Source organism: Toxotes jaculatrix, chromosome 10 (genome assembly GCF_017976425.1).
Source record: "Toxotes jaculatrix isolate fToxJac2 chromosome 10, fToxJac2.pri, whole genome shotgun sequence".
NCBI classification, from domain to species: Eukaryota; Metazoa; Chordata; class Actinopteri; family Toxotidae; genus Toxotes; species Toxotes jaculatrix.
The window spans coordinates 21,896,276-22,028,931 of NC_054403.1; the positions used below are offsets into that span (position 1 = coordinate 21,896,276).

The 132,656-nt window shown below is 40.4% G+C and overlaps 4 protein-coding genes and 1 long non-coding RNA gene across 6 annotated transcripts; 2 read left to right on the plus strand and 3 right to left on the minus strand.

The window, feature by feature from the left end:
- The first annotated feature begins 26,018 nt into the window (after window positions 1-26,018).
- fgfrl1a (fibroblast growth factor receptor like 1a) lies at window positions 26,019-89,778 on the plus strand. Of its 2 annotated transcripts, XM_041048088.1 has the most exons (9): window positions 26,019-26,308; window positions 26,436-26,547; window positions 28,091-28,194; window positions 50,104-50,376; window positions 78,330-78,407; window positions 81,655-81,960; window positions 85,066-85,238; window positions 85,342-85,522; window positions 85,901-89,778. In XM_041048088.1, the coding sequence occupies exons 3-9, from the start codon at window positions 28,134-28,136 to the stop codon at window positions 86,326-86,328; spliced, it is 1,500 nt and encodes a 499-aa protein (XP_040904022.1). In that variant the 5' UTR covers window positions 26,019-26,308; window positions 26,436-26,547; window positions 28,091-28,133; the 3' UTR covers window positions 86,329-89,778. The 2 variants fall into 2 exon arrangements, with proteins under 2 accessions (XP_040904022.1, XP_040904021.1); XM_041048087.1 differs by having other exon boundaries at window positions 26,019-26,547.
- A 7,813-nt stretch (window positions 89,779-97,591) lies between these two features.
- LOC121188535 (probable E3 SUMO-protein ligase RNF212) lies at window positions 97,592-104,165 on the minus strand. The gene is made up of 12 exons (XM_041048339.1): window positions 104,057-104,165; window positions 103,288-103,349; window positions 103,067-103,141; window positions 102,797-102,853; window positions 102,588-102,646; window positions 102,419-102,478; window positions 100,475-100,539; window positions 99,657-99,717; window positions 98,932-98,974; window positions 98,684-98,738; window positions 97,988-98,057; window positions 97,592-97,721 (listed from the first exon to the last, which is right to left on the minus strand). The coding sequence occupies exons 1-12, from the start codon at window positions 104,163-104,165 to the stop codon at window positions 97,592-97,594; spliced, it is 846 nt and encodes a 281-aa protein (XP_040904273.1).
- On the plus strand, window positions 104,104-107,007 carry LOC121188537. The gene is made up of 4 exons (XR_005894713.1): window positions 104,104-104,156; window positions 105,726-105,817; window positions 106,206-106,409; window positions 106,882-107,007. It is a non-coding gene; the product is annotated as an uncharacterized LOC121188537 (long non-coding RNA).
- On the minus strand, window positions 105,115-107,058 carry si:ch211-255i20.3 (transmembrane emp24 domain-containing protein 11). The gene is made up of 5 exons (XM_041048341.1): window positions 106,929-107,058; window positions 106,312-106,403; window positions 105,733-105,858; window positions 105,431-105,577; window positions 105,115-105,299 (listed from the first exon to the last, which is right to left on the minus strand). Exons 1-5 carry the CDS (start codon window positions 107,056-107,058, stop codon window positions 105,150-105,152), a joined length of 645 nt encoding a protein of 214 aa, XP_040904275.1. The 3' UTR covers window positions 105,115-105,149.
- Window positions 107,059-109,244: 2,186 nt separating this feature from the next.
- Window positions 109,245-116,823, minus strand: spon2b (spondin 2b, extracellular matrix protein). Its single transcript, XM_041048210.1, has 6 exons — window positions 116,643-116,823; window positions 115,243-115,512; window positions 114,713-114,936; window positions 112,970-113,161; window positions 112,373-112,559; window positions 109,245-110,266 (listed from the first exon to the last, which is right to left on the minus strand). The coding sequence occupies exons 2-6, from the start codon at window positions 115,475-115,477 to the stop codon at window positions 110,088-110,090; spliced, it is 1,017 nt and encodes a 338-aa protein (XP_040904144.1). The 5' UTR covers window positions 115,478-115,512; window positions 116,643-116,823; the 3' UTR covers window positions 109,245-110,087.
- Window positions 116,824-132,656: the final 15,833 nt, after the last annotated feature.

A 132,656-nucleotide genomic window follows, 5' to 3' on the forward strand; every position in this document is an offset into this window, starting at 1 on the left:
GCGGCTGTAGGCTAGTGTTAGAGCACTAGCTTACAGCGCTAAGATAGCGCTAGCTTACAGCGCGTATGCCAATCGCTAAAGGTAATGCTAATGACAAAGACTGACAATGATACCTGGATACTAGGAAGAGTTGTGAAGCAATGGTGTTAGCCTAGCGCAACACAAGTAGTAACAATCCTATTCATTGTATGTCCATTGGCTTTGTGTAAGAGCTGTGTGCACCCTGCTTCCTAGATGACATGGGGTAGCCCCATGATACACTGTCAACATTTCACTAATAAATAAAGTGTTTGAGACGTGCTAAATATCAGTATATTGACAAGTAAATGTTAACACTAAACCATGATTTTGTGGTTATGTTTAAGTAACTCAAAACACTTGGTAAAATTTAGGGAAATATTGTAATCTTGCTCAAAAACATTATTTCATTTTCATTCAGTGCTAGTCATGCCCTGTTTAGGATCTGTTTTGTTGACACAGGATCTCTCCCTAACTTTAACAAGGTCATGTTGACTAAACCTAACAACATGTGGGAAGAACAACACAATTCTGGTCTCTGGTGTCAGAGTCCTTAGCTTTGTAAACTCTCCATCCACTCACCGTCCTCCCTACAACTTGGGTGTATTAAAAGCATAATTACATTTCATGAATTGGAAAAAAGGGTTGCCACTAAAAACAAATCAGGCAGCAATTACATTTCCTTCAGAAAGTACATTGTAAATGTACTTTGCAGAAGACAAGGTGGGCCCTCTGTAGTACAGCATTGCAGGCACGTATTATTTACCACTGAGCAGCTTCACCGAAGCAGTCAGGGGTATGTGCACATCAACACATTGACGACAACTCTTGAAGAGGTGGAGAGCACTTCTAATCCTGTATTGAGCCTTTGATGGCCGGAGACCGGAGGGAACAGATTAATTCATGCTGAAACTGATTGGAAAAGAGAGGAGCAATTTGCTCCAATCAGACCTGATGTTGTTACAACAGCCTCCTGGGTTCTGCTCTGCCATTCACAATTCTTTACTTTTCCTCTCCCTCTATCTGTCTGTCTTCACCTCTCTTTTCCCCATCTTCTTTTTTTGTCATTTCCCACTCCTATCTGTCTCCTTTCCCCTCAGTCCATACATCAATTCTTAGTCCCTCTTTTATCTCCATGCCTCTGTATCTTGCTGTATGTCACACAAAAATGCTCCATCTTGACTTTCTCTCTCCCATCCTCACTCTTCCCCCTATTTTCATCTCTCCATCTCATTTCATCTGTTTCTTTCTTCATGACTGTGTTTGTTCGTCTGGGTGTCAGTTTGTCTTTCTTTTCTCCTTGACCCCCATCAGTTGATGATTCCTAGAAAATCAAGCATCGTTTAAACACAGAAGAGGACTGGCTGTCTCACTTGATGGTGCTGTATAGCTTAGGGCTATGAATGAAACCGCAGACCACATAATGACACAGAGGAATGTAATCTTCAAATAAAGTCTTTACTATAAATTGACTTAAAGAGTACCTGACATGTATTTAGTGTTTGTGGACCCTATCTCTTTCTGGATGTCTGTGTCAGTACCTTTCTCTGCCCTTCTCTCTTTCACTCTCTCTCACTGTCTCTTGCCAAAAAAAACTATTGCTGGAAACACTGTTTTGTAAAAAGCTATTTGTTTGTCTTTCTCTGCGCCATCCCTCTCTTTAGATGATTTATTTGACTGCATTGCGGCTCTCAGCTCCAGTTTCAGGCGGTTTGGCCAACGTAAACCTTGTCACAACTCTGAATTCCTGACTAGGCTACAGCTTCCAGGCAGAGCTACAGTGGATCAGTGCTGGATAAATAGACGAGATAAGCTGCGCCAGAGCCATGCATTGCACATGAGCTGGGCAAAGATCTCCTGACCACAGATGATAATGCACAGGGGGTTGCTTCATCTGACAGAGGACTGGGATTGGTAACTTGAAGTGGAGCCATGGTCAGTTTTTGCTTATCTTCATGCCATCCAGTGTCTCTTAACTGACAAGTATGGTGACATTCAGTATTTTTCTTATTGTCAACAAATCTCATGAAAAGCCCCAAACCAGCAATACATTGATCCCACAAATAAGTATTGCCTGTGTATTCAAAGCCTAATGCAGCTTATTCCTGTGTGACTTAGACCTCCAATGTTGTTCAAGAACTATTCATCAGACACCAGTGAGCCACACTGTCGCACACTGATCCTTCAATACAGTGAACAAGGGCAGTGTACTTTATTTTAAATCGATCCTGTGTGCAGTGTGTGGCTGCCATAAATAATCTGGCACATCAAATCTGTAACCAAAAATTGACCCCAGCACCTGCACTATTTACTCCTGTTTGTAACATCTGCAAAAAAAAATGTTTTAGAAAATTACTGATCCTGACAGTTTTTTTTTTAAATATTTACATCTTCATTAGGAACCCAAAGAAAGACTGTAACTTCTGACTAAGTTTGCTAAAATTAGCTACAATCAGCCACCATAAGCTAGTGGTCATGGGTCAACAGAATAGAGCCAGGTTGTGTTTTCTTGTCTATGAAATCAAAGTTTATTTACAAGTAGATTATTATGTCATTTCTTCTTTCAAAAGTTCTATAGTCTTACTTTAAAGCAAAACAAAAGCACAGAAAACCCATATTTTAAGAATTGGATTGCCAAACTAGCCAGCCAGCCAGCCAGGGAAACCTGATCATTTTCAAAAGTTGAAATAGTTGTGGCTGCAAGGAAGAACACTGCTGTCTAATTTGATGGATCGCACTATTTTAAATCATATTTCATTTTTCACACATCAGCCATTCTCTTGTATAAACCAAAGTGGTGGATTTTTTTTTTTTTTTTACTGAGGATTAAAATCACTTGTACATTATAGCATAACTACTCTCAATGAGAGTGTAAGAGTTCATGCTACGATGAATCAGTCACAGTTTGTTGCTCAGATTGTTGGCAGACTCTAAAGATCAGGGATCACTGTGTCACTCAGCATCAAAGTTTGAATGTGCACATTCTGACCAACAAGCATCAGGATGAAGTGATGGGAGAGAAAGAATCCAGCTGGACTGAGAAGGAAAGTGACTAACAAGTAAATCCCATCAATTTTCTAAACTATACTAACCTGACAGATTTTATACAGTATATAAATACCATGTTATCGTGGCCAATTATCTCGCCTACAGACCACACATGAAACTGCTTTTATTTTGTAATGTTTTGAGTGAGGCTTTTGTGTAACAACAAGGTCCAATCTGCCTATTTCTCTTAATATTTATATTTATTGTGCAAGCAACGTATTAATTTTCTGTCAGATTCCATCATCAGCTGATCATGATTTTGTTCTTTTGTTGACCATCTTTGTGTTGCTGCTGTCCTTGTACCATGTGAGTCAGAATAAGCTTGTGTTTATGTGAAAGCTTATGAAAGTTGTTCAAATATTTATCACAATTTATGTGGATTGTATTGTTTTTATTCAGAAGAACGCCACTGATTTTACTGGAGAGTACCACTGCATATGAAGTTGAATAAAACCAAGTGATGGTTGGGGCCTAAAAAACTTTGTGGAGTTAGCCAACAATGTTGTATTAGCGCAATGCTGAATCAGTGGAATACAGTGGAATAGGGCATTTATTCTTTGTTGTGTCTGAGTAGGTTGGATATGAAAGCTTGGTGAAAATAAATACAAATGTTCAAATGCTAACTATATTAATTAACTATATCAATAAGGCACAAAAAGCTCACAAGTGTGATTTGCCTGTCCATACCTTTTTCAATTTACTGATTAGCTTTATGCCAGAAAACTTTGGTTAGGATTTTTCAGCTTTTTGTTCATCTTGTGAGACAAATGTGCCTAACCCTACTGTGAACTACAGCTCTGAGCTGGTCTGAATCTCCCCAAACAGCTTCCAGCCCCTTGATCAGGGGTCAGACAAACCTGTGAAGCCATTTTTACATCGGTGAAACATGGATTAGAGGGGAAATAGCACTGGTGTATGTGTGTGCATGTGTGTTGTGAACTGAAAGCATGCATAGCTGATGCATACCTGGTATGAGTGTGTGTGTGTGTGCGTGCGTGCTTGCGTGTGTGTGTGTGTGTGTGTGTGTATGTGTGTGTGTGCCCACAAACTGCACTGGGTCTGAGCCTGGCTGTAAGACCTGAAAGCACCCACTCTGTGTTTTCCTACCAGTGTTTGATCAAGCTGACAGGAGACCATTGTTTAGGGCTGGCTGGTTAAATCTTTGTGACCGGGTGCTGCTTGGCAGAAAAATTGCATTTCTGAGAGTTAGATACACAAATGATGGCTTAGATCAGGTCTTTCAACATTTTTCATTCCACGACCTGAGCAAGACAAGTCACTGACCCTGTTAGCCAGAATAACAATAATAACACTGCTTTTGTTATTCAGGGACCTACACCAAAGCAGTTCCTGTGATGCCTATGACATATTTTAGGTCTTAAGGAATAATGAAAAAAAAACCCAAGAGAGCACAGAGAGTAACAATATGAATTATTCATATTTATTGGCTGATATTTTTTTTAGTTGATGTGCTCCCAATGATTAGGGGACATACAAGGCAAACAACCCACTAATTGTGGCTAAAGTAAGTACAGACTGTGGCAACATGTAATAAAACGTTGGTAAATCAGCATTGTGAAAATATTTATTTACCTTTTATACATTAAAGACCAGGCTCGTCTCCTTTCTCTGGCTTGTTGATAGAGACTTTTTAAGATGATTGTTGTTGCATATTTCCAGGGTTGGCCTTGATCTTTTTGTGTACAGTTTGTCCTTAGTGTCATCAGTATTAAAAAACTGAAAAACTTCTTCATAAATATGCGAACAAACCAGTTCAATAGGTGTTTTGCTAAAGAGTACAGTATTAAGAAATGTTAATTAGAGGGAAGAGGACAAGGATCTTTTGGTTAAATCATGGGTTGCACTTTTTTATGGCTATGCCATTTCCTGACCATTTCATTGTCATATTTTTGGATTTTATCATACTATTCATCTATATAGTGTTACTACTTTTTGTTTCCAAAAGGAAGTATAACCACTGGATTTCATGAGATTAAACTGCTCCCAAAGGGTTGTGATGAAGCCTACATGGTGTTCCTCACAACTGTCTTCTGAAAGTTATGGTGCCACCCAGTGTGGTCAAACACTGACTGTCACGTGCTGAAAAGCCACATAATTTATGTAGAGCTCCAGAAATTCTCATGGGAGCTGCCTTGGAGTGGCTCATTTCTTCCAAGGGCCAGCTCCCATGCTGCTTGGGTTTAGCAGGAGTGCGGTTCAGAGCCTGAGTTCTCTCAGGGAAGTCCAGACTTTTGGGATTTGGCCAAAGAATATGGCTGTGTGAAGCACTACAAAGGCCAGAGTCAAGAGCAAGTTGAAAGGGTTTGAAAATGCTGTTGGCCTAGAGTGAGTTTTCAGTATGAATAGTGTTGTTTCTGATAAACTAAAACAGAGACAAATTGTGTCACTGAGAAACACAGAACAGATTAGCATGGATGTGTCTGCATGCACACACACACGTTGCACAATAGGAGGATCTCCCCAGTCTGACAGTGTAATTATCTGTCTGTCTCTGGAGGTTGTAGCCAACATTCATGGCCCGTACTGCAAGAAACCACTTCCCCTCCACCACAATGGACAGAAGCACAGAGGAGATAAAAACAGACTGGAAATATCTCAGGGGTGTTTCCTTTTTTCCCCTTTTTCTATCTGTTTAATATCCATCAGCCGTGCATTGGAAAACGAAAAGCAGCGTAAATATAGATGCAAAAACAGATTTTTGTGATCATCGACTTCCAAAGATGTAGTGATTTTTGACATTGCGGCCTGCGTAGAAAATGAAAACCATCTGGAGAGCTCAGAGGCAGAGGAAGAGGAGGAAGAGAAGAAGGATGTAGCCGCCAAAAATGCTGAACTATCATCCATCTGCCCTCCCTTCATGCCACCAGACACCAGACGAGCTGACAAGGATGACCAACCCCAGCAGAGATGAGTCAGTGCTGTGGTGGAAACACTGAGATGTTGACTTTCTTTTTAACCTTTATTTATTCAGGGTAAGCTTGCTGAACATGCAGCCTGTTTTCAAGCTCCACAGTTCTCTTCTTCAAGTGACTATTCAGCTCCACTGGAGCTGCTGGGGGTTACCTGCCTCGCTCATCTCGATACCAGCATTGAAATAAGTGAGAACATTACTCATCCTTTGCTGAACCAGATTTTCATTGCAAATGTGGCGTTGGCTTTCTTCCAGGTACAAACCACATGGGTAGGCTTTATTGTGTAAGAACAATGGTGTTAAGCTGGCACTCAAAAAGCATATTAAATGTGCTACTTGTAACATTTTTGTTTCTCTAAATTAAGACCACCTTTCACATAAACCCTGTTGTTTCCTGTGGCATGTGAATGAGTTAAGTAAGAAGAAGGACAAGAGCCCTCAACAACAGCAGCAACTGGCTCCAAGAGGATTTAACTGTCAATTTGAATAATGGCAGCAGTGTGATTTGTACACAGTCAAACAGGTCCTATTTTATACTTTACAACAATTCCCCTTTTGGTATGAAGAAATCCAGCAGTTTCACAGCATCTTGTAAATCATACAGAGTGCTGTAAGAGCTGATACAGGCTGACGATCTCCAAGATAGGATTGTTTAATACAATTAATACAGTAGAAATCTTGAAAAACTATTGAAGAGGAGCCTTAATATCTTGTTTTTGCTGACAGCCAGTGATTTAACTTCTCACTGTGCTGCCGTGATATAGAGGTATACTCCAGGACCCTGTGACATTGGAGCTGGGTGTAGCTATGGGTGCAACAGAGTATCTCTGACCTCACACAGCAACACTCACATCAATGATGCTGAGTATCACCAGAGGTAAAAACAAGTTTGAAACTTTCAACCAGAAAAGGCAGCAAAATACTGCTTTAAGTTAAGTTACTTCTTAGTGTCAAATAGCTAAGACATTTGGAGGGACGTTTTGCACTGACATGCAAAAACACTGGAAACTCTAGAGCAAGAAGGCCTGACATTTCACCACTGAACAAAGAGAGTGGCAGGAGAAACAAGGTCTAAATACTGCTTGGTTGCTTGGTTGATGAGCTGATGAGAGGCAGGTGAGCAAGTTAGTGCAGTTTGGAGGTGAGGGAGTTGATTGGAGCAGAAGAGTTACAGGGAGAGAGAGCGACACACGTGAAACACTGGGGAGGAGGAAAACAGGAGAACACAAGGAAAGAGGAAATATCATGGAGTGTACACCCCTGTAAAACCCACAGTACCTGCTGAGCCACTGCTCCCTGTCACCATCTCACTGTTTGTGTTTCTTGCCCCACTGAACTTGGGTACAGTGATGAAGCTGTGTTCCCAGACCTCAGCAATTCCTTTGTGAGTAGAATGATATCACAACTGTTGGAAATGGTGACTAAAACCACAGAGATGAGACCAAACTTGTTATAAACAAAAATTTCCTTTAAATGCTAATTGTTTTACCTTGGAAAACTAGAAAACATCACTTTCTGACAGAAAAATACTTACTACAGAAATCCTACTGTTGGTTTTCTTTGCTGCAATAAGGCCATCAGAGGAATGTCCTCCGTAACTGCAGCTATGTCTGTGTGTGTGTGTGTGTGTGTGTGGGTGTGTTCATGTCCATGTGTGTACATAAATTCTCACGTTTCTCAGCATTACCCGAGATGATGCCCGTAGCCTGATTAAAGGACAGCCGATACCCTGACATCAGTGGTTGCCATGGTAGTTAATTGGCACAAATTACCCAGAGTGTGGCGGTCATTTCCTTGTTAAGTGCTTAGGGAGGTCGCAGAGGCTAACGTTACTCCAATCGCATGAAGTGTCCTCAATCAAGTCCTCAGATTACTGGGACGGCTGCTGCTGCCTGGGAAGGATCAAAAGGAGGTTTTCATTTTTCTCTCTTTTGATTCGTTTCTTTTGTTCCATCTTTGTGGGTTTCTCTCTCAATTTTGTTTGTCTTTTCACTTGTGTATCTGTTTCATCTGTTTCTCTGAGTAAGATATCTTTCCCACATTTAATCTCATTGTTCTCTAAATATCAGTAATGTGAGTGATTTTGCATGTGAAAACAGTGAATCTCTTCCCTTTATCCCAGGAGAAATCATCTTCTCCAAGAGTACCCATTTATCCCGCTGTCTTTAATTTCAGCTTCATCTTCATGTCTCCCACTTATCTACTCCTTCGTCACTATTTCAGCTCCTCGTTTATCTCTCACTAAGTTTCTTTCTCTGACTTTCTCCCTGAATCTTTCCCCTTTCTCCTTCCATCCACCTCTCTGTTTTTGTCTCGCTGATTTGAGCTGCCTGAGGCCTGCAGTAAAGAACAAATGATTGCAGTGTTATGATTTTACGAGACGAGAAGGGGGAGGGAAGAAAGAAGTTTAAAATTAACCAGTGGAGAAGAAAAAGAGGGAGTACAGAAGAAGAGTCAGGTAAGGAAGCGAGTGAGTGGGAAGTCAGTAGCGATGAAGCCAGAGCTGAAAAAGAAATCAAGAAGATAGAGAAAGGGATAAGATGGAGAAAATGAAGGGCAGAGGTGAGAGAATAGAAGGAAAGAAGTGAAGCAGCAATCTGTGGATGGAAGAAGTGAGGGAGAAAGTTATCAGGAGGGTAAAGGTGAAGAATGAGAGAGGAAAGCGAAGAGTCGGGTGAGCAAGAGGGAGTGAGAAAGAAGGGAAGGACGAGGAAAGGTGAAAAGAGCGGATAGAGCGAAACTCTGCAGTGGGAAAGGTCAAAACTGTTGTAAGTGTTGGCAGTTTGTCAAAAACTCAGACCAGCAGATTATCTTCCCCAAGACGGAATATTTAAGACTTTTTGTGGTATTAAAAATATGTGAAAAATGACATGGTTGTCATAACATTTGTACAGGAAAATGTTTTTAAGAATGATGGCTCCTCTGCCCACCTCTCCCAGAGTAAGATTTAATGTGTGCTGATGTCTGGATGACTAATGACGTTTCCATCGTAGCTGAAATTATTTAAAAAAAAAAAAAAAACAGCAGCTTTTTCTTTTTTCTCCATTTTCTGGCTCAATTTTAAAGCTTTATCAGCAACCTGTATCTCTCTGAGTGTGGAGAAGGGAGGCTTTCGCTAACACAAACACACAGATGAGGCTAAGACCTCCACAATGCAGGCAAACAAATGAAAACACATGCACATGCAGAAAACATATTTTAGCCTGCCCACACGTCATCATACACACATGCTCTCAGCGTGTACACGTTGGTTTGTGTCTAATTCTTTGTGTGTTGAGTGATACAGACCACATAGGAAGGGAATGTTTCTGTTTTACATCCATTTTAAATAATGAAAAGTCAAACTGAAAGCCCACACAGACACCACCTGCTAACGCACATACACACTCTTCTCTGTATACACTCAGTCACATGCAAAGTAAACACACAAACACACATCTCTCCCTGCACTCTGATCTGATGTGTCCTCTGATTTTCTTTTGTTGTCTTTTTTGTGATATTGATGCTGAGCACAGTTTTATGGTTTATATCAGAAGAATCTATTTTCGGGGTCTTATTATTGTTCCAGGTGTAGGTACTGTAGCTACGCTCCTAGCATTGTCAACAGTACGCTGTGCTGTCTGTGACAATGTCTTTTTTTTTTTTTTAATTTCCGCCATTAACAGTCCTCAGAGTCACAACCTTTCGAATCCTATGCACACAAGCTTTAAATGAAAAAAGCGCCTGCTCACACCTTAATGAAGTACAACCATATTTGGAGAAACATAAAGGTAGTTGTGAGATCCTGCTCTTCCTTCACTTCTCTTCACCTCCTGAAAATTTTCCTCCTAGGTGACATACAGAGTGAAAGTTCACAACAAGAAGTACTGAAGAGGTGGACCTTGGGCTGACTTTGAGAAACCTTGTCCTTACAAGACAAAATGCTAATTTTTTAAAATGTCCTCACTGGTTCTGCAGGACATGAGACCCATTGGAGGACTTTACGGAAGCTTATGTGTGAAGGACTGTTGAACCAGTCTTTTTATCTTGTATTTGCATCCCTTTTCTATTGTTCAGGAAAACAGGTTTAAACCATTCATAACATAAAAGTAGCAATCCAAAAAAGTGCTTGTGGGATCTTAATTGTTTTGCATGCTGTAAAGATTATAGTGTAGGCGAGTTGAAAGGCAATCCAAACACTGGAGGACAAAGTAAAAAAAAAAAAAAGTAAATCTATTGCAGCCAAAAAACTGAGAGCAATGCAATACGAAATGGGCCCCAAGGAGCTGAGGAATAAATGAGGCATGTGAAGCACATTTGAGAGGTAACTGTTGAAGTCAGTGCTGAACAGCACGTCATAATTTAAACTATTTACTGACTGAAAATCCTACATGCAATAACTGCTAACTCGTGTTTGCGACATTAACAATGTCATGTAAATACACATTTACATTATCTGCAAATTAACTGACAATAATTTTGCCAGTGACAGGTCTGTATGTAGTATATCACCTTATTCAAAAGTATAGTCCATATGCAGTGGAACTACTTACCTGATTTGGAAAACTGTTAGTGTGGTGGAAAGCCATGCAGACAGTCGGTGAAAGGGTAAAGGACCACTTCACTGCTACCAGAGCTTACATCCTCCAGCTGTGGCCAGATTTTATAAGAATGGACAAACAACTTTGGCACTTCCCAAATTCAGTGGCTTGTTTCTTCACAAGCCTTCCCTTAGACACACTCCCTTCAAGACAAAAGATAATGTGATAAAAATGAACCTGTGCACTATGAGACTTTGACAAATTCATCCAGAGAAGCAGGTTTTCTTCTGCAGTTTCATTTCAGCCATCTTTAAAGGAACTAAAGTAGCCAGGAACATATTATTTTGAGTTCAAAACAAGGCTTGATCCAAGAGTTGAGAAACCAAATGACTCTACTGAGACTTTATCAGTCCATTATTTACCTTAATATTAAGAAATCTGAAAAGTGAGGTGCGAGCCAACAAAAGAAATACATCGGCTATAACTGCAAAGCTTTTGGGGCTCATACATCCAGACAGATTAAAGTTGAGAACTTAGAAAGACAGACATGTAAAGGAAAGGGATACAAAAGAGAGCTGATTTAAAACTGTAACTTCAACAGGGAGGTGATAACATGAAATAACCAGACACGAAAAAGGGATTTCTGCTCCATTTATCAAATATCTGATATCTCCTACGGGGAGTTTCCTGACCACCCAGCCAATAGTTACTCTATCACTCTTAGAAATAAGAGAGGTTAGTTTACATCAGCACCTCAGCAACTATCTGGAAAATCAAAGAACTGATCGTGTTCTTGACACAACAACCAACATGCTTGGAGTAGTTACAGCTGCCCGCCGTCTCGCTCTCTGGATCAGGTGGTGGAGAACATGCAGACTTTCAGACTTCGAGTAACTTCACTTATCACCTGGAATCAGATTGTAATTGCTCAATTTGTTTGTGGTAGGTCAAGTTGAGAGGTTAACTGAGGCCATATACAGTCTGAGATGGAGACTTTTCACTATTCTATACTGATTCTCTGTCTCTTCCACAAATGGTGACAGGTTACCAATTGGTACTTGGAAAGACACCCATCCTGTCAGCCTAAAAAGCTAAAAAGAAAGAGATTTGCCTCTCTTGTCCCTGAGTTTCAAATTAATCACATATTATCCAGATCAGTAAAATGAGCATAGCGTTACAACTAACAACCAAAATGAAGCACTGCTTGCCACAAAGTCACATAAATTGATAAAGAAAGTGGTAGGCTGGTTATGCAGTGTTTGACATTTCTATAGTGACGAGCAAGGAGTGGTGAGATCGATATTGCGTTCTTGACTTGTTCTCTCTTCAGCACAACAAATTCTGCAAGGAAATGTAGGGGGAACAAATAGAAAAGCAAAATTAACATTTGATACGAAAATACCTGAGAGTTAATATGCCGTAAGTGAAAAGTGCACATTAAGTAAGTAAGTAAGTGAGTGTGTAAGCAAATGTCTGTACAAGAAAAGAGTTAAACATAAAGCATGTGAAACATGCTTTATGTTTAACATGTATGAGCAGCTGCAGGTGCATAAACAAAAGGACCAGCCCCACATGTGTATTCAAATTACATCCACAATCATGACATACGTTTTTTTTTTTCTTTTTCCCTGTTCCTGTTTAATTTCTTCTTTGTGTTTTCATCAGGTGTGACTGATCACCGCCATCAAAGAAAGAACAAGACTTGTTCCAGATATTGTTATTTAACAAATGTAGCGCAACAGGAATTCATGTGATACACAAGCTCATTTCCTTTGTTTTGCCTTTTATCTTTCTGTCTGGGTGCTGTTTTAGACCATGTCATATTTCTGTTTGACAAAAACACAAAACAGAAATAAAGAATAAAAGTCAAAAAGGATAATTAAGCCTAAGAGCCAAGCTCAAAAGGTAAAATCTCTGGTTTCATTGCTGATTAATACCATCAAAGAAAAAATAACAGATTACACCCAGATGTAAGTACACAGAGTTAAAGACGTGGGATGGATACAACAGATTTTGACAAGATTTACTCCCAATTAGAGAAACACAAATAACATATATCCAAGAGTATGTCATTATTTTTCCTTGGAGGCTTCGCTAATCCATAGATGTATCGCCAGGGGTAACATTTAGTCTAATTAGTTGCAGACCAAGTTCAGACTTTGTCAGAGTTGAGGTAATATAAACAAATGGCTCATGAAGTGCTCTCCATTAAAATTCACATTATGAACTGGTTTAATTGCACGGCTGCCAGCCCTGCCACAACAACAGTTACTCTGAAGTCTAACGAAGCAGCAGGAATAAACAGGCTGGTAAAAGAGAATAAATTAATTTAGTAAAGAACATAAAAACCCTGAAAACATGATCAAAGCAGCTAAACTAGTGGCTTGACTGGGTGAAATATGAAGAACATGAAAATGAAAAATAAATGATGTAATGCAAGTAAAAGTGTACACACGGTGTCGTACATACACAAAAGATGTGCAAAATGCACTATGTAGTCCATAGAGGTGATTGAAGGAGTAGGAACAATCATAATAAATAATAAAATAAAATAAAAGCGACTGTGGAAAAAATGAAATGAACAATTTAACAACACAGAAAAGTCTGAAAGTGACTGTAAGAATGCAAAGATAATCACCATTTTTTTAACGTGTTATTTCATGCCACGTCATTTCCCTGCTGACTAATCCTAACCGTGACTAAAACAGCGTTAAATGACGAACTTAACATGTGAAGGCATGACATTCGAAATGACCTGAAAAGTGGCTCGCTATCTACACGCCATCCTATGACATCACACTGAAGATAAATACACTAAAACAAAGTCCAAGAAAGGAAGGAAGAGGAGAAGAAAAATCTGAAGAAAGATGAAAGAAGGAAAGAAATATGATTATAAAAGTAATAAAATCAGTCAGTTGATCAATAAAATCATGAAACATGGTCCAGTAAAACAGAGAAAACCTGAGTGAATTAAAACTGAGCCTTTAAAAGCTGCATGCTGGTGCGGAAAATTAGTACATGTGTCATGAAATGAACTGTGGAGTGTTTATCTCTCTAGTTATTAAGCCTGCAGGCCTGTGACTTTTGTTGTTGTGACCGTTTGTCACAGAGTGTGCAGATGTGGAGATTCTTAGAGTCAAACTAAAGGCAAATTTTTTCCACTCACTACAGATTACTTTCCAACCATGAGGCCAAAAACACGAGTTGTGCTGGTTCAAATTTTTTGGTGGTTTCAAATTATTTTCTTTCTGTGAAATCTCAGGCTAAACACCCAGTAGACGTGTTTATGACAGAGAACATCTAACACTATTTGTGAGTGTTTTCCATGAACTGGAGTTATAATTTGCCTCTTTTAAATCTCACTAGAAGTGTGTCAACAAAACCATCAACCATTTTTGATTAACGTTCAGGACGTCCTACACAAGCCCTGAAATATGACACTTCTGTTGCAGTGAGGCAGGACAAGACAATATTTATAGTGAACAGGGTGAGCCAACTCCCTCACAGTGGGAGGTCAAAAAAGCTCCATCGTGGCTTTGCCAAAACGTGGATTCTGAAAACTGTTCTGTCCAATTGTCTTATGGGCTCTTGATCTTACCTACAGCACACAAACAGGTTAATTCATGTTCCCCCACTGTATGTGTTACATCCTGTAGTCTCAAATAATAAGAAATGTAACACTCACTGTTTACTGCGGAAGTTTTACTTGGCAGGACGGGAAAGTCTTTGAAACAGCATCTAGTCCAATCTAATCCTAGAACTATTTTTGTGGTAATAATATAAGGTTTTGGTTTTAACATTGTTATTTTTCCTCTGCAGCAGTTTGACATGTTTCCATGTTGAACAGGACAAAGGTAATGCACTCCACACAGAGAGGGACTTAACTTAGAGTTGAGAGTTTTGAACTGGGAGGGAGCAGGGTGAGGCTGAGGTGTGTCAGGGATCAGGCTGATGATGCCGTTGCTGGTGTTCGTGAACATGTTTCTGAAGCAGTATTCTCAGTTCTCGTGAAAATAAATCAGCATCATGCGGCTGACTGTAACTGCTGTTACCACTGTAACGCTAATCTAACAATCTTCTAAAGATGTTGCATTCAGGATCAAAGAGCAGTCACTTGTCTATCCAGCATGTTTTCTAAGATAAGCGTGTTTACTGTGGCAGGTTATCAATGTATAAATTTAATTTTTTGGAGACAGGGTTGACCAGTGGGTGGCACAGCTCTTACCTTTCCCTCAATGTGATTTTGACTGCCTCCATGAGCTTTTGTCAGTCGCTGCTTTTTCGTCTATGCATCCACGATATGTGTTTGTGTTTGTGCAGATGCATGCTACTGTATCCAAGGGGTCACTGCACTTTGCCATCAGAGGAAAAGGATGTTTTTAACACGGTTGCATGGCAACTATCAGAGTAGAGATGGCCAATCGCAGGCACAGACAGGAGTTCTATTGTGAATGGTGTAGCGTTAAGGAGGCTGATCTCTGAGAAAATAAGGACGGTATCAGACAAAAGATGTTCATCTTACAGAGCAGGGTCTTTGTTTGGGTGTTTACCTGTGAGACAGATGGGAGAAAGTGAGAAACTCTTTGTTGACTGTCTGTTTCAGTGTGAGTATGAAAGGCAGAAGTATTGTGTGTGTGTGTGTGTTTGTTTTTTGTATGATTGTGTGCAAAGATGAGTGGCAAAGGTGGAAAAAGAGATTAGGGCTGTGCAGCATCATATCATTCTTGGGTTTCCTGTTGTTTTCTGAGTTACCATTACAGAGGAGGCTTTCATATTGATAAGAAGTAAACAAACAAACAGAGAGAATCTACACTTCCCTCCACCATGCTGAGAATAGCATGAAGTGGCAGTAACTACCCCCACACCAATTACACCCATGTGTGATTGTTGAATATTTAATTCCAGAGCCATATGCTGTTGTATTACTATGCATTAATAAGCTGCTGTAACAGCTTCCTCTTTCCTGTGAGAGCGTTCCACAATATTTTGGAATCTGGCTGCAGAGATTTGCCCTCACTCAGGCACAAGAGCATTACTAAGGCGGAGCACTGATGCTGGGTGATAAGGCCTGGCTAGGAGTCGGCATTCCAAGTCAGCCAGATAGAGCTGAATGGGGTTGAGATCAGTGCTTTGCACAGGGCAGACATGTTCTTTCACAACAAACCTGAAAAAACCTGACATCTACGAACCATGAATAACAGTTCCAGTCCAAAAGTACACAAAAGTATGTGGACTGGAAGATCCCCAGTAACCCATGACAGTGTGACAGTAAGCCAGCACGCACAATAGCAGGACCCTGAAACATGAACTCATTGATTCTGTGATTCACAGCTGTACTTTCCCTACTCTGACATGTTAAAATCTCTTCTGTTAAAAACCAACCTTGATGCTCCTACACTCCAGGCCAAAATCACAGTCACAAAATATTGAAACTGCAAAGTTCAGTGGAAAAAAAAAGTATTGGTTTATCTGAGAAATAATTATTTAATACATAATTTCCATCATGATCACATTTTCACCTTTAACTATATCACAGACATTTCATTATTTTTGGGTGTGAGCTCCTTCAAAACACCCTCACAGTTGATTATGAAAGGTTTTTAATAAAATGAAGGAAGCAAGTTGTTGAACTTAATAAAAAGCTTTTCATGAGGGTGAGAAAATGAGGATGTAGCCAACACATCATGCTGCAGGGTCGTACCTTTTAATAAAGCAATGAAAGGCAATGAGGTTGTATGTCCGTTGTAACCTTTCTTTATTGAACTGGTTTCATTTAGAAACAACTCGTGTTTGCTCATTTCTGACAGAAAAAAAAACATGTTTTTTAGTACAGAGGGCACCAGACATTACCCGCAGCCTTTAGCACCAGGAGCCCACACACGTACACCGAACATTCACATCATCAAGTTTTCCTCTGAAATTTACAAAATTCAACCAATTTTAACATAACATAAAATGAGTCTTTTTGCCAAAAGATCTTAGTTTGTTTGTTCTTTAATCACAATCAGTAACTCACTGAGGTGCGTTCGTCACTTGTAGAGCTTATTGTGTTGTACTTTGACTGTATCATTCAGAAGTTACATAAACTAACATGAACTAATATTAATCCAAATAAAGGCTGTCAAGCGGTTCTTCTGTCATCAGAATGGAATGAAAAAGCTTTATTAAAACAGCCTTTACTGGTTTGGACCTAAGGTACAACGCATGTTGAGGCATTAACGGGGGGCAGCTCAATGGTTCTAAATTGGCCCATAAAACGAAAGTAAAATGTAACAGAAACCTGAGCGTAATATAAAATGAGAATTCTGAAATACAGGCTGAGGGACCCTGTAAATCAACTGATTAGGCCTTTGCAGGAATGGTAAACAGTATAAAAGTTAATGGCTCGCTCCATGGCCCATGTGTGTGACTTCACCTACATTCATATACTTTCATGTGTGAACTCGCAAGTGTGCGTGTGTGTAGAGTAATAGGCAGTAAGTCATTCTTGTTGTAATTCTGTGGAATTCCTGATGTGAAACCTGTAGCAGCGCTCACAGACAATAAATACACCCTGTTAAGCCAAGCTGATAACTTTAGGACAGGACTCTGATTTACAGGTGGACAAACACAAGGTAACTCTGGGTCTTGGTGTGGGTGTGTGACTTTTGGTGTGGGTTTGTTATCATGAAAAAAAGACAGAATGAGATAGAGAGAAATTTACTACCAATCCAGTCTGGTAGTGGGTTCTGTCTAGTTCACTAACCGTTAACGTTATCATCCAGAAAAGTTAGCTATACTTGCATTTGCTTTCCAAAGGTGAAACCCTCAGGGCACAAGTTTGGTGAAAATTATGATGTTCTGATATTAAATCAAGAACAGAAATTAAAAATGAGGTGCTTTTGGCTTTTGTGCCCACTGACTGACAGACAGACATGTGAACACCTGCCAAAAACTCAAAACTACCTCGGTGGTAGTTCTTGCCACAGTAGGTGTCTCCAGGAGCACATTTTGCCATAATCACACACACACACACACGGTGAAAACAATACCAGCCCCGCTGTCGTGGCTGGTAACGATATTTGGATTTACAGTATATCATCGCCTGGAATACAACTCAAGGTTGCAGCAAAGTTCAACACCTTTAGCAGTGCAGAGGGAGTGAGAGAAAGTGAGATATATATGAACTGAGTGTGAAAGGTGGGGGGGGGTCTCAGAACATGAGCTCATGACTGCAGCATTAGTGAAACATTAGTGTTAAGTGCTCGTAAAAACCCTCTTTGCTCTGCATTACCTCAGTGTGAGGGAGGGAGAAATTAAGTTAATAATATAGCTGTTATGAAAACTTTCGTTTTTAACGTTGTAATGAAAAATGTCAGAAGAGAGTGGAAGGAAATGTACGAAAAGAAGTCTCAGACAGCCACCAGCTCCCACACACGCTCACATGTACCGACACACAGACTATTTACAGCGGCACTAAAAACACTAACTCAGAGTACTGACAAACTGTGCTCAAGTAAAAGTACTGTTACTTAAAAGAAAGTTCTTTAAGTAAAAGTAAAATTACTTAGAGTAATTGAGTAAATATTTACTCAGATAAAATTTTTATGTGGTGATAATAATGATATATGATAAAACTATTAAACATCTTTAGGCTACCAGGTGTACGTGCATATACAACTTTCCCAGGTGAGAACCGCATAAAGACACTATCCTTAATTTTATTGCATGGTTAGACCTGGCCCAGGTGCGAACATATCCCGCTCACACCCGCTGACCCTCGGTCAGTGAATGTAACAGTGTTTTCCGAGCTTTCCATTCATTCACACATGGTTAATCACAACTTCATCATGTGACTTTCAGTTTTACTCTGTAACAATTTTGACTTTAAACGTAGTGAAATATTTGAGTACATGAGTTGAACTGTTGTTTCTTTCTTTGGGTTCAATCCCTGGCCCAAGCGGTTGAGTCCTTTTATCAGCTTTATTCATTTATTTATTCAGGCAGTTTCATTGAGATGAAAATCTTCTTTTTAAGTGAAACCTGAGAACAAGATACATTTGTGTTCACAGAAACAACCTGCAAACAACAACAGAAAAATAGCACCAAACAACACCAAATTAATAAAAACTACCAAATGACTCCTAAGAAAAAAAAGAAAAGAAAAGAAAAATTAAGAAACATGAAACATGTTCATTTTGCAACCAAGGAGACCCACAACTAGATGACCCAACATCTAATTGTGTCATCCCATACGCTCTCATGCACTCCTATTACAACCTGCTTTCACCCTTTAACTGATGTCGTCACAAGTTGAGGCCGTTGCTGACCCTGAATCAGTCCAGTCTCAGATTTGGTTACACTAAGTCACACTACGTTTAGGCAATGTCCTGTTGTATTCAGTTCTGTACCATTCTGTGCTTTTACAGCTGTCTCCATTACATTACACTTTTTATTTTCCCAGTCTGGGGGCTAAATAACTCCAGTTAGCTTAACAGGCCCCCATGGTCACTTGGACCGATGTGTGTATTATATGTGTGTGTGTGTGTTTGGCAATGTGCATGTGTTTAGGTGCGATGGGGGGTCAGGCTACCTGGCATCCAGATGTGGAACAAGAAGTCCTGCTTGAAACACAGCTATTGTTTCCTACAAACTGTGAACCTTTTGTGAAGCAGACATTTCTTCTAATATTGCTTATATCGCTTATGATAGTAGTCAATATGGATGACATAGTACCAGTATTAGTGTACTGTAGTAGAGGACTGCTGATTTGTAGTCACAGGAGGTACATTTCCAGGTAGTGGTAGCAGCATGAGTAGTGATTGGACTACAAACAGCAGCAGTAGCGCACCAGTAATAACTTGTGATGCAGTAGTAGTGGAAGCAGTAGAAAAAAAAAGTATAAGCAGCACCTTTAACAACATATAAATAAACAGCACAAAACCAAACTTCACATTTCAAGTTTTTTTTTTATTTTCTGTGTATGTATTCTACACTGAACTTGTGGTATACTTTTTTACATTCTAAAAACAATCTTCTCATCTTCATCTAAGTAATTTTCATGATTAATGATTGCATTCATGTGCCTTTGGAAATATAAGACTTACATAGCAATAATGCTGTTCTCCAAAGCAGTGCAGTATTCAAATGCGCTTCTTTGTATTTTGATTTAAGTCATTTTCAACCTAATAATATTTAAATCACAATACTTTCACTTTGTAAGAATCATTAATTTTATGAATATTTTGTGTTATTAAGTATGTCATAAAAACCTCATGACAAGCAGATAAAAGAAAACACAGTTACAAAAGCTTTGAAATGGAGCTGCCAAGATGAAAAGAAATTCACACTTGAATTCTGTTTTCAGGGACAGTTCCCAGTTTAACAACAACTTGTAAATAATATGTTCTGAGTCATTCCTGGTTCTGCTTTTGGGGTTAAGACTCTGATGCCATGTACACAGGACTCAGTGGGATTGATGGGTTTCGTTCATGAATTTATGTGTAGCTCATGCCTTTTTTTTCCTGTTGACATCCAGAGTTTGTTGTCTAACTAGCATGGAAATGATCATGCAAAAAACCCCCGAAGAGCAAATGGCAAAAGCATATTTTGAGAAATGGGAAGTGAATCCAAAGGATGCCAAAAGTCTCTGTCTCTCTCACTCACTCTCTCTAGCTCTCTCTCTCTTTCGCTCTGCAGCCGTTTTCCATTATCAGTGCCCAAACCAGCTTGTTAAAAAGAGTGAAACTCAAACCACAGTTTTGAAAATTACAGAATTCCTTCATAAATGCCCAACCCTCCCCGTGGCTACACTGGGTTCAGGCTTGAGGTGAGACCGCCATACTACAACATACACACACACATACATACATACACACACACACACACACACACACACACACACACACAACATTCCTACCTTACAAACAGTGGACTGTCAGACTATGCCAACCAGTAGTGGACCACTATTTATACTCATTTTGGAGAATAAAACAAAAAAAAAAAAAGGAGAGAGGAAATGGAACATTTTTAATGCCTTTAATGTCTTACAATTTCAAAACTGCTTTTGTAAATTTCTTTTAAAAATTAGCTGACTATCTATCGAACATGGGACCTCCATAGCCTACAGGTGAACTGTCTGTGGGGAACACAGATTAGAGCTTCAATACACACAATGGCTTTCTTGATGTCTTTCAAAAATGTATAATTGAACTGAAGCAGGATTGGTTTTGACACTCCATGTATCAAAAACTGGCACTTACAGTCACAAACTAACCCACCACACTACTGTTTACGTTCTCTCTGAGTGCTTTTCAGTCTCCACCATTAATAAGTATTGAATGCACATCCTCCAACCAGTGCTCTGTCATTGATTTATTTGGTCAAAGATACTTAAGGTCCATTTCATTTCAAAAAACAAAAAAAGTGAGAGTGGGTCATTAAAATCAGAGCTGAGAATGAACTCTACCTCTCAAACCTACAGGTCCATTCTTGGCTAAAATGAAATTAAAATTATCAAAGGGTTTTCAACATAATTATGCTATGATTTAAATCATGACTAGCAGTGGACCTCCAAAATGTCCTCTGTTGGCTCTCTGGTTCATAATGAAAGGTAGGTCTACTGTTGGATAGGAATGCAAGCACGCACACACACAAACTGCTAAAGGTAAATATACACACAAAAATGCTGTACAGTGTATACTCACAAATCTTTACATGCTTTAGCACATGCATACATTTACCCCAAGCAAAAGGCTCACTCAGTAGATGCATACACAAATACATGGTCAATACACCAATACATGCTCACACAGAAATACACACACAAGTGCACACCAAGAGCCTTGTGGCTACATCGCCCTCTTCTCTTCCCTTCTTTCAAACTTTAACCAGAGCCATTTCCTACAACAGCTGAGGTTGCTTCATAGCAACTGGTCCAACCGCCTTAGCAACAACAACAGAAATCACTCATTTGACCTCGTTATGGCAGCGAAGTAAAAACGAAACATTTCTTCTTTTACACGTTCAGAGTTGGGTTTAAGAGTTTGCAAACATTATATTTTTGTTCTGAAGCAGTGTTATCACATTATGTTCTGATGGTTTGTTTAACATCGAGAACGTTACCTGAGGTGCTGCCTCGGAGTGATGATCCAGAGTAATGTTAAGACGGGTTTCATGTTACTTATTTTCTAATCTTTGTGCAAAATTTTAATAAAATCTACAAAGTGTTTTTTTCAACAGCACACCTGGGCACTCCGTAGATTGTGTTTCCAAATCTTTTGATTTGGCAGGCAAATTGGAGCAGGTATGGCAATGCTGAACAAATTACACTTTTCTGTTTCTCTGCAGCTGCCTTTTAATTTCCCTCGTGTGTGCGTGCATGTGTGCCCTCCTATCACCAAACCCTCTCCAACCTGGCTAATAAATTGTAATTATTCTCAGCTGCTCCTACATGTAAAAGTGTTAAATTGCTTAAATCTAACAGCACTCACTCTCAGTCAACTTAGATAAGACATTAAACAAAAAAAAGTTTTGTAGTTGATACAGAGACAAAGCATTTGATACTGGACTAAGAAGTAAGAATGGAATAACACCAAACCACAAGTGTTTCACACATACGCGCCGCTGAGCTTCACTCTCCATGAGTAATTCTATGTTTTGCTTCAGAGGGAAATTGGTGCACTTTGGCCATAATTGTTTCAAAACTGCTAGCTAATTATGACCTTTTGAAAACAAAGTGTACAGATTGAATGTGACATTTTGCTGTGCCTGCAGAATATAAACGCCCTCTTGCACTGGCTGAAGCCCAGTAAAACCTAATAATAAAAACAACCATGTCCTAACTACTGCTTTAACTGAACTGGAAGGCTATTTTCACAGGTTTCTTCTCACTGACCTACAGAACAAAATACCAAGAAGCTCACATTCAGACTGTGTTACTGCAGCTTTCCTTTCAATTGTTTTTTTCCAATCTCTGATTTAAAATATAAATCTTATAATTAATCCCTCTTTGCTTTACCAAGCGAAGGTGGAGTCCATCCATTTTACAAACAGTATAACATTTACACACAGTTACTGAAAACAAGGTGTGGAAAATTAAAGGGCACTCAATCCTGAAATAACTGTAGAGTTCAAACATAAATCCTTCACACATTCAGAGAGGAAGGAAGGAAGGAAGGATCCATAATAAGCAAATGACAAAGGCCAAAATGACAGATTCATCTTCAGTATGACAGTCCGTTTGAGGCAGAGAACAGCCGAAAGTACAGCAGAGGTAAATCATATAATAAAAATAACTGAGAGCAGGAGCTTACCATTCATCAGACAATGTATGTTCGCCAACAGTGGTGAGGAGGGGAAAGAACTCCACTCTACAGTAATGAATGCATGTGTGTGTTGAAGTTGCTTGTAGAAGTTGGACAGAGCTAAGGAACAGATTATTGGCAGCATTATGTTTCCTTTAAAACATATTTGCTGTTGCAAAAACGTAATTTCAAAAAGACAGGGTTGTTATTACGCTCCTGATGTCTCTTAGAAAAGACGTGAATACAGAGATTGGAGGGCACACATGAATGGACACATTTCCTCTCTTACACTCTCTCTCTTTCATTCCCTCTCTCTCCCTCAGACAGACAGACAGACAGACAGACAGACAGACACACACACACACACACACACACACACACACACACACACACACACACACACACACAGACACACACACACACACACACACACACACAGGATAGTCAAAAGGTCTTTACCAGAAATAGTTCCACCCTACTGCCTGTCACACTGCATGGATTTCAATGGAGCATATTCAACCATATTCCCACCATCTGTCATGATGATTTGAGAAGAAAAGCAAGTTCTTACAACTAAAGCTGCGCTTAAAACATAAAAGAGTGTGTGAACATGCGTATTTGTGCGTTTGTTCCCTTGATATAATCCTCTGCTACCATCTAGTGGAGAAAACATGAAGCTAAACTTCAAGAAAGCTGACTAGAAAATATGACACTATTGACTGCAGGCGATGGTATCATATTCAGCCTACCAACACCCTTTAAGCTCATAAATTAACATGCACATTTCTTCGTGTTTAATTGGCATGAAAACCAAACCAGACTCTTTTTTCCCCTTATTTTTTATACAAAATAAACAAACAGGATATAACGTGATCTTTAAAGGAGCTGGTTGGTTGATTTTTTGGACAGAGTCAGGTTAGCTGTTTCCAGCCTCTTTCCAGCCTTTAAGCCAAACTAAGCTAATAGTCTGCTGGTTGCAGACATACAGACAGACATAAAAGCATGCAATCACACCACATCTTTCAGTGACCTTTTCAAAGCTGTAATTTCTCACTGTTTTTGCTCTTATAAAACCCCACTGCATTTTTTGCCCTTAAAAAATTCAATTGTTCTTCACTGACCTTGTTAATAGCTTCAGCACGTTCATGTTTGTTTCTTTTATCTGTCTTTTGAATTGGTTTCATATTTATTTCCAGTTTGCTTTAAAAGGTCTTCAAGAGTCTCAGATTTGCACTTTAGAAATCTTCAGATAGCCTTTTCTCCAGCTGCTCAGAAAGCTCTGTGGAACTCTGGGGAGTTTGGCCTGTCTTCTCCTTACACTGAAATAAAACACAGTGGTTAAAACCATAGAACTGGAACACAGCCATAGACAATACTCTGCTGGATTTCACAGTTAAACCAAATCATCACTGTGCGATGGCTGTATTAAATGACTGTGATATAAAATTCAGGATATCCAAAGAGGTCCCTCTGTCCAATTCAAACCTGAGTTGTGGAGCCGGTAACATTCGTTGTTGTCAATATGCCATTAATTTTATATTCCGGTTGAACTGGGTAAAGTCTCACTCTCTCTCATGTTTAAGGAAGGAAGGAAGAAATTGCTGTTTGTAGAGTTCATATGTCTCCTTGTCTTCCCATAAAATACCATACGGGCATACAGTACTTTATTAATATTACTGTGTACAGCAGAGGTGTCCAAACTGTTCCACAGAGGGCCGTGTAGCTGTTCCAACCAAGCAGCAGCACACCAGACTTGACTCATTTAATCAACTGACAGTTGATTGGTCGATTGGTCAAACTGTGTGTTCTTCATTGGTTGGAACAAAAACCTGCAGCCACGCGGCCCTTTGTGGAACAGTTTGGACACCACTGGTGTATAGGAACAAGAGAACTGAGTTTCTGTAATCATTTTGCATCATAATAATATGCATAGTTGAGTATCATACAACACACTAAGGCACAGCCTTCAGATTTATGAAATCAGAAAATATAAAAAAAAGAGATTAGTGGAGCTTTAAGGCACTCATGTTACCAGAATGACATTTGCAGGATGGTGACACTGGTGTGCTGTTCCTCTCAGTACCAGGAGATGGCACTGCAGCCTTTCCATGTGGAACAGAATAGAACAGAACAGAATGTTAAAGTTAACCTAATTACAGTTGGAGAGGCGTAAAGCTGAGGTGTAAAGAATTAAATGAATGACGACCGATTTCAATTTAGCTGCTTTCAGTTTCAGTTTCAGAGTCCTGGTTTTGTGCATGCTGACTCACTGTCACACTGTCATGTCTTACCAGGGACACTTGAAAAGAACAGAGACATGCTATTAGAAACACCTGACGTTTGTACCTCTGTTTTGTTTTTGTTGAATATCTGCTGTGTATTGTCAGTCAGTGGTATTCCCTATATTTCTACATCACAGTTTTTGTGTGTTTTTACTTGAGAGAAGAGAAATATGCAGACTAGAACTCTTGTGTGAATTATTTGAATAACTATTTTTGTCTGTGTTTATCTAGATACTTATCAATGCAGCAGGACATCTTCAAGAAACAAATTTAATGTAAAGGTAAACACTATGTGAGCGACATCTTAAAGGTATGTTGCCTTAATAACCCCTAGGTGCCATGAGGTGGCAGTGTTTGTCCATGACATTACTTGGAGCAAACTTTGAAGGACCACAAAGCAAAGCAATGGATTCTGTACAGTATGTATGAGGCTTCATGACTGCAATAGAGTAAAGTAGAAAATAGAATACTATACTAATACTATACTATACTAACAATAATAATAGGCCTGCTACTACTACTACTACTACTACTACTAATAATAATAATAATAATAATAATAATAATAATAATAGTAATGGTTGTTATTGTAACGGTTATTATTATCATTATTATTATTTTAATGGAAATACTTCACTTCTTTTTTTTTTTTTTTTTTTTTTTTTAACCTTTGTAGCTCATCTAAAAGTTCCTTCGAGGACAGTGCATCCCATTTTGTGCATCATTTGTGTTACTGACAAATGATTTCAGTTCATTTGAGTTAGTGTCCCCCTCCTAACCACACTAAACCGCTCCAAATTTGTCCAGCACGTTCCTGCTCTCTGATTGGTCCGCTCTCTGATTGGCCTGCCCTCTGATTGGTCGAAAGTTCGGTGCTGGGACAGTCCGTCGACGCAGTTTGTTTTCTCGCCTGCGGCTGAAGTTTGGACGGTGAACCGCGGCTGGAGGCGATGTGGATAAAGTCCTCAGGTTTTCTTTTTAATTGCCCGAAGCGTTACGCACACTGAGGAGAAATGTAGATACAGTTTTATCTTATTTCTCTCTTTCTTTCTTTCTTTCTTTCTGTTCCCGGCTCAGTTTCTGCTCACCCTCGAGTGCTTTACATGCGGACTGTCATTCAGAAATACTACAGCCTGCATTTTGAGTGTTCACGTGTTTGACCTTAACTTAGCCTATAAATTTTTTGTTTTTTTCCCCCACACTTACTCTCATACATCTCGCTCGGTAAGTTCTAGCCAGCTTTGTAAACTCTGTCAGAGTCATTTACTACAAGTTGGCGTGTCGGTGACAGAGCCGTCTCTTTATATTATTCTTTGTTTGAATTACGGGTTAAATGATCGAAATCCTGAAGTAATTGGAAAGAAGAAAAACTTTTTTTCTTACCGGATAACGGCATGGTGTACGAGCGGGTCACCAGCGGGTAACAGACTGAGGATATCTCATCACTCCGTGTGAAATTTACAGTAAGTCACTGTAATGTTCATATAATATACCCACAAGATCTCAATATTTGTCTGTCGCACTTTATAGGAAGTCTGCAGTAAACTTGTATTTATCTACCGAGTTCAGTTCACTATGATAAAGTATTAAAGTTTAATTTTGACTCACCCTTGTGACATATTCCTATAATCTTCACCGGTATTAATCTACAGTTAAGAAATCTAATGCTATATCAAGTTATGACATTTTACAGTACTGACAAGGTTTACTTTGACTCGGTTTATGAAGTGGTCACAGCTAAAGGCAGCACATTAACTCTGGAGCAATATGTTTTATTAAAGGAATCAACGTGCTTTACTGAATCAATGAAAACGGGACAGGCTTTATGACAACTGCACCCAAGTTATTTTTATTTAAATTAACTGGCTTGTAAATTATTGATTTTGAATTTTAAAGTGATATGTTAAAACACATTAGACCTCCAGTCTGGGATCACCCTAATGCAAACAGTCACAGGCTGCACGATTCCACCGCTCTAAAAAGTCTTCTTACTTTTTAATGTTCAGCCACTTTCAGCTGTTTTGTATGAAGTGTATTTGGAATTTATGGACTAAGGATTTATCTGTTATCCTAGTAAGATCAGTAAACTACATAATGCGATTAAAATGTGGCTAAACCTGTCTCGTGTTGGTTGAAAATCTCCTTTTGATTGTCACTGATCAATAATCCTGCATTTAAAAGTGTGTAGCAGTTTCTGGTGAACTGAGACGCTGAGGTTGACAGATCCTGATCAAAGATCCAGCATGTGAAGAACTGAAATAAGATCTCATAAGGTTCAAGAATTTATTTGGCGGAAAGATTAAAACCCCTGTAAGGAGAGACATATGGACAGGTGGATAGAATAAATCTGTAAGGAAAACAAATGTCTGCTGCTGTTTGAGAGAGTTGGGACAGGTTCATTCTGGTGTCCAATAGACAGAGATTAAGATTAAACAATTTGGAAGTGAGTGCGTGTATCCTTTCCCTGTCTACATGTCCTCTACCTTTTGAAAGTTCAAGCTGGTTGGGGTTTGAAAAGGTTATTCAGTCCTGTTCAGAGAAGCTAGAAAAGCAGTTAAACACTTAAATGACAACTCATCACGAGAGGCACGTGTGTTATTATATTTCATACTTTTTTCTCCTCATGAATTCAAGGCAGGTTTTCACATACTCACCAGCTGTCAGCCAGTTGGGAGTATATTATGTTTTAATTTCGTTGCGCTAGCAGCTATTTTGGCAGCAATTAATCAAAAAACCCATTAGATGGTGAAATAATGAATGTGGCTGGTGGGTTTTTGGAATGAATTACACTGTGACAGTGGACAATACAGCTGTTTTGATAAAGTCATGATTTCTATACAGAGATGTAATCAAAAACATTAAAATACACAGTCAAGAAGGAAAATAATGACTCAGTCCCTCCTAAATACACATATCTAACCTGTTATCCTTTAACAAGCAACGCCATAATTTTTTAAAATTAAATTAAATCTAATTTTTTTTGTTTCTCGTTTAATTTTCTTTCAGGTCAAAGAGGCTTAGCATCCTTCCTCCTGAAAATTAATCCAAAATGGAGCTTCTCTGGGTCTGTCTGTTTCTGGAGATGATCCTGATGTCCTCTGCTGCCAGGGGTGAGTAACAGAAGCCCTGATTTCAACAGAGACTTGGAGCGTTACGATCATTAAAACTGCCAAGATGATGGCGGTAAGATGCGGTAAATCACTGCAGCTGACGTCACTGTCCAGCAGTACTTGCAAAAAAAAAGTCTTCCAAAGATTTGTTTGTTTGACATGCAGTAATTTATTGTAGTGAAATTTTCTGTTGTTGGATCCTTGCTATGCTGCTGTCACACTTCTGTTCCAACCCGAGGAGGGTTTTTTATTTTTTGGAAAATAATGTGATTACGAAACACGGTGGTTTGATTGCTGTGACTGTGATTCAAGAGACAGCAGTGCCATCAAAGCAAAAAGCATGATGGGAGGACAATAGTAGCTGCTGGACATTCTCCCCTCCTCCATCTTTTTGTCTTTTCTATCGCTTTTTTTCTGGAGCTTTTAATCTTTAATTGTGTGCTTTGAAAAACTTTATGCCTCGGAAACATCTTTGTTATCCTGTATTGGCTCTGCTCATGCTGAACTGGCACAGTTTCTCAGACTGTGGAATATCTGCAGACACTTGTCCTCAGGTGAACTTCACTTAGTGAATGATTTTGCTCTTTAGACTTGTTGTTCATCTCGCCTGTGAATTTCATGCTCTACACTTGTGTAGAGTATCCTGTAGTGTGGTTTTTCTACCTCCTGGTTATTTTGCAAATATGCTTCCTGGTTGGCTGCAGAGTAAAATCTAGTACCCCAACTCGAAATGTAAATTGCACCCCTACAAGGAGATCGGTGACTAGGGTCAGCTGCAGAGCAGTACCCTCGGTACTCGACACGCTACCTAGTAAACATAATAAAAGCAAACAACAACAGCTACAGAATCTGTGCGTAGATGAGAATGATCCCCAGCCTGCAGGCATTATGGGCAGACGGTCACAGAGTTGGCGCCCACTCCTGAGATCACACCGATGATGAGTTTTCAGCGGGAACAAAGCTGCATTCAGCGAGGCGAGGCCGGGCCAGCGTGCAGACACGGGGCTGAAAGTAAACACTGGGTCACAGACCGCAAAGAGATGAGATTAGATTAGCCTATTAGGGATGTTTGCTGTGCAATGCCACAGCATTTCCTCCCCCTCACCGCCTGCAGTCTGTCAATGGAACCAGGGCAGGCAGCAGCAAGAGACAGAAGGTGGGGGGTAAGGGAGGAAGTGAGAATAGAGGAGAGAGAAGGAAAGAAAAGAAAGAGGGTGAAGGAGAGAAATAGGGGCCATAAGATATTGGAGTAATAATGGATGATAAACGAGAAAGAAGTGAAGTGCAGAAAGGAAAAAAAGAATTAAGGGGAAGGAGTGAGGAAGAAAAGGGAAAAATGGACAAGGAAAGGAAACATATAATAAGAGGGGGTGTGAGAGAAAGGGCAGGGGAGCATGAAGAGGACAGAGGGAACAAAATGCCATTATGTACCTATTAGAAACGGCAGTTCTCCTTTATTTTGTTATAAGATAGAAGTGGTTGGTGTCTCTTGGTTAAAGTACAGTATCAGTGCTGGAGAAAGCCACCTAATGTTTTTGTGAAATGAGGCTGTAGACATACAAAAAACTCTCTGTTTGTTTCTACACTTGCCTGCGGCAAGTAATATAGAGCAGAAAGAGTAAAGCTTTTACAGAGGACAGAAATAGGCAGTAGATCACAACTAAATATTTGTAATTTCTTGATATTTATTTTGTTATTGCATATATAAATCTGTCTGAAGAATGCGAAGAGGCAGCTGAAACATCTCTCTATAGTACCAGGGTGTGTTTGTGTGTTTATGTGTCTCTTTAGAGAGGGATGCTTGGTTTAGGTGGTCTTGTGGTCTGAGGTTCATACCATGTAATTCTGAATTTGTGGTTTTGAGTCCTGTGGCATGTCATGTGTCCTCTGTCTGTATGTAAAGAGCAGCACTTTAAGAAATGATGCAGAGAAACATTTTGATTAGTGTCTTGCTGATTACTCAGATGTTCCAGATAAATATGTCTCTTTTATGCACAATATTCAGTTACAGTAAATGTAAGGTAGCTATTGAATAAATCAGTAAAACAGTACCTTTATAACTGCTCTAAAATGATGATGGAAAGCACATAATGACTTGTTTCAGTGAAATGGCAGCAGTACAGCACTTTGATAGATTAATAGACATCAAGAAAAGCCAAATAGTTTTAATGTTTGTTACTGGAAGTTACTTTTCCCTGGGTGTCCTTGGAGTTGAGCATCAGATGGTTCTGAGGTCTGTTTTCCGCTTCTAGTGCCGATTGGCTAATGGAAGCAGGAACACTGGATTGGCTGAGGGCTTTGCTGGGCTGCTGCACTGCACAGAGACCTCTCACTGTCACGGTCCAACCAAAGACATAAGGAGATGGAACAGGACAGAAAAAGTGAAAGAGGAAGAGAAACAGATACGGATGAAGAGGAAAAGAGAGGAAAAGGGGAAGCCAGAGAACAGGCTGCAGACAAAGAAAGGAAGACAGACAGAGATAATCCCAGACAGACAGACAGACAGACAGAAAGAGATAAAGATGCAACATTTATGCTTTTATTACAGCAGATGTCATGTAAACTGCACTCCAGAGGTTTACACAACAGTTTGAGTGTGTGTGTGTGTGGGTGTGTGGGTGTGTGTGGTTAACCATGAGACTGACCAGCTGGGAGATTAGCATTCTCCCCCAAGCACTGAGCTTGAATATGTATTCTGGGCTACCTGCTGCTCTGTACAGAGTTAGGTTCAAGTGTGTAGAATTTCAATCTGGACCATTCTAACATATTTTGTTTTTACACTGTTAAATTAATAGTTTTAGGTTCAGTGAGCATTCAGTGTGCCTTTTTGCTTTGTTGTTGAGAGGCAGATGTGAACATTGATAGAGCTCTTGTGTCTGTACTCTAAATGTGAAGCTACAATTAGGACACGTATAGCTGAGCTTTAAAACTGGAGACAGTGGAAAAGAAGTAGCCTGGGGTGTTACAGGTGGTTATGTTTGGCACTGTTTCTTGGCTAGGCACCGTGACTTTTTTCATTCCAGCCTCCTGTATGTAACCCCTTGTAAAACCACTAATTGTTGTTTTTACCCTTGAAACAAACAAGATTTAATCCTTGAAAAACATATATATGAAGTAATATTACACTGAAATATTTCCACTGCAGTTACAAGTACATTTTCACACTATCGTGATAATGAATATCAAAATTTGGTCACATCCTATCAGAGAAACAGCTTCCCTTTCGATTATTTTCCATTGGCATTAAACATTCTCCCAGGTAAACCCATTTTAGAAGAGCAGATGTTGCATTTTGAAAGTGGAAAAACTTCTTCTCAGAGGATATCAAGATTCAGGCGCAGGTGTGGAACTGTATACCATAAAAAGTTAGACACTTGGAATGCACTGAACAGATCAACCACTTGTTTATTGGTTCATATGTGCACGCCTGTGTTTGTGCATGCCTTCGCGCACACACTTGCATTAATTATGCATGTGATGTGAAATGCCACGTGTATGTCAGATGGTTATCAGCATGTCAGATGATATTTACATAAGCCAGCTGTTAAACGTTTCACGGTTAAACAACTGGAGCAGGGCTGAGAGGATAATAATAATGTGATCACTGCCGACTACTCCGGCAGAGATTTACATTTTTTTCTTTGCTTATACCTGTGATGTTGTGTGTTGAAATGATCTACAGCATTTTCACATCTTTCTTGTCTGCCTCTGCTACCCACTATCCTTGGACTTAGATTGAGAGAAGAAAGACTAGAAATTAGATGATGAGCGTGGGTTGTATACGTGGTTTCCTGATGCTCTGTTCTGTCTAAACATTTTAATGTTTTCCGGGTGATTGCGCTGTATAGACCACCCATTGTCCGGAGGAAGGCAGAGGAAGAGACACAAAGATGAGAGAGCTCATTTGTTGTCATTCTAAGTGTAAAGAGCCACAAACATTAAAAAAGCATCTTCATTGCATTGAAGCTGCCAAAACAGAGATGCACATGGGTCTGCAGAGACGCAGACAAAAACAGAGAGACAGTGCAGAGTGTAAACAGCCTCATACACAGATGCTGGAAATGTATACAACTAGAGGACACTACCCATAAATATGACCTAACATATGTAAGCACACACACACAGCCCACAATAACTTAACAACCTCCTGTCCCACACACTCATTACTGAGGAATGTAATTAGCATGCTAACACTAACAATGGTATGTAGGAGAGAATTGTGGTTAGGTAAAGAGGATAATAGATATGTAGCAGAGCTTGTAACTTTTTAGAAAAGGAAAGATGGTTAAATAGCGAATAGACACACAAGAGCAGTGCTACACCTGACCATTATTTTGTTTATCGATTGTTCTCCTGTTAAAGCGATTGATTCGTTTGGTTATAAATTATCAGCAAACTGTGAAAAATTGCATCATCTCAATTTTATGTTTAAACTACACCCATATCATTGTTGTTTATTTTCCCATACACAGTGTTCTAAAGGAAAGCTAACCAAACTAAGTATTGATTAACCATGTCTGATAATAATAATCCTGATAACAGAATGATCTGCCTCTCTCCATGTAAAGAATGGAGGAGGAGAGCATCTTGATTCCCCTTAGAACAAACAAATGCATACCACAGACAGATGCTTCAAACACGCAACCTAACCTCATTGTTGACACACTCATAGATTCACATCAGTGAATCTTCTCCAGCCCTGCTCCTGTTGTTTAAGCATGCAGTGCGTCCTAAGTCACAGCTAACTGTCGTAAATACCATTTGACATGCTGATAACCACTATATGGCCTGATGGTGGGGGGGGGGGGGGGGGGCATCTGGCTGCCAGCCTCAGTGTTTGCAACAAAAGCTGGATCCACAGAAAAGTAACTTTACTAAAGAATGGGACCAAAATGTAATATTCACTATATTTTTCAGTCAAGAATGAACATTTTTATGCCTGTACCCTGGTATGACAAAAGGTAAAATTTAGAAAGCCTTTTAGGTGACCCCCCTAAAGCTTGTCAATCTTTAATTGCTGATGGTGATAGTTTTGCCTTTTAACTGACAGAAAAGCAGAAGATTTCAATGTGTGTGTGTTTTTGCTGATTACATGGTGATTAGCAGACAAAGGGAGCTTCAAAGAGCACAAATGACTCCCATAGGTCCTCTTGTTAAATCCTAATGTCAGGACCAAATGTTGTCTTGTTGGCTGTTTGGACAAGAAGAGCTGTGGTTGCCAAAAAAAAGTGCCGATGCCACAGAATACAATTCATCACTATAAAAACATATTTTTTCTTATTCTGGAAGTTTTACTGGAAGTTTGGAAGAAATATTTCTAGACTTGAGACATGAGCGTATATGAATCTCTTCCAGACAGTCTGGAGATGTGAGATGTAAAAAAGCATTTTAATTTCCAGGATCTTCAGCCTATATTTAAGTTACATTAAAATCTAATTTAAAACATTACATAATCATTGTCTGTATTTTGTGCTCTGTAAAATTTAGCCAGCACTGACATGAACCCATTTGCAGGGAACGGACTGGTGACCTTAAGGGCCAGACCCTACACCCCACTTTTGCAGCCTCCGTTGTTTTACAGGGACTGTTAATGTTAAAGACTGTTAGCCCACATTTAGATAAAGTCAATGTTTGCTTTGACATTGCTAATGGTGGGGTAGTAATGGGGTTGTCTGGACGCTCTCTGTGGGGGTTGATGATGTGTCACAGTGATGTGAAGACGTGATGTGTGTTTGTGGAGGGGGTGCAGCAGAAAGAAACAGGAGGAGATAAGATAGCTAAAGAAGGCTTTTTGGAGAGAAACTGTGACAGAGACAAAGAAAGAAAGGCTAAAGAACAATGACTTTAAACCCCTTACATTCAGTTTTTTCCTTCTCCCCCTAAAAGTAGACTGGAAAAATCACCTTATGTAGAAACATATGAGTTTACCCTTTTAAAGCCATGTGAATATTCCTCCATTTCATCAATTTCTCATTTCTGTTCTTCTGCTTTCTTTTCATTTTGTGGCACACAAAGTTAAGTTTTTCTTTCAGTTGCATACATTTAGCTAAGATGGGACATCTGGCATTGCAGTTGTATTTGTAGACATCTGTTGCCACAGGTAGTTGAGTGACCATAAACATATTTCTGTTTTTTTTTTTTCTCTTTTTATGTTCCTTCTTTTTCTCTTTCTTCCCCAGCTTCTGTGTCTCTTTTACATAGAGCAGTATTGTTTGGGTCGTGGCGCCACAGTGCTGTATTGTGGTCTCAGTGGGGTTGGGGTATGTTTGGTCAGCGCTACAGCACAGCAGGTCAGAGGGCAGGCAGTGGATCAGGGAGGGTTCAGGGACAGTGTGTGCGTGGGTTTATGCGTGTGTGTGTCTGTGTGTGTGTCTGTGTGTGTGTCTGTGTGTCTGTGTGTCTGTGTGTGTGTCTGTGTGTGTATGGTAGGGTCAGAGAAAGCACATGCCAGCACCAGAGGAGACTGCAATAACACACCAGGAACCCCACAGGACAACACTCACTTTGCTTTCACTCCTTTATGTCCTCTCTGTCTCTCACTGTGTCTCACTTCAATAACTTCATCGGGATGTATATCAGAAACATTATTACCACACACTAATTAATACATTTATATATCATGACTCTCTAATAGTGTTTCCATATCAGTTGATGCTTTTAGTGAGAAAAAAAATATTATAACCTATTATAACTGATTTTCGGGGTTTAAAAAAAATTGTAGATGTAAATTTTAAAGATTTCAGTGAGGCCTTAAGCAGACCTCACAAAAACAGAAAGCAATGTGAATTTCCAATAAAGGGCCAGTTCACTCAAACTACAAATAAAACTTTTACCCCGTTACCTGGGGGATATCTACAGCAGACAAATAGACTGGTTCCCTTTACCAAGAATTGGAAATGTATGAAAAACCAGGAGTGTGTGTTCCCAGAATCATTGTTCCAGGTTACTTTGGATAATCAACAGAAAACTTTTTTCTCTTAAAGGTGAAACAGAACGGTACAAACCGTCTACAGGGGGGTCTGTATGAGTGTCAGTTCCCTAATTGTCTGTACTCTCTGCCTCAACATCTCACCCTCTCTCTGATCTGTCTGTTCTCTTTGTCACTCTCTATCTCGCTGTCTGACAATTTAATTCCTCTGCCACTTTCTTTGTCTCTGCTGGTTTCTCTCTCACTCGTCTGCCCTTCAACCAGACCCTTTCCAACCCCTTTTTAACCCCCACCTACCACACACACACACACACACACACACACACGCACGCACAGTCTCCAGCTGTTATTCCTGATGGCGTTACAAATGAGATGTTGAAAGGTGATCGCTGGGACAGGAGACACATACCCTTGTTTTCTTTGGGCTTCAGTCTGTCAGATTGGGTCTAGTGAAGGGGGCTGGGGGGCACTCAGGGCAACTGTGCGTTTGTGTGTATGTGTATGTATGTGTGTGTGTTATTGTCTGTGATAGACAGAACAGAAACACAGGACTACCCAAACCCACCATTGTGACCTCAGCCTCAAATGTGATTGACATGTTATGGACAGTGAGTCACACTCTTCTTCTTACTGGTTGTTTGTTAGACACTCAGATGACCTTCAACCCCAGGAAGTGGAGGCTGATCAGGGGCAGGATGTTAAGGCAGACAGCTTTAGGAAATACTTCTTGTAAGCTGCTGCTGTAGCTTTTAGCTATGGCATGTTGTGCTTGTTTCGCTGAATTCTTATTTATCTCAATTTGAGCTTACACCATTTTGCTTGTTGAAAACAAATTCTCGATGGCATATCCTATGAACATACAGAAGTTTTGCTCATATCAGATTACATTATTAGATTTGGAATTACAGGATTCACAAGGTATGTTCCAAAAATTTCACAATAGTCTTTCCTGTTTTTCTGTACTTTTAATGCATTTCTACTAGAGCAGGGACTTTTTTTAAATGATCACAATCTGTTTTTTTTTTTCTTTGTTTGTTTTTTGTGGCATGTGTTGCATGAAGACAAAAAAAACCCCTAAACTAAATCATGGCACAAAGTTGAAAACCACCACACATGAGGAGACACAGACGGGCTCGTCTTTTTCCCCAGTGCCAGCTGTCAATGTGGAATCCATACTGCAGGGGGAATGTGAGAGGAGTGTGAGAGACGTGGGGGTGGGTTCAGCAAGACGGGAACTCTGGTGGGGACATATACACTGGTGACTGTGTGGCCAGAGAAACACTGTACATTTTTATCATCTGGTATTTACTTAATGATTCATGATCACAGTTAATAAGGTATCCACCTAAGCTACGCCGTGAAAAGCTAAGCCAGGATCACATGCATTTCCACAGGTAGCAGAACTGTCCACGGCCGGTCCGTAATGGTGTCCTCCCCATAGCTATGTCCTTAGCAGCTAAACTAATGTGTGTCTGTGCTGGAGACTAGAGAGAAAGCTCTGTTTTCAAAAGACTCTCTTTTGCTAAGTACTTTTGTGGCAGTTCTCTGGAGCTATTCAACTGTCTGACAAGCACTTCTGATTGAGTATACTGGCGCCTCTTAATCTGTCTTTATAATTTGTGGATCTAGCTTTAAATGAAGTGAATTTCATTTGAAGTACTGTGAATCTGGCTTTAAATGTGGGGCTGTCAACTTGTTTAATTTTTTAGTAAAAGTAATCAGTAATTTTTGATTAAAAGTTGTTATGCACTTGGCTTTAAATTTTCCTGTGCAAATAGTGAATTTGGCCATAAATCTAGTGAACCTAGTTTCAAAATTAGTGAACCTGGCATTAAAATTGTGAATTTGGCTTTTTTGTGGTTTTGTACTAAACATCTATTTCATGTCTGGTCATCCTCGAAGAAGGATGCCTCCTCTGTTGCTCTTTCTGAGGTTTCTTCCTTTAAAGGGTTTGTTTTGGGAGTACTTATTCATCCGAATCAAGGGTCTGAGGACAGAGAATGCTGTATGCTGCACAGACTGTAAAGCCCATTCAGGCAAGTTTGTGAGTCTTGGTTATATAAAAATAAAATTGACCTGATTTTGAAAATAATTTAATGTAAATAAAAGGTCTACAGTAAGCTAGAACCATAGCTCAAAGACAACTGCCAAAAGCCAACAGCTCATATCCCAGAGATTGATGCAGTGTGTACTGACACAATGTGGTACAAGTATTTCAGGGCTTCGCATGCAGCCAAAGTAGACAGAGCATCCTGTGTTGATTGTTGTTAATAGTTTGAAAAGCAGCAGAGAATGGCACGACTGGCATTTCTTGCATTTTTCTCCAAAGTAACAGGCAAAACATTGGCCAGATCTGTAAAAAATTACAACAACAGAGTATCTCCAGATATTGGTTACAGCTGCAGTGAAATAACCCAGGACATTAATCCCCTGCCAGTAACCCCACAGTGCTGATGTCTAGCTGAAAGGCCGGCAGACCAGTTAGCTGTGTTAATTATTTCCCACTACATGGCCCTTCATCACACTGGTCAGCTCAGCATACGTATTATCTGGAGGTAATCCCTCTGTTGTGCTGGCACCATTATCACACCAGGACACAACAGGCCTATTCTTCCACATGTAATTAACAAAGGTACTTATGGGCTGCTTTCTGGGATTTAACTGTTGTGTTGGTGGAGCTTTAGGGAAGGCGGTGGGATATGGTGGAAAATGGGGAAGGTGGGGGAAAGGAAAGCTCTCAGATCAGCGGTGTAGTGGAGGTTTAGGACTTTAGGTGTGCAGCTTTAACCACGCCGGATTACATGTGGTTACTTTTTTAGTTGAGATAAAAAAGGCTGGTTCACTCTGACACATGTATATAGCTCTCAGTCAAAATGTCAGCTTTCCTTAGCAAAGAATAACAGGCCTGTTAACAGCTGGAGCATTGCATTTTTCAGATAATCCAGTGGGTTTATTAAAAAAAAAACGGTCAAAATTCTGTGTTTTCAGCTTCACAGGTGATTATTCTCTGGTTAACTTGGCTCTCCTTGGGTTTTGGACTATCAGACAAAACAGGGCATTGGAAGGTGTCACCTGATGTATTTCACAATTTTCTGACATTTTATTGACCAAACAACTAAAAGATTAATCAAGGAAATAATGCGCAAAATAATCAATAATGAAAATAATCATTAGCTGCAGCCCTAATACCAGCAAAACACTCTTAAAGTGCTTGTTCTGCATGAGTACTTTCACTTGTGATACTTAAACCCCCTACACGCCCATGGCTCACCTGCACAGGTGTTTTCACTTAATATCAGATCAGAGCTCTTCTCAGTACTCTGTACACACTGTACATGTTTGGCATCAGCCACGGTCTCCTGTTAGTTTTGTTTTCTCCTGCCGGGGTGGGGAAATTTCTACCTTTTATTGTTATATTGGGTTTAGTGACATCCCATGAATCCCATCATAGCTCTGCCCGTCATCACCTGTGCAGAGGTATAATTAACCAAAATAACTGTAAGCACCTGTGTGAGTGTGCAAGAAAAGGAAAATGTGAATGAAAGACATTTACTTGTAAACGAGTGCTATTACAATGCTGTATTTCCACTGCTTGTACTTCTATTGGTTTTTCTACTTTTTTTCTACTTTTACTCAATTAATCTAAATACATTTCCACCATTTTGTAGATATGGGCTCATGGATGGTGATCCACTGGTTTGGACAGATAGAAAAGAGGAGTGCAGTGTAGTTATGTGTTGTTGTTTTTTTTGTTTTTTTTTTCTAGTTCACCCCTGTAATTATGACATGCACACTCAGAAATAGGCAGAATGATGAGAAGAAAACAAGGACTAGAGATGAAGGAAACATGAAGGAAGCAGACAGAGACAGAGATTAGTCCATATTGACAGCTACAAGTGACATGATGACTGATTCATTTCAGGTGGTGTTCTGGAATTGCCTGTGTGTGTGTGTGTGTGTGTGTGTGTGTGTGTGTGTGTGTGTGTGTGTGTGTGTGTGTGTGTGTGTGTGTGTGTGTGTGTGTGTGTGTGTGTGTGTGTGTGTTTAGTGTTTCAGTCAACACTTCTCAGGCTCTGTTCCTGGCTTGCCCGGTGCGTCATGGCAAATATTGTATGTACCAGGACACACACACATTTAGTTTGTAAGAGGAATGATTCAACCAGTGAATACCGATCCTTGATGAGTCTTACTGTTCTTACTGCTTCTCCAGGCTGGATGCGTACAACGTTTGTAACTTTACAAAACCAACAAGCTGACAGGCATGCCCACTTCACGCTGCGACAGGCAAGATGTGCTAAAATGAGAAAGTATGCCATTTTTGGGACTTGTCTCCAGCTGTCTTTTTTTTATTACTCAGACATCTACTTGTATCAGTTTTCACATGTACCTCTGAGGAGAGATTGTCCGAAAATGTAAATCGATATCCACATTCAAACGTTAATCACATGTCGCCCCTCTTTATGAGGGCCTGGTTTTGACCCCGCCAAGGTGTGATTTTTCTTTTTTTTTGCAGTTTTGTTTGTTTTCTCAGTTGAATTTTATGATTTTCTCACAGAAGTTTATGATTTTCTCTTTGCTTTCACACAGAAGTCAAATGTGTAAGTGCAAATATCTTCGGATGATCCAAGGATGCTCTGAAATAGCCTTTGTTGTCATAATCAACATCCTAATCCTAATGCAAAATATTAAAGCCATCATTCATACATTTCATGTATTTCAGTTATCAAGCAGGCCCACAAAACGATTCGACAGATGAATCTTTAAATTCAAGTGATAAAATGTTCATCTGCAAATTTTAGTACAACCTATCACATGTTGTTGCGCATGGTTTACAGGTGCAACACCTGGGCTATCATTTCAAACATCATCATTTCATCAAACATCATCAAAGTAGGGCAGGTTTTCCTGTAAACACAACTCTCAGTTGTGCCTCCATAATGTCTGAGGCACACCCTCACCTACCCTTTCTTGCCATCAGGTGCCAACAAAAGACTCCACCTTTTTTTTACCGGTGTGCATATGATGTAAGTGTGCAGGTTCAGTCCCAGTTTTTTTGAAGGCTACTGATCAGAGGTTTGTGTAAGACATCAGGAGAATTGTTGCATCTTCATTTTGCTGTTTTCTTCCTTTTTAAGACTTTGAGAGACATTTGGACGTCAGTCAACAAAATAGGTTAAGCACATGCAGTCACACACACGCAAATGCACGCACCCCCCCCACACACACACACACCTAATCCCCTCTCTCTCACACACACACAGTAGGCTAAGATGAGACAGTGACCTGAGCTGAACAAATGGACTTAGTCACGGCTGAGGATTGGTGTGGAATGTGGGAGGGGGCATGAGTTTGTGTGTGTGTGTGTGTGCGTGTGTGTTATGTGTTATGTGCATACTTGGAATGTCTAACTCCCCATCCAGTGAACCAGAAAACACACAGGTGGAGGAGGAGGAGGAAATTTGATGGAGAGAAGCAGGAAACACAGGAGGAAGAAGGAGGGAAAAGAAATAAGGAAGGCTGGATTATGACACACAGCCAGAGTGTGTAACATGTCTTTAGGTTCTGTCTTTCTTCTAATGATAATGAAACACTGTAATCCTGATTTTGAAAAGTGGTTTATAAATAAAGTTTTATTTGCTTTCCTTACAGAATGTATAAACATAAATATACCTGATACTGTTAGTGAGGATGTGATTCATGAAAAACAGAAAAACTGGGTCAAAATTTGGGTGAAAAGTAACGTGTTTTCAGAAATCTAGGTGACATAAAATCACCTTTGAGCAACATGTGAATAGCTTCATTTCAGTGGAATGTGGACCTTGACTAGTCATTGAAAAGCTATTGGAACAGTAATTTCCCCCCAACAATGCTGAGCAGTGGCAGAGAGAAAATAACAGACTGTAGAAATGTTGAAATAATGAAATCAAATTTAATTAAACAAACACCACAAAAGCCTGTGTGCTGGTTGTGGCCTTCCTAATTGACTACAGCCCACTTGGCTCTTATCTATAATTATTTAATTGCTAGAAAGCCAACTCATCTATTCAGGTGATTATGAAATCAGTCTCTCTCTCGCCATCTTACTGTTTCTCCTTCTTTATATGGGTTACGTCGATATGAAAGGCTCCCTCATAGGCAAATATTCACCTTTTTATCACTAAAGGGCACAGCAGCAGGTGGTGTGTGTGTGTGTGTGTGTGTGTGTGTTTTCACTGCTGTTAATGAGTAACAGTGTCTGCCTCCAGAATGCTGATAAAAGTCAGGTCGAGGACACCGGTGTGCCTCTCACACACACAGACATGCGCACAGACGTTCACACACACTCACTGGTGTTAACTATTTCTTATCTTGCACCAACTATGTCTTGTCTTATCTGTAAGGCACGAGGCGCTCTGCAGACACACAAAAGATACACACATGCATTATGCACACAATGCATTTACCATACAAATGGATGCATTTACGATGCCCATTTTGTGGAGGTCAGTGTAGTGAACTGTAAATGTTTACCACAGAGGGTATGCTTAAATTGTACTCTCTCTCTGCCACTGCCTTGCTCAGATGGTCATTGCTAAATAGTGTCCACTGCTTGTGATTGTAACCTGACAGTGACTGAATGAGTGTTTGAAGTCACCATGTACAGTAAAGTATTACGCCAAAGAAGATATTTAATATACTGCACAAGCATTATATTTTAATGCTTATACACGGCTAGAAATAAACTATTTCTTTGCATTTTCGAACAGTTTAAATCAAAATTCTTCACTAAAGCAACTTAAATTTGGCTCAATCCTTCAGACTCCTTTTTTTGAACTGGCAGTTTTTCTTAAATGGCTGTAGGATTTATTAATTTTACTTCTTTCAGTTTTAACATTGCTGATTTAAGATGGAGGTATGCTTAGTGCTGTATACTGTCATGCTCCTTGGTAACTGGCTCTGGATTGGGATGTCTGCTCCCTGTCTGTCTCAGGCCTTATTTTGCCTTAAAATGTAACCCAGTCCCGAGCCTCCATACACTGACCAGCCGGGAATGATGCACACACACACCGAAATACACGCACTGAACTGGAATAGTACTTATGGCCTTTGGCCTACTTTCAGCCCCAGCTGGCCTCCTTGCCCCATTTATTTTGTCTTTTTCCTACTCACCTCTTCATTTCCATTCACTTATTCCCCTCCTTCTTTGCCCTGTTGCTAAAGGAGCAATAAGGTGATTGTCTAAATTTCCCTGGATGCTTTAATGCAAAAACTATTCACTCTTTCTATATACACCATTTACTGAATGTCCCAGGGAGTCACATTGATGCTTTGGAGACGATATGTCCTCACAGGAGACAGGTGTGGCATTTTAATATGCTCCCTGTCAAACACTGTAAAATCTAATTTCCCCTTCATCTCTTTCTATGAAAGACAGAAGTAATAGAGAAAACATTGTGTGTCTTCGTTCATCAGCAAATAACATATCAGTCTTTTTTTCTTTCTGTCTTACAGGACGTAAAAACAAGGTTATCAAAAGCTAAGTGCATTCTGTTTCAGTTTTTATCCAAGGTAGTCATTAAGATGTCAGTTCCTTGTCCAGCCTACAGTTTACCTGTAAATACTTAAATGCCAGCGTGTAGCTGTTTGTTCCTCCTCTTTATCTCTTATTGACTTTACTCCTAAACTGTCTCCCTTGGTGTGTGTGTTTTTTCTAATGTCCTTCACATATCAGATTTATTTTTATTCCCTTACTGTACTTTCATCACTTTCCTTAATCTGCATTTATATAATGGGCCCACGTTTTTACTACACTCACACAAGTGCATACTCTGCATGATGTGGTTTTTGTAAAGCCCTTTATAAGCTTTAAAAGAATGTTCTAGGTTCAAACCGCCCTCAGGTTCTTGGTGGTTTGTAGAACTTTATGTTCTCTGTCTCAGTTTCCTCAGCAGCCTTGTTCCCACTTTCCAGCGTTGGAGTATCCTGAGTCTGTCCTTTAAGAAATCAAACTACTGCCGTGTTTATTTTTGGAGCACAGGCTCAAGGTTTCACAGGTTGCCTTGACATTTTTACGAATCTGACTTTTGAAACTGAAAATGGATTTTTATATGAATGAATCTTAGTCCATCAGCCACAAGATTGTATTAGGTTGTATGTTGCTGCACCGATGAGTTGATATTGAGTGATGTTAAGTCTTGCTAGATTTTTTAACAGCAAATCTACACGTTTTCCCACAGTGCAGGGACGTAAAACAAGATTTCAGAGTGGCAAATTGTTCCCATTAAAACAGTTTCCTTGTGGCTCAGTTAAATAAATGAATCGCTTTCATAAATCTTCTCTCCTGTATTCATTTGGGTGGTGCGTGTCATTAAAAGTGATTCATTGCTTTTTTTAAGCCAGGACCTAAACGGAGCAAATTTATTGCTCTTGTCAAATATAAACCCAACAGGAAAAGTTCTGTGGTACATTTTGCACCTTACCCTGCTGGATTGGAAGGAACAGCGTGACTACGTGGTAATTTTATATCATTTTTACAGTCCTTTTTTTGGGGGAGGGGGGGGGGGGGGGTCATTTAGGGTACCGTCTGTTTATATAGTTATAGTTTTCTCCTCCTAGTTTTTCTATTGTTCTGTAGGTTTCCCCTAAATAACAGCCTTGATTCTCCTCCGGTGAAAACCAGACAGGTGCAGCAGCAAGAAGAAAAGAGAGACAGAACAATATAACCAGCTATTAGAAAGGCCGCAGTGAAAGGAGCAGAAGGGAGAGGGATAGAGAGGTGAAGATGGAGAGAGTGAAAGGAGAAAGGAAGGAAGAGCAAAAGAACAAATCACGTTTCTACAGAGGTCTGATTATGGGGCCATAAATATGTGATTAAAGCAAATGAAAAAGGGGTGTATAAAAGGTTTTGCTCCTTTTTGAATGCATGCTCTCAGAAAGCCGGTGGTGTGAGTCGCTTAGGGGATCAGGTTGCCGTACCAACCACTCAGCAGATTCCTCAAAGTTTTTCTGGCCGCTGTGTGTTTTTCTTTTGTGTGTGTATGAGACAAGTGTAGGCCTTAGGTTTTGTGTGTATGCGCGTGCGTATCACTTCAGTGATGTCGGTGTATGCTCCCCAGCCTCAGGCCCTGTATTAACTGTCAGGGCAGAGTAACAAGCTGCAGTTGACCTATTGATGGGGTGGAAGTGACTGGGTCAAAATGAGACAGTGTCAGTTTAGCTGTGTGTTTTTGTGTGTGCGTGTGCACCTGAGGAAGGCAACTTAATGTCTAGCTATCACTCTGCCTGCTGCCTCGGGCCAAAGAAAGGAAAGTCGGAGTGTGTTTGAATGTGTGTATGCCAGTGAAAGAGAAGGACGTGGAGGACAGACAAATGTTTTGGTTGTTAATTCTGTCTTTGTAAGCAGCCTGATTTAAAAAATACTCTACAACTTGGTTCAGCTAATGGGGCGTTACGCAACAAGCAATCCCACTGGTCATGGTGAATTTAGAGAGTATGGATGTGATAGCTTCAGGCTGATGAAGAGAATACAGATACATAGCAACAGGGGATTACAGGGTTTCAGCTAAAGACTTGCGTAAATATCGGACTTGCGTGTATTGGGGTAATTTGAGCAGCACACAGACACAATTTTCATTGAAGCACTGAGCTTAGTTAAAAGTACAAGATAGAAATAAAGAGGTAAATGTTACTTTTATTACTGATCGGATAATAATGATGACCTGTTGAGGACCCAGTTGTCTTACGGTGCTCCAGTCCTTTGAGAAATACACAGTGTGACACATAGCTCAGCATGCATGCACACACACACACATGCACACCTCTACCTTGCGCAGTACATCAACGCTGTGTCCCGCTGTTAAGTGCTCTCCATCAAAAGCATTCCTCGGCTCTCTCCTCTAGCTCCAGTCTCACTTGCCTGCCAACAACAACGTTGTGTTGGACGCTGTAGACCTATCTGACTCAAAGGCCAGTGGAACGTTAAGGGGATTAAAAGACCAAACTCTAGATGCAAAACCAAAACATCAAGCACAGTCCCGGCTGTCATGCTCTGTCCAAATATGCAACACAAAAATTGACCAAATTGGTAGACATTTTCTCAGCAGTTCAGAAAAATTCAAGTATTTGGATGCTGAAGCTACTTTTCCACTGTCCTTATGATGGAGAATAGGTGTTTATTGTTCTCCCTCTGATGCAAAGTGTTCTACAGATCCTTCACTGTCGACCAATTGTGGCTTTAATTGTTTTCACCTAAGAAAATTTCTCTCTTGGAGATGTCTGGGAAAGGCATTAGTGAGTCTGATTTTAAAAAACAGACTCAGACATTCGCTGGCAGTGGTCTTTGAATTTCAAAGAAGAATGCAGAATAGAGAACCAAAGAAAACACAGTAAAACTGTGAGTTGATACAAAACTCTACAGGGTTGTAATGTTAGCGCGTGAAAATGCAAAGGTGTGCGAGTAGTATTTGCCAGAGCAATAAAAACAATCTGTCTGCACTTGACAGTGACAACTGAAACAATCTGCATAAGTTTGTTAAAGAGTCTATAATATTGGAACTGGCTTTAGGTTAATCTAGATGAGGCCAAGCCAGAAGAATCTACTAGACCTACTCTAGATTCTACACACTGGTGTAGTGTTACAAGTGTTACAAGTGTAATGTTAGAGCAGAGTAAACTATACTGGACAGTACAAGACTATACTAAACCTCTCCGATCGTTGATTAGTCCAGATAGTCCAGAGCCAAGCCAGACGTTAATATGCTAGTCCAGTCTAGACTAAAGTAAACTGGATGGCACAGACATAGACTGTACCAGATTATGCTTGACTGGACTGTTGGCTCAAAGGTTAAGCACTTTAATATTTTTTTTTTTAATTAACTGGTTAAACTGGAAGTCCCCATAAAAACCAGTAAGTAGACCTTGAGTTAAAGTTGCTTTGTCGAACTATTTCCAGGTTTAAGAACTTAATGCTTTACTCTGCACACTGGGCTGTTCTATATCCAATCTCCCCAGAAATGTTGTTACTGGACACTTCAACACTATAACATCAAATGAATCATACATAATGAAAATAAAATGAATCCTGATAAATTAACTGGTATTTATTGTACTCAGATGTCTTTCTTTAATCCAAGTGCGGCCTAATTCAACATAGATTACCATAAACTGGAACGTGAGCGTTCATTTTGAGTGTAACTGCTAAAGAGCACAGTTTGTGAACTGATATATTTCTCTTTCAGACTTTCTTCCTCAGTCCACACAGGAGGATGTGCAGTTCAGAGCTGGAAGGTTCTGCCTCTGTGGGAGTAGTTTGTGTCTGACGTGGGTTGTATTTTCCTGTCATTAAGCTGCATAATACCAGGCATGCACATATAACCTACCTACACACTCCCTGCTGTATAAAGGGAGAGGGGGGGGGGGGGGTGCACAGTATGTGTGCATGTGTGTGTGTGCATCTGGAGGCAGACAAACAATCTTCAAGGTGCTTTAGATTGTTGTTGGAAGTCAGTGTTAGGCAAGGGAGTGCCATAAGCCCCAAATGGACTAAACAGACTGAAGTTTTAAAGCCCTGCAATTTTCTTTGCTCCCATACACGCACAAACACACAAATACAGAGATGCAGACCAGCCAACAGATAAACAGACGGAGATGCTCAAGCACACAGAGGCACATGATTAGTATAATTTGACTATATACAGTATATGTAGCATTTTCCTACGTAAACTAACATTCAGCTGCACATGTGCAAAAGCGCGCACACACACACACACACACACATTGACCTTGTGTGTCATGAAAGAGAAGAATAGATTTTTTACTCGCTTCAATTTCACCTCTAGAGACAGATTTAAAAAGACTTCACTTCGGTCATGGACCGTGGAATAGGGGCAGGGAGGGGAAGGGAGAGAGGAAAGGAGGCTGCTACTCTGTTCCCTTCATCAGGCAGAGAGGGAGGGGAGGAAGAAAAGTGGGTGAGGAGGGAGAGTGTAGGGGAGGTTAACTGTCGAAAGTTGAGAGGTTCAGTTAGAGGTCCTGCTCCTGCGATCCTCTGGGGAAGAGACTGGGGAAGCTGAAGTTGTGCGTGCAGATCTGAAAAAGGCAGGAGACCAGTAAATCACTTCGGAGAGAAAGAAGAGATATGGCACTGAACGAAGGCGCTGGTGTGAATGAGTGTGATGAAAGAGAAAAGAGAGAGCAGGGAGTACGAGAGCAAAATAGAGAGAGGCTGATAGGTCGATGAGAGTGATGACAGGGAGAAAGAGAGGACAGGAGGAGGTAGTAAGAGGAAGCAAGGGGTTAAGGGCAAGAAGGAGAGAGGTAGCAAGGGAGTAGTGAGAGTTCAGGGGAATGAGATTTCAATCTGTCGGAGGAAGAAAAAAGAAGAAATATAGAGAAGAAAATGAACATTAAAGGGGCAACAGGGATACAGAAACAGATATGTGAATATGTGTGGAAATGTATGTGGACATAGAGACAAAACAGGTAAAACAGGAAACAGGAGTTAAAGCAAGAAAAGAAGAAAGGGAATTTATATATGTTCAGGGATATATATAAAGGAAGGAAACAGGAAAAAAGAACACATGAACAAGGGAAAAATAACCAGATTCAACCAGAGGAAAGAAAGAAACAGAGGTAGAAAGCTGGGGAAAAGGAGAGAGAGTGAGCTGTCGGGCCCCTGATGAGAAAGCCATACAGCTGAACGAACACATTATCCTGTCCAGGAACGAGGAGGATGGAGGGAGGACAGAGGAGGAGAGGAGGCTCCCGTGAATACCTCTGTGTGACTAATGTCTTTTTCACACTTTTCACCCCCATCCATCCATCATTGTGTCCACCTTCTGCTCTCCCATTAAAACAACAGCCTGTCGTGATAGCAAATACTTAGAGATTACTGTAACTGCCGTTTTTATAATCGCCTTAATTTATACTACTTTGAATCACCCTATTCATGTCCTGTATCTACAGCTGCGCACTGAAGGGAATAAATCAAGATCCTTGTTTGTTTTGTTTTGGTGACAGCTGGACAGTGTTGGCAGGTGATGTGAAGTCTTTGACCCTGTAGGTCATGTAACCCCATGGTGGATAATCTTGGTTATGCTAAATACCTACTTCTTCTTAAAGAAATGCAAAAAAAAAAAAAAAAGTAAAAATACATACAGATAAATGCTAACAATTTCCTGACGGCAAGATATTTTTTTCTGGGAGTAGCCTGTCTTTCCCTGGTACCTAAAACAGAAAAGAATAGCTGCATTACAACTGCATCATTATTCATATCTGTCATCAAAACATTTTACACAACAGGTTGCAAACATCCATGAATGTGACAGTTCTTCTGTTCGGTGAAGAAACATCTCTGACATTTTGGGCGCACTCACTTTCGATTTTACCTCCAAATTTACTACTTAATTGATTAGTGTTCGAGATAATCTGGGCAAACTGGGAGCTGTAGTAGCAGACTAACACTCATTTCAGATACCGTTGGTACACGTGACGTGAACACTAAATGAGGCGTGCAATATCAAAGCACTAATGATGTCGTTATGAGCGCCATTAGAACACTGTTGATATCATAACTCTAGTGATTCTATTTGGAACTGCAGTAGAACATTAGTGATGTCATTGTCAGCTGCAGTAGAATTCTAATGATGTTTTCCTGTGTCCTCGTCTCGACTTCTCTTCCGCTTCCTTCTGCACAAAACCCCCAAAAGTTCACTGAAAACAACAAAGTAGTACAAGTCTGCAGCTCTTTATGAAACCAGTTGCTCACAAGGGCGAGTTAAAGGTCTCCATACTCAATATCTGGCATCAGGCTGTGTTAATTTTCCGTGATAAGAAAGTATCAGGCCTCAAATGTTTATATTTAAGGCCATGTTTACATGTGCTGCCAGTCTTTATCAGACCATATGTATCCAGCCAGATAAGCCTCTATCAGGGACATTGTTAACATGAAACACCCTTGGTCCTTCCTTTAAAATGTTTTACCTACAGGACGTGACCTGAAATGGGTTGTTTTCTGATGGATTTCCATACAGTTGCCTTTTGTGGTTTGTCAGGACACTTTGTTCACTACATGGTGGCCTATTATGTGTTTTTAGTACTATATTTGGAGGGTATTGTTTTAACCCAATAGGAGTAATGAGAGGCCAAACAGAGTGTCCGTTATGCACTGAACTTTACAAACTCCTACATCCCTCCAGCTGCCATTTCTCTATCTTCCTGTTTGTTTTTCTTTGTCTTACTCTCCTATTTGGCCATATTTTATTCTCTTTCTCTCCTCAGACATACTCCCTTAAATTCCATCCTCCCTCATCCCCTTAATTTCCTCCCTTCTTCTCTCCATACCTTCCTTTCTTTCTCCTTCTCCTCCCCCTCATCCCTATTCGTTTCCCCATCAGCCCTACTTCTCTCCATCTCTCTCTAGTTTCCTTCCATCTTTCCCAGTCAGTCAGGCTGTTCCTCCACCCCCTTTGTTTTCCTAGTGTGTAGTTTCACAGTAGACCAGCTACTGAGTGGTCAAGGTCACGCCTGATTTTATGTCTCAACACGACATCTCGGTTGATATTAAACTCACTGCTCGGCTTTGTGTTTGCTCCCAGGGGATTTTATTAGTGTCTTTGTTATGTCAGTGTTTTAGCTGAGCCATTATGAACTTACTAAAGGTTAAAGGAAAATTCCTGTGTGTTTCATGCCATATTTGAATGGTAATTTGGTGCAGGAATAGTGTTGAGAATGACACTATTCCTCTTAAATGTAAACTTAGAGGTGAAAATATTAGTCGTTTAATTGATTAATCAATCAATAGAAAAATAATCATCAACTATTGTGATGTTTTATTAATTAAATTATAATTATTTCAGTAATTTTTCCTGCAAAAATTGTGAAAAAAAGCCAAACATTGTCATGTTTCACCTTCTCAAAATGAAAGATTTGCTTTTCTGTTATAAATCATCATTAATGGAGTGTTTCATAATCTCAATAACTCTCTTTCTTTGTCTGTCATCAAGGTCCTCCCAGGGTGTCAGAGCGGGTGGCCCACCGGCAGAGCATCCGCCTTGGTCGCACCATGAAGCTGCCCTGCCCTGTGGAGGGCGACCCCCCGCCGCTCATCATGTGGACCAAAGACGGCCGCAACATCCACAGTGGCTGGACACGGTTCAGGGTGTTACAGCATGCTCTGCGAATTAAAGAGGTGGAGACTGACGATGCGGGAACTTACATCTGTAAGGCCACCAACGGCTTTGGCAGCGTGAACATCAACTACACTCTCATCGTTATAGGTAAGTGGAGTGTAATAAAAACGTTACCTTGGCGTGAGACACCAATACAAACCTTTAAATTTACGAAATATGAATAAATTACACCAGTCCTAAAAAAAAAACACTTTTACAGACTTATTTTATTTGAGTTCTATTCAACTTTTTGTTGAATAGATAATTAGTTTTTTCTTAAATTTATGTACTGCCTGACATTTTTCAAACTAAACTTGGCCAAAATCTATCAAACACATAAAATGTATTTTTAAGCAACACAACGAGTCCTTTGTTGAAGCAAAACCAAGTTGTGTATTTTTTGTAAGAGTGTTTATGTGTGTTTTTATGATGACAGACTGTTAGAAAACAGCTAAATCACAATATTTTGCTCTTTTACTTCTCTCGTCCTCTCTTGCTTTCTTCCCATTAATTTAAGTCTGCATTTGGTCGTTTTCTTGTCACATAATTTTTCTGTCTTTATTTTTCTTTTCTGTCTTTGTGATTTTCCGTGCTTACTTGCTCCCATTGACGCTGCGCTGAGTTTTTCTAGGATATAATTAGCCAGGTTAGATTGGTGGGGCCATTGTACTGCACCAAAGGCTGACAGACAATGAAGCCAATGATTTTTTTTCTGCTTGTGTGTGTTTGTGACCACAATTATTGTGCTGGTGTGTTTCTGTATAATTATGAATGAGGCATTTGTTAAAGGAGAGGCTTGTGTTTTTGCTCAGGCTGTGTTTGTGTGTAGGACATTGCGTCAGTGTAGTGTGGAATGTCACGTTCTTGTGTGCGTCTCAATTTAGATGTCACTATGAAAGAGACATTGTTGTGTTTTGTTCTTTTTTTTTTTTTCGACATTATCGTTTTCCAGCCCTGCACCCAGATGGCTGAGTCGGTTGTCTGGGTGTGTGCATCTTCATGTGTTTGTCTCAGTTCCGCACACACTGAGTCGTTATGTGGTGGCTGTAGTCTGTGACCCTGTGGACTCTGACAACCTTACTACTCAAATACAGGTGTGTGTTTCTGACTGTACTGGGACTCAAATAGCCGCTTCGCTCAGCTCTCGTCCATGTAAACAAAATACCTGGAGGGAGGACAGTGTGTCTGTGCACATCTACACATGCATGCAAGTCAGTATGTGTTTGTGTGTTGTGCGCTTGAGTGTCTCCACACCCCTCTCTGTGTGTGCTCATTCCATGTGTTTGGGCTCATGCCACTGTGTGTGTGTGTGTGTGCGTGTGTGTGTGTCAGGTTTCAGTCAGTGGAATGGATGCCAACAGGGAGATTAAGGCTGCACTGCCTTCCAGAGAATCTGACTAAAGCATCTCTTTCTGCCCAGCGTCGGCTCTTCAAAGACGGGCACGAATAAAACGCTCCGATACAGATATCACCAGCCGATATTTTCTGTACCTTCATGATTGTTGATGATACACATTTACTGTGTTTTGAGATGTCCTGGAAATCAAATTCAACATTGTGCCCACGCTAACAGTATAACAAGATTTTTGAAAGTGCTGCGGACAGAAAACTGAATGACATTATGGATTACCGATAAAGTTGTGCATTTTTCTTGCACTCTTTGTTTTTAAAGCTGCTGAGGTTTCGGTTTGATAGTTAATGATGTGCGACATGAAACCAATTAAAAACCAAACATCCAAGAGCTACAGAAATAGAGTTTATGTTGGTTTTCCTTTTATAAGTGCAGTAATATCAACAATATCCACAGATATTATTGTCACTTAAACTGAATTAATGAAGCAGCTGATTTTTATCTTGTTTATCCCTAAACCTACATTGCATTCAAGTTGCTGTTGCAGTAATATTCTTTTATTCTGCAGTAATCATTATTGGTATGTGATCCAAAGCTGTATCGGTCCTGACCTGAACTTCAAAGGCGGGCTGGCATACAGAGGGCAGCGGGGCAGGGGGGCAACAGCTGCCGCTGAGGTCATCCATGGAGACAGCTGCTGCCTCTCTCTCTCTCTCTCTCTCTCTCTCTCTCTCTCTCTCTCTCTCTCTCTCTCTCTCTCTCTCTCTCTCTTGCTCGCTCCCTCTCCCTCTCCCTCTCTTACTGTCCCTTTCATTCATTCTCACACACACACACACGCTTCAGAGACAACAAACTGGGCAAATCCACATGAGCTTGTCAGTTAATTTAGTCTCATCTCATTGGGCAGTGAAAATCAAAATCAGTCCTTTGAATGACTGAAAACACCAGGAATCCCAAAACAGTAATTCACAGCAATGTGAAACCATGTACCATTTATTTCTCAGAGATTTTCTTCTTCACAGAAGACCACCTGATTTCACCCAGACCTACAGAGAGATTTTAATGGAGGTTTTATAAAATGTTTATAAGATGTAATTGTAGAATTTTTAGGCTTTTATGCACCCCCAGCAATATAAGTGTAGTTCAAACAAACAAAACAATCTCATCTCAAAGCTTTCAGTCATATCACACAGTTTTCCTTGGATGGGTATTTGATATGTCAGATGTTTAAATTCACCATTTTTTCTCTGAGGCCAACATGGATGAGAAGTCCTTTAAAATGCTTAGAAAAATATAAATCTACAGTTCTATGAGAAGTGAATGAACTCTATCTGCTGAGGGAATTTGTGTGATATGAAACTCAGTATAAGAGTTCTTAGGGAATAATGTAATTATGAGGAAGTCTAATGTGCTTAATGGTTTACTCAGCATCTTGCAAAACTCATGGGCGCAAGCTGACACAGATTCTGGTCAAAATTCCCCTCAGACTCCCCCTAAACTCAAAAAATAAATTGAATTGAAACAAAATTATAAAGAAAACACATTTTCAGACGAGGTAACAAAATGTTTATCTTATCACCACGTCTCGTCATTCGTCAAACTGGCTCCAAGAAAACTGCCAGCAGCTAACGAAAATGCAAAAGCAAAAGTTCACATGCTGCACATGCTGTACAAGCATAAGAGACTGCATCACTACGTTCCTAGATTAGACAAATGGTACCCAGAGATACTTTGTGCTCTACCAGGTTAACCTTCGAAGATGACCCCTCTCTGTAATTCAAGCTAGGAATCATGCCACAGCATCTCCTTGGAGAGGCGGTTAGCGTGGAAAGCAGTGTTTTCATAGCTGGAGCAATCTGCATAGGCAACGATGTCCAACGTGTGAGAGTAATGGCTGCATGTATGGGTGCAGATGTCTTTATCTAGAAAGTGATGGCCTGTCCTCATCTGCATATAACTGAATGTAAATGTATAGTTTTTGTTTTGTTTTTTTTAGGCTGTAGTCTTTTCTTCCGCTTGATTCGGTGTTTCTCTCTCTGCTGTTTGGCTTTGCCTCCTCACTTCCTCCCCTCTCACCTCTTTCTCTCTGCTTTCATCTCCGCTCCTCTCTTGTGTGGTCCTGCGGTAATTATTCTGTGACCGCTCCGTTTCACGGTAATGAGCCCACACCTGCGCCTTATTGTCCTTCCCTCTCAATTTCTAACCCAAAGTATCCTTAACACCTTTTTTCTATTAGCACTCAATCTCGGCCCTCATTCCTCCTTCCTCAGTCGGCTGGCTCATTTTTCCCTGACCACGTTTTAATTTGTATCAATATTTTCACAGTTTCCTATTTTTCAAGGGCGTAATAGCATTTGATTGCCATAAAGCATCCACTCACTGTACTGCTGCCCAGTGGCTGGAAGTGATGGAGAGGCGTTTTGTGGAGGCTTTTGTTAGCAGGGGAAATTAGAAGATTCCTTGGAGTATTTGTTCTTTTATTGTGTGTGGGTTGGCAAATGTTTGTGTGAGTAAATAGTCTGTGTGTGTGTGTGTGTGTTTGTGTGTGTGTGTGTGTGTGTGTGTGCACGCGCTTGTTTATCTGAGGGCTTGTGTTCATGTGTATGTATGCGTTGGTGTGCGCAGATTTATGGGACCACCAGTAAAGTGAAACTGAGAGAGATTTTTTTTTTCCTGCTCGAGAAAACTTAGTGTCCTTCAAAAACTCAATGCCAGGAGAGATATAATTTCTTCCTCACAGTCTTCTTCTTGATCTCTCTTTCTTTTTCCTTTCTTATTTTCTCTTCTGTCTGTCTTTCCTACGTGCTTGTATGAAATTATGAAATTGCCCCCCCAGATGAGTGATAGAAAATTTATGGTTAAAGCCAGATGTGATGACAATGGGAGCCTGTCTGGTCCAGAGCTGGAAAGCCAGAAGGAAGGAAGGACACGGTCTGGAGTCATGTGTGTACCTGCGTGTGTGAAAGTCAACATGTGTGTGTGCTTGTTTGCATTTGGGTGGGTTTTTAGTGTGTGTGTGTGTGTGTGTGTGTGTGTGTCCATTCATAAGTTTCCTGATTTGTGGTGATTTAAGAGTTCAGCCATAGCAGCTGACATCTGGTCATAATTGGAGCACAATGAGGTAAAGAGAGGCAGGGAAACATATCAAACATAGACATAATGTATATTTGAATAAATGAGCTTGTACGTGATTTACGCTCCATCAAGCCGCAGATACATAATGAGTGCTAACGTAGGAAAAAACGAAGGCACAAGATGGAAACATGACAAATGGAAAATTTAGCCAAAACAGGACTTGGAAGATGATTGTTTCAGAAAAAGGATTCTGTTGAACAGTTTCTTAAATAAATAAAGCTTCGTGGTGTTGATGCCAGGATTAGTTCACTAACACTGCTAAATTCAACTAAAGTCAATTATCACTTCATGCACACTGACTTTCTGACTTCACGCAGCTCACTCAGTGTGTCATGAACATTCAGTGTGATGTTGTATGTAGACTAAATGATTTCAAGTTGTTGCTTCAGTCTGCTTTTATTCCACACTGAGCATCCAGTACTTTTAAAGTGAATCATGCGCCTTCCTTCAGGTTTATTCTTCCTCCATTTAACTGTATTGCATGTATGAGACTGCAGCTGTCTTCCGGCCAGAAACTAACACATCAGATCAGGTTGCAGACCCACATCATCCCTCTATCCCTCAGTTCCTCCATCCTGATAGCTCCTCTGTTTTTGTGTTCTCAGATTTCGGAGTTTTTAATTGAGATATCTGGTGCCTCATCTGGAGAGGATGTAGAGGTGGCCAAGGTTTGCAGCCCAATTAGTATGAGTCACACACACACACACACACAGAAATGTATGAGTGTGTGTGATTGCAAAGAGCCTAAAAACAATCTCAAATATCCCAATCTCTTCTTACACACACATACCCCTCACCCACCTACTTACAAACACACTAGGGCAGCTGTGCCTGTCCTGCTGTGTTTTTCTGAATGTGTGTGTGTGTGTGTGTGTATGAGAGTTTTGTGTTTTTACCGCCAGATTCTTCTGCTCAGGTTACACACTCTACTTTTTTCACTAATGGCAGAAAAATGCATGGAGTGAACCTGGAGCTGCAGCGTGCTGGTTTGGAGGAGCCGCTCGGTTGGTGTTCAGTTGAGGGTTTGAGGCCTCACAGGGGATATTTTTTGGGGGGGGGGGGGGGTCTCAGTCCTGATTTACAGAACATGAAAAAGATGTTATTTTAAAATGGAGCCCAGAAATCATCAAGTGGTTTAGCCCCCCTCCGCTTGAACTATAGTGCTGCCTTTACAAGCCAGGAATCAGATCCCACTAGAAGTTTCCTCCATGTTTCCTCTCCTCCTGTGCCTCCCTTTGTTTCTTTTATGCTTCTTGGATGAAAAACTGCAAATGTCAGTGGACGTTTGCTTTATTATGGCATTCAAATTTTGTTATAAAATCTTACATAAAGATTTAGCTTTTATTTATCCTTTATTTGGAAGTCTACAGTCAGCAAACACAGAGAGAAAACAAGGGAGATGACATGTAACAAAGGAGACCAGCAGTAATGAAACTGGCTTTACTAAAATCTAACTTTTAAAGACATGATTTCTGTATGACTGCATATGTTATAGACAGAGTTGAGAGCGTAGGTGTATATACATCTGTTTTTCTGTTTTCACTGTCACAGTCATTCCATGAGGCTCTGTATCAGATCTGTTGGTCCTCCTGTTGTAACAACATGCCGCCCTTAGAGCGAGGTAGACAAAGCTGTTCCTCCGGAAATCAGGGTGGCACTGTGGTGAACAGAGATGTAAACATGCTGGTGTGTGTGTGTGTGTGTGTGTGTGTGTGTGTGTGTGTGTGTGTGTGTGTGTGTGTGTGTGTGTGTGTGTGTGTGTGTGTGTGTGTGTGTTTATGTTCATATGCAATAGCAATGGGGGACTGGGGAGTTACAGACAGGGGGAGAAAGAATGGAGTCTAGTTTCAAAAGCTGCTTTCCGCCTTGTTGTTGGGTCCGGTAGAGACAGACACACACAGATGCACAAAGATATATGCACTGTATCTTTGTGCATATGTCAACAAGACCAGACAGGAAAGCGTTTGTTCACATACACACCTCCCTGACAGATGTGAACAAAATACAGATGCACGCACACATACACAAGATCGTGCGCTCCTCAGGGGCCCTGGCCTCCATTTCACGGCTGTCTGTCCCACATCCTTTCGTTCTGCCTCGTTTCACTTCCAGCAAAGACACGGAAAGAAGATGGAGTGAATGGAGAGACAGAGAAAAAAAAAAGAGTGAAGCTTCTGTTTAAAGTACAGAGCAATAAGAGCACAACATTTAGAGGATGGGATTTTTCTTTAACAAAACAAGGACACAGCTGTGGTTGTCCTCTCAGCTTCGTCTCTCTTTGTCCTTTCTCTTGTCTTCCTCAACTTTCTCTGTCTTATTCTCTCTGTCTGTCTGTCTGTCTGTCTGTCTGTCTGTCTGTCTGTCTCTCTCTCTCTCTCTCTCTCTCTCTCTCTCTCTCTCTCTCTCTCTCTCACAAGCCTCCTGTTGTTGTGTTCCTTCTGCACCACCAGCTGATAGAAGGCATCTTTTCTCTTGAGCGTCTTTCAGCTCCTAGTTCCTCCCCCTCCTATTTGCCTTCATGCTCCATTTACATCTGTAAATGTGTGTGTGTATGTGCATGTGAGTGAGTGAGTAAGTGAGTATGGCCTGCATCTACTGATTTTAGGCCAAGTCAAGCTCTCATAGACCCCTAATGGGTCTTAAATACCCTCTGCTAGCTTTGACTTCAGTTCTCCGTACGAGATGCCATCTGTCAGTCAGCGAGCCTTTTTCCCGAGGCCTGAGCAGTGAGTCACCCTGAAGAGGAAATCCACCACAAAACAGAAGTGATGCATTCGTTTTTTTAAGATCAGGGAGAGTTTTCTCTTGTCTCATTGAAGCTTGAAATCTCTTCAGTTCACCTGCCTGAATTACATTCCTTCTAACAAATCTTGCAGCTCCTCTCGCTCGAGTGTGCTGTCATGCTACATTTATGCTGAGTCAAACTGACTGTGAACGCATCGTGTTGACCAGGGAAAACTGCTGATGCCTCCTTCTGCTTTTTTCTCACATTGCTCTCTACCTGTGAAATTTGTTTTTTTATGAGTTTGAATTAATCAACAAAAATAGACATGGAAACATCAGTGGGTTACACGGATCAATTCTCTGTTGTAAATAGATGTCATCCCAAACCTGGTTTTTGTCTGGTCCTCCACACATCCCCTCCGTTCTGCGACCTTCCTTCACTTCCATCCCTTGTAAATTCTGTTTCAGGGTGGAATTTGCCTCTAACTTCATTTGCCAGCTGTTCACAAAGTCTAAAGCAAACGTGTTTTCACTCTGGGTTTCCACAGCAACTCTCCCATAGCTAATATGAGGTGTAACTTTACTTCTCTGTGTGTGTTTTGGCAGAGTGGACATCCTTAGAGTTAAAAAAAATTATATATATAAGTATAATAAGGAACAAATGTAGCAGAATTTGACAGGGGCCATTTAGCGCACTGTTACTCAGGCGGTGATATCATGTTGTACACTCTGTCCCCAAATACAAGGAAAACTATCTTAAAGAGAATATTTGAGGATGCGGGCTTCTTCAAAATATCTCAGTTCCTCAGTTTGTTTAATGTAATTAAGAGTGAACTCCTCAGTGTGAGTCCAACAGTAACACAAAGGTGGGATGGGGTGGTTGGAGAGAGAAGGGGAGGCGGAATTAGAAGGGGTTGAAGAGAAAACGGCGGAGAGAATTATTGGTGATAATGAGGGCAGCAAGAGTGGGCAAAACAGAGCTGCAGAAACTGGTTGGGTGAGTGAAGAAGTGGAGAACCCATGCTGCACCTTCCTGTGTGACCTATTAAACTGTAGTAGATATAAATACAAAATAACGGTGCCGAATGCTGATCAGTTACCAGAATGTCTGAGTATTGTATCTCAGTACTTCTTTGGTAATGACTGATTTAAATTAAAATTTTTGAAAATTTTATTTTGGTTCTTGTGCCTTGTAATAGAAAAAAGACATGGTTGGTGAAGCTGTATCAGATTTGTTGCCATTGTTTAATTAATGTGAATAAGTTTAGAGAAAAAGCAACTGAGTGAGTAAACACAAGGTAGAGATCACGCGGGGAGAGTTCGGAGATATGTGAAAGGCATCAACAAATCCTCTCAAGGAGACACTCAGTGCTCCTGAAGTGGGTGCTTGTGGGAGATGTATCCTGCACCCCCCCCTCACTTAAGAGCCACCCACCGCATCCTCACCCCACCTACAACTGAAAGGAAACAAGGTGCTTCAGCATCCTCATCCGCATCGCTCCCAGTCCCTCACATGCAACAACGACGACTCTACATTCTCACGGCAGAGGGGTTAACCTCTCCAAAACCTCATCAGTGCAAACACTCACACACACAAAAATGGCTGGGAGGAGGAGGAGGTGGAGAGGGGAGGAAAGAGGAGAAGAAGCAAGAGGAGAAGAGGGATTAAGAAAGAAGAGGGAGTGCAACAGATGGAGGGATAGAATCAAAAAAACTTTATCAAATACACAAGGAACAGGTAGATTATTTGATGCAGAAAGCCAAGGTAGCACATTAAAAAAGTGTGAATGGAAATGACATGAAAGAAGAACAAGAAAAGTAAGAAGAAATAGGGGATTAGAAGATTGAGGAGGAAGTCAGAAGATATGGCCGAGTAAGATTCTGGAGATATTGGAAGGAAGGAAGGAAGGAAGGAAAGGAGTGCAAATGGTTGAGAGTGGGTATTCGTGCCTGATCACAGCAGTTAGCAGGGGAGCCGTGCGCTTCTGAATAGACAGCTTAGTGGCCATTATACGGTCTGGAGGATTAGTCCTGTTCACCATTGTTACCCTCAGGAGGTACCAGCACACACACATACACGCACATATACTCATGGAAGCACACACACACACACACTTCCTATTTCTTTCTGTGACTTTTTTCTTTTTGATACTCTAATTTTTCCTTTATTATGTCTCTATCACGTACATAAACCAATGCACCCATAACTTAAACACCAAAAACACACCCAGACGTGATCTCCCTAGCCCACCCCTCCTCCCTGCAGCTCCATAATAGGGCAGTCTATTGACAGACCTGCTTGTTCGCTGAAGGAGTCTTTTCTCATTAGGGCTGGGATTTTGTCGCTGGCCCTGCAGGCTCCATTGTCCCCACTCAGAGCGGGTTATTAGGCCTTCCCGCTGGAACAACCCCCCTGCTGAATAGACCTGAGAGGAGTGGAGAGCCTTCGAAGGGCAGAACAGGGTCTGGCAATTAGCAAAGACATGTTTAAAGAGAGGAGGGAGAGAAAAAGAATGGAAGAATCAAGGAGAAAGAGAGAGCGGACCTGTTCTACAAAGAGGCTTCTTTTGAAGTTTTAGAAACTTTTGTCTGCATTTTGCTGCTTCACTCTTGTGCCGTCATCAAAGCCAAAGACTGGTTCTTCAGCACGCAATGTCCCTCCTCCTCTTCCCTCTCTCTCCTTTCTTTTCTATCCTGTTCTTCTCTCATTCGTTACTCTTCTCCCCGAGAATGCATTTGTGTCAGCGCTGAAAAGCCCTGTATCTTCCGCAGCCGCTTTGATGTCTTAATGACGACGTGAAGAGCGAATTATGCTCAGAGATTCCCCCTTCATTCCCCTTTTGTCACTCTTCAGATTCCTGCAGTTACATCTGGCTTTTTCCAATCTCTCCACACTGACAACAAGCAGGAGGGATGCAGTGGAAAAACGCTCGCATTGAGAGGGATGATAAAGGCAAAAAAAAAAAAAAAAGCGGCAGGCATGGAAAACCTTGTTCCACTTATCAAAAGATTTATCACAGTTTCAGCTGTGTATCCCAAAGCCAGTGTTTTATCTGGATTTGATAAGCCTTGTTGCCTATTCAGTGTTTTCTTGTCATGTGGTTGTAGGAGGTGGGTAGACTAAACTGGTTTTTAAAGCTGCCATCGTGCTGTATCTCATCCCCGGGAAGTTTGATAAAATACGTTATCGCTGGTATTTTTAAACATTTAACATAGCTGAGGTGAAAAAGGCAGACAAAAAAGAGCGATTACAGAAAATGACTGCAGACAGAAAGATCTCAATTACGTGTAATTTTTATATAATGCATATGTATTTGAAAGAGACAGTGTTACTGTAAAACAAGAAATGAGCTCCAACAGACTGGTTTTGTTCTGAGCCATCAGGTGTGTGTGTGCGCATGTACGTACTTGCATAATGTCACTGCATTCCATCGCATTATATTTCACATAAATACATGCACAATATGTTTTCGCTGTGTTGTCTGGATCAGGTGTGTGTGTGTGTGTGTGTGTGTGTGTGTGTGTGTGTGTGTGTGTGTTAAGTTTTCCCCACGGTTCTTAGGCAAGCACAGCAATGGTTCTGCGGCGCCTCTGCTATCAGCCTGAGGTTTGATCAGTGTGACAGTATGCTGAAAACTGATACACACACACACACACACACAAATACACACGCACGCACACACTCTGCAGCCATGACCATAATCTCATTACATTCCTCTTTCCTGACTCCATTTTGCATATGTGTTTATATATTTGTAGATATAAGATCTTTGTTTATCTGTTTCTGTGTCTAAATGTCAACATTTCATCTTTTTGTGGCTCTTTCTATATCTAGCATACTGAATTCAGCGCCTTTTCAAATCCCTTTCAGCTCCAGAAGTTTTGAGCTGTTATGAAATTGTCCCCGCTTTCATTCAAGGCTAACATCCTTAGACAATTTTTCTGTATGGGAGTGTTGCTTTGATCGGGGTTTGGAGCGCTTCATGCCAACATTCATCAAATTTAAGCCTCCATGACAAGCTGAGTGTGTCCTTTTTGGTTTTCTTCTGTAACTCTACTTGGCCCGAAGACCAAAGCTCTCACAACAAGTGGAAACAGAAGTAAGAAGAAAGGAAGGGAGAGCGGAGGATGTGTAGATGCTGTCAGACATGTCGTTAAACGATGAGAACAAGCCACAGAGTTAAGCCCCCGTCGGCCCACGCAGAGCCTTCTTCTTCTACTGTACTACTACTGGTTTTCTGCAGCTATCCATCTGACCACTTAGAAACTAAGAATAATTCGATTGTTTTTTCTCTAAAAGTGCATTTCTGAATGTATCCAGTAGGGACTGGAAAAGATTTGGTGAACCTAATAAGTGTAAAATTCACTCAACCTGTACAGTAGATGACCTTCGAGTGAGATTTTCACGTGTCGGCAGCAGCGTGTGTTGCTTATTCAGAAAAGGACACACATCTACGACATGGACTTACTGCAAACAACTACCTGATTTATTTATTTATTGTGTTACCTACCCAGTTTCAGTGTCTAAACTTGGAGCAGGCACATACTACAAGACTAAACATATGTAATTGTTTGCCTCAGTGAAATGTTTAGGAAAACACTGACTATTAGAGGTGAGTAAGCAGCAACAGAGCATCCCACTGGGTGAAGATAAAAAAAAAAAAGTTGCATTATTATTAATCCAGAAACAGCTCTGAGCAACACAAATGAGTGCTGAACAAAGCAGGCTTCAGGGTGAGTCATGTTGAAACGTCGCCCAGCGGGTGCATCATGATGAGCTGGTTAGTTTTACATTGTTGTAAATAGTTGTTCATCAAAGACAGCCTGTCAGCATGTAGCCTCACACAGCAGAGCATGCCAGCACCTTTGAAGTTAAACAGTACAGCCGCATATTCTCAACACACACACACACACACACAGGTACACTCAAACACATATGCAAGGGCGTTTAAGTGCACGCTGGCACTTTTGAGTGAACCTAATAAATGTATGCAGAAACAATCAGACATGTATGTGCACATGCTTACGCACATGCATATGACACATTCACACTAAAGAGTTTCAGTATTTGCTTTGAAGTGTGACTTGTTTTAAGGCCTGTCTTACATTCCAGCAGGGATCACACTGGACCTGGGTCACACAGAAGTCACTAATAATTTATAATGTTTATATTATTATCCTGAGAATGCTGGATGGGTGGTTAACTGCATTAGGCTTCGTCAAGAAAAGCAGTCATGTCCTGAGAAATATCTAATGTAAAATGTCAGTTAATCCTCTAATTTTTACGTCAGCAGAAAGAGCATGTGTTTGCTAGTATGTACATATAAGCAAGAAGCATTTTACTATTTAAAGAGAATGAGAAAGTTGTTTTGCTGTTAATGAATTGTCATGGTTCAGTGGATGATAAATCAGATAAGGCAAAAAGTGAGAGACAGAATCTGACTGTAGAAGCCATAGAAGGAAAGGCGATGGCTAAAATAGACAGTAATAGAGCAGATGAATAAGATAAAATACAATAAGTGTGATTTAAGAGGCTGGGCTAATGTTGTTTGTAGGACACTAAACATAGAAATGTTCTTTCTTCATGTCTTCTCTACCTCATGTGGCCTCACAGCAGCTGTGATCGCACCTATGGCCTGCTGCAAAAATGAATTCAGGAATGTAAGATGAGAAAGGGGTCAAATGGGGAGAAAACGACTAAAGTACTAATGAGCAGCTATTTAACTGGAGTATAAATTGATACAGGGAAGAGCAGGGTGGGCGCGACGGAGAGAATGATTGAGAGTTCAAAGTGCTGAGCCGAGGCCGGTGTGTGTTTCAAAGGCGGCACGTGGCGATGGATGTGAGAGATTCTTTAATTCTGCAAAGCAAAGCGCTGCCTTGATGTTTACTAGAGTTACACATGGAGCAGCTGGATGAACACACACACTCAAACACACACACACAGGTTCAATACATTACACACACAAATGCACTTGGATACTAAAGATAGTGTCCTCACATCAAGGCAGATGCAAACATAAATGCATGCAGATGCACTAATACACACATCCAATGACAACTACACATTGTGTGCACATGTGCAAATACATTCAGATGTGCTCATAGAATGCACTTAATGGCACACATACACTCACTCCGTAACACTGAACTGCCCAGAGACACAACTACAGGAAGATAAATTCACATGTAAATGAAAATAAATGATGATAAACCCGCATACACAATACACACACATACTTTATGCACAAATGCATCCACACACACACTTGTGTTCAGTAAGAAAGACATATTTATTCAGTTGCTTTCTTCATTATATCACTAATTTACAGCCTGGAGTCCTGTAAGCGTACTCTGCAGATTTATTCTCTCGTGTTATGACAAAACATCTTTGCTTTTTAAGACAACAGGGCAGTTTAACATTGATATACGAGGGTCATGTGCTCATTAGTAAGTAACTTCACCATCCGTCATCCTTATGGAATTACTGTCAGGTTTCTGCCTCCTGAGCTGTGAGCTGTGGACCTTCACATGGCGGAGAGGCAATACTTAACTGATGGGGACATCATCTATTTTTGGGATATGACAGCAGTTTTTTTATAAGCCAGGATGGTTTGAGGTTGGAGCAAATTACTAAATATATCTGACTAGGTGCACCTTAAACAGACAGTGCGCCATCTGAATCCTGACGGTTTCTCTCAGCCAAAGTCTAAAGTTCATTTTAGAGACCTTAAAATGTAAAATTATCCAATATTTTGAAAGAAATAAACAAAGATTTAAAAAAACATAACTCTGTGAAACATAAAGACTGTTCTTAATTTCTATCCTGTTTGTAATGTTGCAAACTCTCAGTGATCTCGTAACTCTGTCAAGTTGTTCTGACTCTCAGGTTGGCAGCTACTTCTTTATGGCTTTCTAACAAGCATGGGCTTGTGTCAAGTATTAATTTGTTCTTCTTTTTTATCTCTTGAAACTGACATAAGTGGATACAAATAACTGCTGTAGGCAGAGGTTATTTGAGGAGAAAGAAATGCTACTTTTTTCTGTTTGAAGAGTTGGACACAGGAATAAATTATACTCAAAATCGTACATCGAGGTTTGCGTGTTTTAACATCGTTTAGGGGAACGCACACCTGGTAGGCAGGTGCAGAGGAGAAAGACATCATCCTGTCAGCACTCAGCGTACTGAAAAAACAAGGTTCTGGTCATAGACCTTCATTTTGTTATTGTGAAAGATTCTGTTGTGTAAGCTGAACTTAAATTTGTGACAAAGACCGATTCAGTGAACTTAAATAGTTTACTGCCTTCTTTAACATTATTTTAGGGTAAATTTTTACGTTAAAACCACGTCTGTTTAGTTCATTTAGAGCTATCTGCATTCCTTTAGTGTCACACATATGTAACCTACAAACCGTATGTTCACACACACACACACTTTGTTTCCACTGTGATCTCAGAGCCTCCCCATGAGCAGCGGACATGAAGTAATTCAGTAATTTCCCTGAATCATTTCTGTCCTTGACTGGATCACCTCCATCACGTAAACCTGCCCGGCTGACGGTAAAGGCTTTAGGCCGCTGCTGTATGTTTGCCAGATTCCTGCGTTGCATCCATATCGTCCTCATTTTAGGCAAATCTCAGTCTGTGCTGGATGCTTGACCCTGCTGCTCCATCAGTGAAGTGTGAACAGTGATGGAAAACAGCCACGTGAATAAGCACACATACTGCAGATGCAAAGATTAACGCACTTACACAGACACACACATACACATACATATGGAAAAGACAGGGGAGAGCCAAAGAAAGAAAGAAGGAGAAGGAAGACAAGGCTACCTTACTTTTATACTCAGGCTTAAAACAACAAAATTACCTTATCCAGATCCAGATGTGTGTTAACACACACACACAGAAAACCAAAAACTTGATCCCTAACTGTATGTTTTCAGAACTCATAAACCCCATCACTGTATGACGTTTATGAGCGAGTGTGGAACCACTTGTGCCTCGTGCCTGTATGTTATTTCATCGCTCTGTTGATATTTTACGCTCTGACACAGTCCATGTTCAGCGTTGGAGGAGCCCGAGGTTCTTCGTGTCTTTTCTCACTGTTGGTTTTGTCAACATTTTTCATGTCATAACCCAAACCAGGCCTTGCAGTTAACCTAAACCTGACCGCCAAGGGTAAATGGCTCGTGCCTGGCCGCAGCATCTGAAAATACCAAAGCTGAATCTATGAGCAGCTCTGCTGGAAAATGGATCTGTACTTATCAACGCCACATAAAAATGTGGCATGTTAATCACATATTGTGTATTTGGATAAATCAGATGGAGATTGAATGGGGCAGGATTTGTGCTTTGTCAGCTGGAAGCGACACAGTTGAACTCTTTCTTCCTTCCCCTCACCGCTACAGTGAGGCAGCGGTTGCAGAAAAAATTTACTGAAATACTTTGAGTCAAAATCAGCATGTAATGTGATACTTTATTGATCCCCAGTGGAAAAATTTCCTTTCTTTTGCTTCCTTGTAAGGAGGTCAGGCACCAGGGTCAGCGGTAGGAAACCTTATAGGGATTTAGTTTTTAATCAAGGATACCCCAAGGAGAAATCTACCTCAGAACACTTCCACACAACTTCACACTGCTAAAAAAGCCGTGATGTACCTTGTACTCCAGGTGGAACCATATATATCCCAGCAAACATGTGAAGAATGTGATTGCTGGTCATACGCAGAAGTCCAACAAGCAGTTCTGACGAAGCATACTTGCCTCTTAGGACTGCATGATGAGATCACAAGTTGTTGTTAGTTGATTTACAGAGTAAACGTCTCTTAAAATGTCTCTGTAATTTTCCCTCAATTGCCACGACAGATGTTAACTTCTGTGTTGGTTAAAAAATGATGCTGATTGGAACTCACTAACATAAAACTGATGTCAGACTCAGTAATGAAGTGAAATCAAAATGACAGTGAGGTCTAATTCTCAGATGAGGCTGTAATCTTCTTATCATCTGCTTTGTTTATGGGCTGTGGTTTTGTCTCTTGCGTGCCGTATGAATAGCATGTAATGACAGAGAGTTGATTCTGCTGCTTTATTCTTCTGACAGAGGGGGTGAGAGTGTCAAATAGGAGCTTAGAAATTCAATATGAAGTAATTTAGAAAAGGATATGGTTAATACAGCTGTACAATGGGTCTATAGAGGGTGCAATGCTGAGGTGTCTGGAATTATTTTAAGCTTTAGGGGTGTCGATTTTACTTCCTGGAACAGAATTTTATTCCTGAGCAGTTTCAGCCAGAATTCTGCTCCCTGGCTTCAATTAGTTACCTGGAAGGGTTTGATTATTGAGGATTTTGTCAAGAGGAACTGGGAACTTTGGAGGCTTTTCTGTTCTTGGTGGCATTTTCTGCTGTTATTCAACACTCAGACTACTGCCTGACCTTCATCCTAAACCATATGCACTCTCAAGAACGGACTTAGCGTTTACGTTGTTGAGGCGTTAAACAGAAGAACACCAGATGTTATGCGCTGTGATCATTATCTCACTACTGTATTGTACTTTGGCCATAAAATATATAAAAAATATTTAAGTACAAGGACACTGTGTGTGTGTGTGTAGCTTTTGGCTTCCTGATTGATCACACAATTAGTGACTTGCTGTCTTTATCATAACACACACACACGCACACAGAAATCTTCATCATCTCATCTTCAGCTGCACAAAACATTCAAACTGACACTAAGATGAACACATAAGCTGAGTTTTACCTACTGTTTTATGCAAATTAAGACAGAAAGTCGTCGATGATTGTCAGCAGCACAATGGGGAATCAATCTGAATGGAGTTGAAGATTGTAGTGAAGTAATGTAATGGTATCTGGTAGGTCTGTCCTGAAAAAAAGCTTCAGGTATATGTAAAAGCAGGCAGAGAGATGCTGTGTGATGGTAGTTCAGACATAGGAAAAGTTGGGGAGTTTTGTGGAATGAGACACTTTGTCATACACGCTAAAAATGTGCGTCATCAGGCCTTGCTACACACATGGAAAACACAGCTTCAAAGGAAGCTGCTGCAAGATTTGGAAAGGATTTTTGGTGATAACAGTGTCAGTGGTTTGATGGATCAATGAAGCATCTGGCAAACGGCCCAATCTGTCTCAATTCCTGCCTCTTTCCCGCTACAAAATCTGAATTGTGTTAAAAAAAAAGAGAGAGTTTTCTGTTTAGTTTTAAAATGTCCTCTGGTTTGATCCTGTACTTACTGAATGACTGACAGCTGGACAGACAAACTAAGACATGCTGCTGTCTGGTTGTGAGATATGGCCAAGGCCATAATTTAAACAGCACCTCTGCCTCCTCAAAGAAGGATGACGCTACATTATTTTTTCCTGAGTGTGTGTGTGTGTGTGTGTGTGTGTGTGTGTGTGTGTGTGTGTGTGTGTGTGTGTGTGTGTGTGTGTGTGTGTGTGTGTGCGCAGAAAGAGTGGAAACAGCAGGTTGTTTTTTCATGGCCATACAGTCACCCTCCTCCCTTATGCAGCCACTTACACCGTATAGACACACACTCTATATACACACATACACACACACAGGTGGCTGTAATTAGCGTGTTGAGCCCATTCATGGCACAAGATCAAACCACGTTCCGCTGGGCTTCAGGAAATACAGAGCCCTGCCTAGAGTAATACACACGCACACACACTTATCCACACATTCATGCATGCACCTTCACTCTTTATTTGTCTTTTTCTCTCTCTAACGTGATGCTGGCATACAGAAAAGGTTCCCCCAAAAACTGTTTTTGTTTAGTCTGCAAGCGAAAGGAAGCACTGTTTGACTTCACTGTAGAAACTTACAGACTCAGTGTTTACTTCTGCAGGGAGAGAACACAGACAGAGAAGGTGGAGTGCAGAGGATTATGAGTTAGATAAGCCTGAAATGTTCAACATCTCCAATCAACCTTAAGAAAACACACGGTTTGCTGCAGCAGTAAGCAGAACTTACACAGCCAGACCAGCTGGGCACAAGGTTATAAAAGCGGTAATAATGCTGCTGGAGGAAAAGCTGGTAGCTCTCAGTGGTTAGCTCTTCATATTGATGATCAGGCATATATCTCTCTTCATGTGCTGCCTTTTTTCAGTTTGTTATAAATTTTAATGTGGCTGCAACAGTTGAATGATAAAGATTGGCCATTTTCTAATGAAGCTAAATGTGGTTTTACCGTGTGTATGAATAAGAAGGTTAATGCGCACAGTGAACATTGTTGAATTTGGCAGTTTTTCGACAGTCAAGGTCTTGGTCAGGTTTTTTAGCCTGGCAAAGACTTTGATGGTTGAAACGTTGCCTCACTAAACACTTCTCTTTTACTTCTCTTTTTCTGTCATATGCTGTTTTAGTTCTCCTCTGGTACCAAACGTTGGTTTGATGTGTACACCATTCATCCATTTTGCGTTGGTTTTAAACTGTGCCCATTAGATACATACAAGAAAAACTGTCACTTAGCTTGTCAGTGGAGCAGCAGCAGAAGAGCAGCCACGTCACTGTATTCATCCACTGCCCAGTCATTTTTAAGCTGTTGTCACGTCCTTTAAAAAATCATGGGGTAGATAGCACAGTGTTTCAAAACCCTACTTAACCAATGTCAGTGAAATTTATGGGAATGTTTGGCCACGGGTCAAGGAGGAACTGGTTTCGTATCTAGGGGCTTCCATTCGCTGCTGTCAGCACTCCAAAGCATTTGTTCTTTGCAGCTGAGCTGCAAAGAATTATGATAATGAAACCTTTTTTTATTTCTCATGCAATCCTGCTTCGGCCGTTAAGTCTCAGAACAAACGGTTCTGTCTAACCCACGGCTTGTTTCACAGTCAAACTTATGGCAGCCTAATTCAATTGTGAGTTAAACATTTTGTTCCATTAAAAAAGGTTAAACGTGATATGAATCGATGATGAAAGCCTTTTTGGATCCAGTGACTTTGGAAAAACTTAAACTGCTTACCCTAAAGTTCCAAGACTACATGTCAAGTGCACTACTGATCAAAATTGTGTGCCACAGTTACAAGTCCTGCTTTGAAAAACTGCACGTGTGAGCTTTTGTGCACACTTGCAGACTTTTGGATTTTTGTAATCACACGTTGGCATCTTGACTTTGTGAAATGGCTTTTAAGAGGACGGTCCTATGTCCCAGTGATAACAGAAACCTTAACATAAAGGTCACTAGCTAATGATTATTTTCAGTTTCACTTAATCTTCTGAAATTGTTACCATCCTCATCACGCAATGCCAAAGCCCAAGAGGGCCAGGAACAATAATGATGGAGAAAAGATAGATGTTACCGTCAATCAATACATCATTTTCAATGAATGAGTTCAAATTTATGTCTTCAGACTGTTTTTTTTGTCCAGTCACAACAGATATTGAATTTACAGTGATTTAAAGCAGACAGGAGCAGCCAGTCATCTTGTTGATTCCTTGTTGAATCCTCTAATCACTCCAGCTTTATCCATTCTTAAGAAACAAAACCTGATAAATATCACTGTACATTATGCACAAGAGAGGTTTCAGCCCTATGAATCTCCCCAATGTCTGTTCTTTACCTAAACCTGTAAAGGGAGGAATAAGACCCATGTAGAAATGACACACATACATATTCATGTGTGTGTGTGTGTGTAAGATTTGCTCCCACATGTAGGATTGCACCAAATAGGTCAGAAAGCTGGAAGCAATTTCCCAGCCAAACGTTGACGTGTGTTCATCATATTTCAGAGAGCCCGAGCTCAGAATACCACAACTTGTAATCACATTTGTAAATAGCATCGTAAAGTTGTTCTCGTAAAGTTTGTTGTTGTCTTGGCCTGGTCCAAGAGGGCCAACTGAAGGGGAGGGGGGAGGTGAATATTTAGACCACAAAACTGTCAGGTGTCAGTGTGTGTGTGTGTGTGTGTGTGTGTGTGTGTGTGTGTGTGTGTGTGTGTGTGTGTGTGTGTGTGTGTGTGTGTGTGTGTGTGTGTGTCTGCATCGGTATGATGATGAGGGGTAATGAGATCAAATGTTCCAGAAACATTTCAGTGCAAAAAAAAGTTTACCTTACCGTCCATGTATGTGTGATTCACTGATTTAATGAACGTTGGAAAAAGTCATCACCTCCAACATACGTCATCTGTGTGATCAGTGCCCACTAAATACTCTGGACACACACACACACAAGCTGTTAATCTGCCATGTACGCCAGTGTTGTCAGACAGAGTAGCGTTTAACTGTAGTGTACAATTGTCTGTTCTCTGGTTACAGTTAATAAATCTTTCTCTGCACTGTCGCCTCTGTCTCTCTAACTCTGTCTTTTCATCCCTCTCCTGCTGCCTCCTGACCTCTTCTAAAAGTCAGTCAGATCCCGTCTTGTTCCCTCTCTTTCTCCGTCGTAGCCCCTTTCAGTGTCGCTCTCTCATGCTGTTAATTGAGGACTGTGTAGCAGCATAAGTTATAATGATTTCCATAAGGCTACACAGCCTCTCCACGGGCGAGAGCGTAAATCACAGTGACATTAGTGTGTGTGTGTGTGTGTGTGTGTGTGTGTGTGTGTGTGTGTGTGGGGACCATGTGTGAAAACAACTGATGCATGGTTTTTGTTTGGTTTTTTTTTTTTTTGGCGTATTTGTGAAATTACTTTAAGAGGACAATCCTACGGCTCAGTGGTTCAAGGGAAAAAATGTTTCTTTGGAGAGAGATTACCATCTTCACCGCACAATGCTAAGGTTGAAGGAGGCCAAAGATGACTCTTTTTTTCGATTAATCAATTATTCTGTCAAAAAAAAAATCAAAATACTGAGAAAAGGTTGATTTTAAATTCCAAGAGTCCAAATTTACGTCTTCAGACTGTTTTTTTTTTGTCCAATCACAACAGTCCAGCATCCAAAGATACTGAATTTACAGCAATACAAAAAAGAGAGAAGCAGAAAATCTTCACATTCGAAGAGCTGACACCAGCACATTTTTGGCAGTTTTGCGTGATAAATGATCAAAATTGTTGCCAGTAAACTTTCAGGCAGCCAGCCCCAAATTACATTATCCTTGAGCAAAAAAAGTTTATCCTCGACCTTGGAAATAGTAGTTTGAGAAAACAATCCCTACTCAAGGGGCCAGTTAGTGGTGTTTTCTGAGCTTTTAGCTGTATCACACGGTCTTCATCAAGTAGAAGATTTAATGAAGATGAATCTGATGACACATGAGCTCAGCACAGTAGCAACAGTTACTGTCCAAACAGGATTACACGAGCTGCTAATTACATCTGAAACATGGCCCGTACTTACAAACAGAAGGTTTCTAGACAACATCTGCAGTATTATATTTTGGATCTGGAGCTACAGCACATAACTCTAATCATTCATCACAATGGCATTGTGTGCAGTGTTGCAATATCTTGCAACAAAATCCATATAAATATTCCTAATAAGACTGTGGCTAGAGAGAAGAGTATGTTTGGAACGTGTGGTCAAAATGCAGCACAACTGTGGCGTAATACTTTGTGAGAAGAGAGAAGTGATGTTTCTCTCTTTACCTCTCCAGTGTTGTGTTAGTCCAACACCCACAACAAGAGGCATATAATACAACCGCACAACATGTGGTTTGGTTGTTTTCAGAGTATCACTGATACTGAGTTATAATGACAGTGTGTGTTTTAGTAGGGGGTCAGTGCACTGATAGACCAGCCAACTGCTGAAGGACGAATGGTGTTTATTCTGCTGGTTGTTACAGTAGACGGGTTTGGAGGAGGAGAGGTCCTTAAAGTACATCTGACCCACAAACTCAGCATCTGTCATGTTATCAGGCTGCCCAAGCTCTTTTAAAAATAATCCACAACTCTCTGTGGTCACATCACTGCAGCTACCAGAGGTCACTGTAACTTAAAACTAAAAAGCTAACAAAGCTGATTAGGAGATCCTCTGACATCTTACCTCTTCTTTGTCTTTTCAGTCACAGTCACTATCACTTTTCTAAACAAACTGAAAATGTGAAGTTCATCACTTCCTGCTGGCTAAACTAAACCAACCAAAATAACCATTGTTTTCAGTGGAGATTAGATAGAGCCATGGATTCCTTTTTTCCAAACACTTTAAAATGTCTTATTCGAAACAATCATAGACAAATCTACTCTGATAATTGTTTAAATAAAAGTTTAAATTAAAAACTGATTTACTGAGTAGTGGTATAGACTGGTGACAAAAAGAAAGAATAAAACTACAAAAACCATTTTGAAAAGCAAAGGGATTAAATCCTAGCTTCTAAGCTAATGAGGATGAAAGGTCCTTTGAACAGACATTTCCTGGAGAAAATAACAATATGATCGAAAGGTTTCAGATATGATTGAAAGCTACAGCTACTAAATGGACCGTGCTGCGAGACCGTTTTCTCAAATTATTAAAGTTAGAGCCAAGTTGTAATGCATTTACAGTTTGAAGATTATTTAAGGTCATTGCTGATCATTTATGTAGCGTGAGGTTGGGTTAAACTTCGACTTTGGTGAAAACTGCAGTCCCCTGCAATATTTAAAGCAAGTTAAAGCAGAAATAAACCCTCTTGGGACCTGGGTTTAACAGAACAATGCCTGTTTTTCCAGTGTTATGTAAAACATGTTCACTTGCGGTAGCTCCTGCCTGAATTGTGAAGTAATACATCAAGTTTGGATGAATTGTGAGGCAAACTGTGCCTGCGTACAGCCTGAAACTGTACCATGGTCATTTTTAGAGGACTAACAGTGGTTTACTGGGTTTGTCAGACACACAAACACAAACCAGGACTGCTGGTTTTGGCCCTGATGCTGCAACAACCAGCGGTCAGCAGGAGCTGACGCAGAAACATCTCTCCCTCCCTCACACATCAGCTTTAACACATGCACACACAGAGGTTCTGTCCACATATCCAGTGTCTCTATATTAAAATCTGGAAGGACATGACCCTTTAGGAAAACACTGGCCCCCTGGACACACTCGCACTTACAAACACACACACTCAAACACATACACTAACACACTGGACTGCTGGGACTCATATTTCTGAGCGTGCTCATGTCCAATCACTGCCTTTTCTCTACAGACCTGAAGGTAAATACAAGAAGGGGTTATACAAATATACACACACACACACACACTCACATAGGGGTACCCAGCCAGTGAATGTGTGAAATGTAGCACACTGCTGAGCTATTTCCCCCTGTAGATTAAAGGAGAGAGGAAAGAAAAGAAACAAAGAAGAAAACAGGCAGAACATGAAACAGAGAGATGCAAAGTATGAGGAGAGTGAGACGGTAAACTCTGCAATAAGAGAAATAAAGATTTAAGTACAACACTCCAATAAAGAGTATGATGTCTTATGGTATCTTTTATATCCTTTATACAAAGACAGGTGTTGTTCAAAATTAAATTTAAAAAAGTGCAATGCAACCAAATATCTGTATACTGTGGACACATTGGAGTCAAGGTTGCAGACTTTCAGGGGAAGTTTGATGTCGTCCTAACCAGTGTTTGCATGGTCACATAAAAATACCCTCCCACCTCATCAGCAAGTAAAACTGTACAACTAAAGCAGAATGATACAAGAGACAAGAGGATCATGATGCAAAAATGGAGACTAATCAGAAGCATATGGCAAAAGCAAAAGATACAGTAGCACAGAGGTTCATTGTTTTGTGTTATCATTGGGAAATGTGGTTCAGTTTGCCGTCTTTATAGTTTATAGAAGTACTTTGATTAATTTACCGAAGTAGCAAAGAACTTATTTTATTCATAAGCAGTTTCTCAATTGGTTTTCCTGAAAATCTGCTCAACCACAGAACATATTAATATCACAATATAAACCTACAGTTACCATGATGGGAGATTTTCTCCCATGTGGCCCATCCCTCAACTATACAATGACCAAATGACTACCGTTAGTGTGTAAAGCAGAATTGTAGCTAACATTTCCTTTTCTTGATACACTGTTCAGGTCATGCTGTCTTTTTATATGAAGTGCTAACACATAGACAGAATTCTACATTATTCTCATGAACAGTGTCCCGATTACTAAAAACAGACTGTAATTATATTGACTTGAGGAGTTCCCAGTAGATGTGTTCCTAAATTAAAACTGAAATGCTTACACGTGCACGACAGGCATAAAACGTATTTTTTTTTAAAAGATGCTGATCAATTACTAGCAAATGTGTGTTGTGAAAAAAAAGTGTGAAACCAGTGTGAAAACCTAAATAACTTTTTGGAGACAGATCCTGTGCAAAGTAGGAAAATGAATGTGTCACATCACAGTTTTATATTGTTTCTAGTATAATGGCATTGTATATACACTCGTTTATACCACTTTCCTTCATGTATGCATGACTGTGTGTGCTTGTCTGTGTTAGCCTGCATGCACACTCATCTGTTCAGTGTGTACTGCTTACATGTGTGTGTACTGGTTGTTGTAGGTACCAGCCAAAGTATCTGGCTGAACATTAGAAGGTGGAACAGGATCAGAAGAAAACATTTTGTTTATTGAAAACAGCTGAAGCTGGGAGGGAATATGTTTTCTACTCTGTGTGTGTTCAACTTGGAACAAACAGTGAAACATTAACTCCAGCCTCAACCCCGCTTTTGTATAACAGAGCTGAAGAAAGGTGTAAAACTTGACTCTGCAGGCAGAAACGTTTTCTGAAGCCTGGATGTCGAACATATGCACACTGACAGACATGTGATTTGTGGGTTTCGCACTGAAAGGAGCTGTTTTACTCACCAAAGAGCTAGAGGGTTTTAAAAGGTGTCACGTCCCAAACATAAAAGTATATATCTATTTAAGGGAAAAGCTTTTTTGAGCAGGAGCCTTGGGTGACAAAGTTGTGCACAAGAGTATAGTGTTAATAACACTACAGTAAGTCAGACCACACACATTCAGTTTGCTCTCAGATGAGAGCTTCCTCTTCAAGTCATGAGTGAAGTGATAACGGAGAAGTCAGCTGGTCATGTGTTCGTAGCCAGACATTAACTCTGTATTGACATCAATAGTCTGGTGTTCACTCATCTTTGAAACACAGACGGTTCTGTTTTTGGTTATTTCAGGAGGCCCCTCTTTAACAGCTGTGTCTAAATATTATAGATCTCACTTCAGTGTCCTGCACAGAAAAACTAAAATCTTCTGGCACCTAATCACCTTCACCCTGAAATGTCAGTAGTTACTCACCTTCGTGTAAGACAAAACTCCAGCAGCACTTTTGTTACAGTGCAGTCATTTGAGCTTTGTGAGCATTTAGAGTGAGGTGCATGAGGTGTTTGGAGACATTCAGTCCTTTACTGAAGTGTTTGAAAATCTTTGAAAACCAGTTCCTTTTCCATGCTGCCTGCTTTGGTGAAGGCTAAAGTTAGGCACTGATCATTTAATTCTTTTCTGTACAGAGTAAAGCTAAAGGACGACTGGCGTTGTCTGCATCTGATGATGACAGGAGAAGATCACACTCAGTGGTTAGAAATCACAGAGGTGAAGAAGTCACTTTAATCCGTGACACAGCTGTGCTGTACAGAAGTAAAATAATTGACATTGAGCCTGTTGAGGCCGTCGGATATTCATACAGCAACCAATGGAAATCTAGCACTCGAACAAGGACGAAAGTAGAGATTGACACTTTTAAAATGTGCACAGTTTACCAAGTTTACTAACCCCTAAAACATTTCATATGGAGGATATAAGTATATAGTATAGTACAGTTCTGTAATTAACAGATCAAAGTATCTACATTGGGATATAAAGATGGAAGACTGTTTTACTTGACTGATACACTCTTTACTGTATTCTGTAGCCTGTTTGTGACTTTGAAGAATGGTCCATTGAAAATTGAATCTCATTTTTCCTCAAAACGCCAGTTCCCACACAGTATACAGCTGCTATACATACAGTATGTGTGTTCTGAATTGGGAAAATACTTTGAGACTTTGGATGTATGGCTGCATTGTATGGACAGTGGAAGCAGTCCAACCCCCCTCTGTGTGAGGGTCTGTAGGAGGTCTGCCAAGTAAGGTTTACAGGCTCGCACCAGGCCTGGGGGAGGGTTTGCTAGCTGTTAAGAGTGCTAAACCATGTTCCCCCTTCAGATCAGACCCCCACGCCGCTCGGCTTCAAACGCGCTGCCCTTTCTCAGAATACGCCGTGCATGTGGCGGGAGGGAGGGATGAAGGGGGGAGTCCGAGGGAGGGAAGGACGAGTGAGGTTCGACGAGAATACCAGCACCTCAAGTTACCATTTAGTTAAATAACGCCAGAACACACGCACCCACGCATGCACAGACACACCCATGCAGGAATTCATATCACACACACAAAAATACACACAGACGCACACACATACAGGGCCAGCACCACGCAGCCTGCCTGCTATTAATACCAGCCCCGAGGATGCAGGTCATGCCTCGTATTTTCATTTCAAATGCGTCTTTTATCCCATCATCCAAATAGTGATGCATTAAAGACCTTTGGCGCTGCATTAAACACTCTGAGCTTTCAGGTGGTCTTCTAACCATCCACACACAGATCCGTATATGTACCAACGTGCATGATAAACATATCCATTTATGATGACACGCACACTCTCATGGAATTTCTGTAGGTGGTCCAAGGCTGTTTAGTCCGTTTTCTCTCTCTCTATAACTACCACCAGGCTTTGGTTGAAGTTTCAGGTTTAAGCCAAGCTAACTGCACACCCCCCACGTATTTTGACAGACCTGATGTTGCACTGTATCAGCCTTCCCCACCTCCCTGTTTAAGGGCCCCTCGGATACATTGGTTCCATCTTGAGGTGGTTGCTAGCGTGAAGATCCAGACAGATGTTTGAATCTTTTTGCTAATCAATAGGACGACGTGCTGGCTGAAGGAATCTGATACACCAGCATGAGAGCAAGAGCAACATGATAAAGTGTAAAGGTATAAAGGTGTTCAAAAAAGAATTTGTACTTTGTAGCTTTATAATTTTTCCCTATAATGTCGTTTTGCTTTGTCATTGGTGTAATAGGGGAGCTTAAGCATTCATTTTATGGCTTTCATCACCAGTGATTTGCAGCAGCACCACTTCTCTGGCACAGTTACACAAATGGACAGACACACTGTGTCATATTATTTGTCATTTGATTTTCTGGTTTGACAAGAAATGTGATTCTGGTCGTTTGCCCAGAAGGTCAAAATGCATGGTGGGGTGTTGAGCGTAGAGTACTGGCTGCAAAATATGTGGTGCAGTAATTGTCATATTTGTCTGTATTTCTTCACGCTCAGGCTGTAGCACCTCATTGTCACACTTTGACCAGATTTTACCTGCGACTTCAGGAAATCAAGTCACCAGTCCCCCTGTCATCAGCCTGCTTTTCTAACCACTGATCCACCTTTGTTTTCCTGCTTTTACTGATGAAGAGGAAAAAAAAAACTGTGTGCTTCAAGTCTGAATATTTTCAAATGTTAAACTGATAACTCACCCTTTCCCTCACCCTGGATCAGTCAGCCTCCGATAAGCAAATTCTTGAATTAATGTTGAACAAACACTCATACATCATGGCTTCATGCTAAAATGGATATATCATATAAAACAACTGTCAGGGGCTGATAGAATTTCTCCTAACTCTCATCCACCCCTGAGGCTTCATGTCAATCCTTTAGTGTTTGGCTTAAATAGTTTGCTCGCATAATTAATGCATATTGTAATCTAACTGGAGCAACAGATGGGTGTAGAAATCATGACCTCGTCAAGACTATTTAGTGCTGACAAATTAAAGTTCAAGGGAATATTTCTTTGTCTGATTATTGGAGTTTCCTTCAGAGGTTGTCAAAAATCACTAACTTCTTGTCTTTCTCTCTACATCACCAGATGACTCCAGCTCAAGAGGTGGAGCAGGGACAGCCAATGGTGACTCTGAACGTGCCCCAGAGCTGGCTGGGAAACTGGGTAAGCGCTCCAAATGTCTCTGATCTCAAAGATACAGATGTATGAAACTCCGGAAATGAGAAGGAAGCCAAGCAATGACAATTTAGATAACTGACAGCGTGGAACATTTTACAAAATACCATAGCAGATTGTACAATAAACACCTTGAAGGGGAGAGGGTGAGGGTATATGCCCACACGCAGACGTCAGGGGGGTTGTTTGCGTAGATGATTGGCTCTGACAGAGCGGAGAGCAGTCTATTTCTGTGAGGTGTGATCTGTTGGGTCAGGGTGTTTGTTTTAAGCTCGCTCAGTTAACCAGTTTTATCTCATTTGTTTAATCCATATATGTCATATGCTGTAACAATTGCTGTAATTTGCCAGCAAATGTGTAAAACTACAAATTGTCATCTTTATATTTCTTTATTCAGATAAACACAAAAGACGTGTGAATTAATGTGTTTTGAATCGTGGACAGAGCCAGAGCTGTTTCCTCCTGTTTCCTGTCTTTATGCTAAAGTCAGCCTAACTGCATCTTCACTACATACTTAATGCACAGACATGAGAGCAGTATTAACCCTATCATCTAACACTCATCAGCAAATTCAAACTGTATTTAACCCTATCCGAGATCACAGCCCTGACTTAAATATTCACTTTAAACCAAAGATAAAGATAATTCTAAAGCTAACACCTACACAAGTCAAGATGAGCCAGATCTCCCAGATCAATATCAGAGTCTAAGTCAAATGTTGGAAATCACAAGACTCTCTCTCTCTGTCTCATACACACAGACATACACACACATGTACAGGCACACTCAATCTTTCACTCTCTCTCTCTCTCTGGCACACTGTCTGATCAAAGGCGGTCTGTCGGAGGGTCAGTAGTATTTTTACACTGTGAAGTGTGGCGTTGAAGTGGCCCCTGAGACCCAGAACAAGCCTGCCCTTTCGCTCTTTCTGGCTCTCACCTACTCCCCTCTTCCCTCTCTCTATCACCGCTCTCTCAGTTTGCCCTCGCTTCTCCTCCCTGTGTTTTTTTCTTTCTTTCTACCCTGTCGTGTGCCCTCTTTCTTACCTTTACTTTTTCGTTGTTTTAACTCCGTCTCTTTTTCTTTGATCTCAATTTTTCTACCATCACTCCGGTTTTATTCGTCATTCTTGTTGGTTTTCACCTTTAAATGAACTTCGCTCTTTCTCATTCCATCTGTTTTCTCCTTAACTTCTGTTTGATTTGGTTCAGTTTAGACATTATAAATCAGTTCATTTCAATTCCACCTTGATGTATTTTGTTCATTCTCTGGTCTCATCTTTATCGAGTCCAGTTCACTTCAGATCAGCTGCACTTTGCTTTGGCTCCGCTGTTCAGTTCATTTTTGTTGAAGCAAGTACGGTTCAATTTAGGTCATCAAAGTCAGACATTGGCAAAACATTAAACTATTAATCACTGTCTTCTACGTCACCTCCACTCCGCTCTCCTCACCCTCCGGTAGATCTATTGACTCAGTCTGTTCACAGTTCAGCTGTAGTCCAGTAGCTTTTCTCAGACTCGTGGGGACAAAGGCAAGACTTAAAAGCCTTTCGGGTATGTTTTTTTTGTCATCCTGCCCAGCTTTGGGTCGGTCAGCAGAGAGCTATATTCCGCTGAGTAATGCGGCCGTAGTGAAATCTCCGGATTTGAGCGCGAAAACCCGTCACATAACTCTCCCCCCTGTTTGTTTACCCAGAGCTAGAATAATAACCGTGTGCAAAGAAAGAGACGCAACTGCAGTAGTTTCAGGGTGATTTATCGCCCCGGTTGATGGCTATCTGCTGTGGCTACAACATGAAGGCTGTAAAATCAAGCGCTCCTGTGAATGATTTCCTCTCCTCCCTCCCTGCTGGAGAGGTTTTTTCCCCTCTTTGATCTGTTTTCACTGCATGTTGATTGTTGTGTTTTTGTAAGAGGGATATGTGTATGAATTGATGCATAAGGTTAGTTTTATTTATTTTTAAGGAGGCATATGTATTCTTGAATGACTAGATGGGGTAAGTCATCCAACTGTGTGGAGGGATGTGGTTATTTGAATAGGTGTATGGAGTTAACTGGCCATTTTATGTTTTGTAAGAAAGGATTTGCATGGGTGAAAGGATGTTTTGGTGTGATGCCAGCCACTGTCTGGCTTTCTATGATTTGTGTGCAGATATGCATTCATGGCCTGATGTGTACAGTGATAGCTGTCTAGCAGGTTTCTGGGTTTTTTCTCACAGAGGCATGATTTGAAGTTAAATATGTGGCTTTTTTAAAGAGCAACAGAGACATACAAACCTGGGGCAAGAGGTGCTGGATCAGTGGAAAATAATGAATCCGGTGTGTGTCTGTTTGTGAATGCATGCTTGTGTGTATGTGAGTAAGTCTTTTGTGTCAGAGAGAAGAGGAAGTGATTCAAAAATTTTTCTTAAACAAAACCATTAGGGTTTATTACAGCAAATTAGGTTGTATATACCAAGAGGCACGCTGCCATATGTTGTTACAGCACAACATGGAGTTCCTGGTAGTGCCTGCGGGGAATGACCTCAGCCTGTCGAAGGCTCCTTACACTGCAAAAATATCCATCTAAGTCTCGTATTCAGCCCTAAAATTCACTCAGTCTTAAAAAAGAAAAGTCAGTCAGGCTGAGGGTGGTCAGTTTGTTCCTAATTACATGTTTTTCTTCTTTACAAACTTCATGGAAACTCATGTTGAACAATCTAAATATATAATTAAAAACTGAAAAAAAAGCAAATGAAAGCAATTTGTCTTCAAAATGCTGTTAGAGTTTTTACTTCTCTAACAGAAAAAATTGTCTCCAGGAAGTAGAAAACTAACATAATGTGAAACACAGGAGGCTTGAAACATTTCTGAACCCTCCCTCTGTGTCACAGCTTCTTCAGATAACGTGGCTTTGATCGCTCGTTACGTCTCATAAAAGTGTCAAATAAGAATCTGATGAATTCCATGATCCTTCTCTGTCTGTTCTCCTTTCGCTGGTCTGAAGAACAGAACAGTGCTTGAAAATATAAAACTGCTCCTTAAACCTTTTATCTCCACTAATGACTTCTTCTGTTCTCTCCTTTTCCACCCTTCTTTTTTCACATCTGCTCCTGACTGAGTGGCAGAAAGAGAGTCAGTTTAGTCAAAATTGTAACTCCTGTAGGCAGCTAATAGCAGTACAACTAATTTTCCAACAATCGATTGCTGCTTAATTACATTTTCAACTCTCATTTCCCTCCTCTTTCCTCTTGCAGTACGTCCACGTTTTACTCAGCCTGCAAAGATGAGGAAACGTGTGATCGCTCGCCCGGTGGGCAGCTCTGTGCGTCTGAAGTGCACAGCGAGTGGTAACCCTCGCCCTGACATCGTCTGGCTGAAGGACAGTCGGCCCCTGGTGGACGAGGACAGTGGAGCTGGAGGAGGAGGCGGAGGAGACGGGAAGAAGAAGAAATGGACTCTAAGTCTGAAGAACCTGACGCCGGAGCACAGCGGGAAGTACACCTGCCACGTCTCCAACAGGGCAGGAGAGATCAATGCCACCTACAAAGTGGAAGTCATACGTGAGTCACTGTGATTTATGAGCATCATTTATAGGGTTAGTCCATGTAAATACAAAACAACAACAACTCTGGGTTTCAGGGAGAGGAAATGGGTGCCCCATAATGACTGGTTGAAACTTAATGCTGGGAAGAATCGGCCCTGCTGAAGTGTCCTGTAATGTATGCATGGTCGTGCCTGATTACATTTAAATGTTCCCATCTAGTACATGAGATCTGTTCCAGTCTGCCCAAGGTGATGTTGTCATATTGCTTCACCTGCAGTCCTAAACCCAAAGATACTCAGTTAACAACAATATTAGATGGAGAAAAGCAGTAAATCTTCAGATCGACTGTAAGCAGCTTGAATGTTTGCGATTTTCCTCGTTAGTCCATAAGTCTTTTATCAAAGTCAAAATTAATGCTGTGGCAATTGGCTAATCATCTCAGCTCTGCTTTTGAGAGATAAAGCCACTGAAAAAGTTCCTCTAAAATTATGAATGTACAATAAGTAAAATCACAGCTTCATGTGGTCATTTCATGTCATGACTCATTTGAAAGTACATTTTTGAAATTGTGGCGTGTGAGTTGTTGAGTGTTCTGGCTGCTATGTGATATACCATACCTCTCACCCAAACAATAACATACAGTACGCTGTACACAGTTTGAATATTACTGTTTGAGTGAGAGGCCTGCCTGACCAAATGACAGGGTTTGAAATGGGTTTTGTTTCCATTCTGACTCTCAATACAGTGATTATCCAGAATGTCTGAGATCATATGATCAAGAACGCCATAATTATCTTTTCAACCATTGAAATGATTTGGTGGCAAAGTAATCAGTCTTTGCTTTCATAAGAGGTCGCTCATTGTGCTTGGAATGGAGCTGAGTATAGATTTCCTGCTTGTTTTAGGAGAGAAAGACATGAAGACAATGGTCAGTCATCAGCAGATTTCTCTTACACTATCTAATACCATATGTTGAAAGTGTTAACAGTAACAATTGGGATTTTTAGATCATTTGAGAATAACACTTGTGTTATTCTGGTTATATTTAACATTTGGAGAATAGAGTAGATTATGTTTTTTAAATTGGGTTCTCAGATTTAACCACAGGGAGAATGTCAGCGATATGAAATGCCGGTTGTAATTAATTTAATGTCTTCTAAGTCTTTCAGTGATTGTTGTTGGTTTCAAAGTAGAGCTACAGTTTCCACATTCACCAATGTGCTAACAATTGAGCAGCACCAAGAATAGAAGTTTTAAAATAGCTTTTAAAAGCCTTCATTCACTTCAGTGGCATTTATTGATCACCACCAGGCTTGTCAGTAAACATCAGTCAAGCGAGTGAGGAATGTTTAGCAGGATTTCGGTTTGGAGGGTGAGCCAGCCGCAGTTTTAGTCGAAAAGAGGTCGGTCCTGTTTCACTGCTAAGAGCAGAATGTGTGTTGTGATGAGTTGTGAGTGTGTGTGTTTTTTTTTGTTTTTTTTTTTTGATGTATTAGGTTTTGCTGGAAAGCTGCAAAAGCTGGGTGATTTAATGTTGAGCTGTTTAGTGGAGAGTTGGTGTTGAATTTGTGTGTGTGTGTCTGTGCGCACCGAACTGTATGTTCCTGAGTGTTATAGCTCTGTTGAGAGGCTCAGACTAGCTCTCTTGACTCTCGCTTTACTTACCACATCTGGTGTACATTAAACTACAGCTGTAGTCCTTCCTGAAAGACATTTATGCTCTCACACGTGCACACACACACTCTCTCACACACACACACACACACACACAACAGACACAGAGGAAGTAAATCAAACTGCAGCTCGCTAATGTCAAATGTGACATTTTCTCTATCAGTAGAGATTCACTCAGCTGTCAGTCATTCACAGCTGTTAGGAAGAAAACTGGAGAAAGAGGACTACAGGACAAGTTCTTACAAAACATATAAAATCCATAGATAGTGATAACTTGAATACAGTACAACAGGAACATAATTCTTAAATATCATAAATGATGTGATGGTTATGCAGGGTTTGCACCGGCTTGACCAGCGCTCTGAACATCCTTTTCAAAGATTGGATTTAAATCATTTTGAGATTAGAAACATCAAATGCACGTTACTCACAGACCATTCGGCATCCCACTAGAGAATTTACTAACCACTTAAAATAAAAATCAGTGTCCAAAGATTTCACACAAATTTTTTTTTTTCCACTGATAGTTTAGAAACTATAGTCTTTTCAACTTCATCAATTAATCCTCTAACAGACAAAGCTGATGATGCCTTTTGAATTCTGCTGAAGTTTCAAAACAAGTGATCTCAAAAAAAAAAAAAATCAAACAAATTTTCTTGTTTCTGGGGTTATGTTCCCGTGAGATTGCATTAACAGATACTAAAAAAGGAGAGTATTTAATGTCTGTGGCAGGTGTGTTTATTCTGCTGTATAAACTGGGAAAGAAAAGGCAGGAGCTGAAGATAAGGGATCTGTTTGCGTATGTTCAGCAGAGAGGGAGGATGTGGTGGTGAATACAGAAAACACTGTGCAAATAATGCTTTCAAACCATATTATATTCTCTCAGCACCAGAGCTTTCTTTTTAAGATTCAGTTAGTTCAAATAAATTCAATAAAGAGTGCATACTCTTCAGTCTCCTCACTGTGTTTTTGCCCTGATTTTGATTCTGATTACAACTGAATTTGACAAGTTTCCAAAATCAAACCATTTACTGGAAATTCAGAAGTTAAAGTCCAAATGGTACAAAGGTATGTTGTAACCTGCACAAGGTTAAAAAAAACCACATCTACATTTCCAAAAACTGAAAAATCATGTACATTTCATAGAAAATGTGATGAAGAAATGCGTTAACTTTCCTGCAGCAGTGGAAGTAAATTAAGCCTTGAAGGTCAATGCAAACAGTTCCTACAGGTGCTCCGACACGTGTTGCATGAGTCAAAAAATCTGATTGAATGTAGGATTTAAGAGTCCATGATTCCTTCATGATTTAGTAACAACTGGAAAAGTAGAGGTGTTCTAAAACTTTTGGCCTGTAGTGTAGTTTAATATTAATATTACTAAATTAATATTATGCTTTCTCTTTGTGTGTGTGTGTCTCTGTTTTTAATGCTGTGTCTTTTTCTGTAGAACGTACCAACTCTAAACCCATCTTGACTGGTACTCACCCTGTCAACACCACCGTGGACTACGGAGGAACCACGTCTTTCCAATGTAAAGTCCACAGTGACGTCAAGCCTGTTATCCAGTGGCTTAAAAGAGTCGAACCTGGTGATGAGAACAAATTTAACTCCACCATAGAGGTACAAGCACATGTCCTGCCAAACAAACACAATTATCTGAGACAGATTGGGGTGATAATTGACTGAACTGATCAATAAACTTGTACTTTGATTTTATTCAAAGGTTGGAGACCATCGGTTTGTGGTCCTGCCAACAGGAGAGGTTTGGTCACGTCCTGATGGATCTTACCTCAACAAGCTGCTGATAACCAGAGCCAAAGAGGAGGATGCTGGCATGTACATCTGCCTGGGAGCCAATACGATGGGCTACAGCTTCAGGAGTGCTTACCTGACTGTCCTACCAGGTAGAGAGAGAAAAGTATTTGACCATGTGTATTTATCTGTCTGGTTTAAAATAGTAGAGAGGAAGATACTTGACCAGCAGGTTTGAATAGAAGCAGTAACCTTAAATAGCTGTTTTTTTTTTTTACCATTAGCTAACAAGAGGCTGACCAACAACACTGATCTAACAACGTGATCAACTGAATAGCATGTTGCCATCAGTAGCAACATGCTGCTGGACTCACCAAACAAACCAACAAAGCTCCTTCTCTTATATCACCTTAGAAAAAAAATCAACACACTTGTATCTACAAGAGTGTGTTACAGTCAGATCCAGACAGATGATTCATATTTTCAGCTTTGTCCTTTCATTAATTTCCGCATCTCTCGTTCTTTGACAGACCTGAAGCCCCAGATACCCTCTGTTCCCTCAGCAACATCCCCGAGCCTACCCTGGCCCGTCATAATCGGAATACCCGCCGGTGTCGCCTTCATCTTAGTCACCGCCCTCCTCTGGTTCTGCCAGTCAAAACGCACCTGCTCCTCTTCCTCCCCTTCTTCCTCCTCTGCACTGCCTGCAGCTCAGCGTCTACCCACGGCCAATCGTGACCGAGCCTGCCCAACGCTGCCTCCTCAACCAGCCAGCGGGGATAAAGATTGTCTTTCGTATGAGGACTACATTGCCCATCAGCAGCTGCTCCTGGCTCAGGGAGGAGCTGGATTGGCTCCGAAGGTCTACCCGAAGATCTACACAGATATTCACACACACACGCATTCACACGTGGACGGGAAAGTGCACCAGCACCAGCACATTCACTACCAGTGTTAGCAGCGAGGCTAGCAGCAAGCTTTGGTGTTTCACAGTCAACTCTTACATGAACATGTTCCTGTGCATGCAGACTTAGCCACCACAGTCCACACTAACTGCTGACACTCAAAGCAAAGGACAAGGAAAGCCACATGCAAGAGACCATGCGGATTCATATGCAGAAACATGGGATCACGCATCTTCTTCATTTTGCTGCAGCCATACGTTGTGTGCAGATGGACTTACTCACGATACAAACAATGAAGAATGTAAAGAGAGAAGACAAAGATCTTTATTTTTAGCCAACCTGGGAGCCAGTCCTTCTCAATCAGTGAGAGAAAAATCCTAAAATATGTTTTATTTGAGCCTCTTGTTGAATAAAATCTCCCCTGTAAATGTATAAATCTCTCCCTTTTTGCTCAAAGGCCTTATTTGAAGCAACAATGAACTCAAAGCTTCAAAGTAACTTTACAACAACCCACCAATTTATTTGCCGCTGTTCTTTCAGTACTTTGGACACAGCCACACGCGCCTCAGTAACAGTACAAACACAGCTCGCTTACGCTACAAGGCTGCATATATAGCTACTCATGTATATAGTGGAATATGATTATATGGCATTTAGCATGCTACTTCATCCTGGGTAACCTATAACGAACAATATAGCAAGTGTGTAATGTAATAGCTTAATTTCAGAGTATATCTCAGGCGTCAGCCCAACTGAGCCATAAGAACCACAACTCAAGACAAACGCCACTGTATCCACACCCTGGGCAGAGATGAGGGCTGCTGGTTTTTGCTTCTGCCTGGCCGACAGCTGTTCTGATGAATGTCCAGCTGCTGTCCGGGTGCTGCGTGAAAAAGAGCTGATTTCAGCCTCTCTCTTAGCAGCAGCTATGATGTGATTTTTGCTACAACCAAGGACCTCTTCCAGGCACCAGCTGCATCAGTAATCAATAGATCTCTTCCGACTCTGATAAGTACATCTACTGACAGTTTACTTCCTGCAGAATGGTGGCATTTCCTGCCTGTGTTGTCTCCTTTTCAGCTTTGTTTGAAGTGAGAGGGATGAAGGATATCAGATTTTTTCCAGATTTCATGGATCACTGTTGAATCTCTTGTCTCTTGTTTTAATCTGAAAAGGCAAAGTTGTTGATGATAGCACCCTGGTAAAGACAATGGAAAATGTCATAATCAACATCTAAAATATACTTTAAAGGTAAAGTAATGGTATACAGCTTGTAACTGAATTGAATATCAGTATTGTTAACATTAGATTTAGAGCCATATATTGTTGAGAGTCTTTCATGCAGATGAATGTTGATCACTATGCCAGTACCCACTGAGCTTCTGCAAGTATATAAATGTACTTGTCTTGTTACTGTTCAATGGTGGTAAATTATAATAGTACTTTCAAGAAAGTATCTGGGATATTTGATTCTATATGTTTTGATTCAGTCGTCTGGAGACTTACCACTAATTTTACTAAATACCTTAAAGAGATTTTTAAATAATGAGATTTTAACCCCATGTTAAATCCCCTACACACCTACAGTACACTGCCACAGGTGTTGTCTCCTGCTTTATCTAGACCCCAATGCATCAGGAGAAAGATGTCAGGGATCCACAAAAACCCAGTGACCCATAAACTTATCTACAAACACTAAAATCCAAATTCTAAAGATTACTTTTAAAACTGAAGTTATAGAAGCATGAAAATCAGTTTTACTTTTTCAAAATAGCTTACTGGATTTTCCTCTTGGAAGAGTTTAGAGGTATTCTGATTACCACATTTTCTAGTTTGTACACAGCCATTTACAACAGACATGCTCTTTCTCAGGTGTCCAACTTGTTGTTCCTGTGTGTGCTCATGAATCTGACCACTAAGTAAAAGCAGTGTAAAATGATATGCTAAGATAAGATTTAGGTTTCAGCTGTTTTACATTACAGCTCTCTCTGAAAGGCACACTCAGCCATGTGTATGGTTGAAGAAGTGGGGTGACTCTGTTATGTTTAAACATAAAAAGGTGGGGAAATGTAGAAATTTACTGTATATATATGTGAAAAATGAAAGAAACAGTTTGCTCGTCATGTAGTTGATTGTGTTTGTACTGTATTTAGTCAATGTTTCCCTCAGCAGGCTTTCTTCAGGACATCTAAAAACTACAATGAGAACTTTACAAGGGTGTTTAAACAACCATGTGACAGGAAGTGATATATTTAAATCACCTGGTAAACTCAGCTGCACGTGGTCGTTCTTCAGCATATACTTTTGCACATAAATCTTTCAACTTAAGTAGGAAAATGTATAAATACATTCATATGGATAAATCATATATGACCTTTTTTTTTCTAATCCTCACTGGTACATTAACCTTGTCTAGAAAAGAACAGTGGGCCTGCAGACCAGAGCTTTGAAACCAACTTCTAACCAAGACTCCAGTCTATTTATATATTTTTAAGGTGCTTCAAGAAGATTTATAATACCTGTGTTCTCTGTGCGATCTCTCACTGATGCCGCCTACAGATAATCTTGATATCATCTGTTTTTACAAAAATCTGTTCAGACGCTTAAGATGTTCAGGCCCAAATGAACAACAGGCAGCTCGTGTATTTCAAACGCAGTAAGCCTCTGACAATGTTGTCTTCTTTATTCATCCTTCCAGCAGGTTCCCACTAAATCAATACGTCGTGACTGCAAAGAAAAACCGTTCTTACTCTGCTGTCTAAATTGTACAGCTCCAAAGGGAGACACGTGTTCATTTATATGCCTCTCTCAACAGCTTTAATTGAAAATAGCGTTTGAAATATTGCATTTGTTCTCTGCCTTTGAGAGGTTTTGAAATGTCTGCTAACAGAGTCACCCTGAACAACAGCTGGGGTGTGTTATTTCATTGTGAAGTGTTTCCTCTGATATTGGAAGGGTGAAAAACTGTCCAGTAAAATTTTCTCCACTGTTTTTTTTTCTCATCTCACATTAGAAACCCATAGTTTTATGTGTCAAAGCTAATGGACTGCCAATAAACAGACTGTATATATGTGCACTTACCACTAGTATGTACATGAAATGACATTAGTGTTGAAATTATAGAACTTGTTAGGTAATTTAGTAGGAATGCTTTGGACCATAAAGTAGCTCTAGCGACACATTGGCCCATAAAACATTGTAAATGCTAAATTGTCTCAAAGTTCAAAAAGAAAGTGTGTTTCTAATTTATTTTCTTTTAAACATGTTTGTTATTTCATATAATTGGGCATTATACTGCATGAGTGGATTTTGTGTTATAGTCACAATGTAAGCTATGTAGCAAATACCATGTTCATGTCATTGTAAGATACTGTATTTATACATGCTGACGGAATATACAAAAATTTATCGATAATCTTTGTATCGACAATCTTGTACAGTCTATCACCATTTAGGATTAAAATTTGTTTCCTCCCATTGTAATCACGTTATTGGTGCCATTAAAAAAGTAAAATCTTTGTGATGTTGTCTTTGTTTGTAAAGATTCATTCTTATCCAGGCATCTTTCACTCAAATGCAATGAGGTTTTTTTTGTTTATTTGTTTTTCTTGTTGCTTCAATTCTCTGTCACATCAACATAGGATTCCAGTCCCATCCAGTGCAATACCTCACAGTACCATGAGACTGTCTTTAAGTCAGTGTCCTTCTCTAAATAGTTGTAGCCCTTCAATTGCGAGCACTGCAGCCAGCGTTTCATCTGTCAGCATGTCTGTCTGGAGAGATGACAGATGGACAAGCGTTGCGTGCAGATGGAGGGTGTGAAGGCCCAGCGTCTCTCTCCCCCTCTGAATCATTTTAGGAGAGAAAGACAATGAAAGAAAATACTGTTGAGAGGATGGGGCGCCGCAAAAGGGTGGAGGATGGCAGCCGGAGGACATGAAAAAAGAATATGATGATAAACAAAAGTAGTTACTTCGGTGCTCTTCAGTGTCTTTAGCAGCATCTTTGGTGTTACTTTCCTGCTGCACTTTCTTTGTCTGTCTGCTGTTTGGTGCTCAGAAGGAAGTACACAGTGTTTTCATCAGGGTTTTTTCACAGAAAACAGCTGCCTGCTACAGCTGGAAACAGAGTTCATGAGAGTGGTGAGACTGAAAACTTCCACATTTCAGACAGTAAAACCAAAACAATTAACTGAATCAGCTGACTATGAGAAACACTGTTTACATCATACACAACCATTTGATCCATTTGTTAATATAGAAATACTGAATTAGTGCAGCTTTAATAACAGTAATTTCATACACATTGCATACACATCACTGTAGCTAAGGGAAAATGACTTATCAGACTGAGCTGAGATCAGTAAAGGTCCCATGACATTTCTCTAATTTCAGTGAGTTTGATTATTGTGATTCATCAATAAATAATAGAAGGTCACAAGCTGGCATTTAATCACAAGAATAATTGCTGATTACTTTGCAGGAATCAGCAGTTTAACAGCTGAATTAACAGTTTAAACATCACTTTTCAGAACTAACAAACTACAGATATCACAATAAATCAAAGGCAGGTCAGTTAAAATAAAGTCTGTCAGAAAGAGTTACAAAAGAAGGGAAAGCAAAAGAAAAGCTTTGCCAAAAACTTCTCGTGTCCAGTATTTGCTTTGCGTCCCTTGTTTCTCCAAATTTCATTTAAATTAGATCAGACATCCCAAATGAAACTGACCCATGCACAGTTTCCCCCCATGTATTTGATAGTTTGACCAAAATAGGATCATTAACACACATATAGGCTACTATTTCATAACTTTCTGGATTTTAAGGTCAAAAACTGAGCAAGGGGTTGAGGGGATATTGGATGTGCGAGGAAAAGGAAGCGAAGTTTGAGGGGGAAAAAAATGAAAATATACAAAAATGAAAAAATACCTCACAGGAATTTGTGGTTTTGAAATTTTTGCAAAGTCAACACTTACTCATGACTGAATGACCTAACCCAGGGATTTACAAATCCTGGACCACATGGATTCCCATCCATCTGGAAAGCTTCACTCATGATAAAGAAACAGCAGAGCCAGTGATATGTAAGATAAATCTGTGAAAGATATATTACACTCTACGTTTTTCTAAGCGTGAGATTTGAGGAAAGAAACTGATCTGATAAAAGATACTGGTCAAGGCAAATTATATGTGTATTGGGGACATGATGATCGTCGTATCAGAGACGCTGAACTCTAATTCTTTTCTTATCTCAGAGATTAGTCTTTTCCTGCTTAGTTTTCTCCTGTGAATGTGACTGACTTGAAGAGTTAGGGGGGAGGATGATGGGGAGGACAGACAGGAGGAAAAGATGAAGAAAAGCAGGGAGGAGATGGAGGATGACACAGAGCTGAGCTGCTGACAGATGTGTTGAGCTCATGGCTGCTCTGCACTGATGAGAGGAGATGAGAAAATGGAGAGATCAGTGGAGAGAGTGGAAGTGTCGAATGAGAGCGGAAAGAAATGTGCAGAACAGGAAGGGTGGAGAAAACTTCAGCGAGGCCAGATAACTTCAGCCTCCACTGTTTCTACTGTAATTTCTCATTGAATTACTGAAACTAAATTCAAGGTTCATTGTTTATTATTTATGATTTTTTTTTAATATTAGAATTCAGAGGTCCTGTTATGTTTTGTTTTGTTTCCTAGCCATTTGGTTACAATCTTAAAAAGAGTGATCTCCGATTCCAAAGAATTTAACAGTTCAATAACTTTAATTTAAAACTTTAATTTTCTTGGTGAAAAAGAATTTATTTTAGGTTGGTATATGATTCTAGTGCAGCACACAGTAGTATCAGCTGTGTATTTTTGTTAAACATTTGTTTAACCAGGTGAAAGTCTCACTGAGATTATGAGCTTTTCCAAGAGACATCAGGCAAAGACTTCAGCATACAGTAAGAGTGACACGACAATAAACACACAATATCAGGCCAGGGATCCTGTAACACAAAAGAGCAGAGATTATCCTGTTAAAACATACATGCAGGTATTAAGTCTCAACTGATGATCTAAAATAAATTAGAAGCAAAAACATAAACTAATCCATACCTGGATACCATACCATATCATGTCTGCTCTCCCTGTTTCTGTGTGTGTGTGTGTGTTCTCATTTGGACACAGCATGGGGGCGTTACCTTTTCCCGCCACTTCACCTGCACACCTGTTTGAAATCTACTCATCATTCCACCCACTTCCTGCTGTATGTAAAGATTGGCCCTGCAGTCCTTTCTCTGCCTACGGTGGAAATGTTGGGCCAACAGCTCTTGTTCTTTTGAGAATTCATACTGTCTTCTGTCTGTCTCGTCTGTGCTCCAAGGTTAGCAGCCACACACCTGTCTGTTTTGATGTGTTTGTCTCTGGGCTATCCACCAAAATTTTCATTGTAAAAATCTGAAATTTGCCTGAATGAAACAGGTAGCCTACATATTTTAGGCTTTTACTCTCACTAAAAGAATTCGCTGTTTTTGTTTCTGTCGCTGGTTTGATAAACACCTCACACAGAAAAAAAACAAAAAGCATTGATTGTTTTGTAGAGAGATGCTTAAACTTAAGGGGGTTACTGAAAAAAATGCTGCAAAGATTATTTTGTATAAGAGAAGAATGACAACAGGAAAAAAAGAGTGGAAAAAAGTATTCAGCTGTGTTGTATATTTTCAGTGAAACTTTTTGTGAATGAAACCGTTTGCCTGTCAGACCTTGTGGTTTTGCAGGCTTCTCAGCTCCAGTGTGTAACGCTGTGTGACAGGCTGAGCAGAAGAATGTGAATTTACTGAAGACATTCCTGAGCTGTTGAGATGCAGGATCAATCCTTTGCTGGGCTGAGGTCACTGTGTATTTTGACATAAACCTTCAGCAAGCATCACTAGTTTCGTACGGCAGTGTAAATGTTTTTACTATTGTTTTGCTGTTGTTTGAAGCTACAGTTTTCATGGTGGAATTTTGCAGATAGAGCTAAACTTTAAATACCAATGGTATTTTATACAAACAGACACCAGTGACATAGGAGACAATTTTGAATGTCCTCTGTCCTCTGAATGGTGCAGCACTTGCATTTGCTAGAATTTCTTTTTAAGTAATTAAGCCATCGCAATTATCTGTGAAAATCTTGTCCTGTGCCAGGGCAAATGTTTAGTCCTTTAGACCTTGAGGTTTTGCAGGGCCTTTTGCTCACTCGTGGAGGGGTCTGATGTGCTGTTGGCTGGTTAAAAGGGTGTGAACCCGAGGAGGAGATTCCTGGAAGCTTGAGTCAACAGCAGCTGTGGTTGGCGATGAGGAGAAGCTGTCCAAAGAGCTTTTTTACCGGCAACTGCCTTTTCACTGTGAAAGGAGCGCCCAGGTGAATGGAGTCAGTGACCATGACGGGCTCGCACACACTCACACACACGCACACACACCTGGAAAAAAAAACATTCAAACATCTACTCATAGAAATCCTAAAGATACCTACACACTGTCACCTGGAAAATAGATTGACACCATTTAATGAAGTGCATTTGCAGCATGTGCACACAGATGCACACACACAAAAGCACAGATGCATCTCTCTCACACACACACGCGCACACACACACACACAAAGGGGGAACAACACAGACACCTGGCTGGCATTGAAGTGCTGTTCTGTTTGCATACCTCTCTCTCTCTGCACTCATCCTCCACACAGCCACAAAGCTGCCATTAAAACTAGGAAAACAAAAACACAAAAAAGAGGCTAAAAGGGGGCAGCAGGCGGCTTCCATCCTTCTTCCACCAAACCCTTCCTCCCTTTCTCCATTTCTCTGTACCAAATGTTTACCTCCCCCCCGTGAAAAGAGAGGGATGTGGACATACAGGGTGAGAAAAGAAAGAAATCTGGCATATGGGAAGAGAGCCAAGGCCTTTAAAGTCTGCCACAGAGCCGTGACAAAAGCCTCCTAATCTCAGTGTTGTCTTTCGGCCCCTTTTTCTCCCCGCACATCCTGCCAAGTGTGTGTCTGTGTGCGTGCGTGTGTGTGTGTGTGTGTGTGTGTGTGAGAAAGAAAAAGAGAGCAAGAAAGTCAGAGTTAGTGTGTGTTATACAAGCAAGAGCGTGTGTGTATTTGTTTGAGAAAGTAGTAAAATGGTAAGGCAAGCTGGTGTGTGTTTGTGTGAAAAGAGATTGTATGTGATAAAGAAATTGTGTGTGTGTGTGTGTGTGTGTGTGTATGTGTATTTGACAGGAATGGAATCTTTCCACAGGCGTGCTGACATCACTCAAGCATACATGGGACAGTTGGAGGAGGTCAGGCTCCCTCAAAGGCAACAGCCTGTCTGCCTGCCTTCACATGTGGGACGCCTGTGTGGGTGTGTGTGTATGTGTTGAAGACTATATGAGTGGTTCAGGTCAACCATCCTCACCTGTCCCTCTTTGAATCATAAACTGCCCCTATTGAACTCTCTTCCGCTAAAATTCAATGAAACTGCCTGTCTTTGTGTGTTTGTGTGTGCCTAACAATTCCTCAAGCTCATCCTTTTTACCCACTTCAAAAGCAGCAGATGTGAATAGATGCGCGCGTGCGTGTGTGACCTCCTGAGCGTTCCTTCCTCATCCTGTAGATCCCTATCAGAGGCAGCTGTGGCCTAAACACCATCACATACAGCAGAGGAATGCATACTAGAGCTATTATGATATATACAGGACCAAGATAGACTATAGTGCCATCTAGAGGCTGATGAATTTAGTGACAAGTCCATTATTGTCTGCGAATGATATTAAGAATGGTGAATATAATGCATGTACACTGTGTTTTTCTGCCTTAATGGACAAAGCATTTAACAGTTTCATCCATTCACACTCTCACACATGCTGCCCCCCTGCCATGCATGGATTTCAGTGTCTTGCTTAAGTAAACTTTGACATGTGAACAAGAAGAGCCAGGGGTGAGTGTATGACTTGCTCTACCTCGCTTTACCACATCCGCCACAAAGCAATATATTAGACAAATTTAAATGTTGATCTGATGATGACGCTATATGTTTAAAAAAAAAGAGCTATTAGGAACATCAAAGTTATAACTTATAATCCTGAGGGGAACATGAATGTCTGCACCAAATGTCATAGCAATCCATTTAATAGTTGCTAAACTGGTCGACTGACGTTCCCATCCCTACAGCCATGACACCTGCCTGGCTAAAAATGATCACATTGTTTGAGCGTAATGAACTCTCTTCTACTACTATATTGTGTTGTGTTTTATTTGTTTTAAAACACAAATTTCTTTTTTCGTTTTTCACTGTCAGACAATAAAGGTGATGGGGATCACAGGTTATACACCGTGGACCTGCAAAGAAACACTTTCTGCTCACCTCAGAAAGACAAATAGCTCGGGTGTGAAATCATTTAGTTCATGTTGTGTCTTGCCCAGAGGGGATTACACTTACAGCACCAAAGGTACAAGACTGAAATACTGAGTGACAAAGTGTGAAATCTGGATCAGATTAAGTGAGAAGCTTCTCTCTCTCTCTCTCTCTCTCTCTCTCTCTCTCTCTCTCTCTCTCTCTCTCTCTCTCTCTCTCTCTCTCTCACACACACACACACACACACACACAAAGAAAGATGGAGATGGAGATGGAAAGGGAGAGACTCAGAGAGAGAGAGGGAGGGGTGGACAAGCTGTGGGAACACGCTGCTGAATAATTACCACTGACATCAGAATAGTTTTCTTTAGCTCTCTGAAGTGGCAGGACTCATTTGTACAGCCTGAAGCCATGCAGAGGTGTGTGTGTGTGTGTGTGTGTGTGTGTGTGTGTGTGTGTGTGTGTGCAGGAGAAAGTGAGTAAGACAGAGATAGAGTTGTGACTTGAAAAAAAAGAAAAGTGTAACACTTATTAGGAGTGTAACACATTATTATAAACTGTGTGTGTGTGTGTGTGTGTGTGTGTGTGTGTGTGTGTGTGTGTGTGTGTGTGTGTGTGTGTGTGTGTGTGTGTGTGTGTGTGTGTGTGTGTGTGTGTGTGTGTGCGCGCATAAGGGAGAGATTATTCTGATTTAGTCTTCTCTCTGTCAGTGTGTGACACCATGACAGCTTAGTCTGCCCTGGGGAGCCATTTCTCTCTAAGTGGACCTTAAAAAACAGGAAACGACTTCAAATCCCACTGGAGCGCAGAGGAGGATCAAGCCTACTGACTCTGTACAATACCCTTTAACTTTACACACACACACACACACGTTAGTAAGCGCCTGAATGCAGCGTGCACAGACCCAGAGCTCACACACACAGTCACACCTGAGCCCTCTTCAATAGACACCATTCACCACCCTGACAACCCGGGACAATAGAGCCAAAAACGCAGGTCGACAAAGACAGAGTCGACCTGTCTGAACACATCGGGCCGTCCTCGCCACCCGCTTCACCACATCAGCTTTTCCCTGTTGTGATGACTTCAGGTGATATCGTGTTTCTATATAGCTACAATTTTCTTTGCCTTCACTTGCAGCTGTTTTGTAACAAGCTTTGAGGGTGAAATCACGAGTCATGTTACTGAAGTTACATGCAGCAGGCCAAGAGTCCGGAAACCATTGTTGAGGATAGTTAACTGTATCTCTGCCTGAAGGCTATCTTCATGTTAGCTCAGCGTGAGCCTGTCACCCTTGAAGACTAGTCTTGTAGAATCCAGTAAACTGACATAATTTTTCATGAACATAATCCCAGTTTATCTTTGTAAATTGAACAGGTGCTGGTGCAACAGAGTAAGAATAACATCAAATTGTGCCTTTGGCAAAAAGCTTGTAAGTCTCTCTCTGGGTTGAGGCTTGTAGGTCTCTCTGCTGGATTACTGAAAGTAATTCACTTTCAAAACAACATGGCTAAACAATGCAAAGTCAACTGAACAACCTGACCTTTGACTACATACCAGGCGATACCGCAGAAATGAGAGTACCAAAATTCATCAGGATATCTGCAGTATGATGGCAGGTAAATCTGGACCAGAATGAGAAAGACAGCACTGACACAATTTAAGCCCATAAAGATCCTGTGTCATTCAACAACAAGCTTTTGTCAGTATTTTACCAGTTTATCTGACTGGGATACTGGAAGAATTGGAATGCAACAACACTGAATTTGAGTTTAATCATTAGTTAACAGTTACATCAGGGCACAGGTTCAAGATGAATTTCACATATTCTGGGTTTAAAAAAAAAAGACACACAAAGAGGACGGTGACTCATTTTAGGGAGTGAGAGACATAAATACCTCTATGTACATGTCAGTGACCAGGTGTATTTCCTCTACAGGCTTCGTGACAGTTTAAACGTGTGTGTTTGTTAAGGAGGAGGGCAGACCAGGGAGGACATGGAGCGTCTGAAGGAGGAGGGAGGTTTGAAGATGGGAGACTTCCATCCAGGACTCTGGCTGTATGAAATATCTGGGGTCATCGTTGCTCCCTGAAAACGACTGAGAGAGGAAAGGAGAACTGACTCACACTGCAGATATATTTTCTAAAATTCTAGAAAGAGGAATTGTTATGGGGTGACAGCTCCTACAGATCAACTAAAAATCCTTTTTCATGTTTCTCCTCATCCTTGTTTCTCCATTTCGTTCCAGACGTAATATATGACAACTATATCAATGCATTTGCTGGAATACTCAAACTTATGAGAGATATTTTATTGACAGCCACAAACATTATTATGATGCCTGTAACAAATGAAATTATTCACCTGACTGTTGCTGAGCGAGCAGAATGGTTGGTCAATGTGTTCCGACTGGATGATCTGTGAGGGATGATGCCTAAATATGACACCAGATAAAACCATGTTTAATCTGTAAAACAGGTCTTTGAGATATAATGGCTTTTAATGATTTTAAAAAATACACAACATAGTTTTGGGTCATTAGAAGCTCAAATCACATAATCAAAGAGGCATGTGTAATCCTAAGCATAACAATGGACAACATCTGCATTGGTTTAATCACTGTGGGTGGTCAACAGTGGTGTCCAAAACCCCCAAACAAGGCTAGGTTGCAAGATGATTTTGTCAGATGATTACACTGTGATCATGCCTGTGTCAGAATGACACCTCTGTCTTAAATGTGCAACTGTTAGACACAAACATTTAGCAGAAAGAGACACTGAGACTTGATTAGATGTCCCAGGCAGCACCACAGATGTGATTTTCTGAGGAGCCGTTTGTGTACACATTTAGCAAAGAGGGAGGTCAAACTTCTAACCCTGAATTTACTGGTATAATGCTCTTTGCATTGATGTACAGAAGCAGATTGTCTTCCCAGAGTTATGACAGCAAAATTGCCAAAGCAGATACAAGGTTATGGCCAATATTTGACACAGGTTGCAGTTCTTCTCACAGTTAAAACTAAAAAGCACAGTTTTATGACGGGTAGAGCAAAGAACATACCCATTCGTCCATCTTGTGGAGGACTTAATAACGACAGTCTAGGGACAGTGTTAGGCTGAAAGATAGAGACACACAGAGAGGAACAGCACAAATCATGACTTTTTATTTGCATGTTCTGTCAGTTCTTTTTTCCTCCCATGTACTAAAGCTGCAAAGTAAATGGAAAGATGTAGTATAATCTTGGGAGATCTTATATATTACAAATAGAGGATTTGGACATTTACTGTAAGAGAAATAATGAGACTTACTTTCCTGAAGTGTTTCCTTTCATCCACTTCCATGTTTTCAGTACTGCCAGACAGGAGAGCACACTTCATTAGTCTGGTTGGGTTCATTTGGCTGAGAACTGCAGTGGTGCCTGAACTTTTACATAACAAGTCAAAGATCTATGTAACACCGACATTTCTAGTTCCATTCCAAGCAGCTTTGCTTGGCTTTTCAAAATGAAACTCATTCATTTTGCAAGACGCAAATCAATATTAGATTTACTGAGGCCAATTTTGTAATGCAATACAGTCACAAAAATCTTAGCATTTTGAAAAGCCCTCTATAAAATAAATGTATGCAAATGGGGTTAATATCTGCTAAAGCCTCAGAGGATAAAACAACATTTGCACTATTAAATTAAGGCAGCCAATCAGTCCTGTGTCAACGGTGTCTAGGAAACCCAACAGGGATTCCTGACTAAACCCAAGCAAAGCTTAGCTTATTCAGGTGTGTGTGTGTAGATAGCCGAAGGGCAGGGCAAAGTAATACAGCAGCTAAAGCTAACATAAGACACTGGGGCTGAACCCAGGTTATAGCTTGTTTGCTCTGTGAAATACCTCCCACATTCTCTCTCTCTTAAGAGGTCTGTGGTAAGGTGAGAGGCAAATGAGGGGCAGAATTTAAAAAAACAAAGCATTAGACAAGGTGAAGAGAGCAGAACAGAGAAAATGGTATGAAGAAAAATGAGAGGAGGGTCAATACTCACATGTTAGTGGCTGATGAGTGTCGCGAGAGGGCCATGGGGGAGTTATATGGAATCTGTAAGACTAACAGCAAAGAAAAAACAATAACATATCAACATCTACTGTATAGTATATTACTAATGAAGAGACATTATAGTTATACAGTAGATGTATAAGTGTTCAAAGATGAACCATTGACTCGGGGTATTTGGATGGTTGTTCAGTGTCCTAACTGGACTGGGGTCATCAGAGTTTCTGATCTTGCTACGTGAGCCTGCTGGCTTTTCCTCTTTTTGTACAACCAGCTCATCCTGTTTGACTGTGCATTTCCTTATCAGCAAGAGTTTTGCAACAAGTAATCGTCTTGACTGACCAGCCTTGAATACAGAACAGTTCACAATGTTGAATCCTGTTGTATAAAATTTTGGGAATGTGGTATATTTCCGTGCTTAAAGTGATTTTTACACGTGATTTTACTTGAGTCTGGTCACACTCGCAAGTGTGGCCTCAAGATACAACTTGGACTTTCTTCTGTCTTGGTCACCAGTCCTATTGGTCTTTGGTCAGAGTTTTCTGTTTTTGAGCTCCGTCTTGACTCAGTTAATCTAGTCAGATTGTCGCTGACTTGGCTGTGTGGTCTTGATTATTGTAGAGTACAATGTATAGCATCTAATACAAAAAATATTAATATTCATTATTTGTACCATCATCGGCCACAACAGTGATGACAAGAATGATGCTACAGTGAAGATATTTCAGACGCTTTACCAGTTTGGTGTGTTTGCCATACAGACCAATATCAGCAAACAAGCATGTGTTGTTTACTTATGAGATCATTTACCTGGTTTATGTCCATGTGGAGTATGTGGATTGTGGCTCATCTGAGGCACTGATGAAGCTCTGACACTGAGTAAGAACAGGAACATACAAGGTTACTCAGTTCCAACAAAACAGAGAGTGGTTATAGCTGCTTCACACACAGCTGTTGGTTTGAATCCTAGAATGAGAGAATAGTTGAGGACCCTTCGCCCCTCAAGATGCCCTAAACCCAGACAAATAATTTCAGTGCATATCTGGATTAGGGTTTCCTTTGCAGATTGGCTACCTTTAGTCATAGTCTACACAGCATTTAAAAACCTCCACTGTCCCTTTAACTCAGGGGTGTCAAACCTGTCCACAAAGGGCCGGTGTGGCTGCAGGTTTTTGTTCCAACCAATGAAGAGCACACAGTTTGACCAATCAACTGTCTGAAGACTGAGATCAGTTGATTAAATGAGTCAAGTCTGGTGTGCTGCTGCTTGGTTGGAACAAAAACCTGCAGCCACACCGGCCCTTTGTGGACAGGTTTGACACCCCTGCTTTAACTCATTCAGTTTTGGCTGTAACAAGCCATGAGTGACACCTAGTGAGAGATGAGGCATAACAGCTAGTTCAATGTGAACTTCACATCCTAAGCTACAGCCAAATCCAACAAATCCCACACCAGCATTTAATTTAAAATCATTACAGGTTTTACTGCCTCCATAGATCCTTAATTTGTGTTGTTTGTTTGTTTTTGTTTTTTTAACTTTTATTTCTGTCATGACTAGCCCCTAAGGGGGCTGTTTTTGGAACTCTTTGGTTTTGTTTTGAACTCTTTTGTAGACTTTTGGACATTTTCAGTTTAGTTTTATTTTGGAAAGTATATTTCTTGTGTATCATGTCTTGTTTTACTTACTGTCATAGTCTGTAATTTATATTATGTTTTTGTCTGGTGTTCCTGTTTTATTTTGAATTCACTGCCCTTGTGTATCTGGTCATGTTTTACTTCCTGTCTTTGTCTTGTTTCCCGCTTTTGTAATTGCTTTCCCCGCCCTAATTGTTTCCACCTGTCACCTGTTTACCTGTTGTGTATATATAGTCTGCGTTTCCCCTTGTCCAGTGTCAGTTCATTTTTGTCTCAGGCTGTGTTCCATGCTTTTGTCTCCTGCTGTGTTCCATGCCGTGTCCCATGTTCTGTCTTATGCCTTTGTCTCTAGTCTCGTTTCTTGTCCAGAGATCTTGTTTTCCCAAGCCATCGTTTCCCAGGTCAGGTTTTGTATAAATTTACTTTGTTTCTTGTTAGGTTTTGTTCATTGCTTAGTCTTTTTCCTCGTAAGAGTGATTTTGTGTTCACGTTTTGTAACTTTTGTTTTAGTGCCTTTTTCCCCTTTATGGGTGATCTTTTGTTTGTTACTTCGTCCAGTTGGTTTGCCTTCCTCCTTCGTAAGTGATTTTCTGTTGATACTTTGTTCGAATAAATAATTATTATTTTGGACTACGTCTGAGGGGTCGTGCATTTGGGTCCTAGTCCTTGCCTCCCATAGTCGTGACAATTTCAGTCAGTCTTCAGGATTTGAAGTATTACAGTCACTGATGCATGACCATGTAGTACAACACCTGAAATTTAACTGTGTGAATAAAGGATGGTAAAAACTAGTAAATGGGAAATTAAAATGAAACATCAGCCAAATGCTTGTTAGCAAACTCTTGGGAAAATTAAATGTTTTTCAGGGTATTGTGGTTTGTGGAACAGTTAAAAACTGGTTGACTCCCCTGCATAGTGGCTTCATAGTGGAGTTTTTTTATTTCATAGGGCCTTAAATGAATATTTTAATAAAGATGGGTTGATTTTAAAGATGGGTTACTCATCTTTTTATATTTACTCATATTACTCATATTTTTTTATAGCCCACTGTCAGAACATGAGAATATATGTCTATATCTAATTTGATTTTCTTTAATAAGTTTCCACTTTATGCTGTACCTCTGATGCCGGAGACAGTTTTCTAGCTTTGAGATGCAGGCGCTCTGTTCATTCAGCTTCCTTTAAAGGAAAACAAAATAAAAATGAAAAAGAAAAGAACCCAACTTTTCATGAACTCATTTTTAGAAATTAGTATGAAAACGCATTATAAACGTATGGTTTAACTTACTTTGTCATCTGCTGCATTTCTTGTTGCATCTTGACTAATACCGCCTCTAGTTTCTCATTCTGTAATTGATAAAGTAATTAGTGATTCACTTGCACAGCAAGAATAGCGCTGATAGCAGCTCTAAAGTATAGTCCATTACCTGCCAAATGAAGAAACGCAAAGACACACATACACAACAACAAACATCCACTCTCTCAACTCTATCTCACCCTTTGCTGGTAGTGAGTCAACAGTCTCTTTTGATGTCGTGCCTGGAACATTATCACCTGAGAGAAGGGAGGAAACAGTGTTATGTTAAGTCTGGCTTAATAAATGATCTAAAAATACATGCAACTCTACAAAACAGCTTTCTGAGCAAACTATCTTGGATTGACTGAGCCAAACATGTTGCTGAACAATGCTGCTATTTAGAGGCTGATGCAGATATAAGAACAGTTAATAAGACTATTTTATGATGTGAAACAAGAAAATGACCAAACTTTGCTGACTTCCGTGAAGTGTTTGGTTGCCACAACACTGATGTCAGAAAACAAGGCCTTCACCTCTGAGCTGCTCTGAAACAAAGACATTTCACATGACTGTAATTGCAGTGGGACTGTAAAATGACATCAGTTTGTTTATAAATTTATGAAGTGTTATCCCATGCAGGCAGCCCCACATCCAAACAACAGTGCCATTAAATGAGAAGAAAGACACTTACTTTGTCAGAGAGAGGTGATACTTGGCATTTGGAGTTGCATATTAAACACCTGTCTTGTTTGCCTGAAAGAACAGTTGCAATTATATAAAAGCAAAATCACAAAGTAATGAATGGAATGCATAATCCTTGCAGGATTGTATTAAATAGAAGACAAGCAGAGCCTGAACCCTGTATTTAAACTCAACAAAAGGGAATTCCAAAGTGTTTCCGCCCGAGACACAAAATTAATTAAGTGTAACTCCTTGATCTAACCCAGACAGAACAGATTACAATATAAGAGTCTGACTGAATTAGACCCATCAGGGATAGACCTGTGACTTATGAATATGATCAGTGGTTCCCAGAGTGGGATCAAGGGACCTCCATGAGCACCTCAAGAGGTCCCATATCCAATGTTGAATGGCGTAATTTCTTTCTTATTTCATTTGAGGACATGACAAGAAGCACTAAGTGACAGGACTGGAGAATTCACTCTCCCCTCTTTAATATAATAATGGCCAAGAACAATATCAAACCCGGTGTGCCAACAAGTACTGTCTCAAATTTGGCTCCCTCAGAGAAAGCTTATCTTTTGAGAGGACCTAGACATGGAAAAGTTTAGTTTAAAGCTCCTGTCTGAAGTGCAGCTGGTGTAAAACTGAGTGATCAGCTCTGCAGTATCACTTGAAATCCAACAGATGTCCCTGTCTTATCAGGCTTTCACCTGCCCGGAGCAGCAGAGACGGTACAACCTGGGCAAAGTGAAGAGTTGGTTGCTTAATTGAATCACCTTTCTGATAACAGACACAGCAGATGATATGGCCACAGGTCGTTACAGCCAGTTTTCGGTCAGCACCGGGGGGAAGGAAGCACAAGTTGCAGCAGATCCAGTAAGACATCTTAAGACCTGCAAACAAAGAGGCCAGCGCTTGATAAGTTAATTTATGTTAAAGCCTGTTTAACTCTCATTGTTTTTGCGTGAGCTTGTTAATTTAGCTTCATCCAGTTAAGCTAGGTGGTATTTCAACGGTCACGACGAGTACAAGTACTTTAATTTTTTAATGTAATTCTCTTAAGTTTAGAGCAACTTTATAGCCCGGCTCACCTCTTCTTACGGTAAGATAGTTATAAAACCAGATTTATTGTGTTACCCAGCTCAGGATGACCAACTGCAGGTTAAGCTAAATGCTAACGTTAGCTAACATTAACGATAAATAACGTATCTGTACAAGGGAAGTTATGTAGTCTGTACCATTAACTGGTGACAAAACTGCTCTTTTTATTTGACCTATGTCACTTAACTAAAAGCTTACCCTTTCTCTGTTCGTTACAGATCGGAAGTAGAGTCGCAGTTTAACAATACTATATTTCCTTTTGCAAATTTTACCTCCTAGCACGGAAGATCGTCAGTTTGTAAATAAGCTAGTAGTTTACGCTACATGGCTGTGACTACAAGACTCTTGAAGATGTTGAAACATTGAGATGATATAAACATTAAAGCTGATATGCTGAAAAATGAGGAGAGATCACAAAACAATCACAGTTTACAAACTTTAATTAGATTGTTTTAGCATAAAAGAGCTAAATAACCGTGATGATAACATTATTTTAACGTTAAAATATTTTTGCAACAAGTGTGTGTTGACATCAGGCCAAACTAAGGTTTCACTGAGCTTAAATTAAATGGACTGATGTGTGCTAAACATTTAAAGGGAAGCCGAAATTAACACCTCCTTATATTGTAAATCTAAACCATTTGTTTGGCAATTGGAGAGTATTTTATTTGGTAGTATTTCTGGGCAGAAAGGGTCCTTGCAGTAAAAAGCACTGGATATGCAGTAAGGTAAACAACAGGTACAGTGTTGACAGGTCAGAGGTCATTATCAAACCAGCTTCTTGGCAATGAAGAAGTCTTTGAGTCGTTTCATCTGCCAAAAACCAACTGACAACAGAATCGAGGTCTGCACCAAGGCCCACCACAACACTTTACTGTTGGTGTCCTCGCTGATCTGACGAAACACCTCCTCTTTCTCCTGAATGAGAGTAGACAATGAAAAGAAGTGTTAAATGTTACGTTCTGTGACATTAGAGGAGATGATGTTCAGTATTATTTATTTCACTTCAGGTTGAATGATAACACCCAGTAAAAACATTTCTCATTTACCCTCTGGTACTCCTGCTGCCTGGTGATGTACATCATCTGATCTGTGAGGTGTTTGAGGCTGTTCTCCAGTCTCTCCATGTTGTCCTTAGTCTTGTCAGTTTTGGGGTCAATCGTGTGCTTTCCCATCTGAACGTCCAAATGTAGCTTCTGTACAGCACAGTGGGGGAAAATTGAGTAAGAATTCAGTTTTGCGTAGCAGAATTGTTTTCTTCTTAACCAGTCACATTAGGCATCTCATGAATATTTTCTGCATTTTGCTTTCTTTTGAAAACAATTTGTGTGTGTGTGTCCACAGGTCTCACCAGTCTTTCTCCAGCAAAGACTGAAAATCTTGTGGAGTTGGTTTGGAAACACAGGAAGTGCTGACCAGAGGCGTGAGCTGTGAAGGTGAATTTGCCAAATTTACCATAGCGTTTGGACATCAGAACCTAGAGAAAAGGAAAGACACTGTTATGCCCACAGTTCTTCAGCTTTTTTTTTTTTTTTGGGGGGGGGGGGGGGGGAATCAGGTATAACTGGGAGATTCTAATTGATGTCCATTCATTTTTTTTGACACTGCAAAAGAGATTGAATTAGAATGAAAATCTGAAATGTGCTTTTTCATGTTGGGACCAAATCAGTAGGCAAAAAAGCTGGACTGGTGTGAGACAATAATATTGTAACACAATAACAGAAATAAAGGCTTACACTGTAAGTCTTACAAGTTCTTATCAGTCAGACCGTGCAGTGCTAATCTTTCGTAACACTGTTCGATGTGCATGTTGTCTTTGTTTAGGTTTGGTTTGAATGGGGAAACCAGCTAACTCATGTTTCAGTGTACTGTCACACACAAGTTTGTGTGGCCCTGGCTTGGTGACGGACCTCCCCTGTGAGTGCAGTACCTCATGGTTTGGGTCTCTGATTGTCACATGGACACCAAAGTGAGGGGAGTGGGTGAATGTCTTCAAATCCCAAGGCTCCAACAAGGAATACCCTGAATGTAAGAGACACTGACACGTGAGAGCATTTACATAGATGCGTACAAACACACATAGCTGTAGACAAGGCCAATACCAAGCTTGTGATATTTGTGAGGGAGTACAATTTATGCATTTCGTATTGGGATTTTCATTAAAATGTAATGTGGTTACATAATGTAGTATTTAATATATACATTACTGTACATTAATGTTATCCAAGTACACAGACGCTCATATTTCTGTCTCTTACTGTAGGACGAATTGCTTTTCTGTACATTTCCATTGCTGTTTGTTATTGTTGCAGCACATAACAATCAGTTTTCAAGAACACACTACTTTATGGGCAGTGTGGAAGTGAATGGCTTTTGCACTTGCTGAAATAAAAGACATAAAATCATCAAGTTCAAATAACATTACTGTGTGATTCAGCAGTCACATGGCAATTCCCAATACACTTTTAAAAATCTAATTCCATATTCATTACTACTGTAGAGATTGGAAACGACACTCAGGAGGAATATTCCCTCTCCAGGACTCACCGGTCACCAGCATGTCTTCAGGAATCTCCTCAATGATGCATTTTTCCTCCTGTTCTCCGAGATCAAAATACATGGCTGCTGCCAACATCAGGTAACACTGGAACAGAAAGCCAATGCCTCGAAAACCCATTTTCAGTTAACAATGAGCTATTGGATTTCAATACACTCAGTAGTGACCAAATGTTTGGCCTGTAATTCAGATAGACTTTTTTTTTCTGTAGATCTGCAAATTCAAGTCAAGATTGAGGTGTTTTTCATCAACTGTAGCCAAACACCCGTGTCCTACAGCAGATATTTAAAGTAGAGGGCTATAAGGCAGACAGTGTGAGTGTGGGAAGTTCACAGGTGCTTCTTTGTGTGACGAGACACTTTGGTCCTGTTGTGACTGGTTAACCTGGGAACCAATAGCACAGTATTCAAGACCAGTGATTGACAGGGACTGATCGCAGTGAGCAGTGACTCCTGTATACTCAGACCAGCATGAAATGGGAATAGCATTGTGACTTTTCAAACAAATGTTCATTAATTAGTATAATAGCTTTGTGTCTTGTTTCCACCATTGGGCCAAGCGCTCCCTCCTCATTTACCATACTACATCAAAAGATGCTGAACTGTGCCTGAAGGGATAAATTACAAATCCAAATGTTTGTCTGCTTTGATTGTCTGCCGTAGGGTGCTCTAGAATGAGAATATATGTGAGCACATTGTGAAGCACGATGATTGCCTAATCTTGAAAAATTAGACAGATGCACTTCTCATGTACCCTGCTGACGTATGCCTTATTCCTTGTAGATTTTGCGGTCCTTTTAAAATGTGGTGTTCACCTTTTTACCTCTTACACAGTGAGGATTACCAGTGTCACATTGTTTGATACTACAGTGCGAAAGAGTCCAGCTCTCTTTGGGAATAGAGTGGGAAATGTAATCCAAGCCATTACATACAATAGTTGCCATATGCTTACCTTGGATGAGGTCACTTATAAAGTAAACCCCAACACACCCACACACAGAATAAAGCCCTCTCATATTTACCATCTGCAGAAGTTGTCATCCCTAAAGTAAGCAAAGAGTCAGATTCCCCCTCCTCCCACACTTCAGTAGTTTTACAGAAAGTCAGAATGCTGAATCAATATATTTATTATACTTGCCTTAAAAATAATAGATTCAGTGTTAAGCTACAATGGATTTATGTAGTGTCTGCAAACCTCAGTCTAACGCTCTAATTAATTGTAATATAAATATAATTTGCTGTTCACTTCCTCTTGGCACTGCCACAGCCATATTTGTACATTAGTGTTACTTATGATCAGTCAGTTCATATAGTATTTTTTTCCATGCCATTTTGAAAATTTGTTTTTCCAGTCTTCAGCTGTCCAGTTTTGGACAGCAGTGTGTGTCCACTGCTTTTGTAGTAGTAAAGAGTGGTTATCTGAGTTACACTAGCCTTTCTGTCAGCTAGAACCAGTCTCATGAACAAGGTGCTTCCACCCATGTTGCATGTTTTTTGTTGCGTGTGAAATCAGTTCTGAAACTGCTGATCTCCTTACTGATAGAACAGTAAAACACAATTTTGAGAATGTGAACACCCTGTGATATACTCTTCAGCATATACTGTACTGAAATGAAACTGGATCTGCTTCTCTCCTGTCTCCTGATTCTCTATCTCAGTAATTTTCCTCTCCCTTGTCGTTCAAATCGGAAGGAGCTCCCTGTGATGCACCAGATGTTTCGTTCTTATTGCTATTCAATCTGTCACCTGCAGTATGGTTTCTGTGTTGCTTGGTGGGAAAGGGTGGGGGTGGGGTCAAAAGTGTTTTTATCTATTTTACATATGAAAAACAAGGTCACTTTACATGTAACTGGTGTCTGTTCTGTCCATTAAATGCGACTCCAGATTCATAGTGGGATGTGCTGCCTCTGGACGTTACAGCATGGAATGAGCTCAGTAAGATTTCAAGGCTTGTGATCTAAGTAAACATTTGGTGAACTGTTTTAAGTAGTTGGTGAGCACCTTTATCCTTTGTATGACCAACACTTCATCAGGGCGAGTTTGAGCCAGCACTAGGGCTTGAACCCAGGTCATCCAGTTAAAAGCATTTCTCTCTACACTCAATTTGATCCTGCGGCCCCAGTGTTAGTAATATTACCTTGGAAGCCCAAATGTGTAGTTCAGATTTTAAAGTCTTACACTGCACTGAGCAAAGGCACTAAAGAAGAATTTTTGTCAACATCATGGAAATCAGTTTTTCTCACTTGAAAATCAGTGTTCTTAAAGAAACACTTATTAATGACATTCAGTCTTAAGATGTATTTACACTTTATTGATCATACAGAACACACATTTTTTTGTACATTTTTAGTATTTTGTAACAAAAACTTGTTTCCTGGATTGAACTAGTATCTCATTAACATAAAGGACTACAAATTATTATATCAGATTTAATATACTGTACACTACAGGTTAAAATCCTGTCAATAAATATATTCTTTGTCTACAGGAAAATAACCACAACGTCTCTGTAAACATTATGTTTTGAATGCGGCATTATTTAGAATCCTGTATATTAATATCTATGTCTGACTTTTCTGCTGGTACTACTTAAGCTAATGGAAATACTGAGGAATCATTTTTTCCACTGTGCTGGAGCTGATATTATTTGGATTTTCTTTTATGTATTTCTTGGACATGAGGATATTAGATCTCTGTGATCTTCAGAAATGCCAACTCAAACCCAATTATAATGTGAAATTGTGTTTTTAGTTAATGTTTTGTTTAAAACAGCATTGTTCTATCCCCAGACAGTTTTGATAATCTGCCAAAACTAAATTGGTGTCTAATGACTATTTTGCCAAACTACACCTCTCTAGTGCTACCAGATTTATCAGTGTGACTTGAGGATGAGATTTTCTTTTGCAGTCTCACTCTCCCAATTTTACAGTTAGAGAATCAATCAGTACATTAGTCATTTCCACAGAAAGAGGGCATAGCCAGGAAGGAAAGAAGGGCTCTGGTTCGTCGTATTTATGCCTCATGTGAATACACTGCAGACCTTTTACTGTTGTTTCTCCGTCTTCGTCCCTTCCTCCCTTTCCTGTCTTTCTTCTCTTTCTTCTCCCTCCTCTCCTTCCTCTCTTTCTTCTCCCTCCTTTCCTGGCCTAGTCATAAGCAGTTGTCCGGGAAGCACTTCCGTTCTTCCTCCAGCAGGGGGCAGGCTGCTCCATTGTTAGCCGGATGCATGAGGATGTAGCGTGTGCGGTGCTGCACGCCCGAGTCTCCACACTTGCCTTTGCACAAGCCCCAGGGAGACCACACTGACACCTCGCAGTCCAGAGGGGTATCTGCACAGAGGGAGGGGGGCATTATAGTCTCATTAACGTTTAGGTTTGGCTTGTCATTTTCCTGAGGTGCAGCTTTCTAGATCTTGCACACGCTTTCCTGTGTTTTATCTCCTTTTTCATTTTTCAGTATACTGTGTTTATTGTATTTGTAAGTGTATATTTGTGTTTCCTTTAATAGCTTCTCGTTATAGATTCTTGGCAGTGGCTGTGCAGCTGGATTTACGTGCAGCTGGAGTATGTTTAATTGTAGTTCTGATTTTCTTTTTGAACCTTCATTTATTAAGTCTTTTCTCACTGTACTTGCTCTTTGCTCTTAGGCCTCCTCACCGAGAAGAGTGATATCATTGAATGAGTCCACTGTAGCAGATAGAGATTTTGCTAAAAGGCACCACAGCTGTAATGCAGGGAAAGGAAGCTGGCTTGTTCGTCCATTTTTCAGCTAACCTATTATGCAATTATTGAAAATCTTTTTTTTTTTCCTTTCTTCCTTTCACTGTCCCTTTCTCCAGCATCTCCAACAACTTGCCAGGCTACCTCAGCCAACCTTGTTGTGAGGTTGTGTACAGCTGATACGTATCCCAGACTTATTTGTGGGCTAAAGAGTAGAAAAGCAGAAGGATAGGAGACGGTACGGAAGCTGCATGGATGGACGGACGGAACATGCATGTCAAGTTGAGGCTGTTCATCTTGTGTGTCCATTAAGGACAGAGGGATGGATAACTTGATAAGAAGCTGAAAGCAGCGATGCTGATCTTATTTTATGTGAGTGCTGTATTTCACAGAGAATCTCTAGAGTAGGTCACTGCTAATCTGTAATGAAAATTGTTGTCCAAGCCTTGGGGAGAAGGCATAAAAGAGATGGAGGAATTAATGGAGAGAGGGAGGGATAAACAGTTTGAGGGGTAGGATGGAGCTTTCGGGACCAGGGCAGGAAACCCCAATTGATTCTTGGCCCCTGTCTGTTGTTTGTTGATGGGTAGTCAGGGGAACGGACTTGTAGCCTACGATGCTGAGTCAAACCTTTACGGTCACTCTGAACACTGAATCTGATTACCGCACTGTCAGCTCTGCTGCCAGGTTGACACACTATCTGTTTCGTTTTTTTCCCCCTAAAGAAACTTTTTCCTGGTCTAGTCATCTATTTAGACTTTGTGTGGTGAATTGTGTTTTTATAAAAGGTTATTTTTTCCCTTCCTGTCACGTTGGAGAATATCAGTCACACAGACAGGTTGTTTGACTTCTGCTTTTTTGGCCTTACTTCTAGTTTAACACACTCTTCATCTTTATTTTTCCAAGCTGCCTTCATACTCATCCTTGCAGTTAGACTGTTTTACTGTTACCACTAATCTGTGCAACAGGGAGTCTTAAAATTTAACAGTCTGGGAACCAACATTAAGTAAATCCAACTTCAACTTATGGATCCAGGTCTTGTTAAAATATACGTGTCTGCATCCCATTTTGGGTCCTGACCTAAATGCTGCTGTACATAGTTTCTATATAGTTTTCTTTAAATGCTCTTTCACTTTCTCCGTCTCTTATCATTAGACTTTCCACTGGATGCCAGATGTGCCCCTGGCATTTTCGGATGCCCTGCACTCGCTTGGCTTCTCTGGTTTCTGGTTGGAAGTAATTGACTTTGTGTGTGGCCTGTAATGGTTTGCAAATGCTTTCATCTGAATCAGCAAAAGACACAAGTTCCTAGTTTTGTGTTAAACCCTTACATCTGAGTTTGGCACAACTAAAAGCATATTCTTTGTACTGGTTTAAATGTGTATAGTGTTATTAAATCAGTGCAAGTAGAATGGGGAAAGGCAGCTTACTACTTACTAATCTCACTTACTAACTAATTTCAGCATATTTTTCAGACTCTGTATGAGTGACCCCTTTGATACACTTCCTTCCACATAAACATTCACAAAGCCAGTTTTTTGAATGTTTGAAATCGCCCGTTTGCCAGCTTGCAGTCTTCTTCATTGCCATTGTTGGCGTGTTGTAGTACTTCTTTGCATGTTATTGCCCTCAGCTGTCGATGAGTGGACTCGCATGAAACTCGCATGAACACATACAGTGTATTAATTATAATTAATTTGCGTTCCCCAGACTTACTTATGAGCTTGTCTTCAATCTCATTTCCTGTTGGCAGTTGGTTGGACTGGGTGGGCTCCACAGGCAGGCTGATGATCTGATTGGTCTTCTTTATCTTGGTCAGTGTTACTTTGGCGATGGGTGGGAGGTGCTTCAGGCGGGGGTAGTAAAAGGAGTTGGCAGGGTGGCTAGGGAAGGACGAAGTGATCTATGGAGGGGAGAATGGAGGATGAATAACAGTTGAGGAGAAATGGAGATGCGTTGGTAGAGATCATAAGGGTCAGTCACCCTTGATAACACAATAGTAATAGTGGTTAAGCCGTTAATCACTTACGATCTAAGTCTCTTTTGATCTGTGAGTAGTGTCATGGATTGCTTATGCCATTGATTTTTTCGGTGATAAGTAAATTTATGTCCAATTGTTGCAATGTAGTAATCATCGAAAGTAGTAAAGTATATGCAGACTCCTACCTCTGAAGGCAACATGAAATGAGGTAGAAATCAGTGTACACTTTTCTACCAAACGAGTTGTAACAAGCAACTTCAAGCTTATTTCTGTGATCTCATGGTTTTTGATTTTGGGGTTTGGATTGATGCTCTTGGCTTAGCTTGACCCACCTGTGTGATTTTGTCCTGCGGGATGGTTTCAAAGTTAGGAGAGGAGAAGGTGAACCCGCTATCAGTTCCTGCATCGTATGGGAAAAGCTCCAGTGACACATTCTCTTTCCAGTGGTCACCCTCACACAGATCAACACTGTCCACACCCACAAACCAGTCTGGGCTTGGAACGATACGCACGATAAACGACAGCTGCAGATGGAGGAAGTAAAGTATGAGGAGGAAGATTGAGCAGAGAGAGAGAAAAAGGAGAATGAGGGGGAAATGGAGTGGGTGAGAATGAGATATGGAGAGAAGAAGAGAGAAGATGAGAAAGAGACAAGAAAGGGTTGTTATTTTTCTGTCACCATATGTGATTTTTTTTGTCATGCCAGTGTGTTAACGCTACAGAGGAAGAAGTGGGTAATAATAAAAAAATAAATAAAATGAACAGTTTAAAAGTATTCAAATCAAGGCAACAGGACCAGAGGTGTTTTTTATTCCACACATTCTTCTTTCTTGTCTACATTACCTACACTTCAACTCGACAGTCGAAAGTTTGGTCAAAGACCTGAGAGTGTTAATGTCAGTAACGGTTCATGTGGCCTTGAGCTGCTGCCCTCAAGCAGGGACAAAGAGCAGGCCACAGAAGTCTGTTTTTTTTTTCACTTTTAAACTTGAGTTTTCAGACTCAACCGATGCAGACTCCATTACATCAGTTGAGGAGATCTATCAGACTTTGTGCAGCTCCCTCTGGAGCAACAAAACACCTTCTACACATATGACGTGTAAAATTTGTGGATTTACTCTTTAAACCACCCATATATGATGTGCATACCATATGATTGCATTTCACTATGCTGCAATGCGTTTAATTAGAAGCATGTATCATTCCTGGTTATTCGTAGTCCAATAATTCACCCATCTCCTTACAAACTTCTTTCTCTGCCAAAGTATAGTTTGTTTTGTGCTAGTGAACATCTTCAGTCTCCAACTGGACTTTTTCCATTTCTTCCACCTCCAAACCAAACCTCTCTTCCTTTTCTTTTTCCCAACTCTGTCTCGTCCCTTGTCCAAGCCTAACATAGTGTCGGGTCAGATGTGTCCCATATTTTATGTGTGTCAGATGGAAGTTTAACAGCCAATGCCTGCAGAGTTTTACATAATTTGTAGAGACATTAATCAGGTTTGCGATGTTTTGGAAGCTCTCTGTAGGGTGCAGCGTTATGGGTTTGCCTGGGGATGGTTTTATAGAAGCATTAACAATTTTGCTGCATCAACCTAGTTAAAAAAGCATAATGTCATCTTTCTCATAATAAGTATTAGAAGTCATAACATGGCTACAAAGAGACTTGTCGCTGATCTGATTTTTAATAATTTTGAGTGTCTTTACTATTGGTAAAAACATTTTAGTTATATTGCTGTGATATGGCAACAACATCATTAATAGAAGTAACTTTGCAACACAGTTCACAAGGGCAGACACACAAGCTATCAGGCATATTTTAAACAGATCTAGTTTGTGTGTAGAACACTTACGGGAAGACTGAGATGAATGCACACAAAATGCTGTAATGAATGTACACTGCTTAACTAAAGTAGTTGTGGAAGGATTGGCAACAATTTTAAGAAAACACTCTGACTCAGGCTAAAAAAAAAAGCTTCACACTACCTTGTCATACATATTGACGCATCAGCAAAAGGCCTGTCATGTACTTAATGCCCTAACCCAGACAGGAGGAATCCAGGTGTTGAGTAACTTACATAGGAGTGCCTGGCGAAGACCTCAAACACAGTGTTCATCTGGCCTGTTCCTCCCACAACAGCGGGAGCGGAGAGGATCCCATAAACACTCTGGATGCGCTTGCCGGCCTCTTCGACTTCCTTCATGAGCATCCAGGCTTCGCCTTTCTCTGCAAACTCCCTCACTCCGTTGCTGGCGAACTCATTACGCTGCCACATGTGGTAATCAGAGCTGTGGGTCACCCCTTAGAGAAGAGAGAGAGAGGGAAAGGAGAGGATCAGAGATACATGTTGCGACAGGCTTAAGTCTGTGACCGTTAATGTTCATCTCTGCTGAGAGATATCTCTCATTTTTTTAATAATTACTGAGCCCTATGATTGTATTGATGTCTTGGGTGCATTATTGAGAACATTACCTATATTGCGTCAAAGCAGTGTGAGGATTCTTTTTAAAAATTTATTAATGGAAATATGAATACTAATGGAAAAATCTACTTATCTGATTCTGATAAGAGCAATCTATACGAAAAGCAGTTCCACTCTGCACTTACCAATAAGGTTTGACCACTGTGCAGGGGGGCGGTAGACAGGATACTGCTTAGGGAAAGCTGCCTGGGTCCACTTGCCGGTAAATGTTAGGCTGTACTGGGCGGTTTCTGAGGCTGTGCACATGGGGACATCAGTAGGAACAGGCATTGAATGAACACCTTTGCCCAGTGTCAGCATCATGAGGATCAGATGGTAGAGCGCCTCAGAGATGGAGAGGATGTTCTTTGCAGTGTCCATGATAATGAGGGCTGATTTGGGGGAGGGTGAAGGACCTGGAGGGGATATATTAAAGGGACAGGAGAAAAGTTACTGGTGATGTTTTCATCAAGTTGAGTCATCCAGCTGCAAATGTGTACAGGTGTAATCGCCACAATCAGTGCTACATCTTCATGCTTTTTGTTCTGTTGTTGCTGTTCATATCTTTATTCTACAAGTTCAACCAATTTTATTTCGCCAAATAGAATTTCTTCACTCTGTACACATTCCCTTCCTCTGTCCGTGTGCATTTAAAAGCTGTGCACTAGTCAGATTTGCAGTTGCCATTTTTCTCATTTTTCTCGTCTCAACTTGGAATTGTCCTTTTCCTGTCAGATCTGGCACTTGGAAAGACTGAGGAGGGGCATTAGAGAGAAGTGCAAAGTGTCTGACAGCAGCATCACTGTCGAGTTTAACAAGTGGGGCATGTGAGTCAGAGGGAGCATTGTCCTATGAAATCTTTCCAGTGTTTATTTTCCACTGTTTAAACTTGTAAACTCAAGAAATGCAGGGTTTGCAGAAGGAAATCTGACATTAATTAAAATACAAATAGTGAAATGTTGCATTTTAGTTCTTCAGAGAGGCAGCAGTAACTTGTTGCTCATCTTGCAAACTTCTTATTTTAATATTAATTTATTATTTAATATTTTTAACAACACCTCAGTGATGTGGGTCTTCTCACTCAGTCCCTCACTTTGCAGTACAATTGTGATACATGGACAGCATGCACATCGAATGCAATGCTATCTGATTGCATTGCATTATGAATTAGACAATTATTTACATAGAATTCTGTGATGCAGAGTTTGTGAATGTTCATATTTTGCATTCATTCAAAAATCTTTTCTTGATGGTCTTGTCATAAAATGACAGCGTGCTATTACATTTGACACAAAAATACAGTCAGGTGTGTTTAACATTCGTTGGTAGATGTTTACATTTTACTGCCACACTAATTCTTCCACATGGCATCCATACAAAGTCTCTCTTATTTCATAAAGTGCAAGCATGCAAACATGCAAGTTTGGTAGCCTTCTGTAATACAACTGTCACACCCATCAGATTTGTGCAGAGAGATGAAGTAATGTAAATATCTCTGTGCTGTTATGTCGCAACAAGATGATGGTGCGGTGCAGAAACTACTCACTGGTTTTGCTCAGGGTTCCAGATGAATGAAGGGTTGCAGCAGATGTGTGGAGAGGAGGGCTGGAGGTGAGGAGAAGGGGAGAGGAGAGCAGTGGATGTGGCTGTCGGGAAGAGTGACTGCGACGCTCCAAGTCCTCTTTCGCCTATTTATGTCTTTCAGGAGGTTCACCCCTCTCTTTCCTCTCCCTCATTCCCTCCTTTCCTCCTTTGTCTCCCCCCTTTCCTCCTCTTGCTCCCTTCCCCTCCTCGACTTGGTCCACTCTTTTTCTCAGCCTCTCTATCTGCTTGTCAATGACTTCCCTGCCCCCTTCATGGCCTTTGACTTTGGCTCTCCCTCTGCCACTCTCCTCCCCCTCTCTCCTACTCTTTATAAGTACCCCATTAACTGGCTAATGTGTTCAGCAGTTCTGGATGCACAGCCAGGGTTCCTGTGCAGCTCCATGGGTAGAGTGTCGTTTCACAGTGTGATACTGTAGGTCTCTATACCTACAAATATGACTAATGAGGCTAATAATGTATTTCTAGAAATCTCTGAATGTCTCTTTGGTGAGGTTTTTGAATTGCAACTGAGGAGCTAAGTCCAGTCCCAGTGCTGTTTTTTAAGTCATGTAGGAAGTTATATTGCCTATGACACAGTCGATTTGCATAACTCCTTTGATGTGTTTTTCAGGGGCTTATAAAGTTGGGCAAATTTAGGCATTATCCAACAAAATGATGACGAAGTGTAGGCTTAGAGATTCAAAGAAAGGATGTGTTTGATGGAACGGAGTCCGGGTTTAGCTGAAACCTTACACTCTAAAAACGTTATTAATTGTTTTTTTTTAGTTTTTTAGTTTTTTTGGCAGACTATTTCAGGTATATAGAACTAATAAACTTGGAATTAGGTACCGGCGCCAAATGGTGATTTTTTTTTTTTGGTGCTTTACTCTTTCTGTAATAACAGAAAGATTAAGAATAAACCCAAACTTCTCAATCTCAACTTTGCTATTTATTTATAACATATTTAGACACCACCCCCAATGTTATGATGCGAGGATGTGGAAGACAGCAAGTAGCTGGCAGAAGCAGAGGAAGAGGCAGAGGTCAAAGTGCAGCTGGTTCCAGTAGCCAGTCCTGTGCATGAGCACGAACACCCCTTTGTTGCTGATTGATTAGCAGAACCACAGAGGGTATAGCTAACGAACTGTGAGGTTATATTCGCTGAATTGAACAAAAAGTGTATTGGATTAGAATCACTGACTATATCATCAAAGAATAAAATTGTGTTTATTTTTTTGTTTTTTCAAAATGAACTAGAAAGAGTGGTCCACACTTGGTCAGTGTAGTCAGTCAACTGGCAAGATAGGAATGTGTGTGTGTCTGTGTATGTTTGTATTTCTGTGTGTGTGTTTGTGTATGTTTGTATGTGTGTGTGTGTGTGCGTTTGGAGGTAGGTCAGGGGTGTGGTGTTTGACTTACTGAACCTGGAGGTGGCAGACAACACTCCACACGCTCACGTGCAAACACACAAATATGCCAGTGTGCTGAATCAGCCCACATCTAATGAATTCCATATGGTCACGTTTCTTACAAACACAAGCTAACACACACTCACACAGACCAGTTGCCCTCACTCAACCTCTTTCAGTTTCCAGGATTTGTTGTTTGGAATTTCGAGTCCAGTCTGCTTTTAGTCAGTGACATTTGAAAAAGGAACGTTAACTCATCACGGCCTTTGTGACTCTTGCATGCTGAACAGTGCTGCACTGTGTTCGGTTTTATCGAGGGCAGTAGAGCGAAATGAGAGAAGGAAGAAGTGTGAGTAACGTGGCTGAAGTGAGTGGTTTTCAGTTTTGGTCCCTGGGTACTGCAGGCTTGATATGTGAGGTGGATTCACAGGAACCACGTGTACATGGCAGACACCTTAGCATCGTGACTTTATCCCTACATGCATTTATCACACCTTAAAAGGGTGCAGGACACTATGCGCAATAGAAAGATCCTCTATATTCCTGTGTCTGCAGACATCCACAGTGCTGCAGTCAGTGTGGATGCACTCTGAATCCCAACCAAATCCTAGTCTGTTGCTTTGTTGCAGGTTTGCAACATGTTTGAACTTCCTATTGCTCTGAGCACCTTAAGAATTTTTCTGTCATGTTTGTTTAAAGATCCACCCTCAAAGTTCATTCTTAATCTTGAAAACAGAAAATTAAAAAAACATTTTATTCTTAAAGTCAACTTACTCCCTTACACTGGAGTGTTTGAGCTTATTCCAGTCTTCATCTGTATATTCATTACAAGTCCTTATCTATTTGCCTATTAGTCAGTACTGAATTTATTCTGACCTGTACTGAAGTCACATTTTTTGCCTTGTCCCCAGTTATTCTTTGTGAGTTCTTGTTGAACCAGAGACAGATGTGGCAGAGACTCACACGCATGCACAGTCCTCAGCCTCAGCCTATGTTATTGTATTATTGCCTCCCATGTTGCTGTGGTGATGAGACAATTTCACAAGTGCACACTGGCCTTTTTTTTGTTTCATGTTTTCAGCATGTGTCTTGATTTAAAAACATGTTGGCACCGGTTGGAACTGATGGTGTGTGTAGGAAAATATTCAGTCATATGTTGTTTGAAAGGAAGCTGTAAATACCAAGAGAGAACACGGTCTAAGAGAATATAGGTCAGGAAACACCGTCAGGGACTAGGGCCAAAGAGACAAGTCTGACACGTGTTGACCGCAATTGTGGTGGGAGTTGAGGATATGGGTACATATTGTGGTAAGGAGGTAGGAGTACTGTCACCATCCTATATATTTCAGTGGTAATAAAGTTGAAATGTGAGTAGAATAAATCTCTGAAGATAAAAGGTCAGTATACTCTGTACATTAATCATTTCTGTATGTGGCTTTGGTTTTTAAACCAGTTTCACAGTTTCTTTCAACCACGGCTCAATTCACTTTAGTAGATGTGTTTATCTCAGACTTGATTACTAATAAATTATAGAAAATTGTTTCATGTATTGTGTTTGAAGCATTCCAAGGAAATTAGACACTTGCATCTTAACACAGAGGAACATCAAAACAGACTCAACTATCCCAGCTGTGACCAATATCTGACACATGCTGTCTCATAATAAAGTACCAATCCACAATTTGTTTGACCAGTACTGATATAATAAAGTGTATAATAATAAGTGAATGTGTCTTTTACTTGTGACGAGCTTGAATCAGTCAGTACAGAACTTTGCTGCACTCACTGCCCTCTCCTTTGCTTCATATCAGTGAAGGTTGTGAAACAGATTCAGGATTTTTATGTGGAGGCACAATCTTTCATTGCGAAGAAATATTATCCAAAACTGGTTTACAAGCTGGAATTGGCTTTGCTGCCAAGTAACATCATTGAACTCTCTAACAGAAAGTAGGAAGCGGGGCTGAACACATCGATTTCAGTGACCGGGTGAATGTCAAGATGCTGAAGGCCGCCGAGGGGCCACCATATGTCAGGCCAATGGACCGGACAGCCTGTAAACAAAATAACAGAGCTTGTTGTTGTTAGGTTAATGGCCAGTGTTGCTATGGTGACAGGATGTGAGGTCATTGTTTTTGATTCTCTAGCTTTGTTAAACACGCACACACACACACACACACATTCTTCATATAAAAGCTCACACAGTAAATAAAACAAAAGCCACATCAGTCAAGTCACTTATTTTGATTCAGCCACTTTCTCACTGTCTCCCCTACTTTCTCTCATACACAACCACACACACACACACTTGTCGTCGACACCTGGTTGAAACATTCAACCTTTTTCACACTGTTCTCTCCCCCAGCTTCCACTCAACATATCCCCAGGGGCTTGTTACGGCAATAATCTCCCCTGATTTCCGGGAATAATTTCCTCCTCTGTGTGGGAGCAATCTGTGCGCATTTGAATTAATTTGCACATTTCTGGATAAGCTGTGTGTGTGTTTGTGTGCATGTGTGTCCCATCTAATGGAAGCTGCAGGTCAGAGCAAAAGCAGGACACAGCAGGAAAGTGGTAAATTTTGTATGTCCATGCATCATGGATCGCTCTGGTTTGGCTGAACCTTTACTCGTGCTTATAATGTTTCTGTGGTTGTTGTTGTGCTTCCTTATTCTATAACAAAGGCATATTTTGTAATTCAACTGTGAAGATACTGCTGGTTTCACCCATATAGACTTTAATATATGATGTTACGTTATCTGAGTCCTACTGTTTGACTCCACAGAAACAGACTGCTGGTATTGTGACTCACTTTGCTGAATGTTTGTGCCATCAATCATCAAAACCCACTGCAGCCAGACAAGCCAATATTAGATGTCGAGACCAAAGCGATTTATATCTGAGAATTATGGATGAACAGCTCTGGTCCAGGGTATTAGGTGACCGCAGAGTATTAAAACACAACGCATATAAATTCACCATTAGGAAATCACAGCTGCTGAGTCTGCTGTTCTCGCTCCCTCTCACTCGTTCTTGTGTCTTTCATAGTGATTGGCTGAGCAGTTGATGCCTGGATTACATTGTTCAGTTTTGGTAGAAAGACTTTTAAAAGCTGCACAAAGCAGTTTTGCACATGGGCAACTCCAAGTGGCATGTGGGGTCATGTGGCGGAGAGAGGCAAAAGTTCTAGCAGCAGTGACTGAGCCATCAATGTCGTTTAGTTTTGAGTTGCCAAAACCTTTGCCAGATTTAACTTTGGGACTCAAGGCTACTGCAGCAGAAAGGCTAACAGTTTGGCCACAGCAACACATTTTTCCTAATATTCTTATATTATTTGGTAAGTTTTTCTGTGTCTTCTTAGAGATCTTGAGCTGGGTCAGGAATTGTTAACTAAAATAAAACTAAAATTGAGACAAATTGGCAAATTGGCACCAGTATTCCAGTAAGTATGCTGAATTAGCTGTTCCTACTTGCACAGATAACTACCCTTGGATTACTTTGAAACTTAAAAACCTCTCAGGCAGGTTCTAAAGTAATAAGGAGCGTCTGTTTTTCTTTGATTTTGAACGTAAAAGTCTTGCCTGGTGCCTGATGGAAGAGCCCTTTTTCTTGAGGCTTGGTCACAGGTTGAGAGGCAACATTTACTTTAGGTCTGGGTACTCAAATGACACCATCCCTGTAGGATGTAAATTTATTTCAGAGACCTGTTTCCTCTGCGTGTGGTTGGATTACATACTGACAAAATATGATTTCTCTGCTTTTTCAGCAAATAATGAAAACAGTAGGATTGTGGTGCACATGGAGTAGTCTGTCACGTACTAACATTTGAGAAGCTGGAATTAGTGGATTTTGGGCATATTTGCATAAAAAATGACTTAAAATGGTTAATCAATTTTAAAGTAGTTTATTTGTTTTATTTATGGCTTTTTTGTTCTGTTTTTGTGTCCTTTTGGCAGTAGGGAATTACATTGCTGGCTGCTTAAAAATGCTTTGAAATAGGAAGTCTGATTTTTATTGCTTTCACTGTGGTTTTATGTCTTCATATTCTTCTGTCTTTATTTCTCTTTCTCTGACTATATTTCAATTTTAACCCCCTGCTGTCTCTATCTCCCTGTCTCTCTATTCAGTGTAGACCGCTCCTCCTACCTCCTTCGCAGCCCCTCATTCTCTTTTGCCCTTTTTCCTCCTCTCGCTCTCTTTCTCTGACCCACTAAAGTGAGATCCCATCATGTTTTTCCCATCATGCTCTCCTCCCACCCTGCGGTGAGGCGGTGAACCCCCGGCCGGAGGTATAAAGGACATGATTTACAGGGCCCCTTTGCAACAAAAAAATGGGAAAAAGAAAGAAAAAAAAACATTAAATGAAAGATCAGTTTTCCAGCACAGTAGTCCTGTGCTTCAGTGCAGGTTTCACTCTTCAAAGTTTTGACTTGAAATATGTTGCTTCAGCCACAACACGGTGTGGTCCAATTTTGTAAGGCTGCAAAAGTGCCAAAATATGTTTCCACAAGAGGTGAAAACAGTGATAAAGCCAGTGTCAGTTTTCTCCATGTGTGTTTTGTTGACATGTCTGGATGGAGCGACAGGGAGATCCAAATGAGGGAGGAAGTGGGAGCAACCGTGAAGCATTAAGGCCTGAGGCTACGGTATTGACACGTTGTAATTCTGTGTTTTAAAAGACAGCATGGGATGTAAGGTCCCAATTAAATAAAGTCTGGCCTTTTCATCTTGTTAGCCAGTTGTTCATACAGTCTGAAGCTGAAATGTGCAGCCCTCTGCATGTTGCTGTTGTCAGAATTGATTCAAGTGATGGTGGAACTACAGAAAGATGGTGGTGGTTGTGTGATGATTTGATTTGAATTAGCAATTGAAAAACTTTGAAGAGGTGAAAGATAGTGTGAAAGGTAGTGTGATGCTGTTTGGCTGTTGTTTAATCTGAAGTTCAAAAATCAAAAACTTGTGTATTGCCTCTCTACCAGTGAGCTTATTCTGTTTTGACCAGATTTTATTGCCACAATAAAATCAGTGTGAACAAGTGTGATAATGTCATGTCTTAAAAGCAAGAATAACTGGATTAGGTTTCTGATTTTCTGCCATACAGATGGACCTTTTGACTGAAAAACATTACACAATGGCTGTTTAAGTCAAAAGATATTTTGAATTACTGAAGCAGTCCCCCAGCAAATATTTGATATCTCATAAGAATTTATACCTTGGAGCTTTGCAGTATAATCACAGTCTTCTGCTATTGCTGATGGTCAGCAAACTAAAGTCAAGTTGATCATACCAAACCTCTCATTGTGGTATGACACAAATGTGTGTGTAAGTTACGACAAAGAATTAGTTGTGGGTTTAAAAAGCCTATCGGTGACTCTATAAAGTGCTAGAATCCCAGTAGCGTGGAAGTTAAAGAATGTGGCTTATGGCTGGAAAGTCACCAATTTACATCCTGGACAGAGTTAAGAAGGAAAATGAACAGACGTTTCCACTCCCTACTGACTAACTGGCATTTTAGTCCCAGCTGGTCTGGTGGAATGAGTTCATAGTCAATAGGAGAAGGCTATGTTGATACTGGAAAGCTCCTGAGTGTCATTTTTTAAAAATATAACACAGGTCTTCCCTGAAAATTACTTTCCCCAGACCTGAGGCAGGTATAACTGGGCTAACTGTAAAATTGTAAACAAAATTATGTTGTATGAGGAGTGAGAATCTATCCAGGAAATGCTGAATTTATTAAGCTCTGATATTTTGTTTCCTGACACAAATGGTGCCTGCATATGTGACTACAATCAGATGCCTCAGTATAGTTTAACTCTCTCATCTTCGGCATCTACCACTGCATGCATGGTGTTGGTTTTGTAAAGGCAGATGGTTAAGGACACATGTTTGTTGGGGAATCAAACATATGCTATCTGTTTACTCCAAGCTGGTCTCTCTGCAGAGCAGTTTACCTTGTTGCAACATGATCTGAACCACACTGGTCAACATTTCAACAACAGTGCCCAGACAGTCAGACACTCCTGAATCAAAACATTGTCAGACAGTGACAGACTCAGCCCATAAATTTCGCTGCTGGATACACACCAGTACATCTGTGCTTCAGTGTCAAAACAAGCCCACAACACCCATAAATAAGGGTTTTTACAGTTGCATAACCACAGCTAAGAGTAAAGCTACTATATGCTTAAAATGTGTTTTAAACTAAACCTAAACTATAAAAATCCCAGATGACAAAATGTGGATATGCAACAGTTCCTTAATAATAAAGATAAAGATTATTATGATAATATTATTATTAGTGATAAGAGGAATGATGATCCAAATGCAGACACAAAGACTGGACCTTATGGTTTCTGAATTAACATTTCAGGTAATCGGGCTACGAGTTGGATTGAGTTCAACTGAAAGTCAGAGTCAGATTACACACCTGCCTCCACAGTAATTCAACATTACAAATGCATTCTGGGAAACTGCAGTTTTGGGGGTTTTTTTTCTTATGAGTTCTTATGTAATCAAAGGATCACAGCTGGAGTAAACCGATGGCACCGCTCTCTCTGAGCGTGATGTGGTAAAACAATCAGGGTTTGTACGTACTGCAGGCGGAGGCCTTGACTGGAGTTTGCCTTTACAAGATGATTAAATGCTGTTTTGAGGATTGAGGCTAATTATTAACATCAAGGTCTAAACAAAACTATACTGCAGAGGTTTGTGGCACTAAACAGGAAAACTAATGCGTTAAACACTCTACACAGGGATTTCCATTCCATATATTCTAAGATTTTCAATAAGCACCTCAATGATATCATCTCACCAAAGTGTGTGTGTGTTGTTTTGGTTTTTTTTTGTTTGTTTGTTTTTTGCAATATTTGCACTTTGAGCTGTTGGAAATGTAAGAGAGATGATAAATGTAAGAGTGAAAAACCTATATTTAATTGTACGTGGATGGCCATCGTATCCAGACGTCTGGATTCATCCAAGTATTGAACATGCTTCCAGTTTTTCAGTGCTGAGGATCTTATCTCACTGATGATGTCTCAAAAACATACACTTGTGAAGTAGGCATAGAGTCAGATTCTGTGATGTAGATCCAAATGATAAACTACACGACAATGACGTGTCACAATAACACCCACAGTTTGATATTTAAAACGGGTGTCACTGCAAATTATCAACTGTATTGCATAATGCACCACTCAGTGTGCGTCTGAGTATAATATCAGTTGTGACAGAATGTTGGAAGAATATCACTACTCTGTGTAGGACACACGCACACACACACACATACATACACTCATGCACAGTGATATTAGATGACTCTAGTTTTCCACTTATCCTATAGATGGATGGGAAGTTGTTATGCTGTCATGTTCTCATGTACTTGCATTGTAAAATCATCAGGGGTTCCTAGTAAAGGCTTCAGCAAGTCTTCCCTTGTACTTGTACATCAATAATGAAACATCATTGAAATGGGATTTTAACTGAAATAAGTCAGGCAACTCACAAGTTCTTCCAAAACAAACACAAACCATTTCTTTATGTACATCGATTTGTGCATGGTGCATTGTCAGTTTTCCCCCTCACAAGACACTATCAGTGTGGACAGTTTTTTGAAAATATATGTAATTATCCGTATATTTATATTTTTTTTTCTCAGTCATAATGCAGATATCCAAGGATGTTGTGCCACTGTAGATGTATAGTTAGTGATGGTATTCTTATTTTATGTACTCAGTTATCATATGAGACTTTGGCAAATACTGCATACAATAATTTTAAAAAAATTGTTAGGGTTAAAATCTCCATCAGTAATGAAAGAGGAAATGGAAATGGAAATGAAGGCAGCTTTAAAATGTAACATCTGTGGTAATCAAAAGTGTGCAGCTCACTGAGAGGAAGTTCATTTTTCAAACACTGCTGTAGTGGATCAGCTCAGTAACATCAGCAGCAGCATGTTCAAACTCATCTGTGTTTTGTAGATGAAGATAAACTAAAAGTCAGAATTGGACATTATCTTTCCCCACATTCAATGAAACAAAATGCTTGATACTGAGGATACCCACCAGAGAAAAACTGGTCAATGTGAGGTCCTCTGTTTTTTGACTCGTGTTGGAACGTCTTTCAGTGACGAAGGGCAAGAAAAATCTGTTGGACACAAGTCTGTCCAGCTGTGAGGCTTCAATACAGACGGAATCCTAATAGTTTGGAAATGAAGAGACAGAGGAGGATATTAAATTATCACTGCAGTCAAAAGAAAACCTTAAATCTCTGAATATGTATACTTTTCACCCCGTGAAAAAAAAACCCACCTTAAAATTTAGTTTTCATTAAAAACAAAAAAAAAGTGGAAATGTGTGAGATAATTTCACTGGTTCTCAATGAAGTTTCAAGAATATTAAGAAAGTGATGACATTGTGATATAGAGATGATAGTGCTCCAGAGGTATTGAGATAACCTCACTTGAAAATTGCTTAAGCAAGCCAATTTAGTGAATCTACCCCAGTCCTCTGGCAGATTTAGCCTCCTTTGCTTTTTTGAGAAATAAGATTTTAAGACTCAACGCTACACTGAATAACTTGTCAAGATGGATAGCTTTTGCGGCGCAGGAGAAGGAGAAAAACGATTCTTATTTCAAGGTGACGCCAATGGATTTTTAAAAAATTCCACAACAGGCTGTGAATGGTTTCTGCAGACATAAAGGTCATATCACTCCCTCAGCATGTTGGGGATGATGTCAACTTTAAAGTCGAGGTGAAAATGAAGCAAAAGCCAAAAGTGACTGTACAAGATTTCCACACGACTGCGGCGTTACATAATGACACTTGGACAGTGATGCTTTGTACTGAATCCCCCCGCTGGCGTATAAAACTCTGGCCAGTTAGTTCTTTAAATTAAAGCCTGATTGATGGCCTGTTGAAGTTACTGGGATAAACACACAGTTAGATGACATTGGGCAAAGTACCACGCATGCAAAACAGAGGGTATAATGCACATCTCATGCAGTCACGGGGACATGACTGCACTCATGAATAAAGAACAGGATAAATGAAAATGCAAGAACACATACAAAAACCGTCAGTGAAGATGTGGTTTGATATTAGACCAGATGTCTGCAGAAAGAAGAATTTATAGACTTTCTGTTTTTCTTATTATGTGAAGGGAGAATTGTGCTGAAGAAAAAGTTGGGACACATACACATCTCATGAAGTCTCATTAAAATACAGACATTTCTTCATGGCATTATTGCAGGACAAGACACAAGAGGCTTTAATACACACAACATATATATGCACACTCCAAAAGTGTACTGACGCACTATATGCTCTCAGACACACTCACACACATTATCACCTTTCACTAAGTCAGCCAGGAACATCATCTCGTGTTTCTGGTGCCCGTCTCTGTTCAGGGATTTACTATCTCCCTCTGAGGGACTGTTAGGTAATGCTGCTCCGCTGCCCAGAAGTCCTGCGATTCTTAAGAACAGAGCCGTACACCAAATGCAGAAAAATCTATCAGGCGCACCTGATGTTTCCATGAACCTGGCTGACCAGGTGAACCCAAATTAAACCTCTGATCCCTCTCTCAGCTCACCCAATAAATCGCCTTCTGTCATGAAGGATTTGGACAGGTGGAAGGAGGATTTTTCAGCCTTGAGATAATTATGGATTGTGTCACAGCAGGTGCAATTCAATATCACAGTCACCAACACTGCCAGGTGCAATAAATATCAGGGGATCTGTGTTGGTGACTTTCAGTAGAATAACACTTGAGGTGAACAGGGGCAGTGCAAGGCATTTGAGAGACAATAGACCATACTTATCACTCTACAGTTCTGTAGGAATCTTTTGGAGCCTGGACCACAATTTCAAAAAGTAGCTGCTCTCGATAGTTGTTTGTGGCAGATCTTTTAGCCTTTATATTGGTGTGTGTTTGTGTGTGTGAGCATTGTCTGTAGATAGTTTTGAACCTGTGAAAAAGGTTATTTTACCATCCGCTTTCCTATTATTTGCCATTCATAGATTGGCAGCTATTGGATGAATGGCCATGACATTTGGTACATGCATTCATGTCCTTGAAGGATGAATTGCAGTAACTTCTTGACTGTTCTGACTATCTAGCATCATCATCAGGTCAAAATTTCAGTTACTTCAGGTACTTTTACTCTTTGTGTGCATGCCACCAGGATTGTACATCAATACACATGGCCCCAAAATGCCTCAAATGAAAGATCAAAGAGTTAAAAAAAAAAAAAAAAAGTCTCTCTTCATTGGGGTGAACACTAATGCATTGTCCCCTTGTATTAAAGATGATATGTTTGCAATATTTTATATAATCAGTGTAGATCAACAGCAGCACTGTGAACTATGCAGTAAGACACAAAAGCATGCCAGATTGAGTTTAGGTGTCAGTGGTTCCATCACAGATTTGAACACATGACCTTTCAGCCACAAGTTTCCCCTCTTAACTACAAAATGCCCCCGACAATTGAGCTAACTTTACTTTCTCATTTTAGTGTGTGCCGTATTGCCAAAGTTGGTTCTGGCCAATTTCTTTTGTAACCTTTTTATGTACTACTGAGACGTCTTTGTGCCAAAAAAGTATTAGGCTTGATTCATGTTGACATTTGAGGAAAGTTCAAGGAAAAATGAAGTAAAAAGCTGTGAGTTCTACGAGGTACAGCCTTTATTAACTCTAATATGATCCTTGAATTTGCACAGTTAAAGTGTTTTTAATGGAAAGAAAAGAGCCAACTTAATTAGAAATAGAATTTTCTCCTTTCAGGCTTGAAATACTTAAAATGAGACGAAACAACTTAGCTGGTGTTATATTTGAGAACCCATCACCCACGTTGGGCAATTAAATAAATGTCGTTTCCTGCCCCACCCTGGTCTTCCTGTGTGAAACTGTAAATCACTGCAGAGGGTTACTGTAGGTTTTTGGTTACTCCACCACTTTCTGCTGGTTTTTCTATGCCTTTGCCTTTGTTTTCATAGGTGTGAGCAGTTATTGCACAATATTCTGTGTAAATGATCTTGCCAGCCGGTGTCTCTCAGGTTTCTCTTTTAATGAAATAATGATGATGGATGTACAAACTGCCACCAGAAATCTGACAGCTGAGGGGGGTGATTGAGAGGAAGACTCACCACCTCTGGTTCTGTCTCTTTCTGCCTTTGTCCGCCTGAGCCATGCTGAGAGGTTAATGAAGACAGAGACAGAAAATGCTGCAGCACCACACACTTTAAATAGCAGCAATATCATTTAGGTGTCTACACCTAACAGTATGTTTTCTAAGATGCAAATTGTGCTGCAGGATAGAATTTGGATGTGACTTTCTCCATCCTTGCAGAAGTTCCCCTGTAGATGTTATTGTGGGTGTATGTAGCAGCAATTATAAAACACTTATTTGGGTCTTCTGCACTTCACAGCACAGCCCTTGTCTTTAACTTCAGACTTAAATGTCAGACAATGTTGTGGTTATAATATCAGGATTTTAGCAGTGCAGAGCAGCAGCTTAGAAATGGCTTGGGAGTGACTGCTGGTTAACATGCAGTCTCAGTCACTGTTTCGTACTTGTTCTGTCATCTGACAGCAAATACGGACTGATACAGATTGACCACTTTGTTTCTCCTCTCATTGAAAGCTTAAGGAGTTAAGTGAGAATTGTACCGGTACTGTGATTTATGATAAAACCTGAAGCTGTTTGTTTCAACTTTGATGCAGTTGTCTGTCTGAAATATTCAAAGGGTGTGGGTTGTTATGGATGTAGTACAATTGTCCCAGGAGTAGAACTAGTTTTCCATTAAGACTGAAATAGCACATATGGGATTGCTGTTATAGCATCATTATCTGGATCATCCCTGTCACATGAATTTGAAACCTGTGTATTTGACATTCAACAGAAACATAAATCAGTAGGAGTAAGAACAGACAAGAGAGGCTGATGAGAGAAGCCCTAAGACATAACGTGCTGGACGGCTGTAACTTGGTATTGTGTGGATGGAAACAGTTGTAATCATGGATAAAACTTACTTTTAAGTAATACAAAAAAATAGTAATAAAAAAAACTACTGTGAGATGTTTTGTGTTTAAAAGGTACCAGAGAAAAACTATTTCTGCGAATCCACTTCATTGAAAGTTTGGTACAATCATTGACCAGAGAGACTGGACAGAAAAAAAGTCCTGAGCAATCTTTTTTTTATGAAGTGCACTTTAGTTTTGCATGCCCTCTGAAACCTGAAAATCTGTGTCTATCCGTCTTATATGTTTGACTGACCTTTCAATGGCGTTTGGTCTGCACCCTGGGATAGAGTCCACTAGGCTAGTTCATATGAAGCTTGGTTTAAACGTAGAGCAGGAGTCATGCTAAAAACCAGGTGCACTGTAAAGTTAGTGACTAAGATCTAACTAAACTTATCCCCGTCACCTACACTGCACCTACTGCAGCAGTGTTTTGTTTATGGTTGAGTTAAATTCAAGCAGAAGTGCAGATGCTGCCACTGACCATAGGGGCCACTTTACATGAAGCAGTTGTAAAGTTACGACACTATAGCAAGAGTTAAGACATAGCAGTTAGTGTTGACTTAAATTTACAATCAAAGTGCAGCTGCCGCTACAAGTTGCAGCTCTCCAACCCCTCTTATGACTCTGAAAAAGAACAAGCCAATAATATGGTTTTAAATTAAACTGACCCTGCAGGCACATAGTTAGAGAATCTGGCTGTGGAGGTCCCAATGCAGTACTGTTGCAAGATAAATGCAGTCCTGGATCTCTACAATTACTGGCATGCTACCAATTATTATCTTGGCTGTATGCCTGTCTGTCTGCTTTGTGTATCGCTGTGTGTATAATATGTAAGATCATCTGTATTGGCCTTTACACTCTAAGTCATGTGAAGGAGGTCGTCACTGAAACAGCTTCCTGGATCAACGTTTGGAAAACAGGCTGTTATTAATCTGTGAGGGAACGAAGCACTGCCATGTGATCTGAATTTATTCGTTATTCCTAGAAGAAACCTTCTCTTGATTTGTTCAAACAATACTGGGTGCTTCTGCAGATGGCTAAATGTTTCTTGGAAATATCCCGTTTGGCTTTAAGTTGAACAAGGCTGCTGTGGTTTTACTTTGGAAAGGCAAAGAAAGTCTCTGAAAACAGGCTCTTGTTTTGAGGTGTGGGTTAAGATGCAAATTTGTAAAATGAGGATCCAAATGTCCTTAAACTACATGTAAAGTCTTGATACCAGAGTATCAGTGGTGATTTCATTAATGAAAATGTTGATGAGAAAGATCTGTTTTTAATGATGAAAACTGGACTAACGCTATAGAAAAATTAACATTTGACAGCGAGAACTGTGACAAAATGTATTACACTTTTGGCCAACGAATAAAAACTAAACCACACGTGAAAGATGGTTGAACCCCAGACTGTGGCTCCTGATTAGTAAAACAGTTTGCGGACATTGGCCAGGTGTGCTGAGCTGACGGTGTCGGCAGGCTTTGAACGTCTTCAGCTAGCTCTGTTTTTCATTCTCACAGCTTCTGTCCATTTTTGTTCAATCGTGACGCTAATTTTAAGTCATGTTGTCCAGCCCTCATTAACACCAAGCAGTGAAGTCTCCATTAAGACAGCAGAAGAAAATATTAAGGGTGGAATGAAACGAATAGAATCAGTGTTTTAATGTGTGGTTGTTTTAAAAGTTGCAGGAAATTTGGGTTGATCATGTGTTTGTGTTTCTGTGTTTGTGGATGGACAAAGCACCAGAAGCCGCTAAAGAAACATCACATTGTAGTACCTTAAGCAACTAATAGTAATAAAAGTAGTCCTTCTCATATTTTGTTCACCCTTCATTGATATGTTTATGCGTGTGTAAGTGTGCATGCATGTAGTCCTACATCTACTTGTGTGTTTTTCTCCATGCATGTGTTTATGTGAACCACATGGCATCTGTCAAGTGTCAGCTCCTCCCACCTCAGGCACATTTGGCAGATTAAAAAAAAAAAAAAAAAAAAAATCACAGAAAACCCCAGAAACCTGGCTTCTGAAACTGGGTCACCACCCTCGCAGACTTGTTAGGGAAACACACACAAACACGCATACACAACACGTTGAGGGAAAATATGAAAACGTGACCGGCACTCCCACTGAAAAATGTAAACAGAATAATTGAAAAAAGATGATGTTTAGGTTAATGAAATGCATCTTGTTGCAATAACAGAAATTACTTGTTTGAGTAGAGCTTTTGTCACTTCATCAGTCATTCTTCATCTTTTTCTCTTTTTCATACTTTTCTTCCTCTCTTCTCTCCCTCCTTTCTGTGTGTATCTTTAGCTGTCTTTCTCATAATCTTGGTCCTTTCATTCGATTCTTTTGCGGTTTCTCCAGCAGTGCAGGCCCTATCCAGCAGCCTATTTATTTTTCATATAAACTATTGCACAGTGTCTTCCAGCATTGTATGGGTCTAACAAAACCCATTAGGCCAGAGATAACAATATAATCTACTTTAACAGACCCAGTTAAGGAGTTAGAGCCAGTGGTTGTGCCTTGTTAAATCCCCAGAAATTGAACGAGGCATT

Excerpts from the sequence above, each read along its gene's own strand:
- fgfrl1a (XM_041048087.1), top strand. The coding sequence starts at position 28,134 with ATGGAGCTTCTCTGGGTCTGTCTGTTTCTGGAGATGATCCTGATGTCC. Across the intron at positions 78,408-81,654 it reads AGAGCTGGCTGGGAAACTGG|TACGTCCACGTTTTACTCAG; the intron begins GTAAGCGCTCCA and ends TTCCTCTTGCAG. Across the intron at positions 85,239-85,341 it reads AATTTAACTCCACCATAGAG|GTTGGAGACCATCGGTTTGT; the intron begins GTACAAGCACAT and ends TTTTATTCAAAG.
- LOC121188535 (XM_041048339.1), bottom strand. The coding sequence starts at position 104,165 with ATGTCTTACTGGATCTGCTGCAACTTGTGCTTCCTTCCCCCCGGTGCT. Across the intron at positions 98,739-98,931 it reads AAAGGAAACACTTCAGGAAA|CCTAACACTGTCCCTAGACT; the intron begins GTAAGTCTCATT and ends TCTATCTTTCAG. Across the intron at positions 97,722-97,987 it reads GCTCGCTCAGCAACAGTCAG|TCGTTTTCAGGGAGCAACGA; the intron begins GTGAATAATTTC and ends TTCCTCTCTCAG.
- si:ch211-255i20.3 (XM_041048341.1), bottom strand. The coding sequence starts at position 107,058 with ATGGGTTTTCGAGGCATTGGCTTTCTGTTCCAGTGTTACCTGATGTTG. Across the intron at positions 106,404-106,928 it reads TGAAGACATGCTGGTGACCG|GGTATTCCTTGTTGGAGCCT; the intron begins GTGAGTCCTGGA and ends TCTTACATTCAG. Across the intron at positions 105,578-105,732 it reads TCTTTGCTGGAGAAAGACTG|AAGCTACATTTGGACGTTCA; the intron begins GTGAGACCTGTG and ends TGTGCTGTACAG.
- spon2b (XM_041048210.1), bottom strand. The coding sequence starts at position 115,477 with ATGGACACTGCAAAGAACATCCTCTCCATCTCTGAGGCGCTCTACCAT. Across the intron at positions 114,937-115,242 it reads ACAGTGGTCAAACCTTATTG|GGGTGACCCACAGCTCTGAT; the intron begins GTAAGTGCAGAG and ends CTCTTCTCTAAG. Across the intron at positions 112,560-112,969 it reads CGCAGGACAAAATCACACAG|ATCACTTCGTCCTTCCCTAG; the intron begins GTGGGTCAAGCT and ends TCCCCTCCATAG.